This window comes from Crinia signifera, chromosome 8, assembly GCF_055691185.1.
Source record: "Crinia signifera chromosome 8, ASM5569118v1, whole genome shotgun sequence".
Taxonomy (NCBI): Eukaryota; Metazoa; Chordata; class Amphibia; order Anura; family Myobatrachidae; genus Crinia; species Crinia signifera.
The window spans coordinates 144,932,535-145,046,268 of record NC_139224.1 but is presented as its reverse complement, the minus strand read 5'-3'; the positions used below and the strand labels follow the sequence as shown (position 1 = coordinate 145,046,268).

Here is a 113,734-nt window from a genome sequence, read left to right as displayed (position 1 = left end):
GAATGTTCAAATATACTCTGTAAAGCGCTGCGGAATATGTGTGCGCTATATAAGAAACTGTTAATAATAAATAAATAAGCAGAGATTACAGGGGACAAGGTCACATGACAACGGTCAATCACGAATGGTTGATATACTGAATGTTTTTGCTTTTTTTCCCCCATGTTGTCCCAAATTTAGGTTTTGCTTTCCACAATTACTACAATTGGAAATCATAACCTGGGGAGCAGAGGGTAACGAGCAAAGCAAACCCACCAGGGTATATGTTTCTAATGATGGTGGTCACATAATACCAATCATACAAGATTTGACCCCAAAAAATGGAAACAAATTCCAGTATGTACCTTTCAACCTTAACCACTGTCGGCCCTTTTATCACTCAACTATTTTGTATTTGTCGACCTAATGCAGTGGTTCTCAAAGTTGCCCCCCCAGGACCACACACAGATCCCATTTTCCAGACCACCTAACAGGCAGTGGCAAACGCAGGATTTTCAGAAGGGGGTTTCCAGAGTTGCGGAGCAAAGTACGGAGATGGACACTTAGGTGACCCAGTATATGTTTAGATGTCCCGCGGGTGGTAGGGGGTATTATATCAACCGCTCAGCATGTAGGGCCTGGATCAGTAATTTCCACTAAGTACCCCTTTACTGCACAGATGGTGGGAGATGGGGTGGGAGAAGGGGGCATTGGGCTGAATGAAGGGGCCCTGATACATAACTTCCAGGGTGGTAGAGGATGTTTAATATGCAGAGGAGGGGTGTACAGTGGAGTGGGCTTATTATTCATAATTTTCTGGTGGGAGGACAGCTTGCTTGACTGCAGATATCTCCAGTTCCCGGAAATAGATTTCTTAGATTTTAATGGAATTAAAAATTAGAGAATCCCATCTACCAAATGGTACTGGGGATGAGGGGATCAGAGTTCAGGAGGCAGAGCAATCTGCCAAGGAGTATATAAAACTACATACCAGGTGTGTGGTGCTGGAGCAGTAACCAGCTGCTTGAAGGCTGATATCTCTGGTTCTGGGAACAGTAGAGCAGGGCCGGTGCTAGGGTGTCCAGCGCCCTCCTGCAAACCATACATTTTGCACCCTTTCACATTGCCATTGCAACAAGCTGCAGCCCGTTTGTGGGAGTGTATGCAACATGCGATCCTATGAAAGATCTCGGGTGCATGTACATGTATGCATACACCATCTCAGTGCTGTGTCCGCAAAATGTTGCAGGCACTAAAGGTGCCCATACACGCTGCGAGAATCGCATACGTTATGGGCTAGATCGCATCGCACGGCATGCATGCAATGTGTGTGCGATGCGATCCGAAAGCAGTGCAAAAAGTATGTGCAGTACTCATGACTGAGGGGGAAAGGAGGGGAGAGAAGGAGGAGATAGAGGGGGCTGAGTGTTGAGGACTGGCAGCGGCACTGGCACAGCACACTGAGAAGAGGGAAGGAAGGGGAGGCGGCGCTGCTGCCTGTTTGTCATTTGATTGACAGCTGACAGGCGCAGGGAGCAATGGGTAGGGGGCGGATCCGGACATGACATGTCATCCAGGCATTCACAGACAGCGCTACATGCCTCAGCGCAAGTGTCCTTGAGGAAGAGGGGGCAGGTCGCAGGAGGAGGACAGTGTGTGTGCGGTGCAGGGAGCTGCTCAGCCTCTCCATACTGCCACCCACTGTCAGACAGGCGCTGCGGGCGGCATGCAGGAGGCAGTGACAGTGAGGGCTGAGGCAGCTTTAGCAGAGCAGGGAGGGAGACAGCGCCTTTTCAGCATGGCGCCTCCCTGCTTTGCAGGAGCTGCTGAGTGGGTAGCGCTGGCCTGCAGTAGAGACAAGCTTCTAGTGTCCTTCAAAGGGGGAGAGTCACAGATTTTGGAATATATCCTCAGAAAAACTCTACGTCAGACAGAACCTGAAATATCTGACTGGGAACAGCAATTAACAGGCTTGGATGGGGACCACTGCTTTGAAGTCAGATATCTCCGGTTCCCAAGGTCCGATTTTAAAAATTCTTGTACTTTTGGAAAGAGGGGACCCTCAGCTTTCAGACAATGGCCCTTAAACTTCTGGGGGGGTTTCTGGGTACTCGGAAACCCCCCCTGCGTGCGCTACTGACAGGTGCACATTACTCACTAACACATTTGAAAAGATCCACAGGTGAAGATAATTATTTCACTTGTAATTGTGAGACCTGCAAAGCATTCTCCTGTGAAGTACTGTACTTAGGGTTGTCACCTCTCCCGGATTTCCGGGATTCTCCTGGATTTGGTGGCAACCCTCCAGTAGGCTTTTCCAGTCACCCAGATTCCGGGATTCTCACGGAATTCGGGTGACTGGAAATTCCTGGACAGCCTCCCGCTGCACTACCGGTAATGGCGGAAGCCTGTCTTAAAGACGGAGCTTCATCGCCTCACATCCGTCTCCAGCATCAGCGGCGGCTCCTGGTCGGCTCTGCAGCGTTTCCTGCATACTCCACAACAGGATCTGCTGGCCCATGAAGAGGGACAGATGGAAGAAGTCAGGAAAGCTCCTTCTCTGCAGGGTGAGGTGGGCAGTGGCGAACAGCAGGCAGCGGGCAGTCTTGGCTGTGTGGGAAGTGCTGCTAGCAGGAGATCAGCCTATCCAGGGTCAGGCAGCTTTGTTCTGGTGCAAAACAGGATTAGCCAACACTCCTCCTCATGTGCGCTGTGCATGGGGCACCGCATCTCGGTTCCCTGCTCTGTTCCCTGTGTCACTGTCACCTCATGTTGTCCCAGTGTTCTCATCACTACAGTAGCTAGCAGCATTAGATTACTGGAGACACAGTGGGAGCAGCCTGTGGTGTCCTATTATTATACAGGGGGAGCAGCCTGTGGTGTCCTATTATTGTACAGTTGGAGTAGTCTGTGGTGTCCTATTATTATACAGTTGGAGCAGCCTGTGGTGTCCTGTTTTTATTATACAGGGGAAGCAGCCTGTGGTATCCTATTTTTATTATTATACAGGGGTGTAGCCTGTGGTGTCCTGTTATTATTATTATTATTATTATAGAGGTGTAGCCATCTGTGGTGTCCTGCTGTTATTATTTCCCAGTTCCCCCCTCCCACCACCACCACACCTCTGATTGAGCAAGTGTTTGAAGGTTTTTTTTTTCTGTCCAAACAAGGGTTGAGATCAAAGCCCTGTCCTCTTTCTGAATTATTCACCCCCCAATATTTTTTTATTTGTGGGGGGGGGGGGGGGGGGGGGAGGAGGGTCAAATGCACTAAGCTGTGCTAAAGTGGAGAGAGCCACAGTGACACCTATAGAGGGGCTGGCTGCCTGTAGTCCCAGGGCTGCCATGAGGGAGTACTGTATCATGCTCAGGATTATTTCTATACTGCGCTGAGCGCTTCCCCCTGTCAGACACTGTGCAGGGCAGCATGGAAGCTCCTGCACAACAGGAAGAGACAGCGATGAGCAGTCCACAGAAGCCCCGCCCCCGCCCTAGTACATCCAGCAGCACGTATCCCAGGCTCCAGCAAGTGTGTAGATTCCTCACCACCACAATCTGCACTGCTCATGGATTTGGGACAGAGGAGGAGATGGAGGGTGACTTCTGCTGCACAGATAAGGTAAGAGTGAGTCACTGTGCAGTGTCAGGCTGATTCCACCCATCCCCCCAGTTAAGTAATCTTCTTCCAGGGCTTCATTCATGATTCATGAGGGGTCTTTTATCAGGCACAAAACAGTACTGTAGTTTGTGTAGGGATCTCAGGCCCTGTGTTTTGCATTTCTCTACCCCCCTCAGTTTCACCCTGCATCTATCTTTTCCCATCCTACCGCTCCGCATCTCTCCGTCCCCATCCTATGGCCCCGTGTCTCTCCGTCCCCATCCTATGGCCCGTGTCTCTCCGTCCCCATCCTACGGCCTGTGTCTCTCCGTCCCCATCCTACGGCCCTGTGTCTCTCCGTCCCCATCCTACGGGCCCGTGTCTCAGAGAACAGTTTGCTATATGGGGGCAGACATTTTATGATGGTCCGTCTCCATAGCCTCAGAACAAAGCCATGAGGGGAGCCGGGACCGCAGCGAATACAAGCAAATCTGCGGGTCTGTGGTGGTGGCGGCGTTACAATAGCCCCACAGCCCCCCGGCGCGTGCACTTAAACAGCGCCTCCCCGCTACCGTGGGGGCTGCGGGGTTATTGTTATGCCACTGCCCCTAACCTCCCTGACATCGGCCTTTAACCCCTTGGGTGATATGCCTGGAAATTTTTGGGCTGTCCCAGAAAATTTCCAGGCATACCACTTTGCCTTAGGTGCAAGCCAGTGGTGCCTCCAGCGGAGCACCACCTTTAGGAGTCCCCTCCGTCACCCCCCCCCCCCTGCCGCTTCTGTTGCAACCCCCTCCGCTCCGGCGATCGTACTCCGGAACTCCCCTGCCGCCAGTCTGCTCTCACTATATGCATCAGTGACGTAGGCAGCAGGCTCGGGGATGGTCGGCGCGGCTTGGGGGGACTCGGGAGAGTTCAGGCTCCCGAGTCCTCCTGAACCGCCGCAAAACATCCCCGAGCGTACTAATGCCGGAGCGGAGGTGAGGGGGGGCTGCGGCTTCCTACGATCTGTGGTGGGTTTTGCTGGGGCAGGACAAACCTGCCAGGGCCCCACAGCAAAACCCACCACTTAAGAGATTAAATACTGCGATTCACAGCTTTCCAGGGGAAAGTGCTGCTCATAGTCTCCTCTCCAGACTTCTCCCAGAGACGAGTCTATAAAATTATACCCCGTTCGCACTGCAGCCAAATTCCCGGGTCTAGCATGTAGACCCGGGAATTTTCCTTTTAACATGGGATTTTTGGCAGTGTGAACGGGTCGCATAACCAGATCTCAGACACGGGTAAAACCCTTCTTTTTACCCGTGTCTGAGATCCGGGTATGCAGACACGGGTTGACCCGTTCACACTGCCGCAAAACCCGTGTTAAAAGGCAAATTCTCGGTAGAACTTCTTCACCCGGAATTTTCCTTGCAGTGAGAACGGGGGTCCAGCGAGTGTATTTCTCACTCGCAGTGAGAACACGGCATTAGGTAAGCCTGCTTTGATGTTACCTGTAGTCCTACTTTTACACTAGAGGTGGGAGGAATATCTCTTGGCTTCACACCAGGCCTTGGGGATACCTGGTGGGGGCCGCATTTATCTTCGAGGGAGGGGGGTACACTTCTTGATGAATCCCAAACCTGAGAACAACAGTTTGGGGCAGGATAATGTGATAGCAGTGAATAGAGAGTGTGAGATCTGTGCAGCTGTCATAGAGAGGGTTCATCTCTGCAGCTCATCGTTACATTGTTGCAGAATCTGAGCTGGGAGCTGTAACCATGGACCAGCTGCAGCTTACTAATCACTCCTGCACATAACACAGCATCAGGGCCAGACTAACAATGGGAGGCTGCAGCTCCAGGCCTCCACATAAATAGGCCCATCACCATGGCAGCGTGATGATCACCAGGCAGACACCACAGTCACATGGTCGGCCATAAATCCTAAGTATTGCAACTTGTCCGCCACCCATTCACAGTGTGTGTTCGCACGCACTGGCTGCGAATGGAAGATTTACATGAACATCCATTCGCAGCCTGCGGGGTAACACAACACAACAAACATCTGCCCTGTGCGAACGCGGCCTTGCGAATGCACCTGAATAAGGTCCATAGTGTATAGGTCTCATAGTGTATAGGTCTCATAGTGTGTACACACGGGGAGATATGGCATCCGATGTTGCCGATATAGTGAACATCGGAAGCCATATCGCATGCAGATCGCATGCTTTTTTAGGGCTTGCGAGCCCGATGTGCTGCCGATGCGTGCTCCCGTATGAGCGCAAATCGGCAGTGAAATAGAGAGGGCAGCCAAGACTATATACTGCAGATCTGCACTATGTAGTCTAAATTGTCCCTCTGCAGCATGCCGTGCGATGCGAGTCCCGTAACGTTCTGATCGTATCGGGACTCGCATCTCACGGCATATCCTGCCGTGTGTACACACCATTACATGGTATTGGCCTCCACTTCTCATAATAGGCCCTTGAACAGCTCCAGGCCCATGAGGCCCTACATCTGGGCCTGTATGGCGGGGGTAGGTGTAATGTGTTCCCCTGCTATGGCATTGTGCGGTGCTGGTTACTGGTACTCCATGCTGATTTCCCCCTAACTGCCCAGTACCGGAATGTGTGGCTGGTTATGAAGGTTGGATATGGTTGTGAGGTTGGCCTTTATTAGGTAGGCATACTGTACATTGGGTCGACACTGTTAGGTCGTCACCTATATAATATCGACATGGCCTAGGTCAGCAGGGACTTTAGGTCGATATGATTAAGGTCAATATAAAGATGGTCGACATGTTTTGTTTTACACTTATACAGTTTTCATGTTGACGTAAGTCAGCATAGACACACACACAAAAAAAATCATGTTGACCTTTTTTCAAGTCGACCTTTTTCATGCCGACCTAAAGTCCCCGTTGACCTAAGCTATGTCGACCTTTCACAGGTGTTGACCTATTGCCTGCCAACCTAACTGTGTCGACTCAATGTATGTCAACACAAATTGGGTCAACTCAACGACCCATACCCATGAAAGGAGAGACAGAGATCTATGCAGTGTTTTCCCCAAACCCCACTGCCTCAGGCAGGTGTAGCTACAGGTGGGATACTGTCATTAGGTCGACAAGCATTGGGTCGACACCATTAGGTCAAAATGCAGAAAGGCCGACATGGGTCTAGGTCCACATGGGTCTGGGTCGACATGGGTCTAGGTCAACAGGTCATTAGGTCAACACAAACATTAGGTCAACATGGGCAAGGTCGACAGTCAAAAGGTCGACATGGTGTTTTTCACAGTTTGTTGAGCCGACATGCGCCAACAGGCGGTATTGTGTGCCGAGTGTATCCCGAAGCGAGGAGACGCGGTGCTACGGTTCAGTGTCCATGTTTTCTGTGTAGAAATTCAGATAAAAAAAGAGTGAAAACCCCATGTCGACCTTTGACTGTTGACCTTGCCCATGTCGACCTACTGACCTGTCAACCTAGACCCATGTTGACCTTTCTGCATGTCAACCTAATGGTGGCGACCCAATGCTTGTTGACCATTCTCTTGTAGACCTAATGATCCGTACCCCACAAGTTGTCCATAGATTTTTTAAGATGATTTTTGTTAAATTTAAAATCAACTGTTTAATACAGTAGTAATACTGCGCTGTATATACTGTACGTACCTAATGAGTTATTAATGAAGTGGTTCCTACATGATCTTTGTACAGCATTGACACCATACGTGATGTATCATTTATGGGTCCCGCCTAGTACATTTAACCTAAAATATATATATTTTTTGCGAGCCGGAAGACTCTCCGACAGTCGGGATTCCGACAGTCATTACTCCGACGTCAGAATCCCGACGTGGGGGTCCATGACCCCCATAGAGGGAGAATAAAATAGGTGGCCACCGTGCCCGCAGCTTGGCGAGCGCAGCGAGCCCGCAAGGGGCTTCATTGCGCTCCCCACGCTGTGCAGTCGGGATTCCGACGTCTGACTAATGACTGTCGGAATCCCGACTGTCGGGTTTTTATACCACACCCATATTTTTTATCCCAGTTACTGATACTTGGTAGCCGTGGGCCAGCAGCTTCTTCTCTAACTGTTCAGTCATGTATATGTAACGCAGAGTTGCCTACCCTCCCGGAATGGCTGGGAAGGTCCCGAAAATCGTGTCCCCCTCCCGGGCCCCCCGGACAGGTGGGCAACACTCCCAGATACCGGCAGACCCCCGCATTTCCCCGGTGGCAGAGTTTTACATTTAAAATGGTCGATGGAGGGGGTGGGGCTAAATATGCAAATCATCGTTATTTAGCCCTGCCCCTTACTCAGAGACCCACAAATTGCAGGATTTGCATTACTGGGGGCAGGGACTAATGATCTATCCATCAGCCCCGCCACCCAGAAGTGCTGCTGACAGTCTCCTTTCCAGGGTTCTCCCGGAGAGGAGACTGTAAAAGTCGGCAACCCTAAAGTAACGTAAGAAATCTCTCCATATGTAGGCCCCATAACAGTATGTGGCCTGAGGAGGTGACTGTCACTTTCAATATCATCTTTAAAGCAGCAGCACGCAGACTAGTGACGTCCCCTAGGAATGATGTCAGACCATCTCCATCAGTGTGTGGTGCACTGCTGTATCTCCTGGGCTCATATATTACCCATGTTTGTTTTGGCCTGAGGCAAACTAAGGCAAATCCTTTAAAATAAGATCTGGGGTCAATATAATTTGTCCATATAAATAATCCAATGATTTGACAATGATTTGTTATATTGATTTGGGTTATAGTTTTCAGATGCAGATTTAGTGGAGGAATTCAATTGTCGGTGAATGCATCCGTCCTGCCAGATCAGAGCAGCAATAGCCGTGCTTTATGGTAGCCTGATCTCATGGCATGCCTTGAGGAATATACACCTGGTATGGAAACAAGTTGGTGAGGAGGGATTACCAGAGCGCTGTTATGGGGTGTACACACGGTGCAATATACTTTCTATTCAATCCCGAATAAATTGGGATCGGATCGAATGTTGCGAGTACACATTCGATTTACACTGTAAAGTACAGATCTGTACTATATGGTCTTGCCGCACAGTCTATTTTTCTATTCGATTTCGATGCCACGGTGCCGCGTATTGGGGATCGAATGAAAATCGAATACGTTAAATTTCTGTTCGATTTGAAGCAAAATAGACATACAGCGCGCCCCCTGGGAAATGGAGCCTTCCTCCGGGCCCCACCGCCTCCCCCGCCATCGCCCTTGCCGCCCCCAGCGCCCCCTAACCCTGCCTGTCTGAAGCGGAGATGGGCAGGGACACGCAGCGTCCCTGCCGAGAGACTGGGACGCGCGTGCGTATGAGACGCGTGCGTGTCCCAGTTCAGTGAATCCCCTGCCGCCGGCGCTCGCCAGCGGGGAGGGTCTGGCAAGCCCCGGCCAAGGATGGCAGGGGCACCATCTGTAATCGAACCGTGTGCACACCCTATTAGACTCTGAGCCTGGCGGGTAACCTGCCGGGTAACTCTGAGCCTGCCGGGTAACCTGGGGGCACCTGATGTACTGTACATGTTACTGTTGTGATTACGTTACCTTTCTCTATAGTAGACTATACAACTAGTCAGAGTCCAATTCACTCCTGCACTTTATGTTTTTGTTCTTCTGCACTTTATTAAATACTGTTTAAACTAGATTTCTCCATTTGTTTCATAGGAGTTGCTGCTGAATGGTGACGGTGTGATTCCCAATATTGGCCTCATCCGAATAGGGTGTAATCCTCTCTGTGGATGCGCAATTGTCAGCCATAAAACATAGCCCATGTCCTCTGGTAGGAGACTCCACCTGACCTGCTTGGGGTTGTACTTAGAATGATGCTGTTATACACTAGGGCAGTGGCTCCCGAACATCATGGCGCCCTAGATAATCACATTCTTTTTGCGTCACCCCTAGACCAAAGGTTTCCTATTGAGAAATTTCTCAAAGAATATTAAGTAATTTGTGTTTATATGTCATTCTTAGGTTCACTTATGTGATGAGGGACAGGATTCTCTTCTGTCTGTCCACACATCTGGATTTTCCTATCACACTGACCATACATAATTGAAGTTTTTCCTGGACCCCCAACCCAAGTCCCCCCTGAAAGTGTCCTGAGGCCCCCCAGGGTGCCACAGCACACAGTTTCGGAACCACTGCACTAGGGAGTTTTGCTTCTCCTCTCTTGGAGCGTCTAAGATCGGGGGAATGATATCACTGAAGATTACATTTTGCAGAATTAAATTGCAGGACATTTTATCAAGCTAGTGCTGGCAGATGCTGTGGTGTAATTGTTCCCATAGTGTGCCCAGGGCTGTGTACGCAGCTTTACCAAATGTTGGCCAGTAATGTGAGCATTGTATAGCGGGGCGGGGACAGGATAATCCGACACAGATTTTCAGGACCGTTTTACAGAGCCGCGGTGGCCAATTTGTGTATTCTGAAGGTTATCCAGATAAGGAACGGTCACTAGGTCGACGACATATATTGTGTCGGCCATTGAAGGTCAACAACCTCAAAAGGGTGACATGGGTCTAGGTCGACAGGGTCATTAGGTCGACACAAGAATTAGGTCAACATGGGGAAGGTCGACAGCCAAAAGGCCAACATGGTTTTTTTTGCTGACATGTGCCAACATGCGGTTTTTCATGCCCTACCATCCACTAGGGCAGTGGTTCCCAACCTTTTTTCGTTCGAGTACCCCTTGATTAGGCTTTTCATTTTGGAGTACCCCCTCCTTTCATAAATACCTCCTCTCCCATCGCTTCGCGCCATAAAAGTTGTTTTTTGTTAGATAGTAATGTTATTAGGTTAGCTAAATACTAAAAGCACCTCTTTAATGGCATTTATAGGCTTTTACTTTTGATTTTACATTTTACAATTGTATTTGCATCTTAACTGAAAAACAAAAACAGTATTACCTTGAAATGCGGCTCTTCATTTCAATCTGATCCTTGTTTCTGGGAGCGGTTCACCAGGTCCAGTGGGGTCACCTATTCAGTATCTGGCTGCAATGTTCTTCTGGCAATAGTAGTGCCTCTTGGTTCAATATCAGCTCTCCATGTCCAGTGGTGTCACATATCCAGCATCTGGCAGCAATGTTCTTCTGGCAATAGTAGTGCCTCTTGGTTCAATATCAGCTCTCCATGTCCAGTGGTGTCACATATCCAGCATCTGGCAGCAATGTTCTTCTGGCAATAGTAGTGCCTCTTGGTTCAATATCAGCTCTCCATATCCAGTGGTGTCACATATCCAGCATCTGGCAGCAATGTTCTTCTGGCAATAGTAGTGCCTCTTGGTTCAATATCAGCTCTCCATGTCCAGTGGTGTCACATATCCAGCATCTGGCAGCAATGTTCTTCTGGCAATAGTAGTGCCTCTTGGTTCAATATCAGCTCTCCATATCCAGTGGTGTCACATATCCAGCATCTGGCAGAAATGTTCTTCTGGCAATAGTAGTGCTTCTTGGTTCAATATCAGCTCTCCATATCCAGTGGTGTCACATATCCAGCATCTGGCTCTTAATTTCAATGCGATCCTTGAGCTTGTTTCATGGAGCTGAGTTTTTTAAAATCAGGGTCGAATGAAGACAGATATAATCTCAAATCAGGAGCTGCATCAAGCTTACTGCGATATTTATTCTTAATGTACGCATAAGAAGAGAATGCTCTTTCGACAAGCTCTGTGTTTGTGAAAGGCAATAAATATTGTATTGCTTTCTCACTGAGTTGTTGGTACTCTTCTTTCACTGCTGACCAGAAGTCGATAAGTTTAGATTTTTTGAAATCTGACTGTAAAGACGAATCAGTCGAAAGTTCAATCAAGTTTTGCTTTTCAGAAACTGATAAGTTTTCAGCTTGTTGAAAGAAAGTTTCATTGAATGGATTGGAAATCCAGTTATTAACACTATTTTGCTTCGGGAAATAGTGTCTAAACGACACCTTAAGTTCTTTTAAGTGAGCTACTATACTACTTTTTACTTCTTTTGACAATTGCAGCTCATTCTCCGATAAGAAACTGTAGAGTGTCTCAAAAACTTCACACTGGTCTTTTTTGATACAAGATTCCCAAAAATCCAATTTCTTGATCATAGACTCGATTTTGTCAGAAACCTTAAAGATGGTTATGAAACTATTCTGTAATCCTAAATTAAGTTTATTTATTTCTGAAAAGATATCAGATAAGTACGCAAGCTGTTGAAGCTATTCACTTTCATGAAACTTAAAGCTCAACTGAAAAGGGTGGTCTTCTAAAAAAAGTTGAACTTCATGTCTCAATTCGAACAATCTGGTGAGTACTTTCCCTCGTGAAAGCCACCTCACTTCGGTGTGGAAAAGTAAGGTTGTATGGATGCTGTCCATCTCTGTACACAAAGATTTGAATAATCTGGAGTTTGTGGCATTGGCCTTAATGAAATTAACAAATTTGACCGATTCATTCAGAACTTCCTTCAGTGCATATGGCAGGTGTTTGGTAGCAAGACTTTGTCTATGAATACAGCAATGGCTCCAAGGAACATGAGGAGCGACTTCTTTTATGCGGCCACGTAAGCCTGTATAACAGCCCGACATAGACTTACCACCATCCGTGCAAATACCACAGCAATTGGCCCAATCAATGTGTTTTTTAACAAAATAACCGTGAATGGCATTAAATATGTCCTGACCTGTACATCTCTCAGTGAGAGGGTGGCACAGTAAAAGATTCTCTTCAAGCATTTTATCATTGATATATCTAACAATGACAAGCAAAATGGACAGATTTGATACATCTGTGCTTTCATCTACCTGCACTGAAAAGAATGGACTTTTTTTTATTCTTTCAATCAATGTGGATTCAATGTCATCAGACATCTCATTTATTCTGCGAGAAACTGTATTGTTTGAAAATGGAATTTTGTTAATTTTTAGGATATGGTCTTCACCAAACATACATCTAACTGTATCGCTTATGCAAGGAAGTATCAATTTTTCAGCGATTGTATGATTTTTACCACATTTAGAAAAACGGTGACTTATTCTGTATGATGCCTCAACCGCATTCTCATTGACCTTGTTTGCAGATGAAACAAAAGAAGATATAGTTGGACCTTTTGATAGTTTCTTGAAAAAACTAACATGTTTATCTTTATAATTTGGATGCTTTGTCTTTAAATGGCGCATTAACAACGATGGTTTTAAGGACCCGTTAGCCAATATCTCGCCACATACAACGCACAGTGGTTTAGGACAGTCTTCATCTCCTGTGACTGAAAACCCATATTTCAAATAGTCATCGCAATATTTTCTCTTTTTTGAAGGAGCACAGTTTTGAGTTTTATGATTAGTTTTAACTGTATCTCTTTCTAGAGCAGGGCTATCAGTAGCTGCACCCTGGTCCCCTTGTCCTTGTGATTCATGAGACTGCACAGAAGTACTTGCAGCTGCCAAATCCGTAACTGGAGATTCTGTGCTAGTAACAGGTGATGGTCTGCTAAAAATTCCCATTTTCAACCACTTATCCATTTTGAATGCCTTTTAATTCCTTGCTGGCAGAATAAGAAGACTTGAATGACACCTTGCTGGCAGAATAAGAGGACTTGAATGACAGCTTGCTGGCAGAATAAGAGGACTTGAATGACAGCTTGCTTGCAGAATAAGAGGACTTGAATGACACCTTGCTTGCAGAATAAGAGGACTTGAATGACAGCTTGCTTGCAGAATAAGAGGACTTGAATGACAGCTTGCTTGCAGAATAAGAGGACTTGAATGACACCTTGCTGGCCGAATAAAAGGACTTGAATGACACCTTGCTTGCAGAATAAGAGGACTTGAATGACAGCTTGCTTGCAGAATAAGAGGACTTGAATGACACCTTGCTGGCCGAATAAGAGGACTTGAATGACACCTTGCTTGCAGAATAAGAGGACTTGAATGACACCTTGCTTGCAGAATAAGAGGACTTGAATGACACCTTGCTGGCAGAATAAGAAGACTTGAATGACACCTTGCTGGCAGAATAAGAGGACTTGAATGACAGCTTGCTGGCAGAATAAGAGGACTTGAATGACAGCTTGCTTGCAGAATAAGAGGACTTGAATGACACCTTGCTTGCAGAATAAGAGGACTTGAATGACACCTTGCTTGCAGAATAAGAGGACTTGAATGACAGCTTGCTTGCAGAATAAGAGGACTTGAATGACACCTTGCTGGCCGAATAAGAGGACTTGAATGACACCTTGCTTGCAGAATAAGAGGACTTGAATGACACCTTGCTTGCAGAATAAGAGGACTTGAATGACAGCTTGCTTGCAGAATAAGAGGACTTGAATGACACCTTGCTGGCCGAATAAGAGGACTTGAATGACACCTTGCTTGCAGAATAAGAGGACTTGAATGACACCTTGCTTGCAGAATAAGAGGACTTGAATGACAGCTTGCTTGCAGAATAAGAGGACTTGAATGACAGCTTGCTTGCAGAATAAGAGGACTTGAATGACAGCTTGCTTGCAGAATAAGAGGACTTGAATGACAGCTTGCTTGCAGAATAAGAGGACTTGAATGACAGCTTGCTTGCAGAATAAGAGGACTTGAATGACAGCTTGCTTGCAGAATAAGAGGACTTGAATGACAGCTTGCTTGCAGAATAAGAGGACTTGAATGACAGCTTGCTTGCAGAATAAGAGGACTTGAATGACATCTTGCTTGCAGAATAAGAGGACTTGAATGACAGCTTGCTTGCAGAATAAGAGGACTTGAATGACAGCTTGCTTGCAGAATAAGAGGACTTGAATGACACCTTGCTTGCAGAATAAGAGGACTTGAATGACACCTTACTGGCAGAATAAGAGGACTTTGCTGACACCTTGCTGGCAGAATAAGAGGACTTTGCTGACACCTTGCTGGCAGATTAAATAGATTTTGCTGACACCTTGCTGGCAGAATAAAAGGACTTTCCTGACACCTTGCTGGCAGAATAAAAGGACTTTCCTGACACCTTGCTGGCAGAATAAAAGGACTTTGCTGACACCTTGCTGGCAGATTAAATAGATTTTGCTAACACCTTGCTGGCAGAATAAAAGGACTTTGCTGACACCTTGCTGGCAGAATAAAATGACTTTGCTGACACCTTGCTGGCAGATTAAATAGATTTTGCTGACACCTTGCTGGCAGAATAAAAGGACTTTGCTGACACCTTGCTGGCAGAATAAAAGGACTTTCCTGACACCTTGCTGGCAGAATAAAAGGACTTTGCTGACACCTTGCTGGCAGAATAAAAGGACTTTGCTGACACCTTGCTGGCAGAATAAAAGGACTTTGCTGACACCTTGCTGGCAGATTAAATAGATTTTGCTAACACCTTGCTGGCAGAATAAAAGGACTTTGCTGACACCTTGCTGGCAGAATAAAAGGACTTTCCTGACACCTTGCTGGCAGAATAAAAGGACTTTGCTGACACCTTGCTGGCAGAATAAAAAGACTTTGCTGACACCTTGCTGGCAGATTAAATAGATTTTGCTAACACCTTGCTGGCAGAATAAAAGGACTTTGCTGACACCTTGCTGGCAGAATAAAAGGACTTTGCTGACACCTTGCTGGCAGAATAAAAGGACTTTGCTGACACCTTGCTGGCAGATTAAATAGACTTTCCTGACACCTTGCTGGCAGAATAAAAGGACTTTGCTGACACCTTGCTGGCAGAATAAAAGGACTTTGCTGACACCTTGCTGGCAGAATAAAAGGACTTTGCTGACACCTTGCTGGCAGAATAAAAGGACTTTCCTGACACCTTGCTGGCAGAATAAAAGGACTTTCCTGACACCTTGCTGGCAGAATAAAAGGACTTTGCTGACACCTTGCTGGCAGAATAAAAGGACTTTGCTGACACCTTGCTGGCAGATTAAATAGATTTTGCTAACACCTTGCTGGCAGAATAAAAGGACTTTGCTGACACCTTGCTGGCAGAATAAAAGGACTTTGCTGACACCTTGCTGGCAGAATAAAAGGACTTTGCTGACACCTTGCTGGCAGAATAAAAGGACTTTCCTGACACCTTGCTGGCAGAATAAAAGGACTTTGCTGACACCTTGCTGGCAGAATAAAAGGACTTTGCTGACACCTTGCTGGCAGATTAAATAGATTTTGCTGACACCTTGCTGGCAGAATAAAAGGACTTTCCTGACACCTTGCTGGCAAAATAAAAGGACTTTGCTGTCACGAGGTTCACACACAGCCTGCCCTAGCCAAGAAAGTAAAAAAGGAACGCATCACCAAAAATGAATTAAACTGCAGAATTGTTGAAAATCACACATTTTAATAAAACTAAATCTTTAAATAACACCACTCCAGGAGCCAATTGGCCTACTGTATATTTGTATAAACTCCACACAGCACATGGGAATCTATTCTAGCTAGCCCATGATGTCATTACTGTGAGGCAGCGATGCTAACCATTGGACTGTCCGCGCTACCACACAGACAAATCTTTAGTAACACCAGTATCAGCCTCAATAAACCATAAAGTCCCCTTTTTACACACTTTGCCAGCATAGCATACCCTCCAACTGTACCGAATTTGCCGGTACAGTACCGTTTTCTAAAGGTCTGTACCGGCAAATAAAAAGTGTACCGAATGTACCGGTTTTTTTTCTGCCTGGTTCCCTTCCCTGCAGAGCACCCGGGAGACATGCGCACTCTGGGGGACTTTGTCCTCTCGCAGCCGCCGTCTGCCTCTACAATCTAGCTCCGCTGCAGTCTCTATGGACGCGGAGGACGGGGGGAGAGGGGGGGACTTGACCGGAGTTGCTTGCTAGTACAAGTGTGCAGCAGCGCCAGCGAAATACAGGGGTGGGTCGCTGCGCACTCGCTTCTCACTGGGACATTGCAGTTGGCAGGGAGATATATACAATTTAGACAGCGCAGATTGGACACAATTAGTCACACAATAAATTTAAAATTTATCTCTATTTATTTTAGACAAATGTTTTTAAAGATATATCAAACTTTAAAACAGATCACCGGCCGGTGGGGTTCATACAATACATATATGGTACCATAGAATGGTTATAATACACACAATCGCTAAAAAATCAAAAACATATAAAATAACAATAAAGGCAAAGTACAGCAATAATTTCACTTAGCCTGATTCAGCATATGCAGGGTTAATTTGCTGGTTTGTAAGCAGGGTTAGTTTTGCTGGTTTATAAGCAGGGTTAGATGTGAGTTAAGCTGTTTGCCAAAGGGCTGATAGTAGACAAGTTATTGTGCTGTGCTATCTGCACAGAATCTGCATGCAGCAGCTTTATAATTGGTTCAGTCACACAGCCATACGTTTAGTGTCATTTTTAGCACATGGATTAGAGCAAGCAGACATAAAGCAGTTTGATAAATTTATACTCTGCGACTTGCGTGTTAATTTGTAATCCACTCTTAGGGGATAGGGACTGGTTTCCGCCTTGGATGGGTTCCCAGCTGGTAGATGTAGTCGTCAGCTTTATCCAGAACACTCCGGCTTCCAAGTCTCCCCACGCTGCGGTGCTTCTCGTGTACAACAAGCAAGGGCTGATGCTGATGACGCGTTTCCCCGCCTCTCCTTGGTCAGCGGCTTCCTCAGATAGCGTGGGATTCTCCCACTGCCCATATTTAACAAACTGTGCGCCGCCCATATGGGCGTTTGATTAGTTACTTACTTGTCCTGTTCTGACATCATTTTTGCACCGCGCACATGCGCAATGTTGTTTTAAACCAAGCCTCGATCTCATATTTACTTCCTGGTGGGGATCGCAATATACTCCCGTCTTATTAGTATGTCCAGGCTTCGTTTTATTACATTCATTCATTTATTTATATGCTGCATTTATTGCCTTCATTAAAAACGAGAAAAGTAAAAAATATATAATATATACACATTTAGAACTACATGATTTGTGTAGCCATATCTATGTGTCGACACGTCGCCATAATCAGACAATCAATCAATTACAATTTCTACACTTCTTAGTACAATAATTTTCATTTAGGTGCCTAATATGAACGTACATAATTCTAGTTTTAATTAATCTAATTCATTAATTCATCTAGTTTTAATACAATACTTTACATTTGGGTGTCTAATATGAAGGTACATACTTCTCATCAGATCTATATATACACAGATAATATCAATTGATTCTTCACATAAATCCTATAATTATAAACAGACTATAAGATATTAGATTGCCTGCAAAATCAGAACAGACAGACATATAAGGAAGAGAAGAAAGAAAAAATTTTATATAAAGAATTTTCTTTCATTTTTATGTATATATTTCTATATACAGTCACAGAAAAAGGGAACAAAATGAGCAAGAAGAAGGATTAATCATATATATATATAAAAACACCCATATACAGAGGACATGGGTATTCTTTTAGATATTTATTATAACATGATTAGACAATTCTTATCAATGATTGGTCATAGCTTCTACATATTACAAATTTATTCGATATATTTCACCATCTATAGACCTATCTTATATTGCACTCAGAGAAACATATAGTCATACCTTTTATTATCTCTATTTATTTATATGGATCATAATCCTTTTTTATTATTTATAAGTAGATTTTTTATCATATTTATTATTGTTTTAGGTCGATTAATTTTATGTCGATCAATCATTTTATTTAACATAGACCTCAAATCATAGAATCATGGATTTATGTTCAGTCACCAATATCTTCCGATCAGACCAGACCAATCAGACCAGATTAGCATATAGGCCCTTATTGGCCAGGAGGAATAGGGAGACAGCTCTTTCGCATAAATTTCTATCTCATCATAAACACCTTTGTGCTTCTTTATAAGAAAAAAAGGGGGAAATATCGAAACAATAATTCACATATAGTTATACATTATTTTAATCATGATTTCTAAGAGAAAATAGGCCCATATTCGGTATTTACTCAGATGTTATTGAGTTCTATGGTGTCATTTAAGCCGTTAGGGACTAGTGTCCCTAACTGGAAAATCCAGTAGGCTTCTCGCCTGCATAGCAGGCCAAACCGATCCCCACCTCTTTGGGTGGGTTTTATGTGTTCTATCGCCCTCACACGTGTGTTCTTCACACATTGTTGTTGACAATAGGCTATATGCTTGGAGAGTGGATGTGTTTTTATTCCTGCAAGTATGTTTCGCCTATGCTCCATGAAGCGTGTGTGGAGAGTCCTTGTGGTGCGGCCCACATATTGTAGGCCGCATCCACAGTCTATTAGATATATGGCATACGAGGTCTTACAACTTAAAAAGCCTTTAATCTGATGGATACTTTTATTAGAAAAAGAGACAAATTCTGTGCTTTTTTGTTCCCCATGCATACACGTGTGGCACCTACTGTTTCCACATCTATGAAAACCAGTAGGTAGTTTAGACAACCAGTTTTTACTTTCCTTTGTATTGCCTTTTAGATTTTTACTTTTATCTGAAAAATGGCTACTTACTAGCTTAGATTTCAAGTTTTCCCCTTTTTTAAATATTACATGATTTTTGGATCCTAGAGATTCCTTTAATAGAGAATCTTGTTTCAGGATAAACATGTTGTTATTAATAATTTTTTGTATTTCATGTGCACAATTATTATATTGCGTAATAAATGCAACATTTCTATTTTCTGAATCTTGTTTATGATTTTTCTTACCTATGATGGATGTGGTCAGGAGCTTCTCCCTATCTATTTTCATGACTTCTTTATAAGCATTTTCAACTAGTTTTTGTGGATATCCCTGTTGTTTAAAGGACTCCATCATTACTTTTGATTGTCTTTGAAAAGCTATTTCAGATGAACAATTCCGCTTTATTCGGATTATCTGACTCTTAGGGATGTTCTTTTTCCAGGCATTGGCGTGGAGAACAGAGGAGAGATGCGGTGCCACAGTGGCAGCGGCCTGACATTCTTCTGTGGGGGGGGAGGAGAGGGGTCTGTCACTGACAGCCTTCCTCCGTCATTGCTGCATCATAGGTGCTGCTGCTGACCAGTGCTCTGCATTCAAACACCAGCCAGCTGCCCGCCCCCTGCAAGGACCGTGCCTGCTGCTCCACCTCCTGCTGAGAACCGTTACCTGGCCCTGGCATACACCAACCATGCTGCTTTTGCTGCTGCTGTACCAGGACTGAAATAATACTGGTGACTATGGTAGGGCTGAGCTTTGGATGCGCATGTGTCTGTGTAAGGCAGGGCTTGTCTTATTTATATATATATACACTATTATATACAGGGGTAACCTATAAATGTGTGTGTGGGGGGGGACGGGCCAGTACACTAACTTTGCTCATGACCACGCCCACTTTACCCGTGGCCACGCCCCCTTCCTAAATGAGTACCGATTTGTGCCCTTCAAATGTTGGAGGGTATGGCATAGTCACCCCTACACATTACATAGCCCCCTTTTTAAACACAAAGACACCTGAGGAAAGTGTCAAATCCCTGTGTGCTCTCACACTTGGGTACACATGACTGTCCAGAAATGCTCACAGCGCCCAGAAAATGCGCAAGACTAGGGAGAGATGCTCACCTGGCATCTACACATCCAGGCGTCGTTCCGTCCAAGGCAGCAATCCCGGCGTGGCGGCTTGCTTCCAGGCAGGGCGGTGTCCTTTACCGTGGGTGCGCATGCGGCAGGGTCTGTCCTTACAGGCGCAGCGTCTTTCTTCGCGCGCTGCGGTCTCCAAGTGATTGCGCAGGCGCCGGGGGTCCTCCTTCCAGCCGCTGCGGCGTGACCCGGCGTCCTGCGCATGTGCCGGGTCACGTCGGCGTCATTAAGCAACTCGGCCTAGCTGCAGACGCCATTAGTAGACTCGGCCCCGCGTACCCCCTGACACAGCGGCGCGTACCCCCGGTGGTACGCGTACCACCGGTTGGGAACCGCTGCACTAGGGCGTGGAGGGAGAATAAAATAGTCTGCCAAGCATAACGAGGCACCGTGCCCGAAGTATGGTGAGCACAGCCAGCCATGCGAGGGGACGCGATGCACCGATACGGTGTCCATGTCCACTGTGTCGACCTTTTGAAAACCCCATATCGACCTTTTGAGTGTTATTGTAGATCTAGACCAAGAATAGTAATAGAATATTAGGACAGAACAAGGGTGACATGTACATTAAATACGGGGTTTATAGGCAACTTGTAATCCCTGTGGACAGATTGCCAGACTCCAATGTCCAGAAAGCCGATCTGCTTCATTGTGCGGACACTGAGGTCTGTGGGAACCTGATACTAATCCTGACCACCCGACTAATTCATTCAGAGTATTGGTTCAAGTTTGGGTCACCGCAAGAATCACACTACTGTAATAGTACGTCTGCAAGTATCCCAACACCCCATATTCCATTTGTTATGGCATTGTGTATTCCTGGAATTAGAAATGTATTCACATCACAGGATGAGAGATCACGCTCTTAAGGCTGCATAATATATGTAATACAGGAGCAATAAATAAACCAGAGAAATAAGGGTGATGGGTACAATAGCTAGAATTTATTATAAAAAGAAGTTGTACAAATATTGAGAGAGAATGTAAACTTCCAGCAGATGTTATTTCAATAATAAAAGATCTGTGAGTAGCGATGTCTTCTACCATCCTGGACAGGGGGCGTTCCATGCTGCAGTATGCAGGGGACAGAGGACCTTGGCTCCAGCACATTGGATCTGGCAGTAACGTCAGCTGCCCACAAACATCTATGGGACCAGGGCATGCCCAAATATACTGGTTTCTAGGGTCTGCATAACTCATTATTTTGTATACACTGAAGCCTATTCAGCAAGATGTCAATTTATTAATTGCTGCAGGAGATAATAAACTAGAGATCCCAGGGTAAACTGGCACTTGTGGTTCTCTAGTTGTATTGATATAAATACACATGCAAAAGTGTTTTTTATTTTTCTAATAAAATGTTTATTTACTCAAGGCATACAGAAGTATACAGACACTGCCCGCTTGCCTCTGTGACATCACAAGTTGGAGAGCGACAGAAGTTGGCTGGTGTACACTAATGATAAAGTTGGTTAGGTATGTGGAGCAGCACAGAACATAAAAGTTGGATGGTTGGAGGAAAGTTAAGGCCCATACACACTAGGCGCTTTTGAGCTCAAAGTTGCCACTTTTTCCGTTTTGAGCTACTTTTAACTCAAAATCTCCTAGTGTGTATGGGCAGGCAATGAGCGGTGAGCACTGATGTACCACAATCCTTCACCCTGTATAACAAGATGAGTGGGAGACTGTGGAAAGTCATGTCAACTCCTCTTTCTGCCAGCACTGCTTGCTTGTTGTGTCCCATTACCCATAACCTCCTTTTCTCTATCTGCCAACCCTGCCTGCTTTCTGTGTCCCATTCCCCATTACCTCCTCTGCTCTCTCTGCCACCCCCGCCTGCTTTCTGTGTCCCATTCCCCATTACCTCCTCTGCTCTCTCTGCCACCCCCGCCTGCTTTCTGTGTCCCATTCCCCATTACCTCCTCTGCTCTCTCTGCCACCACCGAATGCTTTCTGTGTCCCATTCCCCATTACCTCCTCTGCTCTCTCTGCCACCCCCGCCTGCTTTCTGTGTCCCATTCCCCATTACCTCCTCTGTTCTCTCTGCCACCACTGCCTGCTTTCTGTGTCCCATTCCCCATTACCTCCTCTGCTCTCTCTCCCACCCCCGCCTGCTTTCTGTGTCCCATTCCCCATTACCTCCTCTGCTCTCTCTGCCACCCCGCCTGCTTTCTGAGTTCCATTTCCCTTCACCTACTGTCTCTGCTGCCACCGCCTGCTTTCTTCATCCCATTTTGTCACCTTCTCTCCGCTCTCTGCTGCCACCACCTGCTTCCTACATCCTATTCCCCTATCACTTCCTCTCCTCTCTCTGCTGACACCACCCGCTTTCTGCGTTCAATTCCCCATAGCCTCCTCTTCTCCCTCTGCTGCAAACCACCTACTTTCTGCATCCCATTGCCCAACACATCCTCTCCCCTCTATAATAACTACCGCCTGCATTCTTTGTCCTATTTCCTGTCACCTCCTCTCTCTGCTGCCACCACCTGCTTTCTGCATCCCATTACCAGTCAGCTCCTCTCCTCTCTCTGCTAGTTCCACCTGCTTTCTGCATTCCATTCCCCTCCTCTCTGCATCCCATTCCCCTACACTTCCTCTCCTCTCTCTGCTGCCACCACTGCCTGCTCTCTGCATCCCATTCCCCAACACTTCCTCTCCTCTCTCTGCTGCCACCACCTGCTTTCTGCCTTCTGTTACCGGTCAGCACCTCTCCTCTCTCTGCTACTGCCTGTTTTCTGCATCCTATTCCCTAACACTTCCTCTCCTCTGTTAGTTTATTGTTACATAATACAACATCACAAAAATATTAAAATGTAAAAAAAAAACTGGCCTCCAACCGTCCCCTCTAGCCAGACCATCTCACGCCTTTATTGTGTTGTTGTATCATGAAAAAATAAACTGACACAAAAATATCTGTCTTTGCTGCCACCGTCTGCTTCATCCCTTTCCCCATCACCTCCTCTCTTCTCTCTGCTGCCACTGCCTGCTCTCTACATCCCATTCAGTCACCTATTCTCCTCGATCTGCTACTACCGCCTGCTTCCTGCATCCCACTCCCCTCCTTTCCTCTATACTGCTACCACCTGCTTTCTGTGTCCCATTCCCTGTCAGTTTTTTTCCTCTCTCTACTACTACTGCCTGCTTTCTGCATCCTTTTTCCTCCTCTATGCCACCACTGCCTGCTTTCTGCATCACATTCCCTGTCACCCATCCTCTCTCTGCCGCCAGCACCTGCTTTCTGCATCCTATTCCCTATCTCTGCCTCTACGCTTTCTGCTGCCACCGCCTACTTTCTGCATCGAGTTTACCATCACCTTTCTCTGCACCAATGCCCCTTTCTAGCCATGATTTGGGTTGGTTTATTTTTTCCTAAAAATATTAAAATGTAAAGAAAATAAAAACCTGGCCTCCAACCGTCCCCTCTAGCCAAACCATCACTCGCCTTTATTGTGTTGTTATTTCATGAAAAAATAAACTGACGCAAAAATATTAGACCTCCTGTCTTTGCTACCACCGACTGCTTCATCACTTTCCCCAGTACTTCCTTTCTTCTCTCTGCTTCCACTTCCTGCTCTCTACATCCCATTGAGTCACCTACTCTCCTCTATCTACTGCATTCGCCTGCTTCCTGCGTCCCACTCCCCTTCACCTACTGTCTGTAGCCACTGCCTGCTTTCTTCATCCCGTTGCTTGTCACATCCTCTCCACTCTCTACTTCCACCACCTGCTTCCTATTCCTATTCCCCTTTACCTGCTGTCTCTGCTGCCACTGCCTGTATTCTGTGTCCCATTCACGTCAGCTCCTCTCCTTTCTGCCACCACCTCCTTTCTGTGTCCCATTCCGTGTCACTTACTGTCTCTGCTGCCACCTCCTGCTTCCTACATCCTATTTCCCTTCACCTACTGTCTCTGCTGCCACTGCCTGTATTCTGTGTCCCATTCACTGCCACCTCCTCTCTTTGCTGCCACCACCTGGTCCCTGTGTTCTATTCGCCATCACCTACTGTCTCTGCTGCCAAAGCCTGGTTTCTTCATCCCATTCAGACACCTCCTCTCTCTGCTGCCACCGCCTGCTTCCTGCATTCCATTCCCTGTCACCTACTGTCTCTGATGCCACAGCTTGCTTGCTTCATTCCATTCAGTCACCCCCTCTCATCTCTCTGCTGCCACTGCCTGCTTCCTGTGTTCCATTCCCCGGCACCTACTGTGTCTGTTGCCACCTCCTGCTTTCTTCATCCCATTCCATCACCTCCTCTCTCTGCTTCCATTGCCTGCTTTCTTGCATCCCATTCCCCGGCAACTACTGTCTCTGCTGCCACCGCCTGCTTTCTTCATCCCATTCCATCACCTCCTCTCTCTGCTGCCACTGCCTGCTTTCTTCATCCCATTCCATCACCTCCTCTCTCTGCTGCCACTGCCTGCTTTCTTGCATCCCATTCCCCGGCACCTACTGCCTCTGTTGCCACCGCCTGCTTTTTTCATCCCTTTCCCCTCACCTCCTCTCTTCTCTCAACCTCCACCTCCTGCTATCTTTATCCCTTACTCACTCACCTATCCTATAAAAAAAGTAAACTAACACAGAATAATTAAAATGTATGTTGATTTCTTGACTTGTGTATTTGATTTTGTATATCTTCAATAGAATTTCAATACACTTTTATGATTAAAACAAATATTCAATGTTAAATTCTCTGTCATCTCCTGTCTCTGCTGCCACCGCCTGCTTTCTTCATCCCATTGCTCTCCTCTTCTTTCTTTGCTACCTCCGCCTGTAGTCTGCATCCCATTCCTCACCACCTCCTGTCTTTGCTACCTCCGCCTGCTTCATCTCCCCGTCACTGCCTCTCTTCTCTCTACTGCCACCACCTGCATTTTTCATCCCGTTCTATCACCTCCTCTATTTACTGCCACCGCCTGCTTCCTGCCTCCAATTCACAATCACCTCCTGTCTCTGATGCCACCGCCTGCTTTCTTCAATCCATTCCTCATCCTCTCCCTTCTATGCTGCCACTGGCTGTAGTCTGTATCCCATTTCCCTTCACCTCCTCTCTCTGCCCATACAGCCTGTTTTCTGCATTGCATTCTCCTCTTCTCCTGCCACTGCTTACTTTTGGCATCCCATTCCCTGTCACCTCCTCTCTTCTCTCTGCCACTACTGCCTGTTTTCTGCATTCCATTCCCTAACACTATCTCTCCTCTCTCTGCTGACACCACCTGCTTTCTGCACTTCATTCCCTAACTCTTTCTCTCCTCCTTCTTTGCTGACACCACCTGCTTTCTGCGCTCCATTCCCCATTGTCACCTCTTCTCCTTCTGCTGCAACCACCTGCTTTCTGCATCCCATTGCTTGCCACATTATCTCCACTCTATACTGCTACCACCTGCCTCCTTTTTCCTATCTCTTCTGCTGCCACGGCCTACTTTCTGCATCCAGTTTCCCATCACTATTCTCTGCACCAATGCCAATTTCTAGCCATGTTTTGGGTTACTTTATTTTTTCATAATACAACATCATAAAAATATTAGCCTTTATTGTGTTGTTGTATCATGAGAAAATAAACTGACACAAAAATATTGGACCTCTTGTCTTTGCTGCCACAGCCTGCTTCATCCCTTTACCCATCACTTCCTCTCTTCTCTCTGCTGCCACTTCCTGCTCTCTACATCCCAGTCAGTCACCTACTCTCCTCTCTCTGCCTGCTTTCTTCATCCCGTTGCTCGTCACATCGACTGCACTCTTTACTTCAAACCACCTACTTCCTATTCCCCTTCACCTACTGTCTCTGCTGCCACTGCCTGTATTCTGTGTCTCATTCACGTCACCTCCTCTCTCTATTGCCACCGCCTGCTTCATACATCCTATTCCCCTTCACCTCCTGTCTCTGCTGCCATTGCCTGTATTCTGTGTCCCATTCACTGTTGCCTCCTCTTTGCTGCCACCACCTGGTCCCTGTATCCCATTCACAGTCACATACTGTCTTTGCTGCCACTGCCTGCATTCTTCATCCCATTCCATCACCTCCTCTTCCCTCTCCGCTGCCACTGCCTGCTTCCTGCATTCCATTCCCCATCACCTACTGTCTCTGCTGCCACCGCCTGCTTTCTTCCTCCCATTCAGTCACCTCCTCTCCTCTCTCTACTGCCACTGCCTGCTTCCTGCATCTAATTCCCCAGCACCTACTGTCTCTGCTGCCACCGCCTGCTTTCTTCCTCCCATTCAGTCACCTCCTCTCCTCTCTCTACTGCCACTGCCTGCTTCCTGCATCTAATTCCCCAGCACCTACTGTCTCTGTTGCCAAAGTAAACTAACACAAAATAATTAAAATGTATGTTGATTTCTAGACTTGTATATTTAATTTTGTATATCTTCACTATAATTTGAATAAACTTTTATGATTAAAACAAATATTACATTGTAAATTCTCCATCACCTCCTGTCTCTGCTGCCACCTTTCTTCATCCCATTCCTATCCTCTTCTTTCTATGCTGCCACCGCCTGTAATTCTGCACCCCATTCCTCACCACCTTTGCTGCCACCGCCTGCTTCATCTCTTTCCCCATCACCACCTCTCTTCACTCTACTGCCACCACCTGCATTTTTCATCCCATTCTGTCACCTCCTCTCCTCTATTTACTGCCACCGCCTGCTTCCTGCATCCCATTCCCCATCACCTTATGTCTCTGATGCCACCTCCTGCTTTCTTCATCCCTTTCCTCTTCTCTCTTTTCTATCCTGCCACCGCCTGTATTCTGTGTCTTATTCCCCATCCCCTAGTCTCTTTTGCTGCCACCACCTGCTTTTTTCATCCCTTTCCATCACCTCCTCTCCTTTATTTTCCGACACTGCCTGCATTCTGCCTCCTTCTGCATCCTTTTCCCATAATGCTCTTACCAGCGTCACCATCAAATACAAAGGTCTTATACTACTTGACCTGTGTGTAGCCTTTGCCACTGTAGATGACACTCATTTAAATGCTGCCACTGCCTGTAGTCTGCGTGCCATTCCCCGTCACCTAGTGTCTCAGCTGCCACCGCCTGCTTTCGTCATTCCATTCCATCACCTCCTCTCCTCTCTCTGCTGCCACTACCTGCTTCCTGTGTCCCATTCCCTGTCACCTATTGCCTCTGCTGCCACCACCTGCTTTCTGCATCCTATTCCATATGTCTTCCTCTATGCTTTCTGCTGCTGCCCCCTACTTTCTGCATCCAGTTTCCCATTACATTCTCTCTCTGCCACCACTGCCCCTTTCTAGCCATGTTTTGTGTTTTTTTTTTTCATAATACAACATCACAAAAATATTGAAATTAATAAAAAAAAAAAAAAGAGAAGGTGTACACCTTCTCATGTCTTGCTAAAGGACTTCACTGTCCGAAACGTTGACATAAGATTACCGTGTTGGTGTCTTTTTTCTAAAAGTTGCTAAGTTGATTTAGACCCGAGTGCTACCGAACAATGTCTATATATTTTTCCTTTGCCAAGGAACAGCAGCACCGGGCGCGTTGATTTACTCATACGGGTGCAGGATATCTCTCTTCATATCTATCTATCTATCTATTCATCCACTATCTATTTATCCGCTATCTATTTATTTATTCATCTATCTATCTATCTATCTATTCATCCACTATCTATTTCTCCACTTTCTATCTCACTATATATCTCACTCTAATATATATATATATATTTCTTCACTATAATATCTTGTAACTTATTACATTTTTTTTGCTGCCACCGCCTGCTTCATCTCTTCCGTCACCTCCTCTCTTCTCTCAACCTCCACCGCCTGCTTTCTTTATCGCATTCCTTTATCTATCTATCTATTCATCCACTCTCTATCTCACTATGGGGTTTATTGTGGTTCGGGCGGCTGGGCCGTAAGTGTACGTTCCGGGTTTTTTTTTTATCTGCGCATGCGTACCTTCCGCAATGCGCAGGCGCGACGACTCCACAACGCTGACAGACGGGTCTTTCCGTGCGAAAAAACCTGTCCGCAAGAGTACGGTCATTGTGGGCGGCATAGGGGCGTGTTGAGGGGAGCGGCCGAAATAATGAGGGAAAATGGGCGTAAACATGGGCGTACACGGGGGTGTGCACAAAAAATGTACGGTGCTACTACCGCTTGATCGGCGAAAGCACCGTTCATTTCGGACACAAAACAGGCGGCCGCCAACCACCACCTCAGACCACCCCTACAGATACCGCATGAGAGCGGACGCCTGGGTCTGCTAATTAATGCTGATTACTACTCAAACACCTGCACCTGAATGTAATAAGCAATGCTGCAGCCTATTAAGTCAAAACCATTGTTTCACTACCTGCAAGCCACACACAGCCCTCAAACACATTGGAAGCATATCTTTATACACTTCTCTACATGTAAAGGTTGGTTTAATTTAAGGTAAGAATCATTGTAAGACCAGCTTATATATGCTAAGGTAGGTATTTGTAAAACATTTTTACACAATCACTACGTGTTTTCATATACTTTACACAGCAGCACACTCAATCTACACAAGTCGACATGTGTCAACGTTTTCACTCTAAAACAAACATATGTTTTGTATTTATGATACAAATGCATAAACCACATCTAACAGCTACAAAGGATGTTTCAGCAATGTTTTCAGCCCCTGGCCACTATTTTGCACACAATCTTTGTATAGTACCCAAAATACATTACTGTACCACTTTTTGATCTGCTATGATTTGGATTTTACTACACTCTGGATGTAAAATGTCACCAATCACATATATGTGAAGGGTATGCCAGCGTGCACGGACGTACGCTCACTCTCATGAGCGGTGACATACGCTGAGTTTTCCATTGAAAACAATAGAGACCCATCCGTGCACGGTGGCGTACGCTCAGATAGCCGCAAGAAGTCGGTGGGAAGACGGACGAGAGACGTCCGTAAACGGTGGCGTACGCTCAGATAGCCGCAAGAAGTCGGTGGGAAGACGGACGAGAAACGTCCGTAAACGGTGGCGTATGCTCTGTTTTACGCCAGTTGTTGGAGTCTAAGCGGTGATCCGTCCGTGTACGTTGGCGTACGCTCAAGTGTACGCCACTCCCCTTTGTCGGTGTTTGTGTCCGTCCGTATGCGGCTATTTTGTGGGTGGACTTTCGCTCACCGGCTGCGTACGGGGAACGTACGCTGATATGGAACGTACGTACGTTTGGCCGCCGCAACCAGAATAAGGTCCTATATATCTCACTCTACCATATCTTTTCACTATAATTTCTTATAACATACAGTATATGCTTAAAAATGTTTCAAATGTAAATAAAAAAAAAAATCTGCCACCGCCTGCTTCATCTCTTCCGTCACCTCCTCTCTTCTCACTACTGCCACGCCTGCATTTTTCATCCCATTCTGTCACCTCCTCTCCTCTATTTACTGCCACCGCCTATATTCTGCGTCTCATTCCCTGTCGCCTTCTCTCTTTTGCTGCAACCGCCTGCTTTCTTCACTCCATTCTTCTCCTTTCTTTGCCACCACCACCTGCTTTCTGCATCCTATTCCCAAATTGCTCTTACCAGCGTCACCATCAAATACTTGTAGTATTATACTACTTGACCTGTGTGTAGCCTTTGCCACTGTAGATTACACTCATTCAAATGCTGCCACTGCCTATAGTCTGCATACTATTCTCCGTCACCTAGTGTCTCTGCTGCCACCGCCTGCTTTATTCATTCCATTCCATCACCTCCTCTCCTCTCTCTGCTCTCACTGCCTGCTTCCTGTGTCCCATTCCCTGTCACCTACTGTCTCTGCTGCCACCACCTGCTTTCTGCATCCTATTCCCTATGTCTTCCTCTATGCTTTCTGCTGCTGCCCCCTACTTTCTGCATCCAGTTTCCCATGACCTTCTCTCTCTGCCACTTCTGCCCCTTTTTCATAATACAACATCACAAAAATATTGAAATTAAGAAAAAAAAAACTGGCCTCCATCCGTTCCCCCTCTAGCCAGACCATCACACGCCTTTATTGTATCATGAAAAAATAAACTCACACAAAAATATTAAACCTGCTGCCACTGCCTGCTTCATCCCTGTCCCCATCACCTCCTCTCTTCTCTCTGCTGCTACGGCCTGCTCTCTACATCCCATTTAGTCACCTACTCTCCTCTTTACTGCCACCTACTGTCTGTTGCCACCGCCTGCTTTCTTCATCCCATTCTGTCAGCTCCTCTTTCTACTGCCACCACCTGTTTCCTACATCCTATTCCCCTTCACCTACTGTCTCTGCTGCCACCGTTTGTTTTCTGTGTCCCATTCACCGTCACCTCCACTCTTTGCTGCCACCATCTGCTTCCTGTATCCCATCCCCTGCCACCTACTGTCTCTGCTGCCACCGCCTGCTTTCTTCCTTTTCCACATCACGTCCTCTCTTCTCTCAACCTCCACCGCCTGCTTTCTTTGTCCCATTCATTCACCTCCTCTCTCTACTGCTGTCACCTGCTTCCTGCATCCCATTTCCCGTAACCTACTGTCTCTGCTACCACCGCCTGCTTTCTTCATCCCTTTCCACATCACGTTCTCTCTTCTCTCAACCTCCACCGCCTGCTTTCTTTATTGCATTTACCTATCTATCTATCTATCTATCATCTACCTGTCTATCTATATACTCACTATCTGTCTATCTATCTACCCACTATCCATCCACTATCTATCTATCTACCCACTAACTATCTATCATCTACCTGTCTATCTATCTTCTCACTATCTGTCTATCTATCTACCCACTATCTATCTATTCATCCACTATCTATCTATCTATTTATTTATCCACTCTCTATCTCACTAGATATCTCACTCTAATATATATATGTCTTCACTATAATTTCTTATAACTTTTATGCTTAAATTTTCTTTTGCTGCCACTGCCTGCTTCATCTCTTCCGTCACCTCCTCTCTTCTCTCAACCTCCACCGCCTGCTTTCTTTATCACATTCCCCTATCTATCTATCTATCTATTCATCCACTATCTACTTATTTATCCACTCTCTATCTCACTATATATATCTCACTCTACTATATCTTTTCACTATAATTTCTTATAATTTATATGCTTAAAAAAATTTCAAATAAATTTACATTTTTTTCTGCCACCGCCTGCTTCATCTCTTCCATCACCTCCTCTTCTCTCTACTGCCATGCCTGCATTTTTCATCCCATTCTGTCACCTCCTCTATTTACTGCCACCGCCTGCTTCCTGCGTCTAATTCCCCATCCTCGCCTCTCCTTTCTATGCTGCCACCGCCTATATTCTGCGTCTCATTCCGTCGCCTCCTCTCTTTTTCTGTAACGTCCTGCTTTCTTCATCCCATTCCTCTCCTTTCTTTGCCACCACCACCACCTGCTTTCTGCCTCCTTCTGCATCCTATTCCCAAACTGCTCTTACCAGCGTCACCATCAAATACAAAGGCCTTATACTACTTGACCTGTGTGTAGCCTTTGCCACTGTAGATGACACTCATTTAAATGCTGCCACTGCCTGTAGTCTGCGTACCATTCCCCTTCACCTAGTGTCTCTGCTGCCACCGCCTGCTTTCTTCATTCCATTCCATCACCTCCTCTCCTCTCTGTGCTGTCACTGCCTGCTTTCTGTGTCCCATTCCCTGTCACCTACTGTCTCTGCTGCCACCACCTGCTTTCTGCATAAGAAAAAAAAAATTCTGGTCTCCATCCGTTTCCCCCTCTAGCCAGACCATCACACGCCTTTATTGTGTTGTTGTATTATGAAAACATAAACTGACACAAAAATATGAAACCTGCTGCCACCGCCTGCTTCATCCCTGTCCCCATCACCTCCTCTCTTCTCTCTGCTGCCACGGCCTGCTCTCTACATCCAATTTAATCACCTACTCTCCTCTTTACTGCCACTGCCTGCTTCCTGCGTCCCACTCCCCTTCACCTACTGTCTGTTGCCACCGCCTGCTTTCTTCATCCCATTCTGTCAGCTCTCTACTGCCACCACCTGTTTCCTACATTCTATTCCCCTTCACCTACTGTCTCTGCTGCCACCGTTTGTTTTCTGTGTCCCATTCACTGTCACCTCCCCTCTTTGCTGCCACCATCTGCTTCCTCTGTCCCATCCCCTGCCACCTACTGTTCCTTCTGCCACCTCCTTCTTCTGTCAACCTCCACCTCCTGCTTTCTTTATTGCATTCCCCTATCTATCTGTGTACTCTACCTACACACTATCTATCTATCTACTCACTCTCTATCTATCTATTCATCCATCCACTATCTATTTATCCACTCTCTATCTCACTATATATCTTACACTTATATGTCTTCACTATAATTTCTTATAATTTATATGCTTAACATTTTTTTTGCTGCCACCGCCTGCTTCATCTCTTCCGTCACCTCCTCTCTTCTCTTAACCTCCACTGCCTGCTTTCTTTATTGCATTCCCCTATCTATCTATTCATTCACTATATATTTATTTATTCACTCTATATCTCAGTATATATCTCACTCTACTATATCTTTTCACTATAGCTTCTTATAATTTATATGCTTAAAATTTTTTGCTGCCACCACCTGCTTCACCTACTCTCTTCTCTCAACATCCACCGCCTGCTTTCTTTATTGCATTCCCCTATCTATCTATTCATCCACTATACTGTATATTTATTTATTCACTCTATATCTCACTATATATCTCACTCTACTTATCTTTTCACTATAATTTCTTATAACTTATATGCTTAAAATGTTTTTTGCTGCCACCGCCTTCTTCATCTATTCCGTCACCTCCTCTCTTCTCTCAACCTCCACCACCTGCTTTCTTTATCGCATTCCCCTATCTATTCATCCACTATCTATTTATTTATTCACTCTATATATCACTATATATCTCACTCTACTATATCTTTGCACTATAAGTTCTTATAACTTATATGCTTAAAATGTTTTTTTGCTGCCACCGCCTGCTTCATCTCTTCCGTCACCTCCTCTCTTCTCTCAACATCCACCGCCTGCTTTCTTTATCGCATTCCTTTATCTATCTATTCATCCACTATCTATTTATTTATTCACTCTATATCTCACTCTACTATATATTTTCACTATAAGTTCTTATAACTTATATGCTTAAAATGTTTTTTGCTGCCACCGCCTGCTTCATCTCTTCCGTCACCTCCTCTCTTCTCTCAACCTCCACCGCCTGCTTTCTTTATTACATTCCCCTATCAATCTATTTATTCACTGTATATTTATTTTTTCACTTTATATCTCACTATATATCTCACTCTACTATATCTTTTCACTATAATTTCTTATAACTTCTTATGCTTAAAATGTTTTTTTTTTTTGCTGCCACCGCCTGCTTCATCTCTTCCGTCACCTCCTCTCTTCTCTCAACCTCCACCGCCTGCTTTCTTTATCGCATTGCCCTATCTATTTATCCACTATATATTTATTTATTCACTCTATATATCACTATATATCTCACACTACTTTATCTTTTCACTATAATTTCTTATAACTTATATACTTAAAAAAATATTTTGCTGCCACCGCCTGCTTCATCTCTTCCATCACCTCCTCTCTTCTCTCAACCTCCACCGCCTGCTTTCTTTATTGCATTCCCGTATCAATCTTTTTATCCACTGTATATTTATTTATTCACTCTATATCTCACTCTACTATATATTTTCACTATCATTTCTTATAACTTATATGCTTAAAATGTTTTTTTGCTGCCACCGCCTGCTTCATCTCTTCCGTCACCTCCTCTCTTCTCTCAACCTCCACCGCCTGCTTTCTTTATCGCATTTCCCTATCTATCTATTCATCCACTATCTATTTATTTATTCACTCTATATCTCACTATATATCTCACACTACTATATCTTTTCACTATAATTTCTTATAACTTATATGCTTAAAAATTTTTTTGCTGCCACCGCCTGCTTCATCTCTTCCGTCACTTGCTCTCTTCTCTCAACCTCCACCGCCTGCTTTCTTTGTCGCATTCCCCTATCTATCTATTCATCCACTATCTATTTATTTATTTATTCACTCTATATCTCACTATATATCTCACTCTACTTTATCTTTTCACTATAATTTCTTATAATTTATATGCTTAAAAAAATTTTCAAATGTAAATTTCAACTTTTTTCTGCCACCGCCTGCTTCATCTCTTCCGTCACCTCCTCTCTTCTCTCTACTGCCACCGCCTGCATTTTTCATCCCATTCTGTCACCTCTTCTCTATTTACTGCCACCGCCTGCTTAATGCATCTCATTCCCCATCCTCTCCTTTCTATGCTGCCACCGCCTATCTTCTGCGTCTAATTCCCTGTCACCTCCTCTCTTTGCTGCCACGCCTTCTTTCTTCATCACATTCCTCTCCTTTCTTTGCCACCACCCCCACCTTTCTGCCTCCTTCTGCATCCTATTCCCAAACTGCTCTTACCAGCGTCACCACCAAATACAAAGGTCTCATACTACCTGACCGGTGTGTAGCCTTTGCCACTGTAGATTACACTCCTTCATATCTTACCTGTTAACATCCATCCTCTTACCTTCTGTATTTCAGCTGATGTTCTATATGATAACAAAAGTACATTGTACCTATTACTCCATGTGCAGTCTGGTCACATTTATAACAAGATACAAAATAGCATAATATATATCTTTGTTTCCACGATGAAATCTATAGACACTTGGATAAGTTACTAGAATGTAACATTACGGGACTGCAGAACATAAGCTGCTTTGTGACGCTTCTGTTTGCACTAATGCGCTCATCTGTAGAGTAAGCACCTGGACCTGCACATCAGGGGTTCTATGGGGAGGGGCCACATCTTATGGGAAATGGTGGATTGGATAGAGTGTTTGTAAGTAATTGTTGGCTGGCTGCATTTACAGGATATAATATGTAAGTGAGACTGAAGGGGAACAGACTGAGTATCTTTAGTTACAGAGAGGTCGCAACATCTCTTCCCTGCTTACGGATCTTTCTTTTACAGGTTCTCAGTAAAGACCTTATTCTGGTCCCATGACATGAATTTCACAGCGTTGTGTGTGGAACAAACTTCGTCCGCAGTGCCTGCCGTGCTCCCCCCCACACTGCACGCCGCGATCCCCGGTACGGCTGCGAATGGATGATATGCATAATAATCCGTTCGCAGCCGGGGAGAAATCACTCGATGGTCGGCAACCATCGAATGATTTCTCCAGCGCTCGTAGATCAGACACACCTGTATGGAGGTACCATTGGAATGCCCAGCGTGTTAGTTGGGGTGGTGCTTACCCTATCGCTAGGCAGCGAATGTACACTGCATAGAGATCAGGTCTGAATCAGGCCCAGGGTGATCATAATGAATAGCAGGTAGGAAATAAATATGTGGTACACAAAAGTGGCAAGTTGCTCAAATGAACTTATTGGTCCATTGCAAGTGCTTGCAAGGGAGGGGCTAGTTCAGGCAAGGGAGGGGCTAGTTCAGGCAACGGAGGGGCTAAACAAGGAAAGAGAATCACAGACTTCCCCCACCCTACAGGATAGTAGTAATGCAGATAACTCTGTCTATTTCTCCTTCGCTCCATAGGGATATATGTACACTGAGTTCTCTGCATTACTACTATCATACATGTATTCCAATGCACTGATTAATCCTTTTGCTGTACATACCATCTATGTATATTACATGCCGCATTCATAATGTAGTGCTGGAATAAATTCACCAGCAAATGTAGGGGCATTTTCTAGTGAGATCACTTAGAGAATGACCTGAAATCTCCCCGGGTGTACGCCCCTTTAGTGTAAAACTTTCCATTCTGAACATGTATTATTGGTTATTATAATACTGCTATACCCAGATCTAGCTCCCTTTTACTTTCTTTATCATGCCCCCATTTAAAGTTGAAGTCTTCAATCAAACATGGTTAAAGATAATAAGAAAAATGAAGATATAATGTACTTACATGCAGAACCTGGCATGGTCGCATCCAGCAGTGCCTCTGCCTCACTAGATGAACTTAGACCAGGTGGATTTGGGAAGCTTCTCCAGCTGGAGGTAATTGACGAGAAACCCGTAAAATTTGCCTGCTCCGACGCTGTAATTGGTGGGTAATTGGCCTCTTCTGCCTCCATTAGTTCTAGATGGTTATTACTGGAGGCAGAGGGTGGAAAGAATGCCTACAGAAATAAGAAGTAAAAGTGTATATCAGTGATTATTACATCTATCACAGACAGAGGCATTTAGCAAGCTTCTTTATGTAAAGGTTATTTATAGTAGTTTCCATTATAGACCCTAAGAAAATGCCTATATATAAAGCTAAAGGCAGTGGCATAAGTGTTGCATAAATGTAAAAAGGTGTCGCTCAGACTATATATATATATATATAACCACAGCATTACAGTAGATGTGAGGTCGCTATGGTGCAATTACAGGTGTTCGTCTAATCTGTGCTATCAAGAGACATCTATATACTCTAGAAGTGCAGAGAGGAAAATGACATTCCAGAAGCTCACTATGGAAAGTGTAACCTGTGCTCTATAGTCCACTTTGTCTCCTTGTCAGTTTATTATGAGGCGCAGGATTGGTAACATAGTAATTATGTCCTTTCTACTTGTGTGTCCCCTGCTAGAAAGAAAACTAAAAATGTGTCTTTGTCAGTGATTTTTATGTAACCCTGAGCACAAGAATAACTGTGTTAGGGAACTTTACACTGTTAAGGCCCCCATACGCTACGCAATTTGGGCCAGAGGATCCAGCAGATTGTCTGTGACATCCGATCGGATCCGATGCGCAGTCCCGTACGCATCGGATCAGAGCTCGGACGGGCTGCGCATAAAATACATCTTATGTGCAGCAGTCAGCAGGACATCCTGGGTGCGATGAGCAGGGTCCGGCAGGTGGCGAGGAGAATTGAAAAATCCTATTCAAAAGACTGGGTGGCCACTGTTTGGCTGAGAGATCTCTTTCAGCCAATCAGCGGCCACCTGATATTTTGAATAGTATTTTTCAATTCATACACCCCCTGCCTGCAGCTCTCTGAGATTATGTGTGATAAATCCCATGTAATTCATGTGTAAGAAAAGGCACATCATGTGCCAAATCTTATTGAGCTCTCTCAGGTAGGGTTAGGATTAAGGTCAGGGTTATTCTGCAGAAGATGACAGTTAGGGTTAGGCACTAGGGGGCAGTTAGGATTAAGGTCAGGGTCAGGCTGCAGAAGGGGAGAGTTAGGCTTAGACACTGGGGTGGATAGTTAGGGTTAGGCATTAGGGGGTGGAGTAGGGCTAAAATGACTAAAACTTGACAATTTGTCAGTTAAACGTTTCACCCTGTCTATCCTAGACACTGTCTAATTAGTGGCCCTGTCAGCCTATTGCATGCTGACATAATGGCTGTCTATATAGACAGAGCCAATCCCTTAATCCACACCCCATGTATGTGTTTGGCACTTATACATTATCTGCTGACCAGCAATGAGTAGCTCATGGAAGTTCTGTTTTATACTTACAGGGAAGTATGGGGGCTCCATCCCAAGGGATTCCATGGCGACCCAGTCAATGTGCTGGAAGAAGGGGTGGTGGCGGATGCTGTCAGTAACTCCTGGTTCTTGGCCCAGATGGTTATTGACAAGCTGAAAAAGGTATTTGGATGTAATTATACAGCACAGTTGCTCAATACAATCATTGTACAAACATTTCTGCTGCCGGCACAGAAGAATATAAAGGGATTTCTCCATGGCCACAGTATGTTACTACTGACATTCTATCTGGGATCTGTTGTGTGTCTCACATTACATTCCCAATTCCAAGAACATGTAACCATTCTGCCATTTCCTGTCATATGTGTCCTAAAGGTCCATACACACTGGGCTATTATGCCGTGTGTGTGTGTGGACAGTGATGATCGCTATCATCGCTGGGGGGTAAAGCCGCTCAGTGCATACACACTGGGCGGCTTTTCCCCCTGCCCGGCGGGGAGGACGGCTTTGCATAGTGCAGAGCTATGCAAAGCCGTCCTCAAAGCCGCTCATCTGCTTGTAATAGCAGCAGATGAAGGGCTTTCCTGGCGATGATGCGGGAGCGTGCAGCAGCACTCACCACACATCGCCGGGGCATACACACTGGGCGGCTTTGAGCTGAAAGCCGCGTAAACCTGCTGTTTTGAGGGACTTTCAGCTTAAAGTCGCCCAGTGTCTATGGGCCTTAATGCTGATGTATCTGTGTAACAATGGCTGCTCAGGTCTTGCTTGGCAATTGTATAGACATTTGTAAATAAGACTACATGCATTACTTACATACATCTTATAGATATACACAACGGGTGACATTCTATGGGATGAGATCTGCGTTTTTTGGCGTTAATTAGACCACAAAATGGCGATATCGCATTTTTCCATTAAATCGCCAATTTAATGGGATGCGCTAAGGGACTGAAATCGCATATTATGTGCGTTAAGGCATGCGGACCAAAAGTGCGAGAGTAATTCGCATTTTTATCGCATCCAGATGTTTTCGTACAGAAAAGTATACAAGTCGCTTATTTAATGCAATGCGCATTTGCACATCGCGCTTTTTAGGTGTCTAATTAGCGCAGTTATTTCAGACCAGGTTCTGTTTGGCGAAATAGCCAGAACCCTGCACAGATCGCAATGTTCTGTGCAGGGTTCTGCTGTAAAAAATAAAAAAACAGTTAAAATAAAAAAAAAAACGAGCGCGGGGTCCCCCGCCCGAGCATAACCAGCCCCGGGCTCACTGAGCCAGTGCTGGTGACATAAAATCAGGGTCCCCGACAAATAGGGGTCCCCTTGATTTCATGAAACCAGCACCAGGCTCAAGGTCCGGCGCTGGTTCCCAAAATACGGGGGACAAAATGACTAGGGGTCCCCCGTATTTTAAGAACCAGCACCGGACACAACCAGCCAGCAGGGTAATGCCACAGCCGGGGGAAACTTATTATATAAGCTCCCGCGGCCAAAGCATTAACCCCCTGGCTGGTCAGCATGGGCAGGGGTCCTGGGGAAGTGGGGACCCCCCCCAATGAAGGGGTCCCCCCCCCTCCAGGACTTACCAGCCCATGCTGATAGTCCGGGGCTGTCCCCGATGCCCCTGGGCGGTGGGCATCGGGCTGATGGCTTGTGTAAAAAAAAGAAGTAAAACTATTGTTTTCTACTGGCGAACTATGAGTCATATGGTAAAAGGGAACCTGTTGGCATCCCAATCCCCACAAGGGCTCCTATAGGGACAGTAAAGTGTGCATCGACATATACCGACATTGCTCCTTTGACTGTGTCGACACCAGCTATAGCGGAACACCCGCCTATTAACATCTTTATTGTTTATATCAATAAATATTTCTCATTTACCACTTATCCTCCTGACTGTCATTTTAGGTATCATCACACTCCCCCCCCGCCCCCCTTCCATACCTTACCTCCCCACCCCTACCCATTTCACCATACATACCACACATAGAGTGCGCTATCCATCTATTTATTCAACCTATAAGTACGGGGTTCTGGACAACCCCTAGGATCAAGCAGCACCACGCACACTTAGCAGGTAGAGCGCAATATACCCCCACCTTTCATCAGAACTATGAGTCCCAGCAAGCCTACCCCGCATGCTGGGACTTGGAGAACCACAAGTCCCAGCATGCGGGGCATTAAAGAGCCCGCTGGCACTTGTAGTTCTGCAGTGCAAAAAATAGTTAACAAAAACACACTGACACACTGTAAAATAAAAGTTTAATACACACAAAACACACACACACTGATACTTACCTACCTTGAGCCCGTAGGTCGGTCCATGGATCCTGGGTCCGGGCTCCGGGGCTCCAGGGCAGAAGAGTCCGGTTCCGGGGCCTTGGTCCTGGTTCCGGGGCTGGTCCTGGGGTTCCGGGGCTCCTGGGCTGAAGAATCTGGGGTCCGGGATCCGAGGTAGTCCCCAGGGGTACCTAAGGATGGAAATCCTACTCACCTGGTCCCCGGCGACGACCTCGGCATCCTCTCCGGTGACAGCGCTGCTCCCATCTGGTACCCGGCTCGCAGGACTTTGACAGGCGCAGAGATGTTTCCTCCTTGGCGTCTCTAGTCAGAATGATTTCTGGCCAATCAGGAGCCGAGAAAGTCGGCTCCTGATTGGCCAGAAATCATTCTGAATACAGACGCCGAGGAAGAAACATCTCTGCGCATCTAGAGCAGAGATGTTACTTCCTCGGCGTCTCTAGTTAGAATGATTTCTGGCCAATCAGGAGCCGACTTTCTCGGCTCCTGATTGGCCAGAAATCATTCTGACTAGAGACGCCGAGGAGGAAACGTCTCTGCGCCTGTCAAAGTCCTGCGAGCCGGGTACCAGATGGGAGCAGCTCTGTCACCGGAGAGGATGCCGAGGTCGTCGCCGGGGACCAGGTGAGTAGGATTTCCTTCCTTAGGTACCCCTGGGGACTACCTCGGATCCCGGACCCCGGATTCTTCAGCCCAGGAGCCCCGGAACCCCAGGACCAGCCCCGGAACCAGGACCAAGGCCCCGGAACCGGACTCTTCTGCCCTGGAGCCCCGGAGCCCGGACCCAGGATCCAGGGACCGACCTACGGGCTCAAGGTAGGTAAGTATCAGTGTGTGTGTGTTTTGTGTGTATTAAACTTTTATTTTACAGTGTGTCAGTGTGTTTTTGTTAACTATTTTTTGTACTGCAGAACTACAAGTGCCAGCGGGCCCTTTAATGCCCCGCATGCTGGGACTTGTGGTTCTCCAAGTCCCAGCATGCGGGGTAGGCTTGCTGGGACTCATAGTTCGCCAGTAGAAAACAATAGTTTTACTTCTTTTTTTAACACAAGCCATCAGCCCGATGCCCACCGCCCAGGGGCATCGGGGACAGCCCCGGACTATCAGCATGGGCTGGTAAGTCCTGGAGGGGGGGGACCCCTTCATTGGGGGGGTCCCCACTTCCCCAGGACCCCTGCCCATGCTGACCAGCCAGGGGGTTAATGCTTTGGCCGCGGGAGCTTATATAATAAGTTTCCCCCGGCTGTGGCATTACCCTGCTGGCTGGTTGTGTCCGGTGCTGGTTCCTAAAATACGGGGGACCCCTAGTCATTTTGTCCCCCGTATTTTGGGAACCAGCGCCGGACCTTGAGCCTGGTGCTGGTTTCATGAAATCAAGGGGACCCCTATTTGTCGGGGACCCTGATTTTATGTCACCAGCACCGGCTCAGTGAGCCCGGGGCTGGTTATGCTCGGGCAGGGGACCCCGCGCTCGTTTTTTTTTTTTTCATTTGCGCTTTCCTGAAAACGTGCGATTTTCAGACATGAAAATCGCACATTTTCAGGACTAAAGACCGCGCACCAATTCGCCGCAAATCGCATTACTTCGCACTTTTCAGCCTCCAAAATGCATCACATTAAATATGCGAATTATGACTGAAAAGTGCGATTTGTAAAAGTGCGAATTGCAGCGATGTGGTGTGCTAAAAAAACATGCACATTTATGTCCAAGCATAGAATGTCACCCAACATATCACATAGGCATGGGGCACTAAGTGGACTCGGCCAGAACTTTCTATACCTGTTATCACTAGAAATATATGTATTGGTGTTTGATAGAAACATATCTGTACATTGTTATATTGTCACTATACAATAGTCTAACGTTACTTATCTGATTATTGTCTGTCTAACAGGAATGACTGCAGAGAAACCAGTGGGATGATGCAGGTGAGGGGCAAACACACGGGCGATTTATGCCCTATTTCTAAGCGATCTGTCTAGGACACTTAGAAATGAAGCACGGGTCGCTCCCTTTGTACACCCTATAGCTATGGCGGTTTGCAGCCCTGCACGTCACTATCGCCCACAGATATAGACAGTGCATGCACGTTCTATCCTGCTTACATTACCAGTCCGCATAGGCAAACACTGCTCAGCACAGATTGCTCAGCGCATATAGCAGGTGATTCCCATGTGTGCAGCGATGTGTGCTGAGCCACCTGTGCTTAAGCAGCACAAGACTCACGTCTCCCCATGTACAGGGCTTTAGTTGAGTATGTACTCCATTGTGATGCTCTTTATATTTATTAATCCTATTTATAAAATGCAGAAAAGTCACCTCTCAATAAAAAACACCCATGTAGATCTTTTACTTATCTGCCAATAGTTATAGCATAGCTAACAGCTGCGTCAGCCGTCGCCAGAGAAAAGATTCAGCCATTTTCCATAAAGCCACAATCTTTATTCACTGCTGCACAATGCGCGGCATAGCGGGTCATATGGTATGCGTACACTCCTGCTATGCATACACTTATATAGGAGCTGGCTGGTGCGGGTACATGCACCCTGCTGCTTTATGGGAGCCTGCTGCGATGCGCTCACACTGCAATCCCACTACAGCAAGCTGCTCTACGCAGCAAAGCTGTAGCAGGACACATCTGTAGTCAGTAATAGTGGCCGGCTGTCAGAGTGCAGAGTTTACTTGTAGCAGTAATTGGACAGTAGAGTAGATCAGATACTCTGGTTTTCAATAGAGATCAGAGGACTGAACAGATTGATCCTATAACACAGTGACTAATGGTTACTTACATCCAACATCTTATAACCTTATATACAACCAATGACATCATTTATATTAATAATTTATAAATGTAATATCATATTTACCATGTTAATGAGGTCCATGGCTGCAGATTCTGTTGCGCAGAATCTTGAGTGAGCAGCATGACCTCCGGTTATCATTTCGTTCAGGATGACTCCAAATGAGAACCAGTCTTCGCCAATCATGTACTCCTTGCCGAAATACAGCTACCAGAAGAGAGCAATTGGTTACCAACATTTTAGCAATCGTTTTATTTTTAAATTTTTAAAACAAAAATTAAATGAACAAAATAGCGGTAAAGATAACCCCTACATGTTATAGTAACAGCAGCAATATTTTATATTGTTTATAAATAATAAGTACTTCACTGTTTTTAGGTATATTGTGACCCGAGTTATTGCTCTTTCACTTGTATATGCTAGTTCACGTACTATATATTGTTTACAGCAGCTGTCCTGCCAACACACCGCAGCAGTCTCACGTCATCTTCCCCTGGTAAGAGTCGGACCGGAAGTCGCATGTACCCGTTCCCATGGAGGACGCTATGGTGGAGGGTAGTCACTTAAGGTAATGCTGGTTACACACCAGAACGATTTTGCTCAGTCCCATCAATGTTGATGCAATTTAGTCCGATTTTATGTAAATTGGGCACGTTTTGGCATGTTTTAGATCCGATTCCGATCTGATGGTTACCGTTTGAGCACTTATTGTATGTATGCACTATTTCCATCTTTATCACTCTTGGGATTATTACTTTGTGCATGATATGTTTGCAGCACTTTGGGTTCAGCTGCGCACTTTGGTCTGATTTGTATTTTTCAATCATGATCATTCCGGTGTGCACCCAACATAAGAGTCATATTGTTTACTGTTAATTCTGCACCAGACCCAGAAGTCCAATACCAGAGCCGCATCGCAATTGACAGCTCTTATGGAAAGAGCTGTCCTCTGCATTAATAATCGCATATGTTAGTGCATGTGGGATTAGTAATAATGTGTACCCGGGGAATGCTGGTGATGTGGTGGTGGGGGGATGTTAGTGCATCTTCCACATGGAGAGAAATTGCCAACACTTGGCAGAATCAGAATTACCCAGAAATGTGCAACGATGCATGTGCGTGCTACAGTGAATGCCCTTTTTACCCAACTTGGCTATATGCCGTCACATACGGGGTTGGAATCAGGCCCCATGTACATAGTTACATGAGGAAACAGTAGGAAACCCTTTGCATTTACCTCAGGAATAATGACTCCACACCTTCTAGCACAGCCAGTAACACCCTCGTCTCTAGGCGTGATCTCAAGGGCCAGACCGAAGTCGGCGATCTTGAGATGTCCTGTTGGAGTCACCAAGATGTTCTCTGGTTTTAGGTCGCTGTGAAGAAAATAAAATCTTTGTTTTCATACAAACAGGAATTATTTGGTACATAAATTATATTGCACGTTACATGTGTACATTCTAATTAATAGTAGTTTCATATGTTTGGGAGCAAGGACTAATGTAATCATATTTAGGTTAGTGTCCATGTGATTCCACCATGTCATGTACATCTGTTTGTGTTCTGCAGAATTCTAGGTTATTTAATAGTGGAACCTTCCTCAGCCCAATAACCCCTGTGATACTAATATGTGTGTGGTTACAGCATACTGTAAATAACTAGTGATATTGATGTCATAGGAAGCAGCAAATGGAGGCTGATGCTGGTCGTTCCCAGCTGGGGAAGGGGAGCAGCTTATAAATGGGGTCAGTTTATTCTTATTTGTAACCAGAAAATAAATAATAACAATACACTGACACGTGGGCCAGGCAGCACATTGTGCTTATTGTGCTGTTATTCCCTGAGTGCAGCTGCTGCAATTTTTCATTGGGGATTGTAAGCTTTTAGGGGTAATGGACCTTATTCAGATCTGAGCTCAGTACTAATTTGTTTGGAAAATGGGCAAAACCATGTGCACTGCAGGTGGGGCAGATGAAACCTGTGCAGAGAGAGTTACATTTGGGTGGGGTGTGCTGAAACTGAAATCTAAATTGCAGTGTAAAAATAAAGCCAGTATTTACCCTGCACAAAATAACTCCCACAAATCTAACTCTCGATACATGTTACATTTGCCCCACCTGCAGTGCACATGGTTTTGCCCATTTTCCAAACACATTTGTACTGAGCTCAGATCTGAATAAGGCCTAATGGGTGAGTTATTTACCTGTGTAGTGAGTGCCAGACACCTTTAGATTCATATAAATAGCAATTGGAGATGGAATTAAAAGAACCATATTAGGTGAAGTTATCCAACCTGTGTCCATCCACCTCTTCCGCATATTATTTATTTTAGCTTTCCTTAATTTGTCACCTGTCACTCCTGATCCTCTTACTTCCCTTACTACACCTCTCATAACCTCCGTCCTCCTCTTTTTTATGTACCTCCCACTCCTTCCAACTCATTACCCTGCACCTCCCACACTCTCCCTCCACCTCCTTCCCCTCCACCTTCCACTTCTTTCTCCTCTGCACCTCCCACTCCATCCCTCCACCTCCTTCTGCTGCATGTCTACTCCCTCCTTGCTCCTCTGCGCCTCCCACTCCCTCCCTCCACATGCTTCTCCTGCACCTCTCACTACCTACTTCCTCCTCCTTCCTCTGAACCTCCCCCTCCACTTCCTTCCCCTGCACTTCTTACTCCATCCTTCCACCTCCTTCCCCTGCATCTCTCACTCCCTCTTTCCTCCTCTACACCTCCCACTCCCTTCATCTACCTCCTTCCCCTGCACTTCTTACCAGTGGCGTAACTACCTAATTTTCTGCACTATGGGGGCAGCCATTTTCTAAGTGTCCGTTTTCATTATAGCAGCAGGAGCCGGCGCCGGGATAGACCGGACCGTGACGGCAGGGCACTGTGCACCAAACAGCAGCGGGTAAGTGGTAGCTATAGCCCTGCAGACCCCCGGCGCCCACATGTTCTCTGCGCCTCCCCGCCACCGCGGGGGGCTGCGGAGCTATAGCTACGCCACTGCTTCTTACTCCATCCTTCCACCTCCTTCCTCTGCACCTCTCACTCCCTCTTTCCTCCTCTACACCTCCGACTCCCTTCCTCCACCTCCCTCCTCTGCACCTCTCACTCCCTCCCACCTCCTTCCCCTGCACTTCTCAGCACCTCCTTCCCCTGCACTTCTCACTCCCTACTCAATACTCTCCTCAGCCATAATTGACAATAAAAGCATAAAACAATTGTGCAGAGAGAGCCTCTGTGGCTACTGAGAGCTGTAGATAACGATTGTACGTTACTATGTAAAGGAGGCCATGTAACATGTAAGTGGGAAATATGTGCTAATTGGTAACATGTATAGCGTGTAGGAAGCAGACATGATCAGCATATTACATTCTGCATTATACACTCCATAGTAATATTGCTTTATTATACTATTATCATACTGTAACTATATAATTACCCATGGACTATTCCCTTGGAATGGAGGAATTGAATCCCGCATACTATCTCTGCTGCATAGAACCTGTTGGATAGAAAACAGGTTAATGTTGCATTGTAGGATGTATAAATAATGGGTGTGGTATAGGGGTCCGACAGTCGGGATCCCGACAGTCATTAGCCCGACATCGGGATCCCGACTGGCCGGAATCAGACAGCATGGTGAGCGCAATAAAGCCCCTTGCGGGCTCGCTGCGCTCGCCACACTGGGGGCACGGAGGCTCTCTACTCTTGCCACCTATTGTATTCTTCCTCTATGGGGGTTGTGGACCCCCACAAGGGAGAATAGGTGGTGGCCGTCGGGCATATGAGGTTAATATGAGGATTCTGTTTTTGTGCATTGGTGCAATTCACTTCATATTGGGGGTTATTCTGGTTGATTCCCAAGGCTATGAATTCGCAGCCTTGCAAATCCATGTAACCCCGCACGTACGTCATCCCACCATTCGCAAGGGCGATTCGCTGGCAGGGACTGCGAATGGATGTTACACAGTAACATCCATTCACTGCCTTGTGCGATCAGCCCATATAATTCCATGGTCACCGACAGCAGCTGTATAATCCTGTCACATCTGACGTGTGTCATTTCCCAAACCACATACACAGCTGCCCCTTAGTACACGGCCACCTTCATGTTGCTGCACACAGTGATGACAGCAGCTGTATAATCCTGTCACGTGTGACGTGTGTCATTTCCCAAACCACATACACAGCTGCCCCTTAGTACACGGCCACCTTCATGTTGCTGCACACAGTGATGACAGCAGCTGTATAATCCTGTCACATCTGACGTGTGTCATTTCCCAAACCACATACACAGCTGCCCCTTAGTACACGGCCACCTTCATGTTGCTGCACACAGTGATGACAGCAGCTGTATAATCCTGTCACATCTGACGTGTGTCATTTCCCAAACCACATACACAGCTGCCCCTTAGTACACGGCCACCTTCATGTTGCTGCACACAGTGATGCCAGCAGCTGTATAATCCTGTCACAGCTGACGTGTCATTTCCCAAACCACATACACAGCTGCCCCTTAGTACACGGCCACCTTTATGTTGCTGCACACAGTGATGACAGCAGCTGTATAATCCTGTCACATCTGACGTGTGTCATTTCCCAAACCACATACACAGCTGCCCCTTAGTACACGGCCACCTTCATGTTGCTGCACACAGTGATGACAGCAGCTGTATAATCCTGTCACAGCTGACGTGTGTCATTTCCCAAACCACATCTCGCACCTCACACTAGCCCACCCACACCACCCATAAGCACCCCCACTTGCATACCTCTGCCACACACCATACTACAACACACACAACATCACCGCACCCGCTCCTCCACCACCACCCACAGCACCCCGCCATCCACTTGCGCAAACAGGACAACCGCCCATCATACACCGCCACTACACCCACACCCCCCCCCCTCCCCCATCAACGCTACACCGGCCTTTCACACATCCACAACATGCCCAAACCCCTTCCCTTACCCACCCCAAAACCCCACAACCACCCCTCCAACACTGACGTCAACCACCCCCCACCCAACTACAACACCCTCATCCCTGCACCTCACACAACCACACCACCCACATGCACCTCCAACTCCACCACTCTCAAAAAAATACCCCTCCAACGACACCAAGCCCCCCCTTTCACCACACGCAGCACCCTTACATCCACCTGCCAAAACACTGCACCTGCCCCTCTCCATTTCGCATTACCCCTGCAACCAGCCACACCAACACCACAGACGCCCATCGTCTGTAAGCCCTGTTCATACCAACAAAATAACATACTCCCTCTTCACAATCAAACGCCCTTTTCATCTTAAAAATGAAACCTCTAACTATAGTACCAATACAGGTCATCCTCTATATAATACAATGCAGATTTCACACACTAAAGGCATACACATGTTAAGTGGGCGGAGCCCCTTACAACGGTGTGAAGAGCGCCCGTAGGGCGAGATGAATCACCTAGTGCTTTTATATACTGTATTATCTATTGATACATCAGAACCCTTCTGACTGAATACAAAATGTATATGTATAATATATAATCTATCAGTAACTCCTCCCTCTATCAGCGGCTGTAACAACACATTACTCTATATCCTCACCTTGCACTGGAGATGTCCATGGGCCCATTCCTCATCAGGAGACTACGGAAGTCTCCGCCACTGGCATACTCCATCCCAAAGAACACGTGATTCTGTGTATGGTAGAAGCAATAGTGTTATTATATACATGGCAGGACAGGCAGGAGGGACAGAGCTAGGGCGAGGGGAATGTCACCTTTGTCCGAAATAACTAAGTAAGGGGAAATTCTATACATTATTCATTCACTTCTCATCTTCTCATGGGAATATAATGGACAGTCATGGGGAGGGGACGGGACCAGGGGGGCGGTGCCTAGGCCAACAGTACATAAGTGGACAGTCATTAGGCTGACCACTATAGGTCAATAGTCAATAGGTCAACACATGAAATATGTCGACCTGCATTAGGTGGACATGATAAAAAGGTTGACACACGCATTAAGTCGACATGTAAAAGGTCAGAGGCAGTCACAGCCTTACCGTGCTCTGATGGGAGAAGTAGCCGTGGATGAGGAATGGGCACCCAGATGCAAGGTCTAGCACTTTTCTTTCCATGAATGCATGTTCTACGCCGATCTCTAGGAGCCATCTCTTGCTCATGACCTTCACAGCCAACAACTGGCTGTGAGCTGAGTGTGAGGCCAGGAGAACCTAGAGGAAATATGACAGTGTTAACCTCATAACCACAGTGTCCTGGTGACGTCATCCCTTGTCTGTCTCTAACACTAAGCTGAAAGGCCCCCATACACTAGTCCAATTTGGGCCAATTTCATCCAAATCTAATGGATCGGGCCGAGAGATTGGCCTAAATTGGATGTGTATGACATGCCATTGGGTCCGGTGTGTGGTCCCCTATCATAATGGAGGCCAGACCTGCAGGTCTGACTCAGACCCCCTCATGGGGGGGGGGTTGTTGTTGCTTGCGATATATCACATGTGAAAGGACCATATGCAATGTATTGCTTGTGATGTTGCCGTCTAGGAAGATCTGGGGCAGCTCCGGGGGGGATGGCCATACACTTCTGCAATACATCGCAATAGTGTATGGCCAGCTTTACATCTGGGGCACGGAATCCCCCCATGCCGGTAAAGCCCAGCCACCACCGGGCACCACCCTAGAAATATGCTTTTGTGTTACTGTTAATAAGAAAAACATGAGCTATGTGCTAAGGAGTGATACATAAGTGATGGACATAAATTAGACAGTGTTACACTGGTAAACAATAATAAAGTGCTACATTGAATGCTACCATGTGATGCCCCAAGCAGCCAGGCCGTACCCACTCTGGAGTATTATATAATACTTTTACTGCCAGAGATTTTGCACCTTGCAGGTTGCGTTTCAGTGAAGCAGCATCTTCTACACAATGTAAAGACGTTTCACACGTATATAAGTGCCACATGTAATACAGGCAACATTCCCTGATGTTCTAGCTGATGCTGCACTGATAATGTAAGAAAAGGGGCCACTCTATAGCGGTAGGAGGTCACACATTACACAGTGCGTCTATCCTTCCATGCTTCTATCACCCCACATACTGTAACCTTATTGCAGTGACTACTAGAAGAGGTCGCCCTACCAGAACCATCGGACACTGTAGTGTTATATTATAGCGGGGGAATGTTACACATCGTGCAGTTATACTGTGTGCAATATCATTACATGGAATGGTGAATCACAACTGACATTGAATGATATTGCACTGCAGCCTTGTTCACCTCTAATACTATGGAGACATATAGGCCCTTATTCAGATCTGATCGCAGTACAAATTTGTTCTCAAAATGGGCAAAACCATGTGCACTGCAGGTGGGGCAGATGTGACATGTGCAGAGAGAGTTAAATTTGGGTGGGGTGTGTTGAAACTGAAATCTAAATTGCAGTATAAAAATAATGCAGCCAGTATTTACCCTGCACAGAAACAAAATAACTCACAAAAATCTAACTCTCTCTATACATGTTACATCTGCCCCACCTGCAGTGCACATGGTTTTGCCCATTTTGAGAACAAATTTGTACTGCAATTAGATCTGAATAAGGGCCATAGTAATTCCCCTGTGACAACTGAAACCTCATTGCTTACCTTCCCAAAACCACCTTGGCCTAACTGATGGTGAAACGTCAGTCCCTGGATGGTACGAGAGACTGCATCTCTGAGGCAGGATGATGGAGCACTGCTGGTTTCTGATGGAGAGAGAAGCCAGAGGAGAACATGTAAACAGTGCCCATATATGATAGAACATGAATTAAGGTGACGTTTATATTACCATGCCCCCCCCCCCCCCCCCCCCAACTTTGGCAGATGAGGAAGAAGGACGCTTGTGTGCGCCCAAATTTCTGTGGGCGTGGCCTCCTGCTCCATGGGTGTGACCTATGCTCATGGAACTGCTGCGAGGCACGCCCCATCTATGCAGCTCTGGGGGCATGTCCAGCACTTACTGAGCTACTGGCCATGCTCCCAGCCCCTCTGCCTGCCTGAATAGATGCTGTGCACAGGCACACAGCATTTATTCCCCACTGAGCAGCGGCAGGCAGGGGGGATTCCCTGTTACCGCACCATCACCACTGCGGAACGCTGCCGGCCCCGGGTGGGATGGCAGACTATCACAAAAACTGGATGGTTCAGCGAAAATCAGGACAGTTTGGAAGAATGTATTACAGCAGAAAAACAGGGTAAAGTGACCAGAAAATCAGCCAAGTGACATGAAGATTTCCATTCAGTTATCCTACTGAGGAAAATGTTAGTCCAGTAGCATCAAGAGGCTAATAAGCTATTTTGCTTAGAGATTTTCTTTTATGAAAACAGGACAGAGCGATGCACAATGTCATATGCACACGTGTGCAGCTCTGACGGGAGAAGTACATATCCAACTCCACCAACTGTATCTTGTCCCCATTGGGTAATGCTATCTTCAGATAGGGGGGAGTGTGCAACAAATAATTACTGGCTGAGTAAGTTACATGGTCAGAGGAATTATTGTATGGTTGGATGGAGACCACATCTGGTGGACACTTCGTCCCTCCCTTATTGGTTGGGTATAGGAGACGGATGCCAGCAGCTCTTTATGCAACTGACCCATCACTCTTTTTATGTTTAATCTGAGGAAGGGGCTGGAGGGGAGGAGCTTATGTACCGCTCTCATTAAGTGCTGACTACCTTTATCTACACCTCTATCTGCTTCTCTCACAGACAGTGATCAGCGCTGGGCCTTACCCACTGACACTACCTATAATCAGGGCCAGAGCGCCCCGGGGGGGGGGGGGGGGGGGTGCCCGTGCGCCATGCTGCTCCAGGGTAGGGGTATGGGGAACGTGATGATGCCTGGGGGGGGGGGGTTGCTGTGTTGCTCGGGGTGGGGGGGTGGATGCCGTGCTGCACACTCACCGAGAAGCATCTTCCTTCTGCCGGGGGGCTCTCCTCTGCTTCTGCTGCAGGTCACTACCGCCCTCCAGTGGCCGGCGCCCTAGGCAAATGCCTAAACCTGCCTAGTGGTGGCGCCGGCCCTGCCTATAATGACTATTATACAACTGGCACTAAAGTTAATATTAAACGTGATTTACAGAAATCATTTATAAAACTGATGGGATAACTAGTCTGTTAAATCAATACAAACAAACATGTGTCAAAAACAGCAGAAATATCTCCTTTACTGTCAGCAAGAAAAGCGCTGCTGCTGGCAGAGAGAGGGAGTCACACTGCAGGGGGGAGTCATGCTGCGGGGGGGGGGGGGGGGGCAGACTGCAGGAGGGAGTCATGCTGCGGGGGGGGCAGACTGCGGGAGGAAGTCACGCTGCAAGGGGGAACAGACTGCAGGAGGGAGTCACACTGCGGGGGGAAACAGACTGCAGGAGGGAGTCACAGGGGTGAAACTGGTGCATGGGGGAGTCACGCTGCGGGGTGGGAGACATACTGTGGGGGGAGTCACACTGCAGGGGGGGACAGACTGCAGGAGGGAGTCACTCTGGGGGGGACAGAGTGCAGGAGGGAGTCATGCTGTGGGTGGGGACAGACTGCAGGAGGGAATCACAATGTGGGGGGGGGGAGGGGCAGACTGCAGGAGGGAGTCACGCTGTGCATGGCCGGCTCCACCACTTGGCAGCTCTAGGCATTTGCTTAAGGTGCCGGCTACTGGAGGGCGGCAGTTTGCCCCCGCATGGAGGTGAGCGGAGGTGCAGAGACTGGAGCGGGCAGGGTTGTCCGTGCCGCAGGGGTACCACTACCTGCGGCCCTGTGTATTAAGCTGGCGGCGGCAGGGTCCCTGCAGTGATTAGCCAATAACTAGTGCTATCCGACGGCCGGGTGGCGGCGCGGGAAGCGCTGCTGGGTTTGAAAACACTTGCCGCACGCTGATTGGCTGAGATTCAGCCAATCAGCGTGCGGCTAGTGTTTTCAAAATCAGAAGCACTTCCGGCGCCACCGCCCGGCCGCCGAATAGCGCTAGTTATTTGCTAATCACTGCAGGGACCCCGCCGCCGCCAGCTTAATACACAGCACAGCAGGTACCCCCGCGGCACGGACACCCCTGCCTGCTCCTGCCGGATGGCGCAGCAGGTACCCCACAGCAGGTACACCCCCCCTGAGCACCGGGGCACACACCCCCCCCCCCCCCTCGCCTGGGGCACTCCGATGAGTGCGCGCTGCAACAACACGGCACCAAGCAGAAGTGACACCGGTCACCCTAAACTTCACCTACCGCACACTCCTCCGAAAACCTAGGAGTGACATCAGGCTATTAAAGGGGTACCCAAAGAATCCACTAGCTTATCTGACAGCGGGACGCCGCACTCAGATAACCCTAAGAGACTATTATCCAAGTGCTCTCACCAGAGACTTATCAGACTGTTCCTAAAGTTTACGCAATCCTAGGGAGGAATCACCAACCTTTGATGCGCACAGTTAGGACTGAGCATACAGACTATCCAACTTATGCTTATGACCAATTGACCTTTTTTTGTGGCCAATTGTGTACATTTTAATTGAATCCTTGTTTGCAGTAAATTACAATTGCGAACATACTGAGTCTATTACCAATTTCTACTGTATACAGCCATATGCACCCATATATATGTATATTCACTGCATATTGATTGATAATTAAGACAGAGCGCGACACTAACCCACAAAAATGATATAAGTTCACAAAGATTGGATCCCAGTCAGATCCATAAGTGTTCGCAGCTAGTCATAACATCAATCTCAGTGCGCAGATACAACAAGAAATTCTCTGCCACTGATAATCTGCCAAAGCAGGTGATCTCCAGTGTGGTGCCGGATTATTGTGGTATACCTGTACTGCTATATATAAGCATTATTGTATTTAACAACAAGGTAGATATCACTGAATTAGATTTGGATACAAGTAACTGAGCATGTTGTACATAAATTCATGGAGATGTATTTTGTAATATAAGTAGTAGACACAGAGGCCTCAGCACCTAGCTCCTATACTACAGCTACCAAACTACATTCAGTGCCTGTATAACCACCGCGTGTGTGTATGTATCACTTACTTCTTCGGTCTGCATCTGCTTGTGGGTCTTCTCTCTTCTTTCTTACCGCGCTGGTCTCCGAGCAGGGTGATGTCCTCCTGCAGATCTTCTTTCTCCTTGTGGCCGCCTTCCTCCTCGTCACCGTCCTTTTCTGCATGCCAAAACTCCACTTGGCCTTCCACCGCATGGCCAAACTCCACCTGGTCATCCTCCGCATGGCCATGCTCCACATCGAAGTCTTCATTGCTGTCTTCTTCATGTTTTCTCTCTGCAAAGCCGTCCTCATCCACGTAGCGATCTTGCCTGTAGCTCTCCTCCACATCTATAGCTACCAACTGTCATCTGACTACCAACTGCCACTTTTGCAGCAGAGGGTGGAAAGTAAACAGCTTGGTTGCCATGACAACATTCAAAGCAGCAAGTGCTGTGCTGTGGCATTACCCAGTTATATCTGTGCACTACATACAGTACAAGTTGTATATGTTATATCAGTTGGGGGGAATGTGTGATATTAGAATTGGATTTAATAGTGATTTCCTAAATTATGGTGGGGGGACATTTTTATAAGCAGACTGATTAGATTACAATTTATATATATATTGAGGTACATATTTGGTTATGTTTGTCACTTCTATTATAAAAAAAATTCTTAGAAACATTCATTTATATTCCTATTTTATTTATTACCAGTTACTTCTATATATAGCTCATTTTAGAGCAGTGATTCCCAACCTCAGCCCCCAGTCCCCCATCAGCTTTCATATTCCAGGTTACCTGTGGATTTTTGAAATGTGACCGTTGCTGATACACAGAGCACCTGCTGGGTGACCTGGAATAGGTAGTAGATTGTGGGCCAGATGCACTAAGCTTCAAAAGTAATAAAATGGAGAGTGATAAACAACCAACCAATCAGCTGTTGCCTGACATTTTTTCTCTGTGACATTGAATTTAGGAGCTGACTGACTGGCTGTTGCATCTGGCCCACAATCTACTATCTATCACATGCACACGCAGTGTATAATAATACCAAAAAGTCACTAAAATGATACATACAGAACACACAGATGCACTGACAGCTGAGCACAGAAGCATCTAAAGCTGGGTACACACTTATAGATATATCTACAGACGGATTGGGCATTGTGTTCTCCATGCCCGCTACCTGATCCGTCGGGACTAACATCACAAATGGGCGGGGATTTACATGCGCGCACCCACTAAGCTGTCAATCACGGTGGCGCTCCTTGATATATCAAGCATCGGCTGTGGTGCATAATGATGTGACATATCTGAGAATGACGCAGTTCACAGATATATATCGCTCGTACACATCAGCCGATGGTGCATCGATATATCAACCATTCAATAGTACTATAGGAGGCAAGTGCTGAGGCCTCTATTTCTACTACTACCAATTATAAATACATTTCCATGAATTTATGTACAACCCGCTCAGTTACTCGCACCATAGGGTCATTTAGTGCTATTTGGCTTGTTGGTAAATGTAATAATGCTTATAAATGGAAGTCATGGGCGTGTTGCACATGTGTGATGTATGTGCCTCTGAGCTGATGCAGCAGATCCTGTGTGTTCTCACACCGGGAATGCACCAACACGTACAGTACCCAAGTATGAGTGATGCAGAGATGTATGTAGTATGATCACAGGATGCTCTCACATAGGTACCGTACAGTGCGGGCGTGTGGGCAGGACAGGCGGCTATGCAGCGCTCAGCTTTGTCTAGTTCCAGGTATATATCTTACAGCATGTCGTCATTAGGTCGACAGTCAAAAGGACAACACAAGCTGAAGGTCGACATGAAAAAGGTCGACCCTGAGTTTTTCATGATTTTTCTTTATGACTTGTTCATACATTACCACACCAGTGGGCATAGAGGGAGGGTATAATAGTGTAATTAGCGCAGCCTGGCTCACACAAGGGGATGCGGTAGACTGATGCAGTGCCCATGTCGACCTATGTCAACATAGACACCAAAACAATGAAAACCTTTTTGCTGGTGTCGACCTTTTGACCATGTTGACCTTGTGACTGGGATGCGGTACACTGATACAGGGCTAATGATCATCTTAGTTAGTATTTCATGATGGCAGACACTACTATGGCCGACTTTACTCCGGAAAAAGGAAACTATACTTGTGTTGACTTTCCGACCCTGTCGACAGATTTCATGTGTCAACCTAAGTCCTGTCCACCTGGCGACCATATTCTTTAGCTGCATATGAGCAAATAAATGGTGGTGGGGAAGGTGGGGGGTCACTTCTGTGTCTGCCTCTGTGTAATAAGGCGGGCACTGCAATGCTCTCTGTGTAATAAGGCGGGCACTGCAATGCTCTCTGTGTAATAAGGCGGGCACTGCAATGCTCTCTGTGTAATAAGGTGGGCACTGCAATGCTCTCTGTGTAATAAGGCGGACACTGCAATGCTCTCTGTGTAATAAGGCGGACACTGCAATGCTCTCTGTGTAATAAGGCGGGCACTGCAATGCTCTCTGTGTAATAAGGTGGGCACTGTGTCACTCTGTGTAATAAGGCGGACACTGCAATGCTCTCTGTGTAATAAGGTGGGCACTGCAATGCTCTCTGTGTAATAAGGCGGGCACTGCAATGCTCTCTGTGTAATAAGGCGGGCACTGCAATGCTCTCTGTGTAATAAGGCGGGCACTGCAATACTCTCTGTGTAATAAGGTGGGCACTGCAATGCTCTCTGTGTAATAAGGCGGGCACTGCAATACTCTCTGTGTAATAAGGCGGGCACTGCAATGCTCTCTGTAATAAGGCGGGCACTGCAATGCTCTCTGTGTAATAAGGCGGACACTGCAATGCTCTCTGTGTAATAAGGCGGGCACTGCAATGCTCTCTGTGTAATAAGGTGGGCACTGCAATGCTCTCTGTGTAATAAGGTGGGCACTGCAATGCTCTCTGTGTAATAAGGTGGGCACTGCAATGCTCTCTGTGTAATAAGGCGGCACTGCAATGCTCTCTGTGTAATAAGGTGGGCACTGCAATGCTCTCTGTGTAATAAGACGGGCACTGTGTCACTCTGTGTAATAAGGCGGGCACTGCAATGCTCTCTGTGTAATAAGGTGGGCACTGTCACTCTGTGTAATAAGGCGGGCACTGCAATGCTCTCTGTGTAATAAGGCGGGCACTGCAATGCTCTCTGTGTAATAAGGCGGGCACTGCAATGCTCTCTGTGTAATAAGGCGGGCACTGCAATGCTCTCTGTAATAAGGCGGGCACTGCAATGCTCTCTGTGTAATAAGGCGGGCACTGCAATGCTCTCTGTGTAATAAGGCGGGCACTGCAATGTTCTCTGTGTAATAAGGCGGGCACTGCAATGCTCTCTGTGTAATAAGGTGGGCACTGCAATGCTCTCTGTGTAATAAGGTGGGCACTGCAATGCTCTCTGTGTAATAAGGCGGGCACTGCAATGCTCTCTGTGTAATAAGGTGGGCACTGCAATGCTCTCTGTGTAATAAGGTGGGCACTGCAATGCTCTCTGTGTAATAAGGCGGGCACTGTGTCACTCTGTGTAATAAGGCGGGCACTGCAATGCTCTCTGTGTAATAAGGCGGGCACTGCAATGCTCTCTGTGTAATAAGGTGGGCACTGTCACTCTGTGTAATAAGGCGGGCACTGCAATGCTCTCTGTGTAATAAGGTGGGCACTGTCACTCTGTGTAATAAGGCGGGCACTGCAATGCTCTCTGTGTAATAAGGCGGGCACTGCAATGCTCTCTGTGTAATAAGGCGGGCACTGCAATGCTCTCTGTGTAATAAGGCGGGCACTGCAATGCTCTCTGTGTAATAAGGCGGGCACTGCAATGCTCTCTGTGTAATAAGGCGGGCACTGCAATGCTCTCTGTGTAATAAGGCGGGCACTGCAATGTTCTCTGTGTAATAAGGCGGGCACTGCAATGCTCTCTGTGTAATAAGGTGGGCACTGCAATGCTCTCTGTGTAATAAGGCGGGCACTGCAATGCTCTCTGTGTAATAAGGCGGGCACTGCAATGCTCTCTGTGTAATAAGGTGGGCACTGCAATGCTCTCTGTGTAATAAGGCGGGCACTGCAATGCTCTCTGTGTAATAAGGTGGGCACTGCAATGCTCTCTGTGTAATAAGGCGGGCACTGCAATGATCTCTGTGTAATAAGGTGGGCACTGTGTCACTCTGTGTAATAAGGCGGGCACTGCAATGCTCTCTGTGTAATAAGGCGGGCACTGCAATGCTCTCTGTGTAATAAGGTGGGCACTGTGTCACTCTGTGTAATAAGGCGGGCACTGCAATGCTCTCTGTGTAATAAGGCGGGCACTGCAATGCTCTCTGTGTAATAAGGCGGGCACTGCAATGCTCTCTGTGTAATAAGGCGGGCACTGTGTCACTCTGTGTAATAAGGCGGGCACTGCAATGCTCTCTGTGTAATAAGGCGGGCACTGCAATGCTCTCTGTGTAATAAGGTGGGCACTGTCACTCTGTGTAATAAGGCGGGCACTGCAATGCTCTCTGTGTAATAAGGTGGGCACTGTCACTCTGTGTAATAAGGCGGGCACTGCAATGCTCTCTGTGTAATAAGGCGGGCACTGCAATGCTCTCTGTGTAATAAGGCGGGCACTGCAATGCTCTCTGTGTAATAAGGCGGGCACTGCAATGCTCTCTGTGTAATAAGGCGGGCACTGCAATGCTCTCTGTGTAATAAGGCGGGCACTGCAATGCTCTCTGTGTAATAAGGCGGGCACTGCAATGCTCTCTGTGTAATAAGGCGGGCACTGCAATGCTCTCTGTGTAATAAGGCGGGCACTGCAATGCTCTCTGTGTAATAAGGCGGGCACTGCAATGCTCTCTGTGTAATAAGGTGGGCACTGCAATGCTCTCTGTGTAATAAGGCGGGCACTGCAATGCTCTCTGTGTAATAAGGTGGGCACTGCAATGCTCTCTGTGTAATAAGGCGGGCACTGCAATGATCTCTGTGTAATAAGGTGGGCACTGTGTCACTCTGTGTAATAAGGCGGGCACTGCAATGCTCTCTGTGTAATAAGGCGGGCACTGCAATGCTCTCTGTGTAATAAGGTGGGCACTGTGTCACTCTGTGTAATAAGGCGGGCACTGCAATGCTCTCTGTGTAATAAGGCGGGCACTGCAATGCTCTCTGTGTAATAAGGCGGGCACTGCAATGCTCTCTGTGTAATAAGGCGGGCACTGCAATGCTCTCTGTGTAATAAGGCGGGCACTGCAATGCTCTCTGTGTAATAAGGCGGGCACTGCAATGCTCTCTGTGTAATAAGGCGGGCACTGCAATGCTCTCTGTGTAATAAGGCGGGCACTGCAATGCTCTCTGTGTAATAAGGCGGGCACTGCAATGCTCTCTGTGTAATAAGGTGGGCACTGCAATGCTCTCTGTGTAATAAGGCGGGCACTGCAATGCTCTCTGTGTAATAAGGCGGCACTGCAATGCTCTCTGTGTAATAAGGCGGGCACTGCAATGCTCTCTGTGTAATAAGGTGGGCACTGTGTCAATATTTAATAAAGAGGGCACAGTGTCTCTCTCTGTGTAATAAGGCGGGCACTGCGACACTGTGTAATACGGCAGGCACTGTGTCGCTCTGTGTAAAGGGGTGGGCACTACAATGTTCTCTGTGTGATAAGATAGGCACTGCGACACTGTGTAATAAGGTTGGCACAGTGTCACTCTGTAATAAGGTGGGCACTGATGCTCTGTGTAATAAGGCGGGCACTGTGACACTGTGTAATAAGGCGGGCACTGTGACACTGTGTAATAAGGCGGGCACTGCGATGCTCTGTGTAATAAGGCGGGCACTGTGACACTCTGTGTAATAAGGCGGGCACTGTGACACTGTGTAATAAGGCGGGCACTGCGATGCTCTGTGTAATAAGGCGGGCACTGTGACACTCTGTGTAATAAGGCGGGCACTGCGATGCTCTGTGTAATAAGGCGGGCACTGTGACACTCTGTGTAATAAGGCGGGCACTGCGATGCTCTGTGTAATAAGGCTGGCACTGTGACACTCTGTTATAAAGCTGGCACTGCGACACTCTGTGTAATAAGGCAGGCACTGCAATGCTCTCTGTGTAATAAGGTGGGCACTGCGACACTGTAATAAGGCGGGCACTGCGACACTGTGTAATAAGGCGGGCACTGTGACACTCTGTGTAATAAAGCTGGCACTGTGACACTCTGTGTAATAAGGCGGGCACTGTGACACTCTGTGTAATAAAGCTGGCACTGTGACACTCTGTGTAATAAGGCGGGCACTGTGACACTCTGTGTAATAAAGCTTGCACTGTGACACTCTGTGTAATAAAGCTGGCACTGTGACACTCTGTGTAATAAGGCGGGCACTTTGACACTGTGTAATAAGGCGGGCACTGCGATGCTCTGTGTAATAAGGCGGGCACTGTGACACTCTGTGTAATAAGGCAGGCACTGTGACACTCTGTGTAATAAAGCTGGCACTGTGACACTCTGTAATAAGGCAGGCACTGCAATGCTCTCTGTGTAATAAGGTGGGCACTGTGTGAATATCTAATAAGGCGGGCACTGCGACACTCTCTGTGTAATAACGCGGGCACTTTGATGTTCTCTGTGTAATCAGGCTGGCACAGTGTCACTCTGTAATAAGGTGGGCACTGCGACACTCTGAAATAAGGCGGGCACTGCGACACTGTGTAATAAGGCGGGCACTGCAATGCTCTCTGTGTAATAAGGCAGGCACTGCAACACTCTCTGTGTAATAAGTCAGGCATTGCAACACTGTGCAATAAGGTGGACACTGCGACACTCTCTATGTAATAAGTCAGGCACTGCAATATCCTATGTCATGTAACAAAGCAATGAAGAAGGCAAGTCAAATGATTGGTTGCATAGGGAGAGGTGTGGTGCGCCGGGGTGTAAGGGAAGGATGCGCCTCTTACCTTGCGTCTTCTGGGCACTCAGGTTCGTCGAGTCTCTCGTTCTCCGGGCTGGCAAGAGGTAGCTCTTCAATGAAAGGGACACTTGTTGCTGGGTTAACTCAGGTTTATTGCAGAAATTAGGGTCAACATTACCCACTGACCCGTCTGGCCAGCAATAGTGCAAATGCGAAGGCACAGTGGTACACAACAATAATTATTCAATTAACTGCTAGCACTTGAAACCAAATAAGCATAAGAACTACCATACACTATCTCTCTGACCAATGTACGCTAAACATCGACTGACCCCAACCTGGCCGGCAGTATTGGTAACAGTACTAGCTTGGGGTATATTCACTCCCACAAGTCCAAATTAACCTTGGACACTTCTTATGTTAGGAATACCGGGCGGTGTGCTATGTGGCGAAACACCCCCGCTTTATCGTGCCTAGGAGCCCACCACGCCTGTATTGTTAACTCAGAGGTGCGTCATACAATCTCTCTTTACACTTACTTCACAATCTAGATATAACGTTAAACATTCATCACATTACATAATACTGGCAATAACAATGTAACAATGCATTTCCCACAGAAATACTCAGAGTGGGGCGACCAGTGGGTCGTGTCGGTGGGTTAGGTTGCCGCCTGTAAGTCACAGCAGAATCTGAGGTAACATAGTCTATAGTTAATCCTGAAAGGTATTGGGAGTGCAGTTCCTTGAAATGGCCACAGGGTGGCACTGTCCCGTCACTAAAGGAGGTATTTTACTTAAGGCTGCTAATCCTTCCAAGGGAGTCCAAGGGACTGGAGCCTTTGGCAGTCTCAGTCTTGATCACCACAATGCCTAGCTAACTGCTAGGGCTACAACAGAGGGTCCTCTCCTTAGTCTTAGGCCTGGCTTCCTTGATAACCCCCTTTTCTCCTATTTAGGGGTCCCACTGGGTAGTGCAGTCAGTGGTGATGGGGCCCCCCACAATGATAGCTGGGCAGTGCGGAGGGGGCTGCGTGGCTGCCGGTGTGGGGAAACGTAGCTTTAAGGCAGGCTGGGTGGCGGTGAGGCTAGCGGCACTGGCAGGCGGGCTGGGGAGTGAGTACCTGGTGGCAGGATGCAGTTGCAGGCTCCTGCCCGTGTGATGATTGTATATATATATAGATGCCTTCACAGAAGGCAAGACAGACTTTTATGAAAAGCAATACCTTTATTATTTTATTTTTACACCACATATCCCTCAGAAGGGATTGGACTGGGCTGCCCAGATACAGAGACAAATTGCAGGGCAAACTCAAATACCCCGTTCAGAGGGGTTAACAGACTTTTGGCAGTTAACATGAAATTAAATAAAGTTGGGGTGCTCGCGCTCAGCGCGAGCCCCATGGTAACCCGCCTAAACACAGGATATAAATAGTAAAAGCTGTTACTGGTGTGGCGCAGTTCCCTGAGGTGATAACAATATGCAGAGCTACGCAGCATAGAGGCGGCAGACAGCTGTGCTGGGGAAGAATAGATACCTACCTGAGGCTCCGGTGATGTCGGCGAGTCCCTCCTCTGACAACGCGGGGCGGCGCTGACAGGCAGCAGCAGCTTTGGTGTCGGGCAGTGTGCGGGGTCCGGCGGCAAGTGCAGGAAACGCTGGGGGGAGCAAGCCGCGTCATCCAGGAGGCGGGCGGCTCCTTAAGCAGCTGTTCGGGGAACCCGGCGGTGACAACAAGAAGGAGAGGTGCAGGGGAGGCTCCGGAGCTACCCGGCGGGCGTGACTGACAGCCGGGGGATAGGCCGCGTCATCGCTGAGCGGCATCCGGAGGCGGAGATCCGGCCGGCAACCCCGCGGCATGCAGAGAGAAGGAGGGTTGTGGTGAGTAACACCTCCTCCGTCCAGCCTCCTGTAGAGTACATAGCTCAGCCCGCATCTAGTGAGGAGGCGTCAGCTGAGGCGGAGACCGGGCGGTGACGCAGCAGCCGAGTGACAGGCCAAGGCGGAGACTGAGCTGGGCCCTGCACTATACAAGTCCAGGAGAGGGGTGTGGTGAGTAAGGAGCCATCCCCCGGCGCAATGTAGTGCAGCCTAAAGAAAAGTTGTATGTAATTAACAGCCTGGCCCAGCGGCTCTTACATTGCTTCACTGACTGACAGCTGACAGGAAAAGTAACCAGCATAGTTGGTTGAACATTAATATCATACACAGTCTACACATATAAAAAGGAGAGTAGTGAATAAAAATGTGGACAGTGAAACAGGATAAGCCCGTTAATCATTATCATCCTTCAGGAGGAATTTAAGTACAATAGTGCAGGAGCTAGTGCTGAGATCTCCACCGTTACTGGAATTGTGTATAAAGTATTCTCGAGACAGTTGTGCTACAGAGAGAAACAGACAAGAAGCTAGATTAGAGCTGCTTCATAGTCCAGGAAAATACAGTAAAACATTTCCACACTGGGTAAACATCTCCCTAACTTAGGAAAACATTTCCTTCAGTAATGAAAAGGTTAAAGGTCATTTGGAGATTGTGACTAGAAACAAGACTACAGACAGCAGTGGAAATAAATTCATTATTGAGATAGCAATATACAAACCAGCAGCTTCAGGAACAGTTAATGAGGAACCCCTTTTCCAGTAACCTTGCCGAGTGGATTACAAATACCCTAGGGATTAATTTGCAGCATAGACTTGAGTACCCTGAGAGACAGTTCTAGAAGAAAGCATTTTTTTTTTAAAAGAGTAACTGCAGTTACGTCACAGACACTAAGGGTAAATTACCCATTATTGCGCAATAAACTATAGTAATTAAATTAGTAGAGGCCTCTTAGAAATTGTTAAGTGCATGAATTGTTTTACATTGTGACAGTTTAATATATATATATGGTGAATGTTGCTGTGATATCTTGATTACATGGTAGCAGAAAGGTAGAGTAATATAGAAATGGGACTTCCAGAGATATTGGAGAAAAGCGGAGGTAGCGGCTTAAGGACCGACTCCTTCAGTTCCTGAATAATAAAATCCGCCAGATCTTGTTGTTCTTTATATTGAATATATTGATTGTATAAAAATTGAAGAGCAAAAGTAGATTTATTTTTGTGAATAATAAATTGTTTATTGTTAATGGAGAATTGTCTTCACGCAATATTGTGCATACCTGTTCAAGGGCGGGATGTTATAACATCCGCGGCCCCCCTTCGCCGGACATCGCATTTTTAATAACGGCATATGCTATAACATATGCCGTTATTCATGCAAGGGACAGCTCTTGCGGTAAGAGCTGTCCCTTGCGATGCGGTGCCGGCGCTGGACTTCCGGGTCTGTGACCCGGGAGTCCATCTGCGCATGCGCAGACCCCGGCGCCGGCCGCAGGGCACGCTGGGAGGGATCCGTGACGGATCCCTCAAACAGCGCTGCGGTAAGAAGCCCATAGGCTTCTGCAGGGATTCGCCAGCTTTAGCTGGCGATTCCCTCCGCAGCGCTGACACTGCGGAGGCGCCATATAGCATATAGAAATGCGGTAGAAACCCCGAAAACGGGGTTTTTACCGCATTTCTGCTATATAGCATCCCGCCCCAAGAGAGATATACTTACACAAGAGAATACCTACCCGTGATAGAGATCACACCCGTCACGACCGGGGACTTGCTCTCCACCGCGCTGGTGTCTCAGCAGGGCCTCGTCCTCTTCGCCGGGATGTGCTAGTGGGGGCGCCGCAGGCGCAGCGTTGCCCCACTCAGCGGCTCCACCGGCTCTTTAGGCTGGGTGTCTGCGGCGGCAGTCCGTCTGCTGGGCTCTCCTCTGGTCTGGCGGTGCGGTAGCGGCGACACCGTCGGGCAGGACGCGTCACCGTTCTTCTCCTCTGTGACGCTGGGGTTCACTGCTGGTCTCCCGTCACTCTGTCTCTCGTGCGGGTCCTCGCCGGCTTCTCCGTTCTGCTTCTCCCTCTTCACACGCGCCGTCGCTGCTCTCACGCTTCCTCTCCTCCTCCCATCAGTTCCTTCTTCTCCCGCGCTCCAGCCTCTCCGCCTACTTCCCTCTCCGCCCCTCACACGTTGGGCGCCAAAACTCTGTGGCCAGGGTTAACCCCTAACGTCCCGGGCGTTAACCCCTGCGCTGCAGGGAAGTCTTGGGGGCACCACAGAGGTATCAGCAGTAGAAAGAAAGAAGTAATAATGCCACTGTATAGGTCATTGGTACGACCTCATCTAGAGTACTGTGTTCAGTTCTGGAGGCCATATCTCCAGAAGGATATAAATACATTAGAGACTGTACAAAGAAGGACAACTAAAATGGTGCATGGGCTACATCACAAAACGTACCAGGAAAGACTAAAAGATCTTAATATGTATACTTTACAGCAGAGAAGGGAAAGAGTGGACATGATAGAAACTTTCAAATATATCAAGGGTTTTAACAAGGTCCAGGTGGGAGACATTCTTTACAGGAAGAGGAGCAACAGGACACGAGGACATGGACTGAAACTAGAGGGAGGAAGATTCAGGGGTAATGTGAGGAAGAATTACTTCACAGAAAGGGTAGTGGATAAATGGAACAGCCTCCCATCAGAGGTGGTAGAGGCAAATACAGTAGTACAATTTAAACATGCTTAGGATAGGCATATTGATATCCTTACAACAAAATAAGGGACAAATTTGGTTTGAGGTAACATGTTTAAAAAAGGGGCAGAGTAGATGACCAAGTGGTTCTTATCTGTTATAGTTGTTACTGCTACATGCCTGTGCTCTCAGAGACACTGAATAGCATGCAGACTATGGGCGAGATTCTCTATTACAGAAATGCGGTAAAAACCCCGTTATCGGGGTTTTTACCGCATTTCTGTATTCTCTAACCTCCCTCCGCAGTGTCACCGCTGCGGAGGGAATCGCCTGCAGAAGCCTATAGGCTTCTTACCGCAGCGGTGTGTGAGGGATCCGTCACGGATCCCTCCCAGCATGCCCTGCGGCCGGCGCGTCAGTCTGCGCATGCGCAGACGGACTCCCGGGTCATAGACCCGGAAGTCCAGCAACGGCGCCGCATCGCAAGGGACAGCTCTTACCGCAAGAGCTGTCCGTTGCGTTAATGACAGCATATTTTAGAGAATATGCGGTCATTAGAAATGCGGTGGCCGGCGAAGAGGGCTGCGGATTTTAGAGAATCCCGCCCTTTCTCTGCTGCCTTACTTGGATTTTTTCGATGGGGCCCATTTGGGAACCTCATATTACGTCTTTGTTTCCCATATAACTTGGGGTTATGTTCCTGTAACACATTATTATCTGAAAGATGTTATTCCTTCTCTGCTTCAGGCCGGGCAATCTGTGTTGGTTACACACTAGCTTTGCGTCCTGCACACTTTCTTTGCTTCCTTTCTTTGCCACCATACTTTCTCTTAAATATAAACTTAAATAAGTAATAGCTCTTTTTTTTCTGCCAAATCTATATCTGTGTTTTTATTTATAAGATATTTCTTCTTTTTATTATTATTACAAGCGATTTGCCTACATGGCGCCAATGGTGAAACAATGGCACTGCAGCCCAAGCGGTGCATGGTCTCTGCGGATTCCAATGGGTCTGGCCATCCATGTGGAATCTACTGAAAATGTCCCTCCCAAAATGTCCGCTGCCTTTTAGGAGACAGATGCTATAGAGGTCCTACTGGACAGATGGATAGATGCTAGAGGTCCTACTGGGTAGCGTATATCGCTACCCGGAATTAATATATACATATATATCCCTCCAGAAATGAGTATGAAAACCCTAGCAATGGCGTGCAAACCCTGTTAACAAGCATTTAAATCCCATCAATGATCATAAAACCCCTTGCAATGATATTTTAGGTATATCAAATTATAATAAATGTATGGGGCGGGGGCAGAGATTTTTGAGGTGGGAAGGGGGGGGGGGGGCGCAACATTTCTAGTTCCGCAACTGCATGACACACTTCATCCGTTGGAAAGTTTATAGGGGTTATGGAGGGTGAACGGAGTAGAGGAAAGCAGAGTTTTAGGAGGAGGGATGGAAATCTTTGAAGAAAAGGTGAGGGATAAGTGCACATTTGAAGTTGGTGAGACTTGTCAGTAGTGGCCATAAGACATGTTCTGTTTTGCTGCCAGCAATGCTGATAAGCAGAAACCAAGGGCGAAATTTAATATGAATAGAAGGGGGGGGGGGTTGAAGTGGATTGCGCTGCTGGTTAGAAAAATTTGGAAACACACTGATTGGCTGAGAGAAGATGAATGAATTGAATGCTGGACACACTGTTATATTTATAACTTTTATATGGAAAAATATATCAATACATATACATACATTTAATACATACAAACAATCAATAAAATTACACTAAAATATCTCATGAAAGGGGATCCCTTAAGGTAGGAAAAAATATATATCTTTAGCCAATTGTGGCAGATTTGCAGCAAGGTAGCTTGTTTTAATAAGGTTATATAACCATGAATAGAGGGTGGTAATTGTGGTGATAAATGGGGCAGAATGTCCAGTTCATACACAGTCAAGTGGTAATTTAATTTACAAATATAGGTCGCAGGTTTTAATTTGATTGCTCACCCTTGAAGATAGCACTTGCTTCGTGCTAGTATGTGGGGGTATCCTGCGAGCGGTCCCAGTTGTTGGAGGATGGTAGCTCCTTTCCTGATGTGACTTGCACTCCTCTCGGCTGCTCGCCGGTGTAGCCTGCCTGTAGTCAGATACGGATTCACCGCACTGACCACGGCGGTGAAGGAGTGAGTCGGACAGTTGGTGAGACGCTCTACTCTGTGTGGAGCCCCAGCTCTACTGATGTAGCGTGGAGAGCGGCTGGATGAAAGCAGCTGATTGCCGGCAGCGAGGGGGGAAGCTGCACTTCAGCTGTGGGACAGAATGTGAAGACGGCGGTGAGCCGGCGGGTGAGCCTGTACTGCGATACGCTTAATCAGCATGAAGCGGCTGAATTGCCGGCAGCGTGTAGTGGGCTGCGCTTCTTTTGTGAAACAAGCTGGAGGTCTGAATGTCTGCCAGGTAGATCACCTATTCAGGTGTGTGATGACGTCATCACTTTCTGACCCAAAAAAATCACCTTCCAATGCGAAAATAGCACAAATACGCCGTGAAACAGGGTGAATTATCCTCATTGAATACTGCCCTATGTGAGCTGGTGGACACCCCTGTCCCTCTGATACCTGTGTAGGCGCACAGTGTAAATTAGTGTGGCAGGGGAGACTGCCAACTGTGGCCCCACAGTGGTACACTGCAGGCCCCGGGTGTGACGTGGGACCGTCCTGAGAAAAGTGACAGTTTGGTGTAAATCGGGACAGTTAGGAGGTATGCATCTTCAGTAGAACTCACATCTTAGTACATTTTCCCCTAAAAGTCACTTGGGCCCTTATTCTGATCGGTGCGTACTTTCCCAAATTCTTACGGTGCGGGCCGCACGCAACGCTGTGCGGTGGCGTGCGGGCATCGTCCGTAGAAACGCCCACGTGTCCTCCGCATTCGGACGGACTCACTCTTTAAGAACAGGGCGTGTGTACGGACGACATACAAACCTTGCGTGTGCGGTGGACACGTACAGATTCTGCATGGTCTTACAGCGTAAGCACGGTCTTACCGTGTCAGAACGGACGGGAATCTGGCCGTACGCACTGATGCGGAGTATTTACGCTAAATCCAACACTATTTCTCTGAGCACACACAGCGATCACATGATCCACTTATGCAATTAGGCAACCTGATTAAAAAGGGATTGTTATCTATTTGAATCAATTAAATCCTAATATATACTGAAACACATTCATTACACACAGTAACCCTTACATCATGTGAACCTAACATACATCTATATACAGTATGTACATTTTACACATTTAAAAAAATCTAAACAATTTACACATATACTGTTTCATGTAAAAAAAACACACAGACAACTTCGAACTATTGGCAACTATTTATTATTATTTTTTTAAATTTATTCAAATATTATACAAAAAATAAGTTAGCAGGTCCGTGAGGTCCTGTATAGCTGCAAGGGCCAGCTGCATGTGTGTCCTCACTCGTATAAGGGCCCCACGGATACCCTCATCTGCTTGGGGTGGCTCATCTGTGGGCATGTTAAAAAGGGTACAATTAGTAATGATAATCATGCATACATTTAACATAGTCCTACATCAATACAATAATCTCAGGAATGCACAGTACATTTGTGCAATCAAGCATGGCTTGCCTGCTGATGGTCTGCTCCCTAAATCATTGTCATATTGCCAGTTCGGTGAAGCTGCATCACTAACCCACTCCCATGCACAAAATCATAAACATCCTAGCATCTGATGTGCGACCTTGTGCATGTATACATTTTTACATTTCAACACTTACTTATATAAACCTGAAATAACGACTCGGAGACTTGGGTTTGGCAGAAATTGTTAGCTGAATTTATTTAAAACCTTTAAGCTAATTGCTTGTATTAGAATTCCTTAATTAAATGGTGGCCCAGAAAGAACGGCTAGTGATCTAAGCTCCACCCCACGACTGACGTATGTAATGACGTATTCCCTACACAAGCGGTATGGCTCCACCTACTCCATTGACTGCCAACCCGAGCGGGTGGTCTCGCTGTCCCCCGAGCGGGTGATCTAGCGCAGGCCTATAGCCAATGAAGGTGAGCGCACCGAAAACAACCGATATGATGTATCAACATCACTTAATGAAGACCTAAATCAATTAATCTGCCGTTCTTTCCCGCCTTTCAGCCAACGCGTTTACAGCCCCCCCTTTATCCCCCCCTTACTAAATCGTAATAGGGCGGGTAGGGTGGGAAATTCCACAGGGAAAAGAGGAAGACTCCTCCTTCCCTGTCCCTATTATCCCAGCTAACTCTGCCCTCCCCTGTTTTCCTATTGGCTCCGAGTCACATGCTCCATAGTGTCCACACAGCCTTGGATGTTTAATTCACTCCTTTCCTATGGCAGTCATTACGTTATTCTAAACATCCTGGCATCTGATGTGCGACCTTGTGCATGTATACATTTTCATATTTCAACACTTACTTATATAAACCTGAAATAACGACTCGGAGACTTGGGTTTGGCAGAAATTGTTAGCTGAATTTATTTAAAACCTTTAAGCTAATTGCTTGTATTAGAATTCCTTAATTAAATGGTGGCCCAGAAAGAACGGCTAGTGATCTAAGCTCCACCCCACGACTGACGTATGTAATGACGTATTCCCTACACAAGCGGTATGGCTCCACCTACTCCATTGACTGCCAACCCGAGCGGGTGGTCTCGCTATCCCCCGAGCGGGTGATCTAGCGCAGGCCTATAGTCAATGAAGGTGAGCGCACCGAAAACAACCGATATGATGTATCAACATCGCTTACTGAAGACCTAAATCAATTAATCTGCCGTTCTTTCCCGCCAAAGTGGGGGTCCTGGTCCCAGGACACCCCCGCCTCGCCACCAGACTAGAGCACCAAAAGGACGCTCCTAGAAATAGATCCTCCACAAATCTGAGCCGCCCTTTCCTTACATAGGGGATTCTAACAGGGAGAAACCGATGGTGGCAATGAAACTTTATTTGCCCATGTGTGGCGCCTGCACCTTGGGCAGCCAGGCCCACTGTGCTGCCTTGACCTACCCATAACCTCTCTAACACAAACTGAGGCATGATGCAAGTCCAAATTATGATGCGGGCAAGTCATGATGCGCTAATGGCCATCAGACTACTAAAGGTCGAGGCCCGCAGTTCTCATGGGACCTCTCCAGGTCAGGGCCCGAATCTTCCCTGCTGCGTTAGTGTGCATCAGACCACTCGAGGTCAGGGCCTGCAGCTTACATGCTGTGCCCTTGGCCAGCTGACCCCTTCTAGGTCGGGGCCTGCAGCTTCCCTGCTGCGCTAATATGCATCAGACCACTCAAGGTCATGGGCCCACAGCTTCCATGCTGTGCCCAATGGCCAACTGACCACTTCCAGATCAAGGGCCGCAGCTTCCCTGCTGCTCTAATATGCATCAGACCGCTCAAGGTCATGGGCCCCCAGCTTCCATGCTGTGCCCAATGGCCAACTGACCACTTACAGGTCAGGGCCCGCAGCTTCCCTGCTGTGCTAATATGCATCAGACCGCTCAAGGTCATGGGCCCCCAGCTTCCATGCTGTGCCCATGGCCAACTGACCACTTACAGGTCAGGGCCCGCAGCTTCCCTGCTGCGCTAGTATGCCTTTGGACTAAGGTGTGACCTGCCCTCCATACCCCGATACTATCTCTTCCTGACCCCTTATGGGTGGGTACAAGAATTGTGCACTGGTTTGTAAGGCTATGATATGTTAGCGTATTTTAGGAGGATCTGCCAAAGAAAATAAAAATTTCAGATGCCCAATTTTGGTTGCATATAATTTGGTAAAGTACCAATAGAACGCCCATTTCTGACACAAAGGGGGAAGGGTTCTGGGGAAAGGGGATTACTCGGCCGGAGGACAAAAACGTCTGGACCTGCTGAGGGACTATTGACTATAGAATTCAGTCTGTCAGTTTAGGTAAAAAAGCGTGAAAACTCCAGACGCTCTGCCCAACAACAGAGCGTAGTTAATCCCCGAGTAGGATGGGCACAAATGACATACGAACATCCACCCAAGCGCTAGCGCGATCTGGCTGGCGCACTGCCCTCATGGCAGTAGATGCGGGCAGATGTACTTATTGTAACTAGCGGTACGCCATCGGCCTAAGGCCTTAAATTTTTTTTTTTTTGCCGTGCGGCCTGCCCTTGCCGCGGTTGTAGCCGCCCCTATTCTGTGAGAGTGTGTGCAGAATTCCCTTGAGGAGAGGCCTAACCCCTCAAGGCATCAGCGCAACATCCAGCTGAATGGGTACCCCACTTCTAGGTCAGGGCCCGCAGCTTCCCTGCTGCGCTAATATGCACCCGACCACTCAAGGTAATGGGCCTACAGCTTCCATGCTGTGCCCAATGGCCATCTGACCACTTACAGGTCAGGGCCCGCAGCTTCCCTGCTGCGCTAATACGCATCAGACCCGTCAAGGTCGTGGGCCCCCAGCTTCTATGCTGCACCCATGGCCGACTGACCACTTACAGGTCAGGGCCCGCAGCTTCCCTGCTGCGCTAGTATGCATTAGACCCCTTAAGGTCGGCATGTCCCTTTTTTGCCCCACTTACTCCCCTTACTGTAGTTAGGTAAGAGGGATTACAATACTGCACCGCTGAAGGCTGCTGTAACCGTTGTGAAGGTTGCCCTGGGCTATGAAATATAGCAGTAATTGGCTGTTGTGCCTGCGGCTCTCTTTCAATCCTCGCAGTTCCGCGGTGTAGCCATATTGGACCGCCCCTGGCCAAGCCGCCCTCCCGCCCTTATTGCTGTGTCCTTGCTTGCTCGCCCGCCTACTGGCCTATCTGGCTGGCTGTGCGCTTGGGAGGCCTGACCGTGCTACTTACTCCCGGCCCCTTCCTTTCAAGAGTGGCTGGCGTGAGACCCAGCATGCGCAGAAAAGGAAGAACACCAAAAACATAGTCTCACCACTGGAAGGACCGTCACCTGCTTGCTCTGACTCGGCTGTCCACTTCTCCTCAACACCCTTGTTCAATTTGGGTTCGCTTTCCACCTCCTTCCACGTTTTTTCGAGCAATTTGCCATCTGTGGAGACATGTGATTGGGCCCTGTCCTACTTCCCTTGCTGTGCGGCTGCTAGCATTAACCCATCTGCCTATTGTGCGCCTCCTGCGGCACGCTTCCCTAATGCTGGAGTTATGTTAATGCATATAGTGCGACCAGGTCAATAAGCCTACGCCTATCACTACTACTTACTAATCCCCCCTTACCGGCTTCAATCTCCCCTATACTAGAATCTAGGCGCTATGGTGGCGACTCCCAGGCATTCCAGTAGCTTGGCATGTCGGCCTTTGTCTGTGTCGACCTACACCCCCCAGTTTTTTGGAATAAATATATATCCACTAGGTGCTTTCCACCTCCTTAAGTGGGTATCAACATGATGCTATGACATTGCCACATATGGCCATATCCAACTAAAGGAAGCTATAGTGTGGAATATAATTATAATATTCCACACTCATACTTGTAAATTCATTGGGTGCGGACAACCAAATGAGCTTTTTAATGGCCATATGCGTCCACATGAAAGGAAATATAGAATGTAAGATCCCAGGGTAGTGAGCTATGGGTACAAGGTTACCGGTAATGCACTACGTAATATGGGAACAATATGAATCACCGCTAACACGTAGATAGTAGCAAGTGCAGGAATACATACATTGGGACTATTGGTTATTAATGTAATGCTAGCGGTTTTAGCTTTACTTATGTTGCTGCTTGTGACCCAATAGCCAAGCCATAGTGAATATCTGAGCGGGAACCTAGCTCTGTCCCTACACATAACCTCTGTGTTCTGCAGCCAAAACATGCCATAACTTTGCCGTTGCTCTTAATAATTGTAGATTGGAGTAGCAGATGGCGGCTCCTCTCTCCTTGAATGTAGCTACTTAAACAATTAAAGGTTATTGCTCTTAAATAACTAATTATGCCGTGCCCTGTGCATCCACTGTCATATTATGTAATCTATTTATTATGCTGTTATACGGCCCCAATTCTAGACAAATGCCTGGAGAACGGTGATCCCTGAGACGAACACCTTTATTAAGAACTGTATACCTAGAGATTGCGGCTGATGTTTTGAGACATAACACACAAAGAGCCAAGTGCAATTATAGCAAGAGATTGCGGTTAGTGGGCAATATGACAGAATATCTATAGATTGTAAGCTTGCAGCAGGGCCCTCCTACTTCCCAGTCTGTTGTTAACTACCTGTAGTTTGTTTTTCCCCTGTCTACGATTGTAAAGCCCTACAAAATCTGCTGCTAAATAGGAACTGCAAATCAATAAATCAATGTGCAAATGTGGTAATTTTAGAAGGAAGTTGCTGTTAGTGCAGTATGGTGGTGCCGTGGTTAGCATCACTGCTACTAGCAGGGCCATTGTATAACTGCAATCCTTGTCCACCCATTCATCAGCAAGTTTGTCTGTAAATTGGAACAGTATATAAGTCTAAAGGGGCCCATACACGGTCCGTTAAACGGATCCGTTCGGGTCTTAATTAGCATGCATCGCATCGGATCGCATGCCTAGTGCATGCGGTGTGCATGCAATGCCATCCGATGCGATGTATAGCAAGTACAAAAAGTATGTGCAGCACATACTTTTTGTAGCGTACTATGTGATGCGCGGGAGCGCGCATCGCATAGTACAAAACGGACGGTCCGGGAACGGACCGTCTATGGGTGCCTTAAGGCCGCCCGTCTTGAAGGTGGCTATTAGCTTTGGGGCACCGTGTCTGCATAGAGGCACCCCCGATTGCCATATCACATCTAAGTGGCCTCCGGGTCTTAACCAGCAGTGACCCCCTTGCGATTGTTACTCTGGGACATACTAGGCTACTTTTTGAAAACTTGTTTCAGGAAGATTATAGTTGGTAATAGAATTTTGCAAAGTGCTCCCCTGATGCGGCGTGTCCTGCTCCCTCCAAAGGCTAGTTCCATATAAGGAGAGATTGTGAACGCAGCCCCAAAAGTGTGGTTGTACACCTGAGAGGAATCTTTTAAAATGCCTTATTCAATTGTTGATAATCCCCAAAGCAGTTATTTTGAGGCAAATGTAACAGAGTTATGTGTGGGTATAGCTACCTTATTGTAGCTGTGGAGAATATGTTTGCCCAGGTTGCTAGTGTATAATCTAGCAGATGTTTTAAATATGATGCATTTTCATGTCTACTTAAACGCCATTTTTTGGAGGAACGTGGAATACTGCAGAGGGCCGGAGGTAATATCGGTGCCCCGGATTACCATGAAATTAATAATAATAATTTTTACAGTGCTTTTCGTTTCCCCTCCACCTTGCTCCTAGCTTCCCTGCTAAGTGCAGGTAAACTGGAGTTTGCTGCTCTTTTCCCATGTGGGCCTCTGGATGTTGCCCTCTTTTTCTCCCCCAAACCTGCCTTTATCCCGGCTGCAGCCGTGGGCCAGAAGCAGGCCACTTCCGTTCGTCTGTGACCAAGTGTGGGGAACGGGAGCTGCTGCTCTATCTCTTTCCCACAGCCTGACGCCTCATCCACCTTCCTGCCCGTACGCTGGGTCCCTGACCCGGCTGCATTGCGATGAGCTGCTGGCAGTGGTTTCTGCTTTGTAAGCAGCGTGGCGGACAACAGTAATGGGAGCCGTTGGGAGATGCAGCGCCGTTGTTGCTGCTCTGCAGCCCAGTGCCCGCTCGCCGAAAGCATGTGGGCGGGTGGACAGAGGATTGTGGCCGGAACTCCACTCTCAGCCGGGGCAGACCGGGGATGTAGTCTGGCTTGTGTGCCCTCCTCCGTCCGGCACTGTTCCCATTGTCCGCCGCTGCTGCACCCCCCGCCGATGACCGAAGGCGACCCCCCTTCCCCTTTCATTCGCCTAGCGTCTGCGGTGGGGGTAGATGATGCTCTCCCCGCTCCCCTGCGGCAGGACGCAGCCACAGCATGACTTGTCCGGTGCCGGGAGGAAAGGGGGAACCTTGAGAGGTGCCGCAGGGACACAGCCGATGCTACAGTCGGTGCGGCACCACTCGGTTAAGAGTGGGGGTGGGAGGCGTTGTTGGTTGGCCGCAGGGCGACGCGGGGAGTGCAGCACTTGGCCCGGGGATGCATTACTTAGGCCGGAGTCCGCAGCGAAGCGTGCGGGCGGCCGGGACAAGCGATGTGGCCGGGTAGACGCCACTGGTGCTTAGGTGATAGGGCAGGAGGGCACAGATAAAAATGCTAAGAGATTCCCTGCTATACCAATCCTAACAGTACTAGATAAAGTGATATAAAAGTAACCCCTTTCCTATGTATATCCCGTTAAACCAGGTAAGGCCCAATAAACTATATAATGCTAAAGTTGTTAAGCACTGAAAGCAATTCACAACCTATGCCTCAAATCTACAGCAGGGTCAGTGGTGAGAACAAAGGATTCCCTCACCCCATCCCACAGGAAATAGGCTATAGCAGGAGCAGTACTCACTCCAACCATCCAGAGGAAATTCCACAGGGAAAAGAGGAAGACTCCTCCTTCCCTGTCCCTATTATCCCAGCTAACTCTGCCCTCCCCTGTTTTCCTATTGGCTCCGAGTCACATGCTCCATAGTGTCCACACAGCCTTGGATGTTTAATTCACTCCTTTCCTATGGCAGTCATTACGTTATTCTTATTAAGACAAAATCAACCAACAATTATGTTAGCAAAAATACATTCCAACCACAGGGGGAGGGGAGGGCCCAGGGGCACTGACCACTTGTGACTGCAGGGCCGGCTCTACCACTAGCCAGCTTTAGGCAGCTGCCTAAGGTGCCAGGATCTAGGGGGGCAACACCAAGTCTGGCTAGGGAAAAATCAAGGATGTCTGTGAGGATCCTTGTTGTACTTAATGCAGGAGGTTGCTGTGGAACATCTACGACCTCACCTCCATACTTCCTCTTGAGGCATACTTTCTTATTTTGCTACCTTCTCTTCCTGTACTCTGTTGTGGTTGGCAAAGGGGAGGGTGCTGGGGGCCTCCAGAGAAAACAGGGGTCTTTCTCAACTACCAGAGGGGCTGGGCAGACCACTCAATTGTGGGTGGCTCCCTGCCATTACTGAATGTTAGGCAAGTATGCATTGATGTTGGAATATGGTTATTGGCGGCATTATGGGGGGGGGGGGGGGGGGGTGAAGGGCAGTAGTTTGAACTTTTGGCTAGTGTTATGAGAAGCCTTAGACCAGCCCTGTGTGACTCCATTATAAGCCACGCCTGTCCATTTATGCCATACTTAATCTTGTTTAGAAATAACATTCCACTATAAACTCTATTGACCTATATGAGGCTACAGATTGCACGCTTGCAGCAGGGCCCTCTAACCCTAAAGTCACCAACTCATCCCTTTAATCCAGGATACCGATGACATACACAGGATCTGTGGCAGTTTCAATGGTGCTGAAAGCTATCCCCCAAACCTGTGTCATTAAGATGTGTCCCGGATGAAATGGATGACTTGGTCACCCTATCTAACCCCTAAGTGTGTATGTTGTTGCCCACTTTGTTTTTTTACTGAATACTATAGTAATACACAATTGATTCTGCAGTGCTACATTACAAATAATTGTTCTACTAATTATTAGTGATGCATTATGTATACCTACCACTTTCAGCCACCTGCACCTCACAGGCCTCCTCCTCCGTCAGCACCTCCTCTCCCACTTCCTCCTCTGCAAACTCCACCTCTGCAGCCTCCTCCTCCACAAGCACCTCTGCAGCCTCCTCCTCCACAAGCACCTCTGCAGCCTCCTCCTCCACAAGCACCTCTGCAGCCTCCTCCTCCACAACCACCTCTGCAGCCTCCTCCTCCACAATATATTCCTCTGGCACCTCCTCCCGGCCCTGCTCCTCCTCGGCCTCCTCCCGGGCCTGTCTTGCGCGTTCACGTGCTGTAAAAAATAAAAATAAATAAAGAGTGTTAATGAATGCACATGATTTTTACATGCATCTTTCCATAAAAAAAAATACATATACCTACATTACAGCATGTCAAACAGGAAGTCACACATATATAGTGAATGATTTTTCTAATCATTACCAGCCATTTACCCACATTAACTGAAATAATCTATTAAAAACATTCACTGGTTAATATGTAATATTTGCATTAAAACTCACATCTTGCGATCTGTAGCCTGAGGCGTTGCAATAGCTCAGGTTGCCGCCCCCGCAGATCTGACCACCTTCGCTCCAATTGGGCCACGGACCTCCGCACCTGTGTGCGTGCGAAGATCCGTCTGCTGGCTGTACGATAGGCCTGGCACTTTTGGGCATTTGTAATAAAGGGCCCCGCACGCCCTACCCTGGTCTCCATGACAGACACCAGGACCCTTAGCTCAGCAGTACAGAATGGTGCTGCACGATGGGAGGTTGCCATTTTCCCAATGGGGCACCACAAGCAATCATGGACTGTCATTGGTTGGGAAGATTGTTATTTGGTATTAACTTTATTGTTCATTTTTACAGTAACAGCGTGTATGCGCCAGAACAGACGGCTAACTCTTTGCATCGCAAACCCACACTTGCTGTACCTTTGCATAGTTTAGCAGACCATTATATATAATCTATAACATTCACCAAACATGGCTATAAGCAACAGATGAAATAGTCTGCATCACTAGCCACTTACACCTAACTCAACACGGTACTAAACAGCTATTTTATAATGAAAGCTATGCAGCAGAAACATGGCAAATAGTGCCAGACCTTTTACCAATATTAGGCCATGCTGCCATGTGTACACTTACCTTCTACAGGCCCATACTAGAGAGGTAGAATGAAATGAAGCTAGCATCAAGGCTGAATTTGGAGAGCTTTCACATGTGTTTTGGATGCTAGCACTGATTACTTGTGCCTAAGTGGTGGACTGGATTTACATATGGAATGGGTATTGTCATTTCTACTACATACCAAACAAGTGCACAGTACAGATGTACATTCACATATACATTTCGGGGGACATTTACCAAAATGGATTCGTAGAAAAAAGGTGTATTCGTAGGGAGAAATACACCTTTTTTTTACGAATTTGTATTTTCGGGATTTACAATCCCAAAAATACAACAATTCGTAGTCCTAAAGATGGAACATTCGTATTTGTAGTTACAAATACGAATGTCTACACCATCGATAGAATACGACAGAAATCACCATTCAAAGAATGGTGGTTTCTGATTTACTAAGCAGCCGTACTGATAATACGGCTGCTTAGTGGTGTAAAACACCCACGCAAATACGACAGGAAAATAGAACACCATTTTCATGTCGTATTTGCGTTTTAGCCTGCACGGATCCGTCAGATCCGTGCAGGCTACAGTGTAAAAAAATAGAAAAATTAAATAAATTAAAAAAAAAACGGCGTGGGGTCCCCCCCACAGCCGAAACCAGCACCAGGCTGACAGAGCCTGGAGCCGGTAATTAAAAATCAGGGAACCCGACAAATAGGGGTTCCCCGATTTTTAACAACCAGCCCCAGGCTCCTGCTCTGGGGCTGGTTCCCAAAATACGGGGGACAAAATGACTAGGGGTCCCCCGTATTTTAAGAACCAGCCCCAGGCAAAACCAGCCAGCAGGCTAATGCCACAGCCGGGGGGAGACTTTTTGTGCAAGTCCCCCCGGCCAAAGCATTAACACTACCGACCAGTCAGCCTGGCCAGGGGCCCTGGGGGAGTGGGGACCCCCCCAATAAAGGGGTCCCCCCCCCTCCAGGACTTACCTGACCAGGCTGAAGCCTGATGCTGTCCTCGATGCCCCTGGGCGGTGGGCATCGAGCTGATGGTATGGTGTAAAAAATAGAATAAAAACCATTGTCTTTTACTGGTGAACTATGAGTCCCAGCAAGCCTCCCCCGCAAGCGGGGACTTGGAGAACCACAAGTCCCAGCCTGCGGGGCATTAAAGGGCCCGCTGGGTCTTGTAGTGCCACAGTAAAAGAAAGAGTTAAATAAACACACTGACACACGTGAAAAATAAAAGTTTAATACACACATTACATACATACTGATACTTACCTTTCTTGATCCCGTAGGTAGCCCTGGTCCTGATGTCCTGTGTCGTCCATGTCGGCTGTCTGCGTCGTCCTCCAGGTCCATGTCGACGGTCCGTGTCGTCCTCCAGGTCCATGGCGGGGTCCGGGTCCGAAGAAATCCATGTTGGAGCTGTGGAAGGAAATCCTACTCACCTGTTCCTGCGCTGAAGAAGTCTTCTCTTGATCCGACGTAGTCCAGGTAATCTTCATGCTGTCGCCGGTCCCCGCTGTCTGCGCTGTCTCTGCATCGCGCTGAGGAGAGATGCTGAAGTTTCATATTCGGCGCCTCTCCTCAGACTGAATTCTATTGGCCGCCTAGCGGGCCAATCAGGAGCCGACTTTCTCGGCTCCTGATTGGCCCGCTAGGCGGCCAATAGAATTCAGTCTGAGGAGAGGCGCCGAATATGAAACTTCAGCATCTCTCCTCAGCGCGATGCAGAGACAGCGCAGACAGCGGGGACCGGCGACAGCATGAAGATTACCTGGACTACGTCGGATCAAGAGAAGACTTCTTCAGCGCAGGAACAGGTGAGTAGGATTTCCTTCCACAGCTCCAACATGGATTTCTTCGGACCCGGACCCCGCCATGGACCTGGAGGACGACACGGACCGTCGACATGGACCTGGAGGACGACGCAGACAGCCGACATGGACGACACAGGACATCAGGACCAGGGCTACCTACGGGATCAAGAAAGGTAAGTATCAGTATGTATGTAATGTGTGTATTAAACTTTTATTTTTCACGTGTGTCAGTGTGTTTATTTAACTCTTTCTTTTACTGTGGCACTACAAGACCCAGCGTGCCCTTTAATGCCCCGCAGGCTGGGACTTGTGGTTCTCCAAGTCCCAGCTTGCGGGGGAGGCTTGCTGGGACTCATAGTTCACCAGTAAAAGACAATGGTTTTTATTCTATTTTTTACACCATACCATCAGCTCGATGCCCACCGCCCAGGGGCATCGAGGACAGCACCAGGCTTCAGCCTGGTCAGGTAAGTCCTGGAGGGGGGGGACCCCTTTATTGGGGGGGTCCCCACTCCCCCAGGGCCCCTGGCCAGGCTGACTGGTCGGTAGTGTTAATGCTTTGGCCGGGGGGACTTGCATAAAAAGTCTCCCCCCGGCTGTGGCATTAGCCTGCTGGCTGGTTTTGCCTGGGGCTGGTTCTTAAAATACGGGGGACCCCTAGTCATTTTGTCCCCCGTATTTTGGGAACCAGCCCCAGAGCAGGAGCCTGGGGCTGGTTGTTAAAAATCGGGGAACCCCTATTTGTCGGGTTCCCTGATTTTTAATTACCGGCTCCAGGCTCTGTCAGCCTGGTGCTGGTTTCGGCTGTGGGGGGGACCCCACGCCGTTTTTTTTTATTTATTTATTTATTTTTCTATTTTTTTTTACACATTGCAGCCTGCACGGATCTGACTGATCCGTGCAGACTGCTAGAAATAATTCGTATTAGCGGCCGTATATACGGCCGCTAATACGAATTCCTACGACATCGGTGGGTTACAAAGCAGTCGTATATGACTGCTTTGTAAATCCCCCTCCGGAACACGACTTTGCATACGACTTAAACAGTCGTATGCAGTCGTAGGGAAAATACCAATACGAAAAACTAGGTTTTTCATATTGGTAAATTTCCCCCTTCATGTCTGAACTCAGTTTTGTTTGGTCATTGGTGTACTAATCTGCATTTACCTAGTAAATCAGACTTACTCAGTCTGCCTGGTTTTATTTTAATTTTTGCCCGCAGCAGGGGGCGTGGCCTATGCGCCGCACGGTTGACGCTGCCGTACGGAACGTGGCCGTACAGAACGCAGCCGTACGGAACGCAGGGTGGCGCTGATGTACGCCGATTACAGAAATAGTATATAAAGGTGTGTGTGCCAAATGCAATGTGGTTGCACACATGTCTGCATCTGCATCTGAGGAAGAGCAGGAGTTGCAGGCCCTATTTGCTCAGATGGACTCCAGCACCACCTATGTCCCCATCAACCCTGAACAGCCATTGGGGGAAGAGCAGCCAGATGGGCCATCGACATCAGGCCAATCGGCAGCTGGCCCATCCTCAGCATCAGCAGAATCATTGGGAACACAGCAGGTGGCTTCCCAACAGAGTAGCCTGGCCAGCACTTCAAGTACAGCAACCGGTGGCCGTGGTTGTGGCCGTGGCGGTGCCAGTGGTGGTGCCAGTGGCAGTGTCGGTGCCAGTGGTCGTGGCCGTGGCCGCAATCGGGCAACAGAGGAACCAACCACCAGAAACATGGCATATGAACCGCAGGAGCTTGCCATCCTGGTGACCCGGGCACGGGATTTGATCGAGTGCCCACCGGAAAAGTTGACACACACAAGGAGATGGAAGATCTGGGAGGAAATACCGGCGGAGATTAATACGGTGGCTCCACAAGTTCGTGAGGCGGAGCACGTTAAGAAGAGGCAAGTTCATGTGTGTTACATTTGAGCAGTACAAGTCCAGTAATGTTTACATTAGATATTAGATGGAGTTGGTCAATGGGTGGTCACGTTGCTTGGAGGCACAGACATGTTTGCCATGTCATTGAATTGATAGTTATTGTAGGGTGAGTGTGATTGTATCTTCTAAGGGTTGTTTTTCAAAATGAATATAATCTAAGTTTGGTGTGAGGAGGCACATGTTGTATTATGTTTCAGATTGCAATGGGTGCTACAGCAAACATGAGGAGTGACATGTATTAATATGTACACTTTGATTGCAGGTGGCACGACTTCAAAGGGAACCTCAAAGAGAAATTGCCCCAACCGGTGGGAACACAGCCACACCTCTGGGGCTGGCCCCATGCCATCAAAGCTGCAGCTCACCCCCCTGGAAGAGATGGCAGAGTGCTGCATTGCAGTGGAGGAGGTCCGGGGGGTGAGCACCATAGACAGCGAGTCCCCAGCGGAAGTGATGGCTTCTACGCTTGAAGGTAATTATTTGCCAGGCCATAAGTAGATGTTTTGAATTTTGCATGGAATGTGTGGTAATTGGTATTTTCTCGTTCAACAGCATCCCCACCGCTTGGTCAACAATCTCTCGAGGAGGTTGTGGAGTCTGTGCCACCTGGCCCCAGTAGCAGGCCCGTGCAGCAGCAGCCGCCAATGTCCGTGGCTGAATTGGCCACGTGGGGGCATGTGCTTGAAAGTATTGTGCAGCAGGGAGAGTCGGCATCAGAGCGGGTGCGTAGGGCCGAGGAGGTGCTGCAGGGTTTGACCACCAGCCAGCAGAGTATTGCTGCGAGCCTGCAGGGTTTGACCACCAGCCAGCAGAGTATCGCTGGGAGCCTGCAGGCTATGGCTGTCACCCAGCAATCCATTGCTGATAGCCTGCAGGTGCTGGCTGATCAAGCCCTGCGGCAAAATTACCTCCTCCTCCGCCATAATGAGCTTATGGTGGAGCTAGTTACCAGCAATAGGGTCCTGATAGCATCCGTTTCTGGTGCATTAACACCATCATCACTCCCTGCTGCCAGAGGGGGAAGAACATCCCCCCCCTCCCCAGCATGTGCTCCACGTGACCCACCATCTGAGCGTGGCCGTGGGCGAGGCCGAAGAGCTGCTGCACGTGGCAAGGAGCCTGCCAGGGGCAAACGTGCCCGCAAATGAACTTGTGTCCCCATTAATCTCCACCGTTATGTCTTCCCAAATCTTCCATTGAGCTGTGTGTGTCAGCATCCTGTGTCAAATTCCGTGCCGAGGGTCACCACATTTGCCCGCGGTTCAAATGTCATGTTTGGTTCCCCTGTTGCCCTGTTTCGGCTAGCATTACTGTGTGCTGTACTTGAAGTGTTGGTGCTCTACTTTTGTTGTGAAGCCACCTGATGTGTTCCTAATGATTCTGCTGTGGCTATTTATTATATATTATTTACTTTTAGTCCTGTTATGGTACCATTTATTTTGTGATGGTTTCGAAATTATTTTCTAAGTTGATTTAATAAATGTTATTTTTGCCCCCCAAATGTCTGTATTAATTGATACATGCAGAAGTGACATGTGTATTAGTATTATTAATATTAAGTTGTGTTCATTATTTGCAGTGTAAAAGTGTGTGAAAACTGCAGCATATATGTGTGTGTTTAGTAATGGTCCATTTAAGGTGCATTGGTTTCAATTGAAGCAGTGAGAAGCGTGTAATTTACAAGTAATGAGTAAATTAGGTGATTGTATTCTGTTCAGCTGACATTGGTTGAGGTGCGTCCGTCCTGATTAGGCATTCCGATTGCCTAGCGCATGACCGAGTGGTGCCCGCTAAGCAATACTAGCCTTTTGGACACCGCACATTTCTTCCCTTTTTGTTCGCGTGCATTCGGTGTGCTATCCGAATGCACACCTACCAAAATAAGTGTACTCCCCCGTGTCCGCCCATGTTTCCGCCCAGTTTAGCCCACTTTGAAACTACGCCCCTGTGTCCTTCCGCATGACGCCCATAACACGCCCATATTGCCCGAGTGATTGCGGTGCACATTTCTGTATGGTATTAGTGAGAACAAGTACGGAGACCATGCGTGGCACATGCGCATGGCGTTCCCCACGCATGCGCAGACGACTAAAAAACGCGATCCGAAAGAATTCGGGAAAGTACGCACCGATCAGAATAAGGGCCTTAGTCCAATAAAACACAAAAGAGCAGCCTCATCCTGCAGAGCCCCATAGGTCCTGACAGGTGACGCCCACACAATTCTCCTGCCATAATGTCTACAGAACTCAGTTGTTGTTACTTGTGTAGATCATCCCAATTCATAATGCCATTATCACAGTTACCCGAATGTGTCCCATAGATTCCAATAACTTTAAATAACAGAGTATAGTGGGTATATAGGGCCTGATTCTAGTGAATTCGGTCCCTCGCATGTTCGCATGGGGGACCGATGGTGGTACCCTGCACATACGCATAATCAGCACTGTCAGCATGGGGGGAGGGGGGAGCTAGTGGCGGCGGCTATGCGCCATGGGAACGCCCAGTGTTTCATGGACATTGCCGGGAGCAGGTGGCGGACGTCACATGATGTCAGCCGCTTGCCCTGTCTTTGGCCGGAAGCCCTTAAATATAACTCAGTCTCCACTGACTATATATGTGAGCCCTGCAGAAATCATTAGATGGTCGCCAACCATCGAATGATTTCTCCAGCAGCGGGACATGTAAGGGGATGTGTTTTCATACCATGGTTGCGAAGGGGATACGGCGGCGGCAGGTCAGCAATTTGTGGGGGTGGCAAACTGGGACTCGATAAGCTGCGAGCTTTGCAATTTACTGAATTAACCAGAATCAGGCCCATAGTGTAGTGATGTACTGCGGCGTATAGGGGGTATGTATGTTAGTGATGTAGTATGGAGTATAGAGGGTATATAGTGTAGGGATGTAGTGCAGAGTATAGGGGGTATGTATTGTAGTGATGTAGTGCAGAGTATAGGGGTTATATAGAGTAGTGATGTAGTGTGGAGTATAGAGGGTATAAAGTGTAGTGATGTAATGTGGAGTATAGGGGATATGTATTGTAGTGATGTAGTATGGAGTATAAAGGGTATATAGTGTACTGATGTACTGCGGAGTATAGGGGGTATGTATGGTAGTATGGAGTATAGAGGGTATATAGTGTAGTGATGTAGTGCGGAGTATAGGGGGTATGTATTGTAGTGATGTAGTATGGAGTATAGAGGATATATAGTGTAGTGATGTAGTGCAGAATATAGGGGTTATATAGAGTTGTGATGTAGTATGGAGTATAGAGGGTATAAAGTGTAGTGATGTAGTGTGGAGTATAGGGGGTATATATTGTAGTGATGTTATGCAAAACATCCATTCGCAGCTGTACCAGTGAATTCGGCGAACGAAAGGGGGGGGGGGGGGGGGGCGGCGCCGTTTAATCCACATAGTGTAGTAGTGTATTGCGGCATGTAGGAGGTATTTAGTGCAGTGATGTAGTGCGGAGTATAGGGGTATATAGTGCAGTGATGTAGTGTGGAGTGTGGGGGTATATAGTGTAGTAATATAGTGCAGGGTATAGGGGGTAAATAGTGTAGTGATATAATGCGCAGTACAGGGGGTATATAGTGCAGTGATGTAGTGTGAAGTGTAGGGGTATATAGTGTAGTAATGTAGTGCGGGGTATATAGTGTAGTGTTGTAGTGCGGCATACAGGGGGTATATAGTGTATTGATGTAGTGCAGAGAATTTTGGTTATACAGGGCCAGATGGAGCTGCAGCTCCAGGCCTACACATAAAGTAGGCCCATCATCATGTGGGCCATAAATCATGTTTGTATTTTGATGTGTTTAGGAAGACATTGTTGCTTACAGTGTACGGGTTCTACATGGCATTGGCCTCACCTCCTCCACTTCTCATAATAGGCCCTTGTACATTATTAGCCAGGCCCGTGACTAGGGTGGCCAATCCCGGGATCGGGATCGGTGGGATCCCGGGATTTGGCCCCAATATTGCCCAATATTTCGGGATTAGTCTAATGCTGGGCAGCGTCTGAGCACTTGCTCAGACGCTGCCTGGCTGCTCTGAGTCCTGTGCCGGCTGTGCAGCTCAGACGCGCAGCGTGATGTGGTCAGAGGTCATGCTGGGCGTCACACTGTGCAGCCAATTGAACACGCCCCCCGCACCGCCGCCGCTCTCTACAACTGGAGGCTCTTTGCTGAACGGAGGTCTTTGGTGTTTATTTGTGTAACCCTGAATTGGATCTGGACTTCTTTTACCGACCGCAGAGAACTTTGGATGATGGATTCCGGACCATCATCCTTTTGTATTTCAAGCGCTTTTGAGAACTGATTCAATTCAGATTCTCCATTCCATCCGGTACTTAGCCATTTTCTTTTCTTGTACTATCACATCACATGTTTGTCGTATATCAATAAAAGTGGTATTGCACCATACTGTATGTATTTTTTCTACATTTATTTTGGGGTCTCATCCGGACCGAGATAAATGGTCTATGGTTGTGAGGATTGGTGTTCCACTATCCAAATAAGCAGTCGATTTGGAAGAAGAGGAGAAGCTATTGGGACAGGAGGAACATATGGTTATATATATCTGTATATTCTAGCCAGTATTTGGAGAAGAGGACCGTTCCTATATATATAGGGACGTATTTTAAATTCACAAGGGCGCCGGTGGAGGGAAAATCCCATCTTTTGTCACTTTTTCCACTGTTTCTTGGGGGTCCAGGGTCACCCTTGTTGGATGTACCCACCATAGGCTGCCCAGACGCACAGAACTTACTCTCTACCTTTCTTTCTTCGCTGAACTCCCCTGCCGATGTGACCAGGTTAGGCATGACTGTGTGCGGCCGGGAGAGGTGGGACGGCAAGCGAGTTGTGACATCGGAGCTGCAGCACAGGCCGCAGCACCGAACCCGCTCGCCGCCCGACTTCTCCCGGCTGCACAGTCTAGTGACACACTGACCTCCCTCCGGCATCACACTCGCAGCCTGCCTCCATTCCGCTGCCACCTGCCCCCCTTAAACTAAGGCAACGTCGGGGACGTGCAGTCAGGGGAGGCAGGGGAGGCAGTGGCTCCCCTGTCATTAATGATAATCAATAATGATAAACATAATAAAAGAAAATACTTATGACACATGGGGCCTTATTTTGGTTCACTCTTTCTGACAAAATACTTCTTAGATGGACAAAACCATGTGCACTGCAGGGGGGCAGATGTAACATGTGCAGAGAGAATTAGATTTGGGTGAGTAATTTTGTTTCTGTGCAGGGAAAATACTGGCTGCTTTATTTTTACACTTCAATATAGATCTCACTTTGAAGTAAAACCCCACCCAAATCTAACTCTCTCTGCACATTTTGCATATGCTCCCCTGCAGTGCACATGGTTTTGTCCATCTAAGAAGGATTTTGTCAGAAAGAGTGAACCAAAATAAGGCCCATTGTGTGTCATAAGTAAATGCTTTATATTATTCTATTCATTTTTATGCCATAATTATTATATTTTTATTGGTTTCGGCGGCACTGGGAGCAGTGCCTCCGGCTGATAATGTTCAGGTTCCAGAAACAGGGGCGGGCAGGGGGCGGGGCCGAGCAGCAGGCTGCAAAATCACATTTAAAAAACCTATATAGCTCTGCCTCAGTGACAGGGGGGTGCTTTCTGCCTTTATTATAGCACGCCCCTATCACTCAGACAGCTATGATTGGTTTCACTGACTCTCTGCTGCCTATGCCGGTCAGTGCAGCAGCACCCTCTGCATCCCCCTTTCCCCACTCGGCAGGTGCACGGACCTCCGCACCCTCCCCCGCTTCCCCACCTGGCGGATGCACGGTCCCGCACACCTTCTCCCTCTCCTGGTGTGTGCATAACGGAACATTGCAAACCCTCCTTCCCAACCCGGTGGCGGCAGCACGGACCCCCACACCCTGGCGGGTGCGTGCCGGAACTTCGCAAGGCTTTCTTCCCTGTCGGACCGGGTGCACGGATCTCCGGATCTCAGCCCTCCTCCCTGCATGTCTGGCATAGGCTGCTCCCAACCCCGTGGCCGCCTCTGCTATGTGTTTCAAGGGGACACCCAAGAGCCATGGCCGGAGCCGGTTAAGTAGTAGCTCCCTGGGCATGGACTGGGCAGATGGGAGAAAGCCAGAGGCGGGAGGGTAGTAGCCAGGGGGAATGTAGGTGCCGTGTGCCACCTGTCTGGAAGTTGGATCCCGGCTGCTGCTAAGTAAGAGCAGGGGAGCAGACAGTGGGGATGTGTAAGGTGCATTATATGCATAAGGGCAATTAATAATATGGGGCAAAAGTAAGAGATTATGTGGGGCATTATGTATAAAGGAGCATTGAATAATGTGGGGCATACATGTATGTAAAGGACATTATGTGTATGGGGCATTATGTGTCATTATATGTATAAAAACATTAAAAATGGGGGACATACAGTATGTGTAAGGTGCATTATGTGAATAAGGGCATAAATAATGTGGGGCATACAGTACAGTATGTGTAAAAGGCCTTATGTGTATATGGGCATTAATCATGTGGGGCATATGTGTAAGGTGCATTATGTGTATAAGGGCATAAGTAATGTATAGGAAGCAGTTTGTGTATGGGGGAATTATTTGAATCAGTGGATTAATAAGATGTGCCATATGTGTAAGGTGCTTTACTGTGGCAATATGTGTATACGGTGTATTACTGTTGCATACTACGTATAAGGGTACGACTCCTGTACACAGCATCAGGGCCAGACTAACAATGGGGCGGATGGAGCTGCAGCTCCAGGCCTCCACATAAAATAGGCCCACCATTGTGGCAGCATGATGATCACCAGGCAGAATAGCGCCACCTCCTCCTGCCTCTTGTACTTCCCGGTAAGACTCTGAGACAGTCAGAGGCTCTGCCTCCCAGACGAGGAGGGGCAGTCTCACTGAGAGAATGGTGGTTGCAGTAGGGGGTCTCTGGGGGTGGATTCTTGCAGTGTATTTTTGCCCACGGAGAGACACAGGAATGAGAAGCTGCCAATACTGTCACTGTAACTTACGAAGGACATTCAATGATATTGTGTCTGTGTAATTACACCGTGTAGGCATCTGTATATGTGTTAGAGTATAGGTGTCTGTGTAATGGTAACGTGTATCTGTAACTGAATATATGTGTCTGTGACTACATGATGATGTAGAGTATGGGGAGTCGGTTCTGGCAGGCACTGTGACACTGTATAACAGGGCAGGCACTCTCTGTAATAAGGAGAAGGTATTCCTCCACGGGGGAGGAAGGTGGTAAAGGTGGCGCTGTGACCTGGGTTGAGTCACTAGCAGCTGCTGGTTTAAATCGGGTTAGTTAGGCCCGAACTAGGCAAAGAGAAAAAAAAGGGGTATAGCAGCGCTTTAAATGGAATATTTAAAATACCATAAAAATTATAATTAGTAAAGGATTGGACTGATTGTACAATTAAAAGCAATGATACATTTTATTCATAAAGTGACCAAATTGTGCTGGTACGATAAAAAGTTTAGGGGGGGGGGGGAATGGGATCACAATGCACAATGTCCATTCCTATTATGCCTGGGACCATATAAAGTGCAGATGCAAAGACAATTGGGTAGGGATTACCGTCCACCTGTAGACACGCTGGGGTGTAAGTTGCTCTCCCTGGGACTCAAGGCCCAAGTTGGTATTAGGGCAGAGTCACCGTCCAGAGTAGGGGAGACACCCGGAGTTGGCCGACTCAGCGGCTTTATCAAGACCTTTGATAAAGCCACTGAGTCGGCGAAATGCGTCAGGTGTCTTTTTACCCCCATCTTTGGACTGTTCCAGACCAGCCTTGGACCAAATTGGATTGACCTAACCATGGACATATAACACCTCTAAGGACCCCAGCACCATCTTTGGGAGTGCCAACTCCGGGTGTCTCCCCTACTCTGGACGGTGACTCGGCCCTAATACCAACTTGGGCCTTGAGTCCCAGGGAGAGCAACTTACACCCCAGCGTGTCTACAGGTGAACGGTAATCCCTACCCAATTGTCTTTGCATCTGCACTTTATATGGTCCCAGGCATAATAGGAATGGACAGCCCCGCATTGTGATCCCATTTTCTCCCCCCCCCCCCACAAACTTTTTATCGTACCAGCACAATTTGGTCACTTTATGAATAAAATGTATCATTGCTTTTAATTGTACAATCTGTCCAATCCTTTACTAATTATAATTGTTATGGTATTTTAAATATTCCATTTAAAGCGCTGCTATACCCCTTTTTTTTTTACTCTCTGTAAGAAGGCGGTCACTGTGACACTTTCTGTAATAATGCGGGCACTGCGACACTCTCTGTACGAAGGCGGGCACTGCGATACTTTCTGAAAGAAGGCAGGCACTGTGACACTTTCTGTAATAAGGCAGGCACTGCAACACTCTCTGTAAGAAGGCGGGCACTGCAACACTCTCTGTAAGAAGGCGGGCACTGCAACACTCTCTGTAAGAAGGCAGGCATTGCAACACTACATAAAAAGGCAGGCACTGTGAAACTGTAATTATTTATTCATAAAAAGTTTCTTATATAGCGCATACATATTGAGCATTGCTTTGGCACTGTGATACTCTGTAATAAGGCGGGCACTGCGACACTCTCTGTAAGACTGTGTAATAAGGCGGGCACTGTGAAATTGTCTGTAATAAGGTGGGCACTGTGACACTCTCTGTAATAAGGTGGGCACTGGGAGACTCTCTGTAATAAGGTAGGCAATGCACCACTCTCTATGTAATAAGGAGGGCACTCTGACACTGTCAACACACTGCAACACTTTCTGTAATAATGCGGGCACTCAGAGACTGTAATAAGGAGGGCACTGTGACACTGTTTAAGTATGCGGGCACTGCAACACTTACTGTAATAATTGCGGGCACTGCGACACTCTGTAATAATGCGGGCACTGCGACACTATGTAATAAGGTGGGTACTTCAACACTCTGTGTAATAAGGTGGGCACTTCAACACTCTGTGTAATAAGGTGGGCACTTCAACACTCTGTGTAATAAGGTGGGCACTGCGACATTCTCTGTGTAATAAAGCGGGCACTGTGACACTATGGGGGTGTCACGTTTCGTGAGCTTGCTGAAGCACCAGCCGGAGTGTAACGGAGGCTGGGTGCTTTAATGTAGGGCTGTTGCATGAACGACAGAATGGAGTGAAGCAATTTAATAAAATTAAACCTTTTTTTAATGAAGATACTGCGGTACAAAGATATGGATGAAGGCACAATGAAATAACTGTAGATATTGGTTGAATGACAGAAGACAATAATGATAATACTTATTGAAGAAGCTTGAAGATGATTGGAAGATTGGATGGTTGGAAGATTGGATGGTTGGGTGGTTGGAAGATTGGATGATTGAATGATAACAAAGAAGAAATGGAAATAAGATGAAGTCCAGTAGTAGTTCTTGCTGTATGAGGTCGTGGCTGCCAGGATACCAGGGATACTGGCCACCTTGAAAAAGCCCTAAGGAGCGAAACGCGTTGGTGTGGTAGAGCCCTGACACCCACAGTGGAACCCAGACATTTACTTGTGACCGTACCAGCTCTCCTGAATTAACACCCCAGCAGCCGCATCTATCAGGACATTGCACCTCTCAACCAGGTCGAGCCCTATTCCAGCAGGGGCTCCCTGGGCCGGCAAATTACCCACTAGGTCGAGCCTTATACCAACAGGGGCTCCCTAGGCCGGAGGAGAACCTATTATCAACAGTCCTATCGGCACATTTATTGGGACATTCAGGAGACATCCATAGGAACGGACACTTGGACTCTCAAACACTAGAAAATCTGGGTGACTATCACGGCTCCATATTATTAGCAATTAGTACCAGCCTACCGCATATAATTATATATGTTTTTATAAGTGAATTTTATAAGTGTATTTTTATAATAAATTTATTTTTATTTCTCACCTGCTGCACATTAACTGGTAAAAGCGCGGTTTCACACCCCCTTTTCTTTCTATATTTTGTGTTTGGGCTTGACACCCTTACTTACGAAACCGCTGCTCTAGCAGAGCCACCCATTTATTGGCGCCCTCAAGGGACACTCTGTGCCCCACCCTCCCTCTGGCCACGGATATTGACTGTCAGGATTGCAGGAGGAAGATGACACCTTTGGGGTGTTTAACCTTGTCCTTATCCTAAGAGGTGGCAGATGAGTTCCGTGGGAGGATATGGCTTGAGCAGTGGACGACCAGCGGGAATAGTCACGATAGACTTCACCCAGAAGTTAGAGGAGTCAGCCTGCAGCGGATACTGCAGGAATTGTCAGGGATGCACAGAGATGCTATCTGGTGGACAACATTGTACTGACTGCCGCTCTGGCCCGGCTAGTCAATATTTAAGTGCTGAGCTGAATGGGGATGGGCCGCAAGAGTGAAATCACAGCTGGAGCTGCGCAGCATAGGTTGTGGACATCAACAAGATGGCCGCCGCCCATTGTGGCGACAGAAACCAGCCGGCGGAGAATACTACGCGGAGGCAATGCGGACGGCGCTTCCCAGCCTGAGGCCTAGAAGGACGCGGACACCATCATGGCGGATCGTGCCTCACGCCACCCGGAGCCAGCACGCCAAGACACTGCACAACAGAACTGACACCCGGTGAATGGACATGGCGCCTGGGTGACAGAGTGACAGAATGCAGCAGGTCGGCGTCAGCATCAGCAGCGGAGGTGAGTGCCGGGGCAGAGGGCATAGCGTCAGAGGTCTGCAGGGCTGGAACAGCACAGGGAGCACGGGTAGCTGCAATGGTGGTCGTGACAGGGGGAAATTTACTAAGAATACGAATACAAAAAATCGTATTCGTATTCTTAATACGAATCACTATGACTGCATGTGGCTGTTTCAGCCGTATTCAAAGTCATGTTCCGGAGGGTAATTTACAAAGCAGTCAAATACGACTGCTTTGTAATCCCCGATGTCGTATTGATTCGTTTTAACGGCCGTATATATGGCCGCTAATACGAATTCGTGCAGGCATTCTACACAGATCAGTCAAATCCGTGCAGGCTGCAATGTGTAAAAAAAATAGAAAAATAAATAAAAAAATCTGCGTGCTGAAGCCTGGTGCTGTCCCCGATGACCCTGGAGCGGTGGTCACGGGGCTGATTCTGTGTAAAAAAATAAAATAAACTATTGTTTAATACTGTGGAACTATGAGTACCAGCAAGCCTCCCCCGCAAGCTGGGACTTGGAGAACCACAAGTCCCAGCATGCGGGGCATTAAAGGGCCCGCTGGCACTTGTAGTTCCACAGTAATAAAAATAGTCAAATAAACACACACAGACACAATAAAAATAAAACTGTAATTCATCCAAAGCCCACACATACTGATACTTACCTATCTTGAGCCCGTCGGTAGGTCCCTGGGTCCGGTGGTCCAGGGCTCCATGGTCCAGTGCCTTGGTTCCTGGGTCCGGGGCTGCAGAGTCCGGGGTCCGGGGCCTTGGTTCCGGGGCTCCAGGGCTGAAGAGTCCGGGGTCCTGGATCTGAAGAAAACCATGGGGGACCTTTGGAAGGAAATCCTTCTCACCAAGCTCCTCCTGCGAAGATCTGTCCTCTTCGTTCCGAAGTAGTCCAGGTCTTCTGCCAAATGCCGGCGATTCCAGCAGCTCCCCGCATTGGACTGAGGAGAGACGCAGAGATGTTTCATCTTCTGCACCTCTCCTCAGAATGGTTCTATTGGCCGCCTAGCGGCCAATCAGGAGCCAAGAAAGGAGCCGATGAAACATCTCTGCGTCTCTCCTCAGTCCGATGCACGGTCCGATGAGGCACGGGCCAAGAAGCGGCACCTGTTATGGGCGGCAGCTAGCCATCCCTCCCTTGCACCCTTTTTAAAGTTTTTTTTTTCAATACAATGCGTGCTGCGGGCAGTGCAGTCCCGCGCTCCCTCCTTAAGCATCGCAGATGCAGTCCCTCTCACCAGCCCATGCTCCACTCACATGGGCTGATGAGTGAAAGACCTCCAGCAGACGGGGGCAGTATATTGAGTCCCCTGCAACCCCCCTTCCAGCACTGCCCCAGTCCCACGCTGACCCTGCTGCAGGGCATTGCCCAGCAGCACCTCCTCAGTCTCACTCTCCCCCCTCCAGCACCACAGCTGAAGTCATGCTCCTGCCGCCACTGTCCCATGCTCCCCCCGCTGGCGCTGGTGAGAGGGACCTACCAGATCCAGTGAGCCACGGTCCCATTGTACTCCAGCGTCGTCACTTCAGTCCTGCGATCCTCCCTCCAGCACCTTACGCGCCGTTCCATCCTCCCCCGCCAGCACTGGTGAGAGGGAGAAAAGCTGAGCTGCCAGAGCCAGTGAAGGAGCCGGCGACCATGTGCGACCCCGGCCGACCCTGTGCTGCCATGGCTTTCAGGTACACTGTAGTACCACCTATACAGAAGGGGAAGAGGGGGGTGACACAGTGAAGCCTGTACTGAAGGGGAGGGGGGGGGGGGGAGTGGTGGACATATGTAATGTGTGTTCCAAACACCTGCGCGCTCTCTTTCTGTCTCCCCAGCCCTCTTCTCTATTTTTCTTTCATCTCTTCTGTGCTTTCTCCACCTTCCCGACCTCTCTCTAAAGGGCCCTTACACTTGTGAGATTTTGTGAGATTTCATCCAATTTGAGTCAATTTATCTGACGAGATCTGATGTGCTGTCTGACAAAATCTTATGTGCCTGATGTGTAGGACACAATCCACAATCCTGTGCCATTGAGTATAACCAAGAGATTGGAAGAGATTGAACCTCCTGCACATAGGATAAATCTCGAGTCAATCAGGTTCAATTTGTTGAGACAATAAGTTGACAAGTGTAAGGGGGCCTCTCTTCTCTTGTCTCTCTTTCCCTCTATCTACCCCCATCTTTTCCCCAGCCCCCCTCACGCCTAATAAGGGGGGGGGGGAAGTTGTGCATAGGGGCTGCTTGACCCCTAAATCCGCCCCCGGCTGACAGACAACGTTTAGATCGACAGTCAATAAGTTGTCAATTATGGGCAATATACAAATGGTGGACATGGTCAAAATGTCAACACAAGCAAGAGGTCGACATTGATATGAACACATGACACGTTTCACATGATCTTTAAAATATTTTTTTTCCATCCACGTGGACTCGGATTGGGATCGTTAAAGTACCGAGCACAGTGAGACGAGGCACCTGGCCTGAAGCATGCCAGTACACTACCTGGCTCAGGTGTCGACATTAACACCAATACACCTTGAAAACTCATGTCAAACTTTTTATGTGTCAATGTTTCTGTGTTGACCCATTGCTTATATCAACATTTTTGCTGTGTTGACTTTAGGTATAATTTTCTTCCATTTTGCTGTTCGCTCTGCATGGACCCTCAGGTATTAGTGCACATTGCTCTGTGTGTGTATTATGTCTCACATAACTGAGGAGAACAGACTGCAAATGCTAATTGTGAGACACCTCAGACCCAGTGATTCTTCTCTGCCATTAACTGAGAATATACCACATTGTTCTTTTTTTTTTCCAGGTGTTTTCTTTAAAATTTAATAAAATAATGTAAATAATCCCCCCCACCCTCTCAAAAAAAGAAAAATAGCAGGGGAAATAGCATATTTGTGCATGTCTGCAGAGCCATGCACATTTCGAGATGCTTACACCTCTGCAAATGTGGCGTGTATATGATCCTGCTCTGTGGCCCCATACAAAGATGCAATTTTGGCTCAATTTTACATGATTCCAACGGATTGGGATGGGAAATCATGTGAAATTGTACCAAATCGCATGTGTTTGACATCCACTCTCTGACCCGATGTGTGGCCCCGCGTGCATTGGGTCAGAGTTGGTGATTGGACTTGCTGCAGATAACATAAATCATATGCATCTTGCAGTAACCAACATAAACCTCTATTCCACGTTTACGTACTGTAAGCTAGACTGCATGCAGGGTGCTCTGTATGGCATATCAACCTCCAGGCAATGGGCACGTACCAATATTAGTGTCCAGGCAATAAGCACTGTATTGTATATTGGCCTCCAGACAGTGGGCTCTGTATTCCATATTATACTTCAGGCAGTGGGCTCTGTGTTGCATATTATCATCCAGACAGCGGGCACTGTATTGTACAGTATATTATCCTCCAGGCAGTGGCCACTGTATTGTACAGTGTATTATTCTCCAGGCAGTGGGCACTGTATTCTACAGTATATTATCCTCCAGGCAGTGGGCACTGTATTGTACAGTATATTATCCTCCAGGCAGTGGGCACTGTATTGTACAGTGTATTATCCTCCAGGCAGTGGGCACTGTATTCTACATTATATTATCCTCCAGGCAGTGGGCACTGTATTGTACAGTATATTATCCTCCAGGCAGTGGGCACTGTATTGCATATTATCCTACAGGCAGCGGGCACTGTATTGTACAGTATATTATCCTACAGGCAGTGGGCACTGTATTGCATATTATCCTCCAGGCAGTGGGCACTGTATTGTACAGTATATTATCCTCCAGGCAGTGGGCACTGTATTGTACAGTATATTATCCTCCAGGCAGCGGGTACTGTATTGTACAGTATATTATCCTCCAGGCAGCGGGCACTGTATTATACAGTATATTATCCTACAGGCAGTGGGCACTGTATTGTACAGTATATTATCCTCCAGGCAGTGGGCACTGTATTGTACAGTATATTATCCTCCAGGCAGTGGGCACTGTATTGTACAGTATATTATCCTCCAGGCAGCTGGTACTGTATTGTACAGTATATTATCCTCCAGGCAGTGGGCACTGTATTGCATATTATCCTACAGGCAGTGGGCACTGTATTGCATATTATTCTACAGGCAATGAGCACTGTATTTAATATTTTCCTCCAGTCAGTGGGCTCTCTATTACATATTATCCCGCAGGCAATGTAATATTAGTCTCCAGGCAACGTGCACTGTGTTGTATATAAGATTATGGGCGGTATTCAATGAGCCTGATTCGCCATGTTTTTATGGCGAATTTGTGCTGTTTGGCGAATTTCTGACTAAAACGGTGAATCACCCTATTCAATGACAACATGGCGAATACATTTCAAGGTTTTTTTCACCATGATTCACCGAGTAGCAATCGCTATCTTTTTATGGTGAAGTGGAATGTGAACTTTTAAAATAATCATAATTTGGTGTAAAAAAATCAGGAATTTTATTCTGAGGAGGGGCATGCTATTTTTATTCATGTGCTGTAAGCACATCTCCTATATATTTGGCTACATCTGTCACTCAAAGTGGGTGTCTGTGTCTATAACGCTCTGTTCCTGGACTTTCCTCTTAATGTGTGATTGCCTTCATCTGTGCTGAACACCTTTCTGAGAAATTAACCTGTTTAAAACAGGTGATGGCAATCATACATTAAGGGGAAGTCTAGAAACAGAGCATTGTGTCCCTCCTGGAGAGGGTCATGTTGGGAGGTATGTGACAGAGAACCAGCCCAGTGAGCCCACAGACAGTGCCAGACACCCACTGCCTTCCCATGTTGCCCAGCACTGCTACTCCACAGCCACCAGGTGAGCGCCCCCCTCCCGCGATTTGCGGCAAAACCTCCCCCCCGCGCGCCCCTTCCCCCCGCGATTCGCGGCAAAAACACCCGCTCCCCCGCGCCCCCCTCCTGCGATTCGCAGCAAAAACACCCCCCGCGACCCCCCCTCCCGCGATTCGCTGCAAAAAGAACCCCCCCACGACCCCTCCCGCAATTCGGGGCGGCACCCCCCCTGCGACCCCCCTCCCGCGATTCGCGGCACCCCCCCCCCCCACAATTCGCAGCAGCCCCAGGATTAAATGGCACATGCAAAACACTGACATGGCTATGGTCGACAATGAAAAAGGTTGACATGAGTTTTTGAAGATTTATTTTTAATTTTTTAAATTTTTTCATATTCATTGTCATGTGTCGACATGGACACCAATGAAGTGGCACACTTATGTCAACATTTACATGTGTTGACCTTTCTGTGTTGATTTTTTCTTGTGGCGATTCGCGTCACACCCCCCCGCAACCCCCCCTCCCGCGATTCGCGGCAACCCCCGTGACCCCACACCTCCCACAATTCGCGGCAACCCCCCACCGGAACCCCTGTGAACCCCGCCCTCCCGCGATTCGCGTCACACCCCCCCCGCAACCCCCCCTCCCGCGATTCGCGGCAACCCCCGTGACCCCCCCTCCCGCAATTCGCGGCACACCCCCCCCCCCCGTGATTCGCGGCAGCTCCAGAATTAAATTGCACATGGAAAACACGGACATGGCTATGGTCGACAATGAAAAAGGTTGACATGAGTTTTTGAAGGTTTTTTTTTTTCATTTTTTGAATATTTTCATATTCATTCTCATGTGTCGACATGGATACCAATGAAGTGCCACACTTATGTCAACATTTACATGTGTTGACCTTTCTGTGTTGATTTTTTCTTGTGGCGATTTGCGTCACACCCCCCCCCCCACAACCCCCACTCCCGCGATTCACGGCACACACACACACACACCTCCCCCGCGATTCTCGGCACCCCACCCCGTGACCCCCCCTCCCGTGATTCACGGCACACCCCCGCGACCCCCCCCTCCCATGATTCGCCGCAACCCCCGCCCCGTAACCCCCCCTCCCGCGATTCGCGGCACCCACCCCCGCGACCCCCCCTCCCGCAATTCGCGGCACCCCCCCCCCCCGCGATTCGCGGCAGCTCCAGAATTAAATTGCACATGGAAAACACTGACATGGCTATGGTCGACAATGAAAAAGGTTGACATGAGTTTTTGAAGTTTTTTTTTTCCATTTTTTGAATGTTTTCATATTCATTCTCATGTGTCGACATGGACACCAATGAAGTGCCACACTTTGTCAACATTTACATGTGTTGACCTTTCTGTGTTGATTTTTTCTTGTGGCGATTCGCGCCACACCCCCCCGGAACCCCCACTCCCGCGATTCACGGCACACACACACCCCCCCGCGATACTCGGCACCCCACCCCGTGACCCCCCCTCCCGTGATTCACGGCACACCCCCCGCGACCCCCCCTACCATGATTCGCCGCAACCCCCGCCCCCGTAACCCCCCTCCCGCGATTCGCAGCATCCACCCCCCACAACCCCCCCTCCTGCAATTCGCGGCACCCCCTGCGACCCCCACTCCTGCAATTCGCGGCACCCTCCGCGACCCCCCCTCCCGCGATTCGCGGACACCTAAGTTGCAATACAGGGCATCTTTCATACAATTCTAACCATATTTCTCATATACAAACGTTCACAAATTAAGGGGGCGCAGCCCCTTACGACGGTGTGAAGAGCGCCCGTAGGGCGCGATGAATCACCTAGTGAATATATATTTAATTAAATTTTTTTTTTTTACACAGCAGCCAGCAGGGGGCGCCGGAGCCGAGCCGCTCATTACATATTCATATATTCACTGCACCCGATCGTTACGATCGTGTGTAGTGAATATACGCTCCCCTGTTGGCACCCCCGGGGGGCAGCCTGTGCTGCCTGGCACCTGGGAAGCCCACCTACCCCCCACAAAGTTCTGGGGCAGGCAGAGAGACTATCATCTCTCTGCCTGGCACCGTCCTCAGGCTCCCTGCGGCAATCGCCGCAGGAGCTCATATTCGCCAGTCAGGGGCAGCGAGCCCCTGACACGTTGAATACCGGAGCCCGCCGGCTCCGGAACGTGGCGAATGTGCAGCGAATCCTAAAAAGGATTCGCTGCACCTCGCAGGTATTCTCATTGAATACCGCCCTAAGCCTCCAGGCAATGGACTTTACTGCAATACAACTGTATTGCATTTAATCAACCTGCTCTGAGGACAGTGGCAGGTTGGGTGTTTGACAGGGACAGTACACCTCTCAAACCATAATGCATGTTAGGCTTCAGACAATGGGCTCTTATGTACACTACTCTTGTATACTACACTACCAGGCATATAGTAATGATTTCTGTATTGTATACTAGAATAGCACACGGGAAGTAAGGGGTTCTGTATTGTATACAAGAATACCAGACGGGATTGGTATGAAATCCCGCTGCCAGAATCCCGACCGCGGAAATCCTGAAATGGGGGGGATGTGGATCACCCCCCCCCTTGCGGGTTCGCTACGCTCGGCACACTAATTTATGTGTCGGAATTTTGGTGGACGGGATTCCGGCGCCGGGATTTTGACTGCCGGAATTCTAACTGCATCCCTCCTAAACCTATAGTACAGGGTTTCCAACTTTCAAATGCTCCTCTCCGGGAGAAGCCCGGAGAGGAGACTTTCATTACCCGTCCGGGGGCGGGGCTTGACTGTGACATCATTAAGCTAAATGACATGAATGTGTTGTTTTAGCTCCGCCCCCTCCTCTGAGACCCCCGGATTGCGACATTTAAATGCTGCGATCGGGGGGCTCAGTGGGGGTCCTCCTGATTCCGGGAGGGTTGCCCACCCTTCCGGAGGGCCGGGAGGGGGACCCGATTTTCGGGATACTCCCGGTAATTCTGGGAGGGTCGGCAATAGGGTGGCCAATCCCGGGATCGGGATCGGCGGGATCCCGGGATTTGGCCCCCAAAACGCCGGGATTTCAATCCCGGGTTGGAATTTCCAATCCCGGGATTTCGGGATTAAACTGCGCATGCGCAGTTTAATGCCGGGCAGCGTCTGAGCACTCAGACGCTGCCCGGCTTCTCCCATACCCCGCAGTGCGCAGAGTGACGAGGTCACGCTGCGAGGTCACGCTGCGCAGGGCACAGCCGCACATCCATGGCTGCCCGCCCGCCCAGCGCTCCCGGCCACCCGCCCGGCCGCCCGCCCACCCAGCGCTGACGGCCGGCCGCCCGCCCACCCAGCGCTGACGGCCGGCCGCCCACCCAGCGCTCACGGGCACCCAGCGCTCCCTGCCAACCACCCACCCAGCGGTCCCTGACAACCACCCGCCCCCCCCCCCCACCCACCCAGCGGTCCCTGACAACCACCCGCCCCCCCACCCACCCAGTGGTCCCTGACACCCGCCCACCCACCCAGCGCTCGGGCGGCCAGGGTGTTTTTTATTATTAGGGAAGCCAATCCCGGGAATCCCGGGATTGAGCATTTTTCAATCCCGAATCCCGGGATTGAAAAAATGCCCCGGGATTGGCATCCCTAGTCGGCAACCCTGATATAGTAATTGTTTATTGCTACAATACTAGGCAGGAAGTAATGGGCTCTGTATTGTATACTAGACTACCATTCGTAATAGGCTCAGATTGTATACTAGAATACCAGACACAAAGTAATGTTCTATGTAATATATTTTATACCAGATGTATACTAGGAAATCTAAAATAAAGTAAATTCCCCACAAGGTGTGGGCCCTAATGACACAATAAGCCCAGCATCACCCCAACACTTCCCACCTGCTTCTCCTCTATGGGCATGACTACTTTCCTAGAATATATAGATAGATTTAATAAAGCAGTGGCTTATTTGTCTGTGTATTCTGTTTATATACATGTATATAGCAACACATATAATATATGTTAGAGTAGTGCTTCTCAGACTGTGGGGTAGATGTATGAAGCAGTGATAAGGGAGGAGAAGTGATAAAGTGCCTGGTACATTATCACCAGCCAATCAGCTCCTGGCTGTTCCTATATAAACCCAGCCTGCAACTTAACAGTGAGGATCTGATTGGCCGGAGATAAAGTACCAGACACTTTATCGCTTCTCCTCCCTTATCGCTGCTTCATACATCTACCCCTCAGTTCTCAGGATCCCCCCAGGCTGAGTACACACCTATATATTTATCTGAAGACCAGTCATGTATCTGCAGTAGGATTGGGCAGTGTGTTCTGCGTACATGCTGCCGGATCAGTCTTGGCTGATGTCATAACTTGATGGTCATTTACAAGGGTCTTTCCAGTTGAGCTGTCAACCTCCAAATTCTGCAGTGGGTGTACGGGTGGTTCAATTGAACAGTCAATATATTGGTCAGTGTTTACCCAGCACAACAGTTCACACAGGTCAAGTCTCCTAGCTGATGCACAGGTGTATTCATTATTACCTGTCTCTGAGCTGTCAGGGGTTTTGAACTAGTTTGAAGAACACTGTGCTAGAGTATAGCTATCCCTCAAACCTCAGTCGTAGCCAGAAACTAGTGGGCCCCATAGAAACATTTTGAAGGGGCCCCTGTCCCAGTGCTTGTATAGAGACACCACTTTGCATCAGTTGTTATGTATATACCCCATAATAGTACCCTAGTTCATTTTCTGAACCATGTTAGTGCCCTAGTTAATGTTATGCCCCATAGTAGTGCCCTACTGTAGTTCCTTTTCTGAACTATAATAGTGCCTTAGTTAATGTTATGCCCCATAGAAGTGCACTAGTTCCTTTTCTGAATTATAGTAGTGTCCTAATTAATGTTATGCGCCATAGAAGTGCACTAGTTACTTTTCTAAATTATAGTAGTGTCCTAATTAATGGTATGCCCCATAATAGTGCACTAGATCCTTTTCTGAACTATAGTAGTGCCCTATTTCCTTTTATGCACTATAGTAGTGCCATTGTTAATGCTATGCCCCATAATAGTGCCCTAGTTCCTTTTCTGAACTATAGGAGTGCCCTATTTAATGTTATGCCCCATTGTAATGGCCTAGTTCACATGAAGTCACATTGTACAGCTGCCACATTATTCCACACTTTTTCCAATTCATATCATGCCATACAGTGTCCCCAATTCATATTATGCCATACAGTGTCCCCAGTTCATATTATGCCATACAGTATCCCCAGTTCATATTATGCCACAGTGTCCCCAGTTCATATTATGCCATACAGTGTCCCCAGTTCATATTATGCCATACAGTGTCCCCAGTTCATATTATGATATACGGCTTACACTTCATATTGTGCCATATTACAGTTCTTCAGTTTATATTGTGTAACACTATAATGCCCTTCAGTCCATTGTATACCACATTACACTGAGCAGGCCCAGAGGTACTGTACATTGTATACCACATTACACTGAGCAGGCCCGGAGGTACTGTACATTGTATACCACATTACACTGAGCAGGCCCAGGGGTACTGTACATTGTATACCACATTACACTGAGCAGGCCCAGAGGTACTGTACATTGTATACCACATTACACTGAGCAGGCCCAGAGGTACTGTACATTGTATACCACACTACACTGAGCAGGCCCAGGGGTACTGTACATTGTATACCACATTACACTGAGCAGGCCCAGAGGTACTGTACATTGTATACCACACTACACTGAGCAGGCCCGGAGGTACTGTACATTATATACCACATTACACTGAGCAGGCCCAGAGGTACTGTACATTGTATACCACACTACACTGAGCAGGCCCAGGGGTACTGTACATTGTATACCACATTACACTGAGCAGGCCCAGAGGTACTGTACATTGTATACCACATTACACTGAGCAGGCCCAGAGGTACTGTCCATTGTATACCACATTACACTGAGCAGGCCCAGAGGTACTGTCCATTGTATACCACATTACACTGAGCAGGCCCAGGGGTACTGTACATTGTAGGTAAATCCCAGCACATGTAACACGTGGGCCCGGGGGTGTATTATTAGATAGGCAGCGGGAATTTAGTAAGATGAGAGTTCTATTTCCCATAGGATGTTGCTATGGGCAACCAATCAGAATCTATTTAGCATATTCTAGAAGATAATAGATGGTATCTGATTGGTTGCCCATAGCAACATCCCATGTGAAATAGAACTCCCATCTTAGTAAATTTCCCCCCACATGGTCTATCCAAAAGGTCGACACTCAATATGCCAACAGTGTCAAAAGGTCGACATGGGAAAGGTGGACAGGGTCAAAAGTTTGACATGGAAAAAGGTAGACACATGAAAAGGTAGACATGAGGTTTCAAATTTTTGGGCTGTCAATGTCGGCAATTGTCGACACGGACCCCCAATTATTTTAAGGCGTACCCTCGTATGACTTGCTTTGCTTTCCATGCTTCGGGGCCGGTGCCTCGCTACACTCGGCACACTATTATTTTTTCCTTTTATGCCGACATGGATGGTGAAGTAAGTGAACAAGTTGGTTTGAAAACAATACACAAAAAACTCATGTCATGTGTCTACCTCTTTTCATGCCGACATATTGCATGTCAACCTTTTGGGGTAGACCTATTGGTATGATAATGATGAATGATAATGACTTATAACAGCTTTGACATTGTAGGTCTTCATATTTCATCTGGTCAATGACTGTGATTTCTCTTGCAGAACCGCATCTGAGGTGAGACTCCTCGACACCCCCCGTTATCCTCCGGTAAGGTCCTACATGTCCTCTTATGAAGTCAGTCGCTTTGTGCAGAGGTGCCAGAAGGAAAGGGAGGACGCCCTCCGCAGGGAGGAGTCATCCAGGGACAAACTGAAATGTCTTGAAGTCTCATCACGCAGCCAGATCCAGGAACTGAAAGCCAAGCTGAAAGAGCTGACCAATGAGAACAAAGCGCTGCATAGAACAGTGAAGAAACTACCGGGTGGACTTGGGTCTGGAGGGGAACCCCAAATTCAGAGGCAAGATGACCAAGGATATCATCAAGGAGCTGCACGAGAAGGAAGACCAGTGTTCCCAAATAAGGGAAGAAAACCAAATGCTCTCTGTGCAGCTCCGCGAGATGGGGCCGGTCATTGTGAAGACTCAGAAGCAGAAAGCTGAACTGCACGCTCGGTGCAGACCATTACCTCCATCCCTGTCATTTTACAAAGCACCTATAAGAAAGTTTCCAGAGAATCTTCCAGCTCACAGGCATCACAAGTCACATCGGATAAGGGAAAAGTCTCTCTGGAAACCAGTAACTCTCCTCCAATCACTGCAGACAACAAACAAAAAACATACAATCGAACCACACGCAACCAATCCTGACGAATGGTCGTCCAAAATTGTACTTTATTTTTGGAGAACTTTTCCCAATCTGCTGCATATGATTCAGTTATTTATAATAAAATATAAATCACATGCAAGTTTCCAGTTATGAGTTTAACAAAACATGCTAGTAATCATCACCTGCTCTCACTGGTAATCCAAATGATGGACCGTGTATGCGTCAATATAGTCAATAGGCTAACACAATATAGATAACAGATCGCATGGGCAGTACGGATGGTGTAATGGTTAGCATTACTGCCTCCATTCCCACCATGGCCTTAACTGTGCAGAGTTTGTATATTCTCCCCATTGTGGGTTTCCTCCGGGTACTCTGGTTTCCTCCCACATTCCAAAATATACTGGTAGGTTAATTGGCTCCTAACAAAATTAACCCTAGAATTGTGCAGAGGTGCCAATGTGTGCGTGTACATGTGGTAGGGAATATAGATTGTAAGCTCCACTGGGACAGGGACTGATGTGAATGTTCAAATATACTCTGTACAGCGCTGCGGAATATGTGTGCGCTATATAAGAAACTGGTAATAATAAATAAATAAGCAGAGATTACAGGGGACAAGGTCACATGACAACGGTCAACACATGAATGGTTGATATACTGAATGTTTTTGCTTTTTTTCCCCCATGTTGTCCCAAATTTAGGTTTTGCTTTCCACAATTACTACAATTGGAAATCATAACCTGGGGGAGCAGAGGGTAACGAGCGAAACAAACCCACCAGGGTATATGTTTCTAATGATGGTGGTCACATATTACCAATCATACAAGATTTGACCCCAAAAAATGAAAACAAATTGCAGTATGTACCTTTCAACCTTAACCACTGTCGGCCCTTTTATCAGTCAACTATTTTGTATTTGTCGACCTAATGCAGTGGTTCTCAAAGTTGCCCCCCCAGGATCACACACAGATCCCATTTTCCAGACCACCTAACAGGCAGTGGCAAACGCAGGATTTTCAGAAGGGGGTTTCCAGAGGGGCGGAGCAAAGTACGGAGATGGACACTTAGGTGACCCAGTATATGTTTAGATGTCCCGCGGGTGGTTGGGGGTATTATATCAACCGCTCAGCATGTAGGGCCTGGATCAGTAATTTCCACTAAGTACCCCTTTACTGCACAGATGGTGGGAGATGGGGTGGGAGAAGGGGGCATTGGGCTGAATGAAGGGGCCCTAATACATTACTTCCAGGGTGGTAGAGGATGTTTAATATGCAGAGGAGGGGTGTACAGTGGAGTGGGCTTATTATTCATAATTTTCTGGTGGGAGGACAACTTGCTTGACTGCAGATATCTCCAGTTCCCGGAAATAGATTTCTTAGATTTTAATGGAATTAAAAACTAGAGAATCCCATCTACCAAATGGTACTGGGGACGAGGGGATCAGAGTTCAGGAGGCAGAGCAATCTGCCAAGGAGTATATAAAACTACATACCAGGTGTGTGGAGCTGGAGCAGTAACCAGCTGCTTGAAGGCTGATATCTCTGGTTCTGGGAACAGTAGAGCAGGGCCGGTGCTAGGGTGTCCAGCGCCCTCCTGCAAACCATACATTTTGCGCCCTTTCACATTGCCATTGCAACAAGCTGCAGCCCGTTTGTGGGAGTGTATGCAACATGCGATCCTATGAAAGATCTCGGGTGCATGTACATGTATGCATACACCATCTCAGTGCTGTGTCCGCAAAATGTTGCAGGCACTAAAGGTGCCCATACACGCTGCGAGAATCGCATACGTTATGGGCTAGATCGCATCGCACGGCATGCATGCAATGTGTGTGCAATGCGATCCGAAAGCAGTGCAAAAAGTATGTGCAGTACTCATGACTGAGGGGGAAAGGAGGGGAGAGAAGGAGGAGATAGAGGGGGCTGAGTGTTGAGGACTGGCAGCGACACTGGCACAGCACACTGAGAAGAGGGAAGGAAGGGGAGGCGGCGCTGCTGCCTGTTTGTCATTTGATTGACAGCTGACAGGCGCAGGGAGCAATGGGTAGGGAGCGGATCCGGACATGACATGTCATCCAGGCATTCACAGACAGCGCTACATGCCTCAGCGCAAGTGTCCTTGAGGAAGAGGGGGCAGGTCGCAGGAGGAGGACAGTGTGTGTGCGGTGCAGGGAGCTGCTCAGCCTCTCCATACTGCCACCCACTGCTGTCAGACAGGCGCTGCGGGCGGCATGCAGGAGGCAGTGACAGTGAGGGCTGAGGCAGCTTTAGCAGAGCAGGGAGGGAGACAGCGCCTTTTCAGCATGGCGCCTCCCTGCTTTGCAGGAGCTGCTGAGTGGGTAGCGCTGGCCTGCAGTAGAGACAAGCTTCTAGTGTCCTTCAAAGGGGGAGAGTCACAGATTTTGGAATATATCCTCAGAAAAACTCTACGTCAGACAGAACCTGAAATATCTGACTGGGAACAGCAATTAACAGGCTTGGATGGGGACCACTGCTTTGAAGTCAGATATCTCCGGTTCCCAAGGTCCGATTTTAAAAATTCTTGTACTTTTGGAAAGAGGGGACCCTCAGCTTTCAGACAATGGCCCTTAGACTTCTGGGGGGGGTTTCTGGGTACTCGGAACCCCCCCCTGCGTGCGCTACTGACAGGTGCACATTACTCACTAACACATTTGAAAAGATCCACAGGTGAAGATAATTATTTCACTTGTAATTGTGAGACCTGCAAAGCATTCTCCTGTGAAGTACTGTACTTAGGGTTGTCACCTCTCCCGGATTTCCGGGATTCTCCTGGATTTGGTGGCAACCCTCCAGTAGGCTTTTCCAGTCACCCAGATTCCGGGATTGTCACGGAATTCGGGTGACTGGAAATTCCTGGACAGCCTCCCGCTGCACTACCGGTAATGGCGGAAGCCTGTCTTAAAGATGGAGCTTCATCGCCTCACATCCGTCTCCAGCATCAGCGGCGGCTCCTGGTCGGCTCTGCAGCGTTTCCTGCATACTCCACAACAGGATCTGCTGGCCCATGAAGAGGGACAGATGGAAGAAGTCAGGAAAGCTCCTTCTCTGCAGGGTGAGGTGGGCAGTGGCGAACAGCAGGCAGCGGGCAGTCTTGGCTGTGTGGGAAGTGCTGCTAGCAGGAGATCAGCCTATCCAGGGTCAGGCAGCTTTGTTCTGGTGCAAAACAGGATTAGCCAACACTCCTCCTCATGTGCGCTGTGCATGGGGCACCGCATCTCGGTTCCCTGCTCTGTTCCCTGTGTCACTGTCACCTCATGCTGTCCCAGTGTTCTCATCACTACAGTAGCTAGCAGCATTAGATTACTGGAGACACAGTGGGAGCTGCCTGTAGTGTCCTATTATTATACAGTTGGAGCAGTCTGTGGTGTCCTATTATTATACAGTTGGAGCAGCCTGTGGTGTCCTATTATTATACAGTTGGAGTAGTCTGTGGTGTCCTATTATTATACAGTTGGAGCAGCCTGTGGTGTCCTGTTTTTATTATACAGGGGAAGCAGCCTGTGGTATCCTATTTTTATTATTATACAGGGGAGTAGCCTGTGGTGTCCTGTTATTATTATACAGGGGGAGCAGCCTACAGTGTTATTATTATAGAGGTGTAGCCATCTGTGGTGTCCTGCTGTTATTATTTCCCAGTTCCCCCCTCCCACCACCACCACACCTCTGATTGAGCAAGTGTTTGAAGGTTTTTTTTTTCTGTCCAAACAAGGGTTGAGATCAAAGCCCTGTCCTCTTTCTGAATTATTCACCCCCCAATATTTTTTTATTTGTGGGGGGGGGGGGGGGGGTCAAATGCACTAAGCTGTGCTAAAGTGGAGAGACATTATTATTAACCCAATCCAACCCAACCCACTGCACTCTCTATAGTGGTGATACTGGTATCATCCCTCCGTTGTCTGTCCTTCATCATCCCTCCTTGCAGCAGCCACAGTGACACCTATAGAGGGGCTGGCTGCCTGTAGTCCCAGGGCTGCCATGAGGGAGTACTGTATCATGCTCAGGATTATTTATATACTGCGCTCCCCCTGTCAGACACTGTGCAGGGCAGCATGGAAGCTCCTGCACAACAGGAAGAGGCAGCGATGAGCAGTCCACAGAAGCCCCGCCCCCGCCCTAGTACATCCAGCAGCACGGACGTATCCCAGGCTCCAGCAAGTGTGTAGATTCCTCACCACCACAATCTGCAGTGCTCATGGATTTGGGACAGACAGGAGGAGATGGAGGGTGACTTCTGCTGCACAGATAAGGTAAGAGTGAGTCACTGTGCAGTGTCAGGCTGATTCCACCCATCCCCCCAGTTAAGTACTCTTCTTCCAGGGCTTCCTCATGGATCATGATTCATGAGGGGTCTTTTATCAGGCACAAAACAGTACTGTAGTTTGTGTAGGGATCTCAGGCCCTGTGTTTTGTATTTCTCTACCCCCCTCAGTTTCACCCTGCATCTATCTTTTCCCTTCCTACTGCCCTGTGTCTCTCCGTTCCCATCCTACCGCCCCACGTCTCTCCGTCCCCATCCTACGGCCCCGCGTCTCTCCGTCCCCATCCTATGGCCCCGCGTCTCTCCGTCCCCATCCTACCGCCCCACGTCTCTCCGCCCCCATCCTACCGTCCTGCATCTCTCCGTCCCCATCCTACCGCCCTGCGTCTCTCCATCCCCATCCTACCGTCCTGCGTCTCTCCGTCCTCATCCTACGGCCCTGCGTCTCTCCGTCCCCATCCTACGGCCCGTGTCTCTCCGTCCCCATCCTACGGCCCGTGTCTCTCCGTCCCCATCCTACGGCCCGTGTCTCTCCGTCCCCATCCTACGGCCCGTGTCTCTCCGTCCCCATCCTACGGCCCGTGTCTCTCCGTCCCCATCCTACGGCCTGTGTCTCTCCGTCCCCATCCTACGGGCCCGTGTCTCAGAGAACAGTTTGCTATATGGGGCAGACATTTTATGATGGTCCGTCTCCATAGCCTCAGAACAAAGCCATGAGGGGAGCCGGGACCGCAGCGAATATAAGCAAATCTGCGGGTCTGTGGTGGCGGCGGCATTATAATAGCCCCACAGCCCCCCGGCGCCTGCACTTACACAGCGCCTCCCCGTTACCGCGGGGGCTGCCGGATTATTGTTATGCCACTGCCCCTAACCTCCCTGACATCGGCCTTTAACCCCTTGGGTGATATGCCTGGAAATTTTCCAGGCATATCTGGGCTGTCCCAGAAAATTTCCAGGCATACCACTTTGCATTAGGTGCAAGCCAGTGGTGCCTCCAGCGGAGCACCACTGGAGCACTACCTTTAGGAGTCCCCTCCGTCACCCCCCCCCCCCCCCCCCCCCCGCCGCTTCTGTTGCAACCCCCTTCGCTCCGGCGATCGTACTCCGGAACTCCCCTGCCGCCAGCCGGCTCTCACTATATGCATCAGTGACGTAGGCAGCAGGCTCGGGGATGGTCGGCGCGGCTTGGGGGGACTCGGGAGAGTTCAGGCTCCCGAGTCCTCCTGAACCGCCGCAAAACATCCCCGAGGGTACTAATGCCGGAGCGGAGGTGAGGGGGTTCTGCGGCTTCCTACGATCTGTGGTGGGTTTTGCTGGGGCAGGACAAACCTGCCAGGGCCCCACAGCAAAACCCACCACTTAAGAGGTTAAATACTGCGATTCACAGCTTTCCAGGGGAAAGTGCTGCTCATAGTCTCCTCTCCAGACTTCTCCCAGAGACGAGTCTATAAAATTTGACCCCGTTCTCACTGCAGCCAAATTCCCGGGTCTAGCATGTAGACCCGGGAATTTTCCTTTTAACATGGGATTTTTGGCAGTGTGAATGGGTCGCATAACTGGATCTCAGACACGGGTAAAACCCTGCTTTTTACCCGTGTCTGAGATCCGGGTATGCAGACACGGGTTGACCCGTTCACACTGCCGAAAAACCCGTGTTAAAAGGCAAATTCCCGGTAGAACTTCTTCACCCGGAATTTGCCTTGCAGTGAGAACGGGGGTCCAGCGAGTGTATTTCTCACTCGCAGTGAGAACACGGCATTAGGTAAGCCTGCTTTGATGTTACCTGTAGTCCTACTTTTACACTAGAGGTGGGAGGAATATCTCTTGGCTTCACACCAGGCCTTGGGGATACCTGGTGGGGGCCGCATTTATCTTCGAGGGAGGGGGGTACACTTCTTGATGAATCCCAAACCTGAGAACACCAGTTTGGGGCAGGATAATGTGATAGCACTGAATACAGGGTGTGAGATCCCTGTGCAGCTGTCACAGAGAGGGTTAATCTCTGCAGCTCATCGTTACATTGTTGCAGAATCTGAGCTGGAAGCTGTAACCATGGACCAGCTGCAGCTTACTAATTACTCCTGCACATAACACAGCATCAGGGCCAGACTAACAATGGGAGGCTGCAGCTCCAGGCCTCCACATAAATAGGCCCATCACCATGGCAGCGTGATGATCACCAGGCAGACACCACAGTCACATGGTCGGCCATAAATCACAAGTATTGCAACTTGTCCACCACCCATTCACAGTGTGTGTTCGCACGCACTGGCTGCGAATGGAAGTTTTACATAAACATCCATTCGCAGCCTGCGGGGTAACACAACACAACAAACATCTGCCCTGTGCGAACGCGGCCTTACGAATGCACCTGAATAAGGTCCATAGTGTGTAGGTCTCATAGTGTATAGGTCTCATAGTGTGTACACACGGGGCGATATGGCATCCGATGTTGCCGATATAGTGAACATCGGAAGCCAGATCGCATGTAGATCGCATGCTTTTCTAAGGCTTGCAAGCCCGATGCGCTGCCGATGCGTGCTCCTGTGTGAGCGCAAATCGGCAGTGAAATAGAGAGGGCAGCCAAGACTATATACTGCAGATCTGCACTATGTAGTCTAAATTGTCCCTCTGCAGCATGCCGTGCGATGCGAGTCCCGATAAGATCTGATCGTATCGGGACTCGCATCTCACGGCATATCCTGCCGTGTGTACACACCATTACATGGTATTGGCCTCCACTTCTCATAATAGGCCCTTGAACAGCTCCAGGCCCATGAGGCCCTACATCTGGGCCTGTATGGCGGGGGTAGGTGTAATGTGTTCCCCTGCTATGGCATTGTGCGGTGCTGGTTACTGGTACTCCATGCTGATTTCCCCCTAACTGCCCAGTACCGGAATGTGTGGCTGGTTATGAAGGTTGGATATGGTTGTGAGGTTGGCCTTTATTAGGTAGGCATACTGTACATTGGGTCGACACTGTTAGGTCGTCACCTATATAATATCGACATGGCCTAGGTCAGCAGGGACTTTAGGTCGATATGATAAAGGTCAATATAAAGATGGTCGACATGTTTTGTTTTACACTTATACAGTTTTCATGTTGACGTAAGTCAGCATAGACACACACAAAAAAAAAATCATGTTGACCTTTTTTCAAGTCGACCTTTTTCATGCCGACCTAAAGTCCCCGTTGACCTAAGCTATGTCGACCTTTCATAGGTGTTGACCTATGGCCTGCCAACCTAACTGTGTCGACCCAATGTATGTCAACCCAAATTGGGTCCACCCAACGACCCATACCCATGAAAGGAGAGACAGAGATCTATGCAGTGTTTTCCATAAACCCCACTGCCTCAGGCAGGTGTAGGTACAGGTGGGATACTGTCATTAGGTCGACAAGCATTGGGTCGACACCATTAGGTCAACATGCAGAAAGGCAGACATGGGTCTAGTTCCACATGGGTCTGGGTCGACATGGGTCTAGGTCAACAGGTCATTAGGTCCTGTTGCCGACATGCGCCAACAGGCGGTATTGTGTGCCAAGCGTAACCCGAAGCGAGGAGACGCGGTGCCACGGTTCAGTGTCCATGTTTTCTGTGTAGAAATTCGGGTAAAAAAAGAGTGAAAACCCCATGTCGACCTTTTACTGTTGACCTTGCCCATGTCGACCTACTGACCTGTCAACCTAGACCCATGTTGACCTTTCTGTATGTGAACCTAATGGTGGCGACCCAATGCTTGTTGACCATTCTCTTGTAGACCTACTGATCCGTACCCCACAAGTTGTCCATAGATTTTTTAAGATGCTTTTTGTTCAATTTAAAATCAACTGTTTAATACAGTAGTAATACTGCGCTGTATATACTGTACGTACCTAATGTGTTATTAATGAAGTGGTTCCTACATGATCTTTGTACAGCATTGACACCATACGTGATGTATCATTTATGGGTCCCGCCTAGTACATTTAACCTAAAATATATATATATTTTTTGCGAGCCCGATTGCTTCCCGACAGTCGGGATTCCGACAGTCATTACTCCGACGTCGGAATCCCGACTGCTCCCTCGTGGGGGTCTACGACCCCCATAAAGGGTGAATAATATAGGTGGTGAGCGCAGCGAGGGGCTTCATTGCGCTCCCCACGCTGTGCAGTCGGGATTCCGACGTCTGACTAATGACTGTCGGAATCCCGACTGTCGGGTTTTTATACCAAACCCATATTTTTTTATCCCAGTTACTGATACTTGGTAGCCGTGGGCCAGCAGCTTCTTCTCTAACTGTTCAGTCATGTATATGTAACGCAGAGTTGCCTACCCTCCCGGAATGGCTGGGAAGGTCCCGAAAATCGTGTCCCCCTCCCGGGCCCCCCGGACAGGTGGGCAACCCTCCCAGATACCGGCAGACCCCAGCATTTCCCCGGTGGCAGAGTTTTACATTTAAAATGGTCGACGGAGGGGGCGGGGCTAAATATGCAAATCATCGTTATTTAGCCCTGCCCCTTACTCAGAGACCCACAAATTGCAGGATTTGCATTACTGGGGGCAGGGACTAATGATCTCTCCATCAGCCCCGCCCCCCAGAAGTGCTGCTGACAGTCTCCTTTCCAGGGTTCTCCCGGAGAGGAGACTGTAAAAGTCAGCAACCCTGAAGTAACGTAAGAAATCTCTCCATGTGTAGGCCCCATAACAGTATGTGGCCTGAGGAGGTGACTGTCACTTTCAATATCATCCTTAAAGCAGCAGCACGCAGACTAGTGACGTCCCCTAGGAATGATGTAAGACCATCTCTATCAGTGTGTGGTGCACTGCTGTAT

General features: G+C 47.8%; 1 protein-coding gene and 1 long non-coding RNA gene across 2 annotated transcripts; both read left to right on the top strand.

Moving 5' to 3' along the window:
• The first annotated feature begins 3,484 nt into the window (after positions 1-3,484).
• On the top strand, positions 3,485-21,800 carry LOC146027125 (uncharacterized). The gene is made up of 3 exons (XR_014454688.1): positions 3,485-3,597; positions 9,253-9,367; positions 21,499-21,800. It is a non-coding gene; the product is annotated as an uncharacterized LOC146027125 (long non-coding RNA).
• A 21,330-nt stretch (positions 21,801-43,130) lies between these two features.
• LOC146027124 (uncharacterized) lies at positions 43,131-104,768 on the top strand. The gene is made up of 2 exons (XM_083158096.1): positions 43,131-43,258; positions 104,030-104,768. Exons 1-2 carry the CDS (start codon positions 43,224-43,226, stop codon positions 104,466-104,468), a joined length of 474 nt encoding a protein of 157 aa, XP_083014222.1. The 5' UTR covers positions 43,131-43,223; the 3' UTR covers positions 104,469-104,768.
• Positions 104,769-113,734: the final 8,966 nt, after the last annotated feature.

Excerpts from the sequence above, each read along its gene's own strand:
- LOC146027124 (XM_083158096.1), top strand. The coding sequence starts at position 43,224 with ATGGAGGACGCTATGGTGGAGGGTAGTCACTTAAG. Across the intron at positions 43,259-104,029 it reads GTGGAGGGTAGTCACTTAAG|AACCGCATCTGAGGTGAGAC; the intron begins GTAATGCTGGTT and ends TTTCTCTTGCAG.